The 126,563-nt window shown below is 41.5% G+C and overlaps 23 non-coding genes and 2 pseudogenes across 23 annotated transcripts; 19 read left to right on the top strand and 6 right to left on the bottom strand.

Moving 5' to 3' along the window:
• Nucleotides 1-32,731: 32,731 nt before the first annotated feature.
• Nucleotides 32,732-32,803, bottom strand: trnad-guc (transfer RNA aspartic acid (anticodon GUC)). The gene has a single exon. It is a non-coding gene; the product is annotated as a tRNA-Asp (tRNA).
• A 481-nt stretch (nucleotides 32,804-33,284) lies between these two features.
• Nucleotides 33,285-33,398, top strand: LOC132896340 (U5 spliceosomal RNA). The gene has a single exon (XR_009656003.1). It is a non-coding gene; the product is annotated as a U5 spliceosomal RNA (small nuclear RNA).
• A 193-nt stretch (nucleotides 33,399-33,591) lies between these two features.
• LOC132897817 (U2 spliceosomal RNA) lies at nucleotides 33,592-33,712 on the top strand (annotated as a pseudogene).
• Nucleotides 33,713-45,575: 11,863 nt separating this feature from the next.
• Nucleotides 45,576-45,766, top strand: LOC132898120 (U2 spliceosomal RNA). Its single transcript, XR_009656454.1, has one exon. It is a non-coding gene; the product is annotated as a U2 spliceosomal RNA (small nuclear RNA).
• A 1,681-nt stretch (nucleotides 45,767-47,447) lies between these two features.
• On the top strand, nucleotides 47,448-47,519 carry trnaq-uug (transfer RNA glutamine (anticodon UUG)). The gene has a single exon. It is a non-coding gene; the product is annotated as a tRNA-Gln (tRNA).
• A 995-nt stretch (nucleotides 47,520-48,514) lies between these two features.
• trnav-aac (transfer RNA valine (anticodon AAC)) lies at nucleotides 48,515-48,587 on the bottom strand. Its single transcript has one exon. It is a non-coding gene; the product is annotated as a tRNA-Val (tRNA).
• Nucleotides 48,588-48,674: 87 nt separating this feature from the next.
• Nucleotides 48,675-48,746, top strand: trnag-ucc (transfer RNA glycine (anticodon UCC)). Its single transcript has one exon. It is a non-coding gene; the product is annotated as a tRNA-Gly (tRNA).
• A 1,534-nt stretch (nucleotides 48,747-50,280) lies between these two features.
• On the bottom strand, nucleotides 50,281-50,353 carry trnav-aac (transfer RNA valine (anticodon AAC)). Its single transcript has one exon. It is a non-coding gene; the product is annotated as a tRNA-Val (tRNA).
• A 1,689-nt stretch (nucleotides 50,354-52,042) lies between these two features.
• On the bottom strand, nucleotides 52,043-52,115 carry trnav-cac (transfer RNA valine (anticodon CAC)). The gene has a single exon. It is a non-coding gene; the product is annotated as a tRNA-Val (tRNA).
• Nucleotides 52,116-52,202: 87 nt separating this feature from the next.
• Nucleotides 52,203-52,274, top strand: trnag-ucc (transfer RNA glycine (anticodon UCC)). The gene has a single exon. It is a non-coding gene; the product is annotated as a tRNA-Gly (tRNA).
• A 6,563-nt stretch (nucleotides 52,275-58,837) lies between these two features.
• LOC132896409 (U5 spliceosomal RNA) lies at nucleotides 58,838-58,951 on the top strand. The gene has a single exon (XR_009656037.1). It is a non-coding gene; the product is annotated as a U5 spliceosomal RNA (small nuclear RNA).
• A 575-nt stretch (nucleotides 58,952-59,526) lies between these two features.
• On the top strand, nucleotides 59,527-59,667 carry LOC132898328 (U2 spliceosomal RNA; annotated as a pseudogene).
• Nucleotides 59,668-59,716: 49 nt separating this feature from the next.
• LOC132898302 (U2 spliceosomal RNA) lies at nucleotides 59,717-59,909 on the top strand. The gene has a single exon (XR_009656482.1). It is a non-coding gene; the product is annotated as a U2 spliceosomal RNA (small nuclear RNA).
• Nucleotides 59,910-64,626: 4,717 nt separating this feature from the next.
• Nucleotides 64,627-64,841, top strand: LOC132899114 (small nucleolar RNA U3). The gene has a single exon (XR_009656644.1). It is a non-coding gene; the product is annotated as a small nucleolar RNA U3 (small nucleolar RNA).
• An 8,506-nt stretch (nucleotides 64,842-73,347) lies between these two features.
• On the top strand, nucleotides 73,348-73,538 carry LOC132897113 (U2 spliceosomal RNA). Its single transcript, XR_009656244.1, has one exon. It is a non-coding gene; the product is annotated as a U2 spliceosomal RNA (small nuclear RNA).
• Nucleotides 73,539-77,405: 3,867 nt separating this feature from the next.
• Nucleotides 77,406-77,477, top strand: trnaw-cca (transfer RNA tryptophan (anticodon CCA)). The gene has a single exon. It is a non-coding gene; the product is annotated as a tRNA-Trp (tRNA).
• A 13,738-nt stretch (nucleotides 77,478-91,215) lies between these two features.
• On the top strand, nucleotides 91,216-91,298 carry trnal-caa (transfer RNA leucine (anticodon CAA)). The gene has a single exon. It is a non-coding gene; the product is annotated as a tRNA-Leu (tRNA).
• Nucleotides 91,299-91,438: 140 nt separating this feature from the next.
• trnas-uga (transfer RNA serine (anticodon UGA)) lies at nucleotides 91,439-91,520 on the top strand. Its single transcript has one exon. It is a non-coding gene; the product is annotated as a tRNA-Ser (tRNA).
• Nucleotides 91,521-92,753: 1,233 nt separating this feature from the next.
• trnas-uga (transfer RNA serine (anticodon UGA)) lies at nucleotides 92,754-92,835 on the top strand. The gene has a single exon. It is a non-coding gene; the product is annotated as a tRNA-Ser (tRNA).
• Nucleotides 92,836-93,855: 1,020 nt separating this feature from the next.
• On the top strand, nucleotides 93,856-93,938 carry trnal-caa (transfer RNA leucine (anticodon CAA)). The gene has a single exon. It is a non-coding gene; the product is annotated as a tRNA-Leu (tRNA).
• Nucleotides 93,939-94,068: 130 nt separating this feature from the next.
• Nucleotides 94,069-94,150, top strand: trnas-uga (transfer RNA serine (anticodon UGA)). The gene has a single exon. It is a non-coding gene; the product is annotated as a tRNA-Ser (tRNA).
• A 6,282-nt stretch (nucleotides 94,151-100,432) lies between these two features.
• trnas-gcu (transfer RNA serine (anticodon GCU)) lies at nucleotides 100,433-100,514 on the top strand. Its single transcript has one exon. It is a non-coding gene; the product is annotated as a tRNA-Ser (tRNA).
• Nucleotides 100,515-106,089: 5,575 nt separating this feature from the next.
• On the bottom strand, nucleotides 106,090-106,162 carry trnaf-gaa (transfer RNA phenylalanine (anticodon GAA)). The gene has a single exon. It is a non-coding gene; the product is annotated as a tRNA-Phe (tRNA).
• Nucleotides 106,163-116,236: 10,074 nt separating this feature from the next.
• trnat-agu (transfer RNA threonine (anticodon AGU)) lies at nucleotides 116,237-116,309 on the top strand. Its single transcript has one exon. It is a non-coding gene; the product is annotated as a tRNA-Thr (tRNA).
• Nucleotides 116,310-120,663: 4,354 nt separating this feature from the next.
• trnaa-cgc (transfer RNA alanine (anticodon CGC)) lies at nucleotides 120,664-120,736 on the bottom strand. The gene has a single exon. It is a non-coding gene; the product is annotated as a tRNA-Ala (tRNA).
• Nucleotides 120,737-126,563: the final 5,827 nt, after the last annotated feature.

The following is a 126,563-nucleotide window of genomic DNA, read 5'->3' as shown; positions in this document are numbered from 1 at the left end:
AAGTGACAGTTGAACTCAGCAACTCAGCAGTCATGGTATTAATGTCCTGCCTTGTGAATAAGAAGTTCAAAAAGCACATATGGGTGTCATGGTCACGTGTCCATATATTTTTGGCCATGTAGTGTACCTACATACTGTATACCGTACCTGGGTGTTCACAGGTTGGAATAGGAAATAAACACTGATAACCTCTATGTGAATTTCTCCTTGAGTCCTGTACGTGTTTCCTCCAGGTTATCCAGTGTCCTGTCTCCTTCCAAAAACATACCAGTAAGTACATTGGAGATGTCCCATCCATTATCTGTAACTACTTATCCTGTGCAGGGTCATAGGCAAGCTGGAGCCTATCCCAGCTGACTGTGCAGGGATAGATGATAGGCAGGGTACACCTGGACAAGTCACCAGATCATCACAGGGCTGACACATAGAGACAAACAACCATTCACACTCACACCTGCAGTGTATTTAGAGCCACCAGTTAGCCTAACCTGCATGTCTTTGGACTGTGGGGGAAACTGGAGCACCTGGAGGAAACCCACATAAACTCCACACAAAAGGGCCCCTGTCAGCTGCTGGGCTCAAACCCAGAACCTTCTTTCTATGAGGCAACAGTGCTAGCCACTACACCACCCTACATTGGAGCTGTCCCTCACAAAAAAAAAATTAAGTTTCTGGCAGATTCCCCTCAAGCTAAGAAGAGTGTTAGAGAGTTTGTACATCACAAACAGGACTTCTGTGTTTTCATGGTTCTTGCAAGTTGTGGTTTGATGTTAAGACTGGTGTGAGACAAGGGTCAATAATATCATCTCTTATGTTCATCATATTGAAGAATCAAGTCATCAAACTGTCAATGAGAGACATGGTGAAAGAAATCATGAAATGAAAGACAAATTTCCTTATGCTGATGATGTGGCAGTTATCGAGTCTGGCCCACTGAACTTGACCAACTTTGTCTGAATGTAGTACAAAAGGAACATGGATTAAAATTAAACCTAGGAAAGACAGAGGTGATGACAGTATCAAGGCACCCCAAGGAGATGAAAGTGGAAGTTGAAGAAGTCATCCTGAAGCAAGTCAATCAATTTAAATACTTGGGGAATGTTTTCGACAGCAAGCCTACACATAAGAATGCCGTTTTGGAGCAAATTAAGGAATATAGTAAAAATGTGAACCTGCTCTTCCCCCTTCTAAAAGACAAACATATGCCTCAAAAAGCTAGGGTTAGGCATATATAAGGCAGCTGGGCCATAGAAAGTTCACGCTGCACGCTGCATGCTGCACACTACACGCTACACGCGTGTAAAGAAAAGTGGACAAACGTAGCATGACTTGCTCTGGGCCATAGAACGGCGTTCATGTTGCACGCTGCACGCTGCACACTTCACGCGTGAAGCGTGAAATGAACATGCACACTTTTTTCTAGGCGTGAAGATGGAAATTCCAGTCAATGCATGCGGTCACCGCCGCGCCAGCCAATCAGAACGGGTCTAGGGAGATAACTCTATGCTTTCAGGGGAAAACTTCAGAAAAAATATAATTGAATGGTATAATTGAAAAATAGTTCTTCATCGGGATTGTCAAGCAGATTATAGAATGTTCGGTGAAATTCACCACGGGTTTCTCTCAGAAGGAAGTGTTCTCGGCTCCAAATTCTGTTCCTTTTTCTCTTCCTCTGTCTCAGTAAAAGCAGAATGAGGCAATCGTCGTCATCCGAAGAGTCCATATTGTTGGTTACTCGGTCAAAGTAGAACAGACGCAACACGTGAACATCCAAGCATGAAGTTTAATGGCCCAGGGTCCGGTTCTTCACGTGAACGTGTAGCGTGTAGCGTGCAGCATGCAGCGTGCAGCGTGAACCTTCTATGGCCCAGCTGCCTAAGACCATCCTATGGCCAATACTGTTATAGCTGCAAAGCATGGACCCTTACATCAAAGACCAAGAATAGGGTGCAGGTGGCGGAGATGAGAGTTCTATGAATGATCAAGGATGGAACCAAACTTGACAAAATGAGGAATGAAAAAAATTGGAGAAGAACTGGGGGTGGAGACTGTCCTAACTTATGTGGATCATGCCCAACTCAGATGGTTTGGTCATGATGAGAATGGAGGACCAATGGATACCAAAGAAATGGTTCATCTGGAAACCTACAACTAAAAGACCCATTAGACAGCCAAGAATGTGATGGATCCAAAACATTACTGAGTCCCTCACAGTATGATTGATATCCATGGACTCTGTAATAGAAGTCAAATTATTTAAAGATTAAGATAAATGGAAAAAAAATTATCTGCTGACAGGTGTTAGGCCTACCAGGATTTGGATGAGAGGTGCATTATTGACTCCATCAGAAGAACAAAGATTGCCTCACTAAGGAGCAGGAAGTGGTTGTAGTATAGGCCTGCAAGAATGTCCCAGAACGCAACTGGCCCAAAAAAACAACAACAAAATGGACTGATACTCAGATGCTTTACAGAACAATCTGTGAGAAGATACAGAGTGATGGAATCTGATCAAAAATGGTGGTCATATTTCTTTCATCCACTTGTCTACTTCACTGATTGACCTGACCGTACTAAAAGCACATTGGGAAAACTCTGTGGAAAACTACAAAAACATCAACAAATGCATAACTCCCAGTAATACGGAGTGCATATAGTCTATACTGGTACCCAAGACCAAATCATAGCTCTTTAGTCTGCTGAGACAGATAGGGCCTTTCACCCCATGCACAATGCTTTTGGAATCAAAGGCCATCTTAGCATTATCTACAAAGCCCTTGTGGGTATGAGGAGGGCCTTTTGGATCTACTGCCTAAAAATGAAAGGTATGGACTTGACCTTTCTCTCCAGTTTTTACTGTTTGACCAAGATGTTCACATTTTAGACCCAAACTGTCCATTGAATTGAACAGAATCAAGTACTAATGCTTTTTCCTGGCAAATCACATGTTCCAGCAACAGGAAACGCTTTACACATCAAAGGTTCTTGAGCTCCTGCAAACTGAACAGAAAGTCCATCTCTTTCAGTTTTGTTCAGTGTAGACCCTGAAGCCGTTTGTTTTCAGGATAATGGCTGGCTGATGAAATTATTGGCTGGCTAGCTGACTCAGCCAAAACCTTAATGGCTGCTGCAGCCACCAAAATGTTTATGGCTACAAATGGCTGATACTGTTTCTTCACGCCTATGGTCTACGTTCAATTGATTATAAGATGCAGTGTACTGGTTACACAGATACATAGGCTATTTCCACAACACAGTTTGGTTAAAAACTGATTGTACTACAACAAATGGTGTATGTATGATAGCATTTATTGATTATAAGTTATTTATTTATTATAAGTACTTAGATGTATTATTATTATCTCTCTCACACACACACACATATATATACACACACACACACACACACACACACGGGTCATTTAACGTGAAATCATATTTACCACAGGTCCCCTGGTCTCTTACTTCATTGTAAATATAAATCTAGCAAGATTGTAGTTCAATGCTAATAATAAGCTAATCTGGATTGTTCGAGGAAAGCATCTAGCTATCTACTCTCACTAGCAATGACCAGTGAAGGACTGGCAGCTATCTTACTACGATGAAAGTAGAGTGGTGGAGTACTTTTTTTTTATCAATCTCGAAGTATGTGAAACAAACAAACAAAAAAAAATACCTTTACACTTTCCCTCAGCAGCGGCAAAGAATGCAGCCATCTCGTCGATATCGGAGTCGATTGATGCTCTGGGTGGGTTCCCGGGTTCCCCAGTGTATCGTGGTAACGGTGTGAGGGGCGGGAAGCCAGACAGGTAGTCACAACGGCAAGCTTGTGGTGGCTCTCTGTGCTGTGATATCAGTTCTAAATCTCTACAGTGTATGCCTATACGTCTCTATCGTGTTACTACTAGTGTGTACAGTTGATCATGTTTGTGTCACTTGTCTTGTAGCTCATGATGTGGATAAACCCATTATTTGATGTACACAATTCTTAGTGGCTCAGCCAAATTTTATTAGATAGCGGCTCAAATTGGCTTACAAAATTATTGGCTGGCGGCGGCTCAAATTCTAAATGACGGTTTTAGCGGCACCTGGCGGCGGCTTCGGGGTCTGGTTCAGTGTCACATAGTGATTCAAGGAATGTCAACACTGATGGCTTTGAATCCTCAAACCAAAGACCTGCAAATATCATGTTTTCTTGTTTTATGAGTTGAACAAAGCTTTGCTCATTTATGACACAAGAAAAAGACCAAATAGAAAACTTTGAAGAGTTGATAATGGGTATGCCATCTGTGTTCCTAGTTAAAGAAATGTTTCTGGGATCACCAATCTGATAGACTTCATCATATATTTCCTCATCAATACTGTCATGACACTTTTTCTGTCTATTAAACCTGAACTTTGTTTTTTCCTCAAACCTTCCTTAGCAAACAATGACTTCAGCTGTGCTTTAATAGGAACCTCAATGAAATAGGAAGTTGAGCCTCCATCAACCCATTTGTTTCACAGGATTTACACAGGGTGTCTGTATTGTCAATGGACATGAGGCATGCACTCCACTATTTGTGCAAGATTAGAGGAATCATCAAAAATTGTTTGAATTTCTGAAGACATTCAGTCTGGAGATCAGAGGGCCAGTGCAGAGTGATTAGTGTGAGCAAGTAACTTCAGGCTTTTGCTGTTATTTTGTGTCTGTTTGCAAAAGTCATTATGAGGAGAAGGCTCTCTGCAACAGAAATTGGCACATTTCGGTAAAGTGGATGATCCCCAGTGTTTGTAGAGTCTTTGAGCCCTGTTCCCTCCTCTAAGTTCAGCTCTATACTGTCCTCAAATGATGGGTAATCATCAAATATCAGGTTACGTAGCATCTAACATTCCCTCCTCATCAATTTCAGGTCAGCGATCAACAGATGTATTGATGTGAAAAGACTGTTCACTCTCTGATTCTACATTAACTAGTAAGTCAGCTAACCTGCCAGTATGAGAACTGTCATTAGTACTGTGGAGAGTGAACATGCGGCAGCAACAGTGAGGCAGCCATTTCTATTTCATCCAGAACTTGTTTCCTGCCATAGATTTTTGAGCCTCAGGAAGCCCAGGAAAACAAAGTAAAGTCAACATGTGCCTCCTCAAGGGACCACGACAGATTAATCTTTTCTATTCAACAAGGCCTTGTGTCTATTGAACTTGAGAGCTTGTTAGCTGCTATCATGTGCTGTCCATTCTTCTTCTTCAGACGCCAAACAGACCTCTGAAGAACAATCAGTAGGAGGAACAGACAGCTGCCTGAGAAAGCTGACTGCTTACATCAGTGTAAGTGCTATTTTATATTCTGTTAAGTAATGAGGGTGGAAACCATCGTGTTAAATTATGAATCAGAATCTCAAACTATTTCTTTATATTAACATCACTGAACATTGTGTTACACCGTCATAGGAAGTGTAACGTTTTTTAAAGTTTGTTTTCCATTGATTGTTCAAAGAAAGCATTACCAAAGATGATGGCTGTAGATCTCATCTCATCTCATTATCTCTAGCCACTTTATCCTTCTACAGGGTCGCAGGCAAGCTGGAGCCTATCCCAGCTGACTACGGGCGAAAGGCGGGGTACACCCTGGACAAGTCGCCAGGTCATCACAGGGCTGACACATAGACACAGACAACCATTCACACCTACAGTCAATTTTAGAATCACCAGTTAACCTAAGCTGCATGTCTTTGGGGGAAACCCACATGGACACAGGGAGAACATGCAAACTCCACACAGAAAGGCCCTCGCCGGACCCGGGGTTCGAACCCAGGACCTTCTTGCTGTGAGGCGACAGCGCTAACCACTACACTACCGTGCTGCCCATGGCTGTAGATATTCAAAGCAAATAAATATCAAACTTTGGGAACTCATACAGAAAACTGTATTTGAATGAAACAGGCAAACAGCTCCCCCTCCTGAGGGGAAAAAAAAAATCAGTCTGCACTTTTTGTACAGTGTGTTTGAGTTTTGTGTCCCTGTGGGCTCCATGGCGCAGTAGTACAGTGCAGAGTCTGAAACTGCAGCAGGAAAGATCTCCACATCTACTTTCTTTTCCTTTTTATGAAGTCTGATAGACAGTCTTGGGTCAGGTTGTTTAGCTTCAGTGACATCATTTGTTGATACAATAATCAGCAACAGAAATTCTGGTCCTGATTGAGGTTTTTGTCGATACCAGTGGAGATAGTAAGCCGAGTCATCATATGTGCAGGTCAGTGTGGTTTTGCTGCCCTCAGCTGAAGATATAATGGTTTGGTCTGATTTAATGCTGCTGTCAACAGCACCTGCAGTAAAGACATTGCGTCAACATACACATTTCTATTTTCATTATTTAAGGACATTTTTTATCACCTAAATCATGTTTAGGTATCAATACAAATCTCCAGGATCCACCTAAAGTTTGTGTATAATATGAATGACTTACCAAAGGTTTTAACAACCATGAAAACAAAGAAGAGTAGCATGATTGTGATGAGAGTCTCTTTTGCAGTCGATATAAATGGCAGTAACTTTGTGTAACTGTCTAAACTGTATCTCACCACATCTCGCTCCACCTACTTTTACACTCGTATCAATTCTGGCATCAATCTCTCAGTTTATAGTCTTATACATTCTGCCCTCTTTTAATTAGAAATGACAAATATGGTGTAATAATCAATTATTTAAATCAAATCACACAAATATTGAATGTAGATAATACAATTAATCACGTGTGACACGTTGCTGAATGTTCTGATAATATTACACAGTTCTTTAATATAAGGACCTTCTGTAGTTTTTGTGATATTAGCAGACAGTGTGATAATTTTTGCTCTGTGGAACATTACAGACTCATTAATGCTCCACACATATTGAAATAATAAGCAGTTAATTAATTTACATATACAGTAACTGTTTAGTTTCACTTTATTTACCTAATATATTCCATTACATGTCAATGGAATTGCAAGAAATTTCTGAAGGCATGACATGTATCAATCACAGAAGAAAAAAAAAAGGCAGTTGAGGTGATCTGCTGCATAATAGAACTTAACTCCCACAATTTAACTGTTTGGCTAAAGTTTATTTTAATGAGCCTATTCTACTGTATATCAAGCTAACTGCATCAACTTTCCTCAGGTGTTTCCTATATTACTCAACTGGGTTGTGATTAAATACTTGCTTAGAATTTGATCAGACAGCAGATGACTTAAACAGTTTGTTATTAAATTTGAGTGATACATAGAACTACAGAACAGTAATATTCAATTTAACACACAGTATAATGCTGTTCAGTAACAGACTATCATCAGCAAAGACACAGTTTACTTATTGAATATTATTTAAAATGCTGATTATACTTTTCATCACCATTCCTGTCTTGCAGTGGTTCAGGTTTTCCTGCTTCCAACACACCTGCAGTCTCATTTATTAAACTTGTGTACACATAGTTTTGTGCATAAACACTGTATACATTCCACATAGAATGTAATTTATCAAGTTCTATTTGTGTGTGAAGATGATCATGTGTATGCAGGAACATCTAGTGGTAGAAGAATATAATTACAGCTGAGCTGATTTAAAGGAGCTCCTCCCATTTACTCTCAATCATATCAGTGTAATTGTCATAATCCAGTATGACCATGGGCGGCACGGTGGTGTAGTGGTTAGCGCTGTCACCTCACAGCAAGAAGGTCTGGGTTTGAGCCCCGTGGCCGGCGAGGGCCTTTCTGTGCGGGGTTTGCATGTTCTCCTCGTGTCGGTGTGGGTTTCCTCCGGGTGCTCCGGTTTCCCCCAAAGACATGCAGGTTAGGTTAACTGGTGACTCTAAAGTGAGTGTGAATGGTTGTCTGTGTCTATGTGTCAGCCCTGTGATGACCTGGTGACTTGTCCAGGGTGTACCCCACCTCTCGCCTGTAGTCAGCTGGGATAGGCTCCAGCTTGCCTGTGACCCTGTAGAACAGGATAAAGCGGCTAGAGATAATGAGATGAGATGAGTATGACCACGATTCAAAAAAAAAAAAGTTGGGAAGCTGTGGAAAATGTAAATAAAAGCCGAATGTGATTATTTTCAGATCATGGAGACCATATATTTAATTGAAAATAGTACAAAAGACAACATATCAAAAGCTGAAACTGAGAAATTTTGTTTTTTGAAAAATGTATGCAACACATTTCAGAAAAGTTGAGACGGGGCAACAAAAGACTGAAAAAGTTGTGTAATGTTAAAAAAAAATGGATTAATTAGCAACAGATCAGTAACATGATTGGGTATAAAAAGAGCATGCCAGTGAGGCTGAGTCTCTCGGAAGTAAAGATAGAGAGGGGTTCACTGCTCTGTGAAAGACTGCGTGGGCAAACAGTGCAACAAATTGAGAATAACGTTCCTCAAAATTAAATTGCAAAGAATTTGGGGATCACATCATCTACAGTACATAATATCATTAAAAGATTCAGAGAATCTGGAGAAATCTCTGCCTGCAAAGGGACAATGCTGAAAACCAACTTTTAATGTTTGTGATCTTTGGGCTATCAGGCAGCACTGCATTAAAAACAGATACAATTCTGTAGTAGAAATCACTGCATAGGTTCAGGAACACTTCCAAAAACCATCGTCTGTGAAAACAGTTTTTCACAGCAAGTTAATACCACATAAAAATATATCCAGAAAAACAGTCACCTCCTCTGGGCCCGAGCTCATTTCTAAAGGACTGAGGAAAAGTGGAAAAGTGTCCTGTGGTCTGATGAATGGAAATTTTAAATTCTTTTGGGAAATCATGGATGTTGCATCCTCCTGGCTAAAGAGGAGAGGGACCTTCTGGCTTATCATCAATGCACAGTTCAAAAGCCAGCATCTGTGATGGTATGGGGGTGCATTAGTGCACATGGCATGGCTAGCTTGGACATCTGGGAAGGCACCATTAATGCTGAATTATAAATACAGGTTTTGGAGCAACATGCTGCCTTTTAGACAACATCGTTTTCAGGGAAGGCCTTGCTTATTTCATCAAAACAATGCCAAAATCCATTCTGCACATGTTACAACAGCGTGGTCTCATAGTAAAAGACTGCAGGTGCTAAACTGGCCTGCCTCCAAATGGAAATGGGTGGCACATTATGAAGTGCAAAATACAACAATGGAGACCCTGGACTGTTGAGCAACTAAAGTCACATATCAAGCAAATATGGTCAATAATTTCATGTTCAAAACCTCAAAAATTTGTGTCCTCAGTTTTTACTGAGTGTTGTTGAAAGAAAAGGTGAAAAAAGGGAAACGTGCCCAATTCGACAGTTTTTATTGGGACATGTTGAAGGTATCAAATTCACAATGAGTGTATATTTACAAACAACAGTAAAGTTTCAGTTTGTACATTAAATGTCTTTTCTTTGTATTGTATGTAATTGAATATAGGTCAAAAATTATTTGCAAATAACAGCATTCTGTTTTAATTTATTTTTTATACACAGCATTCCAATGTTTTGTTGTTTGTTTGTTTGTTTTTTGGAATCAGGGTTGTAAAATTTGCTTTATTGTCATATTTTTCCATGGAATTTTTTTTCTGTTTTATCCATGGGTTGCATGGTGGTGCAGTGATCAGCACTGTCACCTCAAAGCAAAAAGATACTGGGTTTGAACCTTGTAGCCAACCAGGACCTTTCTGTTTGGAGTTTGCATGTTCTCCTTGTGCCTGTGTAGGTTTCCTCCCACAGTCCAAAGACATGTGGATTAGGTCAGCTAGCTACTCTAAATTGTCCATAGGTGTGAGTGTGAATGGTTGTTTGTCCTTTTGTTTGCCCTGCTATAGAGTGGCGACCTGCCCAGGGTCCTCTCACCCAAAGTCAGCTGGGATTGGCTCCAGCTTCGCCCTGACCCTGATGGATAAATGCGATGATGGATAAAGATAATGGACAAAATATTTATGCACAACTTTACTTAAATAATCATAAATGACCTTTAAGTCCCGATTGTCAGACATAGATATCCTTAGAAATCACTGTTCTAACATTTAAAAACAGACACAAATAACTGCAGTAAATCACATTCAAGTTCTCATCTCATCTCATTATTTCTAGCCGCTTTATCCTTCTACAGGGTCACAGGCAAGCTGGAGCCTATCCCAGCTGACTACGGGCAAAAGGCAGGGTACACCCTGGACAAGTCGCCAGGTCATCACAGGGCTGACACATAGACAACCATTCTCACTCACACCTACAGTCAATTTAGAGTCACCAGTTAACCTAACCTGCATGTCTTTGGGGGAAACCGGAGCACCCGGAGGAAACCCACGCAGACACGGGGAGAACATGCAAACTCCACACAGAAAGGCCCTCACCGGCCACAGGGCTCGAACCCGGACCTTCTTGCTGTGAGGCGACAGCGCTAACCACTACACCACCGTGCCGCCCCATTCAAGTTCTCATGTTCTAAAAAACAATGAAGTGAGTATTCATTATAAAATATTTATTAGATATTTAGAAATGTTTCAAACAAAATAATATTTTCAAAACAGAACAGTGTGAGGGATGTGACACTATTCCTGTTCACCAAATGCTCTCTCTCTCACACACACTGAGATTCACGACACATGTTCTACAAACACACTCAGGTAGAGGTGCTCAGATGTTTTCTCCACAATCAGATATAATCACTTTCTGTTTGTGTTTACCAGCTTTACTTCCCTGAGACTACAGAGGAAATACCGAAAGAGACATTTCTCTCAAGTTTTAACCATCTTTAAAATCTAATGCTTCTAAAATAAATCAATGTTGTACTAAATACAGCTGATGAAGAAAGAAAATTCACATGTTCATGATGTTATTTAGCACAATTTTAAGCGTACATATCCCCTGAGATTAGGGGAATATAAAGGTTCATCTACAATATTGAGGAAATGTGTACTTTGATCTCGGACAGTAATTCTGGCTGCAATATGAATGAGATATTAATATCAACATGCTTGTTCTAATACCATACATTATTTTAAACACATCACATAATGTAAGATTTACAATAAACAGAGTCCAATGATTTCAGTTTAGTTTTCCACTGTGTGCATTATTGTGGTATAACAGCACGGTCTGTTGTGTGTTATTCCTTACCTCATGCTTATGGAATGGGATGTTCAACAAACTCATCAGACTGGTCAGGTCTCCTATATTACAGTGTCATATATAATCACATACAGACCCAGTCTACCATAGAAACAATATAAGCAGCCGTTCACCAATGAAAATACATTTCTAGAGATAACAAATAGTGTTAGTTTAAAGTTTAGAGGCATCTGTGATCTAATAATGATGCTCTCAATTTTATAAAATTAAACTTTGATGTAGCACAAGCGAATATTTTTGCCTCGAGCCCCAGGAAAAAGTTGTCAATAATTATTTAGGTTTTCAGTCCAGTGATCAGAATATTTTTAAAGAAATATTGCTGCTGGCGTAGTGGTTAGCGCTGTCGCCTCACAGCAAGAAGGTCCAGGTTCGAGCCCCGTGGCCGGCGAGGGCCTTTCTGTGCGGAGTTTGCATGTTCTCCCCGTGTCCGCGTGGGTTTCCTCCGGGTGCTCCGGTTTCCCCCACAGTCCAAAGACATGCAGGTTAGGTTAACTGGTGACTCTAAATTGACCGTAGGTGTGAATGTGAGTGTGAATGGTTGTCTGTGTCTATGTGTCAGCCCTGTGATGACCTGGCGACTTGTCCAGGGTGTACCCCGCCTTTCGCCCGTAGTCAGCTGGGATAGGCTCCAGCTTGCCTGCGACCCTGTAGAACAGGATAAAGCGGCTACAGATAATGAGATGAGATGAGATGAGATTGCTGCTGGCTCATCCAAGTGTAATACTTCATTGAAATGTGCTTTGATTTGTTTATTTGTATGTTGGTCACATTTGGCTTGTGTTTCTAAACTTATACTTTTGTAATGTCAGGGTTCAAAGCTCACACAGCTGCAGTCACGTGAATATACCTTTTGATATTACTTAGCATCATGTCAGATAATAGAAAATATGATATTGGAGCTCAAAAAAGGTACTTTAAAAAGTGAACAACTTTAAGGGTAAAGTCATTTGAAGTAGCTTATGTCTTTTGTTCAGCCACGTTGCTGTCTGTTAACAATCCATAGTGTCTGTTCTGTGAAACACATAGAGGTCTGATGCAAAGTTGGGTGACACTGTATCTCTTTTACTGGGGAAATTCTTCTGGTCGATAGTGCATGAACAACATGCCAAACTATTATAAAACTACATATTTTGAATATGATATCAAAGGAGATCCAACTTTGCCCATTTATTCCAGACCCCAGCATTTGTAAAACATTTTCTCTCTCTGAGGAAATGCGTCACTGAAATATTAGGGACCACAGCTAACGTGGTTAAAAATAAATTGCTAAATGTTTGACATAAGGAATCACCTGATTTCTCCAGTGTCTTCCTGCATAGGAGCCACTCTAACCTTTTATTGCCAACGTTATTCGCTGAATTTTGAGGAGGAATTAATTAGGTAGTATCATTAGAACAAGTTTATTCGCTCCAAAATGAGTTGTAACAACAAAAATCACCTTTAACCACTTAACCTCACATTTGTAATGAAAATTTAATGGATTTTGAATAATTATAATTAATTGTAATTGATAATGATAGAGAAATGGAAAATTATCATTTTAATGTAATTAATTTATCATAAAGGGCTGGATATTTGCAATTATATGATAAATTGTTTCCTGATCTCATCTCAATGTGAAATGTTCAGGGGTAGGTTTCCTGAAAGCCTCTTAAGGCTAAGAGCATCTTTAGCTGCCTCTTAAGATCCATCGTTAAACTAACATGGTTTTCCCGAACAATGTCATAATCAAAGTAGTAGTTTAGTTTGCTTTTAATTTATGATGGACCTGGACCACTCTTTCACAACAAAGAACATCTTCTCGCATCCAAAAACAGAATTCGCATGCGCTTCTGAGGAGCTCTCACAATCAATGGGTGGAAAGTGGCGTTAAATCTGCTGCCGGTGTTACATTTTTCTTGTACATTGCAAGTAATTTGAGTTAATTATTAAAGAAATAAATATACACAAAACATTATGAAAATATTTCAGTATGCTATGGAATTACATATGATATCATAATGTCACATTGATATCGCCACAATTTAATCACATTAAACTCAATTAGGCAAGTGATTATCTAATTTAGTGGCATAAACAAGACAAATTTCTGCACCTGTAACATTGTGTGTATATAATGTGTGTAACACTTCCTGATGTGGGTGGAGCACAGAAGCATGGCAGGCGAGAGTTGATGTTTTACACAAATGCTTTATTCTGGCTTTTCAGCTTCCTTCCTTCCTTCCCTCACTCACTCACACATGCATTGTGGTTGAGGAAAGAGCACCCTTTGGCCCACTTTACACGGGGACGGTCTGAAACAAAAACGCAAAAGTCCGTTTTCGTTCTCACTTTTTTCTGCGTCTACACGACCGTTTTCAAGGAGGAAATCTGCGTCTATCCGGTGATGCATAAATGTGTGGAATTCAATTGGATGTTGTAATAGAGTGTGCCGAGCGGATGGAGTAGTCAGTCAGAATGATGAGCAAAACAAGGAAAATTCTTGTACAAAAATAGTTTTCTTTTTATTCTTAAGCCGGCAGTTAACACAAACAGGACAAACAAACAAAAAAACACTGATGACAAAACCAAACAAAAAAAAAAAATTCTGGGACAAAATGCCCACGCAAGCTAGGCTACTCTGGCATTACTCACACAGAGCTCAAGTCACGCGTCCTCTCCCTGCAGAGGCCATCCCCCCAATGAACAGTGCAGCGCATATTTAAAAGACTACGTCACAGTCTTAACACAATTAAAATCAATCAACACATCTAGACAGATTTTAACAGTTCTAAACATTTTCACTGCATGCATTACACTCCTACAACAATGTGCAGACCTTAAATATTACAACAAACATTTACGTAAGATTTTTAGACCATTTCTCTCCGCTCTAATGAGCTGCTTTCCCGCGCATCGCGGAAGAAACCTTGAAAAGCGCTTTCAGACCTGCGTTCTGGTTTGGTCCTGCACCCGGAAGACTACAGCAGGTAAATGGCTACAAACATTTCTGGCTGATGTTAGATAAACTCTAGCAGAAAAGGATTCAGATGTTAAACGTGCGCACTTAATGAATTTTTACACGCTATTGTTTATAGTGAAAACTAATAAATGCTTGCGCTGTTTAAACCTGTGTCGCGTCTTTTACTATGAACACATGTACCAAACATTTCAGGTTTACATATCTAAAAGTTGTAACAAATGTACCCGTAACAAAACATACTTGTAAAGCCCCCATTACCAAACCCACAACAAACATACAACACAGATTGTATTTGGAATGTCTTTGCAACTGTGGTTTAGTCCATTGCACTTGACCATTGAAACATGACCAGCGGGAGGAACCGCTGTTTAGTGACAGACGCATTGCGCTCTGTCACAGATGTGCATGCCAGGCGGTGCTGTGAAAGACCTCCGCTATGTCTGCATGCATGCGCAACGTCTTCCATCTTGTCTGATCTGCACATCTGCGCCGCGAAAACTTTGACTACTCTGGCTATGGTAAGTAAGAAAGTAAGTAAAAAAGTAAGAGCATGCTATACCCGCCTCTGTTCATTAACGGTATATGTGCAGATTCGGTATAGATGTTCGAAGGACTCCTGGACATTTATTAACCTCCTAGGGCTTAGCGGTCACATGCGTGGACAGCACTTTATGGAAATTCGGAACAAGAATCCACATATGTGGACCTACTTTTTCTCTAAAAGTACATCTTATCAAAAGATGATGCTTAGTTTTTATTCTAATCAGGTTCTAATAAGCCCAAATAGCAAAGAGAAATAAAAAATGCATGTCAAAAAACAGCTTGGGCCTTAGGAAGTTAAAGCTGCCAGAGCAGCTTGAAGGTCCGTTGGATCGATGTAATCAGACATGCTCTTACTTTTTTACTTACTTTCTTATTTCCCGGGCTGGCATGTACAGTATATGACATATGTATGACGTAAACGCGTACCCGACGTGAGCAGATCCGAGCAGAGTTTCGCGTATTGGGTAGTTTAGACGGATATGCAACGGGGGCTGTTTTTTCAGCCTCGGAAACGCCGTCCCCGTGTAGACGAAAGGCACTTCCGATAAAATATTTAGTCGTTTTTACCCGACAGCGTCCTCGTGTAAACGGGCCCTTTGTCTGCTCTCTCTCTCCTTTTATGCTCCATCCCTGTAACAAACAAACAAACAAACACACACACTAATTGACAGCAGGTGGAATGACTTAGCCACTCACCTTCCCCAACCCCGCCCTCCATTCACAGACTGCTGCTTGGCCACGCCCCCACTGCCACAATATATATATGAGAACATTGCCAACTTGGCATAACAGTTGAAATAATCATGACTGCATGACTGGGTAATGATGAAATGAGTGGGCACAGGGAAAACATTTATTTAATTATTTAGCTTATTATTTCTTCATTCTTTTGCATGAACATTTATTAATTTAATTAAAAACACACGCTTTGAATAAATGTTATTGTCCAAAAATGTAAAATAGTTTCAATTATTAACTACCACACTATATATGTAATGCTTAATGATGATACAATATTAATATATTTTAACACTTTATATTTCATTGGTTTTTGGTTAAAAATGAACACCATGTGACCTCATTGACTGGATTTAGCAACTACAGTACAAATGCCTTTAGCAACTATGAATATCTATATTGAGGACACATATTGCAAAGATGCTCTGAGCAAAGTTGTTCTTAAGAGACCTTCTTACAATTGAGTTCAGGAAAACCAATGTTCGTTGCTTAAGAGTGTCTTCAAACCTGCTCTTTAGCCCTAAAGTGCAACGTTATTGAGAAACCTACCCCTGCACGGTCAACAATGTTGCTCCATAACAACTTGTACCATACAGTATTATTCACCTTCCCAAGCTTATACTGCATCTCTTAGCACAGACACTTCTCAATGTTCTGAATTGTTGGTCATATTTCTCCAAAAAAGTCATACAATATTGTGCCTTTTCTGTAGAATATATGGCAATTCTTCATTTGCTTTTGTACATATACATGAATGAAAGTTGATTGGAATAAATCATGGGGTAAAGTGGGAAACAAAGTAGTCGACAATGAATTGAATTTAAAACAGGATGCAGCAGTAACACCTGACACACTCCCTCTTTATTTTTATTTTCTGTTATTCAGCTGCATCTGTTACCACAAATGTTGTTTGTATCTGTGGTTAACTGATAACAAGTTGGTAAAGGAAGTATCTTTGATCCAAACCATTTAACTTCATATGTACTGCTTTTAGGTTTTTGTACAGCCTCTCATTGACTCTGTATTACTGTGCTGCTGTCAGTGCGCAGTGATAGAGTGCAGAATCTGAGATCTGTAGATCTTTAATAGTAAGTTCAGTCAAGTCTGAGGATGTTTCTGAATTGAATCGTGAGCCAGAAGGGTTGCGCCCAACAGAACTTGCTGACTTTGCGCCTTTATACAGTAAAAACTGTGGTGCGCTGTTAGGATATTGTTTGTACCAGTAAAGATAAATGTTACTGCTGCTTGACTGATATGAACATTTCAGAGTAACAGTGTCTGTTTCTTTCCCCACAATGTTGGTATCTTTGTCCATCGGCCCAATGTTATCTGCAAAACTGCCTGTTTGCAAAGAAGAATATAAAGAAATGGATTTGTGAAATATTTCTGTAAACAAAATATTGACTGACAAAATTAAGAAATTAATAGATTAATACACACATGAGTATTAGTTAAGACAGTGAATGAGCTGATGAAGGTTAATTACCTGTTGCTACAGTGAGAATCAGTGGGATGTATCTCACTGTGTACAGTAAGTTGTATAGTTGAGCCATTTCTGAACACAGCTCTGTGAGGATCCTGTATAATAGTGCTGTATGTGCTGAAGCTGAAACAAGGTTTACACACGAGGGAACATGTGTCTCTAGAAGGCCACACCCAGGAAGTGCAGCTGTTGACACAGAACTTTGCACAGATCAACACTTCACAGCATCAGTGACAGTGAACTGAGTCACCAGTACAACACAGAACAAGTCCTGCTGCTGATCAACCCAAAGCATCTGATTTTTTTTTTTTATAGCAATTGTAGTTCATGATGATTTTATCCATGAAATTAATGGATGATCATGATTTTGCTCTTAAAAAGCATTATAAAAAACAGCACACATCCATAACTGAATATCTCCGCCTACAAACAGTGCTGCGCAAAAGTCTTGGGCACCCTATTTTTTTCATACAAACTTTGTTAGATTTCTATTTTATGACTTCTACATTATCAAGTCAGTACAAAAACATGTTAGAGTTCCAAATGTTCGTTTTCCAGCACAAAATTAAATATTACAGTAAAAAAAAAGTTCGTGTCTGAGCAGATGTTACATAAGAGACCACTTTTCAGATTAAAAAAGTAAACATAATGAAGGCTGCTGGGTTTTTGCTGCAAAATGAAGAAGCGAGCGTGACAGTCAAAGTGTCCAGAAGAACTGTGGCTGGTTCTGTAAGATGCTCAGTAAAACCTACAGCTTATTTCCTTATAAAACTGCACTCATTGGATCTGAGACTACTATGTTTTTTTTAAGCAAAGAGCAGTCTCACACCAAATATTGACTTTATTTCATTTATTATGGCTTACTGCTCTTTATTGTGTCTTTTTAATGTTGAAACATTTAATTTCATTATTTTTAAGCCATTTTTGGTCTACAGCATTTCTTTACATGGGCCTAAGACTTTTGCACAGGACTGTACATTCCTTCACCTTTAATAAGTGGATCTGGAGACTTTCCTGAAAACACTGGGTAAGAGGCAGGACGTCTCTTGATTTTATTTAAACATTTTTTGAAACTTCACAAAAGAAGACTTTTTTGTAGCAACTTCAGACACAAGCACCTCCGTCAGTTTCTCTGAAATTAATTTTTCCTAAAGCCAATTTTTTGACGAAACTAGAAACAAGGTGTAGAATGAGGTTTACACACAATGGGTTAGTAGAAATGTATATAATTTTTAAACAAGACAAATATCCTTGGCAGTTCATCAGTACATATCACCTATGTGTAGGAAACACTGATAAGCCTAAACAAGATTGCAGCAGATAATTATTGTACAACAACCCAAAAGAATATTTAACAGATACTGTGTTCATTAAAATATTTTTGCAAAATTATTGTTACTGAATTAAATAATTGGATTTTTTTTTTTTATCATTGGTATTGTTAAGACATCAGTAGTGTGGATTCTTATTTATCAGCCTGTGGCTTACCTCCCTAAAACTCTGGAATTGGTTGATCAGGACATGCCTGCCTGTCTGTGTGCCGTCACTGCATCTGCCCTGATACTGAATAAATTGTTTTGTCTCAACCAATAATTGTACATTCATCTCACCATATCGTAACTATTCTTAACAACATTCAGACACAACACATGACAGCACAGCATCGCTCTGGGGATAAAGCAATCCTTTGTGTGACCCAAAGTCTTTCTATTAAGCCTGCAGACACTCCCAATTCACCTGCTGTACTGTTACAGTACGTTGTCTATTGACTGCCTCATCATCCACTGAACCTCCTGACTCACATAAATGTTTACATGGAATTACTAATATGTCCAGCATTAGATGGGATTGATCCTCTGGGCCTTTTGAGCATGGTGTGCATGTACACAGCAAATTCCCCAGTGTTGAGTTAACACTTTCAGAGTTAATTTGTGTCCAGCTGGACATAAATAAACACAATAGGGTGTGAAATCAACACACTGGGTGGTAATTCAACACTGGGGATTTTGCTGTTTGTGTTTGGTGATGGTTTATGCTGAAAGCCTGATGAGTCCACTTTTTACTGTGGTTATTTTCTGTGTTCTTCAATACTCTCACTCCTGCTATAACTGACATTAAAAGATGCTGAAAAATCAGCTTTCTATGGCACTGTATACATTCGACACAGCGTGTCTATTCCAGTGTGTTGAAGGTGAACGCATGTGCACTACCACTATTGGATTGGCATATTACTGCACATTTTTCGCATGTGTAGTCAATAAGCACAATCTGTGCAAATTTACATTACTGCCCCCTTCTGGAACTCATCTGTTACTGTCTCAAGGGGGAAAATGGGAGGAAAACAAAAATGAAGCTGATTTTACCTGTAATTCTTTTGTATTTTACTTCATGATGCATTGTTCATTGCAGTTTCTATTTCTTTTTCATTTATTTTATTTTTTAAAACTGTCATTTAACTGTTGATCAGTCCTGCACACCGGCTTGGAGAAATTTTAGCCCATTCCTCCGTACAGTACAGCTTCAACTCTGGGATGTTGGTGGGTTTTCTCACATGAACTGCTTGCTACAGGTCCTTCCACAACATTCGATTGGATTAAGGTCAGGACTTTAACTTGGCCATTCCAAAACATTAACTTCATTCTTCTTTAACCATTCTTTGCTAGAACGACTCTCGTGCTTAGGGTCGTTGTCTTGCTACATGACCCACCTTCTCTTGAGATTCAGTTCATGGACAGATGTCCTGATATTTTCCTTTAGAATTCTCTGCTATAATTCAGAATTCATTGTTCCATCAATGATGGCAAGCTGTCCTGGCCCAGATGCAGCAAAACAGGCCCAAACCATGATACTACCACCACCATGTTTCACAGATGGGATAAGGTTCTTATGCTGGAATGCAGTGTTTTCCTTTCTCCAAACATAACGCTTCTCATTTAAACCAAAAAATTCTATTTTGACTCATCCATCCACAAAACATTTTTCCAATAACCTTCTGGCTTGTCCACGTGATCTTAAGCAAACTGCAGATGAGCAGCAATGTTCTTTTTGGAGAGGAGTGGCTTTCTCCTTGCAACCCTGCCATGCACACCACTGTTGTTCTGTGTTCTCCTGATGGTGGACTCATGAACATTAACATTAGCCAATGTGAGAGAGGCCCTCAGTTGCTTAGAAGTTACCCTGGGGTCCTTTGTGACCTTGCCAACTATTACAGGTCTTGCTCTTGGAGTGATGTTTGTTGGTCGACCACTCCTGGGAAGGGTAACAATGGTGTTGAATTTCCTCCATTTGTACACAATCTGTCTGACTGTGGATTGGTGGAGTCCAAACTCTTTAGAGATGGTTTTGTAACCTTTTCCAGCCTGATGAGCATCAACAACGCTTTTTCTGAGGTCCTCAGAAATCTCCTTTGTTCGTGCCATGATACACTTCCACAAACATGTGTTGTGAAGATCAGACTTTGATAGATCCCTGTTCTTTAAATAAAACAGGGTGCCCACTCACACCTGATTGTCATCCCATTGATTGAAAACACCTGACTCTAATTTCACCTTCAAATTAACTGCTAATCCTAGAGGTTCACATACTTTTGCCACTCACAGATATTTAATACTGGATAATTTTCCTCAATAAATAAATGACCAAGTATAATATTTTTGTCTCATTTGTTTAACTGGGTTCTCTTTATCTACTTTTAGGATTTGTGTGAAAATCTGATGATGTTTTACATCATATTTATGGAGAAATATAGAAAATTCTAAAGGGTTCACAAACTTTCAAGCAAGTATGTGTGAGAAACACTGGGAGAATTGAAGAAAGTTTCTGTAGATAATTATTGTGGTATAACCTCAAGAACAGGAAATGTGTTGTCCATGGATTTATTTTGTACAAACTTATTGTTGCTAATGAAGTAAATTATCAGTTTTTTTTAAACTTATCACTAGTATTTTTGAGATGCCATTGGTGAAGATTACTATTTTATTCTAATTAAAAAAAACTTTAAAAAGTTGATCATACAGTTGGTACACAAATGACAGTTGATCTTCAAAAGCATTTTCTTTCACAGACAGGCGGTTCAGATGTGAATGCAAACATGTAAAGAGCTCCATCGTGTGAGAAAAGCACGGTTCTGCTCCAGTCATGTGTAGTGCTTTCTGTACAGTGTAGTTGGGTTTCCTGTCACTGTGGGCCTCAGAGCGCAGTAGTACAGTGCAGAGTCTGTCACTGCAGCAGGGGAGATGAGCAGATCCACTTTCTTACTCGTTTTATCAAGTTTAATGAACAATCGTGGATGAGGTGGTTCAGCTGGTGTGACACGTTCAGTGACTTCATCAATCAGCAGCAGAAACTCTGGTCTTGATCCAGGCTTTTGTTGATACCAGTGAAGATCTGGACCTGATCCAGTATATGTGCAGGACAGTGTGATGTTGCTGCCTTCGGTTCCAGATATAGTGGTTTGTTCTGGTTTAATGCTGTTGTCAGCAGCCTCTGTGACAAAGATACTATTTTAATATCATAGCTATTCACGATTAATAAACTATTATTCATAAATAATTGTTATTTTTGTTTCTTTTAAAACGTAAAATAAAACCACGTGTAATATATATGGCTTACCAGTTTCAGCAATGGTGAAGAAAAGCATGAAGAGGAGTAACATTGTTATCCTGAGTGTTTAGTTCAGACCTCTAGTTCAGAAGTAAATGTCATTGTTGTGTATTTGAGATTGTCTCTGCTGTCTCCAGATGTAACTCCACCCCCTCATATACAGTGCCCTCCACAATTATTGGCACCCCTTGTAAAGATTAGTAAAAAGGGTTAGAAAAAAAAATCCAACATTTGGTGAAGTAACTTCATCTCACACTGAAAAATGAGAAAAGTCCAATCTTTAATAGAAAAAAAATTATTCAGAGAAAATCAAATACCTCATCAAGAAATAATTATTTTCAACAAAAACACACATGCCACTATTATTAAACAACAACTTTAAGTCTTGTGGAATCAAGCCACAGATCAACCTTGAAAAATCTCCAACTTTGCTGTGAGACATATTGTAGATTCATTTACAAACGCACTTTACCTTAACAATATCAGCAGCTGCTGCAGACAACAAATGTTCATTCATTCATCATTTATTTCCAGGGATCACTTTATCCTGGTCACATTTCCACAACTGAGTTCCAAAACATCCATTTATCTTCAGGAACTGCTTTATCCTGTCCAGGGTTGTGGTGGATCTGAAGCGTCTTCTGGCAACACTGTGGATGAAGCAGGAATAGACACTGGATGGGACACCGTGTGCCTTCACATACCTTGGCAGCTCTGACAGTATTACTTTATGGTGGACATGATTAGAAAAGCTTGTTAACCCACATTGTAATACCAATTAACCCAGTTAGTAAATATTTGATGAAAGGAGGCTGGCTACCATAACAAAACCACAAGTTTGTTTTGTGGTACAGCCCTCTTAACCCCTTTGTCACATGTACATTACAGCACAGTGAAATTCTTTTGTTTGCATATCCCAGCTTGTTAGAAAGCAGGCAGGGTCAGCCATGATGCAGCATCCCTGGAGCAGAATGGGTTAAGGGCCCTGCTCAAGAACCCAACAATGGCAGCTTGGCAGTGCTGGGGCTTGAACCTCTGATCAGTAACCCACAGCCTGATATATTGAGTCACCAATACCCCAGGAGATTAAATACTCTTATTGTGTTAGGAAGATGGGAGGGGACATTCATAAAATGGATGGCTTTATAAATTAATATTTTCTATGAAGAATCCTCACTGAAGATGAGAGACCCTGATGATGCTACCAGTGGTTTTCATTCTCTGCTGTAGGATGTTAGACACTATAATGCACTTTTCATCACCGACAGTGTTACAGCTGCACAGGATGCTCTCTATGATTCTTCTGAATGTAGTAAGGTGAGGTTTGGTCTGCTGTATTTGCAGGAAATTAAGACACTGCTGGGATTTTTCTGGCCCAGGTGAGATCTTCTGTGATGTGCCCCAAAGACTGTCTCCATGATCACAGCAGCAGAGGAACACAGATTGACCACTTGGGTTCTCCTGAGCTGTACTTTGCAGCAGTGTTGTGAGTCGTCAGAGTAATCATGATCTCAGCATCTAATGAAATGTATGCCGCTTTTCCACTACAAACGCGGCTGTGCCGTGCTGAGTCGAGCTGAGTCGAGCTGAGCGGGGCTGTTGGAGTTGCATTTCGACTACAACCGCGCTGAACCGTGCTGGCTGGAAGTGGGTGGACACATTGGGTGGAGTTAGCGAAAGTGGGTGGACGTCACGTGATGTCGTTAAGCAGCGCAAACAGTGACATCAGTGACAGTGGCGGAACAAGTCAGAGCCGGGCCGGGGGCGGGGCAAATGACCGGGCACTTTATTAAAGCTTATCATAACATCATTTTAGGCTACAAAATGTCCGCAACTGCGGTGTTTACCAATTTCAACACTACCGGGTGCAACTATGTTATTTAGTACATCAAGTCCTTCAAACGAACATGTAACTCAGAAACAAAAAACATTAGGATACTGTACATGGCTCATAATAAAACATCAATAGCCTATACTGCGCACATTATTTGAAGGGCATACGAATGAGCGCTCAGAGGTTGCAGCGGTGACAGGAAGAGTCAGAAATAAAAGGAGGGCGGTGCAAACCTCACTGAATGCACTGTGTTTACCAATTTCAACACTACGGGGTGCAACTATGTTAGTTTGTACATTAAGTCCTTCAAACGAACATGTAACTCAGAAACAAAAAAACATTAGGTGACATACTGTACATGGCTCATAATAAAACATCAATAGCCTACTGCGCGCATTATTTGAAGGGCATACGACGAGCCTTGCGCTCCGTGAACTCGTCCACGATGCTCTGTATGTCACTGATTCAGTGAGCTTTTAAGCGGTAGTCTCACGACCCGGATAGTAAACAATAAACATGGATGACATGGAGTCGTTAGTGTTGCTGGTCTTGGTGCTGTGGCTTGTTGTCACCGACAACGCGGACAGATACTGGCAAGAGCGTATAGATGAGGCGAGGCGCATAAGGCTTCAGAAATTCTCGTAATTCGTAATTATTATTCTTCCGGGTTTGCGGTGTTTACAGATCCCAGCGCGCTCGCGGGGCGTGTGTGGGCATGTGAGGACACTCCTCCTCACCAATCAGTGCACAGGGGAGTGTCTGCTCACGCCCCCAGCCTCAGTCGGCACGGCTTGGCTCGCTTCAGCCCCACTCCAAAACGGTGCGAGTTTTAGGGGTTAAGCAGGGCTGAAGCGAGCTGAGTCGTGCCGGTTTTTGGTAGTCGAAACGCGAGCCGTGTTGGGCTGAAGTGAGCTGAAGCGAGCTGAAGTGAGCTGAAAAAGGGTAGTGGAAAAGGGCCAGTAGTGTTCAAGCAGATTAGCAGTTTAGAATTCCTGCCTAAAAACTCAAAACCATATAAAAAAACTACTCTTAAAACTTATCACACATACACTAACGTTCAAAAGTTTGGGGTCACTTTGAAATATCCTTATTTTTGAAAGAAAAGCACTGTTCTTTTCAATGAAGATCACTTTAAACTAATCAGAAATACACTCTATACATTGCTAATGTGGTAAATGACTATTCTAGCTAAATTCTACTTTTTAAAGTCTGGTTTTTGGTGCAATATCTCCATAGGTGTATAGAGGCCCATTTCCAGCAACTATCACTCCAGTGTTCTAATGGTACAATGTGTTTGCTCATTGCCTCAGAAGGCTAATGGAGGATTAGAAAACCCTTGTACAATCATGTTAGCACAGCTGAAAACAGTTTAGCTCTTTAGAGAAGCTATAAAACTGACCTTCCTTTGAGCAGATTGAGTTTCTGGAGCATCACATTTGTGGGGTCGATTAAATGCTCAAAATGGCCAGAAAAAATGTCTTGACTATATTTTCTATTCATTTTACAACTTATGGTGGTAAATAAAAGTGTGACTTTTCATGGAAAACACAAAATTGTCTGGGTGACCCCAAACTTTTGAACGGTAGTGTATTAGTTGCTGTGATAAAAACAAAAGCCAAACCATTGTACAATTTCCACTTTTCAGGGACAGTTCAGCTGTGGGTAGTATTGCTGCCCAGTTCAATGTTGAGCTTGGGTTACATGAGGTTTCCTCCATGTTTTCTGCTTTAATCATATTCCTCCCTCAAGCCCAGTTTTCCAATGAATGAATCATGGGATGAATGAATGAAGGAACTGCTATCTAATAATCCAGTATATGCCAAGAATAGAAACTTCGTAAATCATGAAAGAATCCTCCCCAAAAGTGCATGTAGATTTCTCAAAATCATTGGCAGAACTGCTTTCAAAGGAATAAAACTGTGAAGGTTTTTGTACAGTGCAGCTGGATTTCCTGTCACTGTGGGCTCCAGAGCACAGTAGTATAGTGCAGAGTCTGATACAGCAGCAGAGGAGATGAGCAGATCCACTTGGTTATTTTCCTGAACTTTAGCAGTCATTCGTGGGGGGAGGTCAGGACTTCGAAGTCCAGTTGGAGAAATATAAAGAAGGAACTTGGGTTTAGATTTTGGATATTGTCTGTACCACTGCAGGTAGTTGCTTCCTGAAACACTGAATTTGTAGCTGCAGGACAGAGTAACATCATCACCTTCATCAACAACTTTCTGAGTGAAAAGTGGCTCGATTGAATCTGCCATGGAGTCACCTGTCATAAAGAAGAGAACATAATGTTTTTAATCAAGCCAGGACTACATGTCAGACCTATGTTCTGATTTTTCTTAACACCACACAGACTAATTAATCACTCATTTATCGCTTAGTTTCTGAAACAAGAAAAAGTCAAAGTTAACTCACTCAGTGAAAGCCACAGACACAGGAATATAACAGTGAACATGATGAATGGTCTTAGTTGAATGAAAATATTCTGAGGTCTTTCTGTACTCTCATATGTTAACATCATAAAGCTTCATGAAGCTCCACCCCACAGCATCACATGACAGTGTCACCAATGTTACTGTCAGACTGTTGAGTTGCTGCAGCGTTCTGGCTTTACACTGAGCATCACGTGGGACCCTGACCAGGATAAATCACTGACTAAAGATGAATCAGCGTGTGTGTATATGTGGGTGTGAGTGAGGTTTACTGAATCAAATGAAGTTTGCAGTGATATTTGTTTGAAGAGTGTGTGATAATTTGTTTAATGTGTTTTACTTCCTTCATGTGTGCAGCAGCAGCAGCTTAATGTTAGAACTGCTAAGTGGAAGAGAAACAGGTTTACTTGAGAATTAGAAAGAATTTAATATATATTTTTTTACTTGTTAACAGTGGTATCGTTAGGCCCTATCACTCGGGACTATAGCCCCAGGTATTTTCACTTTCAAAAAAGTAAGAGCTTAATAGAAAACAACTGACTGAAACAGATTGGAACTTGACTTGCAGCGTCCAAAGACAAAGGGAGTAGGGGGACCAAAACTTTGGTGACTGCCAACAGAAGAAGAACATTCAGAACTGGTTGGAAGATGGCTTAAAAACAATCCACTATAATTGGATTTTTCAAGCTGAAACCAGATAGTAAGTCATCGACCGTGGGTGTATATATAGAATATATCAACAATGTAACCTGTCAAATTATGCTGATGCATAAAAACTGCTCCATGTAGCCTGCTGATGTTGAATTTACAGCAGAGGGTCTGTATGATTAGTGAGCCAGACAAGCTCAAAAGTTTGAGTGGTTTAATGAATATCCACAGTGGTGGTCTATTTGCCCTGATGAAGTTTATTTAACAGGTCAACAACAATTTTTGTTCGTGTAGACACCAGTAGTTGCCCTGACATAATTTAATCATGTTTTAATGCGATGTGTAGCCTACGCAGAACCAGGCAATCGGCCATACCATAGCCAGCCTTTGGCATATTAGTCACATATAGGGGGATTTTTTTTTTTTGCCACACAATATTAATGTGAACATAAATTTGTGTTGTCCAAGACACCACAAATGAGCTGCTGCAGTCAACTGAGCCTGGATGCATTGGAGAAAATAGTATTTATGTGTGTGCGAGAGAGCAAGAGAGAGAGACTTGGAAGACATATAAACATGATCATAATCTTGTGAGATGGGATATTATCTGAGATTTTGAATGCTGCAATGTAGCTTAGAATGTTTGTGGTCCTAAAGGAGAGATATGTGAGTGACAGATTATATATTTTTAGTAAAATTTATCATCAGTTTAATAGTGATATTTAATAGTCAGTTGGCACATGCCTCAGTTTCCAGAGACATTATGGGTGATGATGATAACTTAATAAGGAGACAGAAACTGAACTACATACATTTAAAAAGATCAGTGCAAAAATCAGTAATAATAAAGATGAGTGTGGCAGTGAGGGTGTAGTCGAGTGTCGGCTGTGAACGGAGAGGAGTCAGATTGAACCAGCAGGCAACATGTGACAAGGTTCAACTGTGTTTAATTATTGGCGGTCTATTAATGTGTGTCTCTGTGTGTCTTTCAGATGGCCAGGAATGAGAAAGAGAGTGAGTTGAAGTAGTGGCCCTGAAAATTCATCTCATCTCATTATCTCTAGCCGCTTTATCCTTCTACAGGGTCGCAGGCAAGCTGGAGCCTATCCCAGCTGACTACGGGCGAAAGGCGGGGTACACCCTGGACAAGTCGCCAGGTCATCACAGGGCTGACACATAGACACAGACAACCAATCACACTCACATTCACACCTACGGTCAATTTCGAGTCACCAGTTAACCTAACCTGCATGTCTTTGGACTGTGGGGGAAACCGGAGCACCCGGAGGAAACCCACGCGGACACGGGGAGAACATGCAAACTCCACACAGAAAGGCCCTCGCCGGCCCCGGGGCTCGAACCCAGGACCTTCTTGCTGTGAGGCGACAGCGCTAACCACTACACCACCGTGCCGCCGCCCTGAAAATTGACCATTAGAAATAAAAGTTCACCTTGGATTGTAGCACCTGTCTCCATTTCCTCATTTGTCCCAGCATAAACGCTGTCACAATGATATAACCTGTGAATGTGCGCGGGTGATAATATTTTTTGTAAAGTTAGATATAACCTCCCCAACCTATCTATGCCAATCTCCTTTAAAAGAAATACAAGCCCCAGGAAAGCTTGACTGAGCCCCTGGTCTTTTCAATAGCTAGAAACGCCCCTGCTTGTTAATTAACGTTCCTTAAACCCCTTAATATTCAGCCCTAACAACACAAGTTTACAGGGTGTTAGATATGAAAAATAAAATGTCCCTTTACTCAAGATAGCATCAAGAGAACAGAAGAGAACTACAGGTACTTCGCTTTGTCAAAAAACAAGAATAACATTCAATGAATATGTATTCTTATTACAGTTTACTCTTAAGTGGACAGTTGTGTTGTTTTATCAGAATCGTATCTCTGTAAATGAGCTTAGCGACTCAGAGTAACCAGCGCAGCTACAAAAGCAAAATGTTTGTGGCAGATTTGCAGCAAACAAATTAGTTTGCCAAAAAAAATGTTGTCACAAGTTTCCTAAAGTTCACCACTAGAGACAAACTTCCAGCAGCATTCTGGCAATAATGAGAAGTTTGCCACTACTAGTAAACATTCAGCAGTGGAGGATGTAAGCAGGGTTGGACAACATTTCTGGAGGATGTAAGCAGGGCTGTGTGATCACTGACTGCGCCATCTTGTGTTCACCAAAGGGAAAAACCTTAACACATGAATAAATGTTCACCAATCATACAGAGCAGAAAGACGAAAATGAGGGTTTTTTTTAAATACATAAATATAAAAATATTCATTCTTTCTCTCTCTCTCTTTCACACACACACACCCACACCAGATGCATTGTTTGTGCGTGTTGTGTGTGTTACAGAGAAAAGGAGAGAGTGAGAAAAGGAGACAAAGTTCATGTCTTAAATGAAGGGTCACTTGTTCAAATCTGCTATTCAAATCAGCAAACACCTTTGGAACACCTTCGTCTGTTTAGGTCTTCACACTAATATAGATCTGCACCTTGGAGAGTGCTGTATTAATCACACTTTTTTTTTTGTTTGTTTTTTTAATCACATTGCAGCAAATCATGAAGTATTGTAACACAGTAATAGTGTACCATGGTAAGACAAATGCTGACTATTAACCACAAAAATAAGTAAAGAGTTCAAAAAATAGATTCACAGCTTATGCAGGTGGCTGTTTGTAAACAGAAAAGATAAGTGACTATACAGTACATGCATGAATATTTAATGTAAGTGAATATAGTTTGATTTTCTTTAATGTTTCTCAGGTTTCAGGCACAATTAAACTGTTCACATCCTGTGGCTCAGTCTTTCACCAAAGAGGTAATTCTTCTGCCAGACCATACATCTGCACATGTGTCAAGAAAGCTTGGCTTTTTGAAAATGGACACATAAAATCTGCCTTGGGATTTGGCTGTGACTGGGACTCCAACAGAGTAATGCAGGAAATAACAGCAGCCTTCCATCCAATTGTGGAGGAATGCAGGTAAGCTTTTGATCTGTTTTGTCACGTTTACCTGTTTTATATGCTTTGTGTTTTTGCAATAATAGCATGATGTACTATAAAAGGATAATTTTGAGTGTTTATTTTAAATTGAAATATTTTTGATATTCCCTTTTGCCTACTCATCACTCAGCTCTGTCCTCCCTCTCTTCTGCCAACCTCTGGCTGACTAAAACAGGTTTTCCTCCAGAACTGTCCTGTATTTAGTGCCATCCATCTTTCCTTTAGTCCTGACCAGCTTTCCTGTCCCTGCAGATGAAAAAATATCCCCACAGCATGATGCTGCCGCCACCATGCTTCACTGTAGGAATGGTGTTCTCAGGGTGTTGGGTTTGCGCCACACACGGCATTTCCCATGATGGCCAAAAAAATCAAGTCCAGGGTGTACCGGGCTTCTCGATCATGGTCAGCTCGGATTGGCTCCAGCTCACTGATGACCTACAATGGAAATGCAGTATAGAAAATGGATGGAGGGAGAGAACAATATACTCTGATAAGTACATAAATGAATATTTTAATTATGTGTTTTAGTGGTGCCTCTACATGTGCCTCTACTCCAGATATCTGTTTTTTCATCTTAATTCTTGTTAGTGTCACAATAAAACAACAATTTTCACCTTTAAAGTGGGAGGCATGTTGTATAAATCAAATGGCGCTAACCCCCCCCAAAATTCATTTTAATTCCAGCTTGTAATGCGACAAAACAGGACAAATACGAAGGGAGATGAATACTTTTGCAAGACAATGTAAGTTTGATTCTTCAGATACAAATATGTGAAAGATGAATGAATAAGCATCTAAACTATTTAAAGAAGAGTCTTGCCAGTAATCAGATCTTGGCAATGACATATCTGGCTGTGAGAAGACCTCTGCACATCCATAAGGTATGAGAGGGTATTTTTGCACTGCCAGGATTTTTTATTTATTAATTATTTTTTTTATTGGAGAGTGATAAGTAGCTATTCAGTCACTTTCATCACCTTCTCTCTCATACAGCTCACCATTTCCTGGCTCTGTGGGGTGGCTTCAGGCCGGTTTGTCTAGCCAAAGGCTGAACACCACTGGTGCCTGACTTTGATTAACCTGTAACATTAAAATGAGAAAATAAGTAAACTTTCCAACCGTTTAATTTTTCGTGACTTGTTTGAGACCTGACCGTTTTTTTTTCTTCTCCTACATGTAAAGATTTACGATGGAAGCTATTATAGTAGACTACTATTATATACAGTATCTCGGCTATACATATCATGGATGTAGGCCTATAAATTAAATATGAAAACATCAGCTGGAGTTTGATTATTGACAGGAACGCTGTTGACCACAGCAGTAAGTGCTTTCTATACCACATTTTTTCTGCCTTCCTGTGATGCTACTGTTCAGGCTGCCAAATAGAAATAATTTATTCCATTGGATTTGTGATGTTAAAGCTTCTATTCTGAGAGCAAATAAGTTTCTCTTCTTGACCATATTACGCCTCTCCATGTCGTAAAGTCAAGGAGCAAGGCCTCTAAACCGATAATATTTAGGATTGTGATATTTAAATGACAATGGTCCCACCACATTTATCAATGCCCAGTCATTCTTACACTGTGATTGGCAAGATACAAACGTTTCATGAATCACACGTGAACCCTGTCATGCGGTGATTTCTACACGTTGATCTGCACTGGTTTCTACGTTAGACTGATAAATGAAGGCTTTTGCATCATCCTCGTTAGTATAGTGGACAGTATCTCCGCCTGTCACACGGAAGACCAGGGTTCAATTCCCTGACGGGGAGACTTTAAAAATTTACTAATGTGGGCGGCTGAGTTTAAAGCCATGAAGTTAACATGGGCTGGTCTCGGGCTGAAGTGCCCTTGAGCAAAGTACTTAAAGGAGATACACAGAACCATGGCCTCACCTTTAGTTTTTCAATGCCTTGAGACCTCAAGTATGGCATCGGAATAGATCATACACACCGCCTAGTGGCCAGTGTTAGTAATTACCAGTCATACACACTGCCTAGTGGCCAGTGTTAGTAATTACCAGTCATACACACCGCCTAGTGGCCAGTGCTAGCAGAGCCCCATATGCATAGAGTGTGGATATATAAAGAAACCCATCGAGTTGTTTTCTGATGGTTTCGGTTCTGTGCCACCACAGGAAACCCAACAACTGAGTCGTGAGAAACCCATCGAGTTGTTTTCTGATTTCTTGCCATGATGAATTTCATTGTACCGCTTACCTTTAACTGACAAGCGTAATTTTATCATTTAAAGAAGTGTATGCTTATTTACATATCTGATTTTCTTTCAGCTCACCAGCAACCAGTTACTTTCTCTTTTGGATGAAAAGAAGCCCAAAGATTCCAGCCTGCAGAAATTGTCTAAAAATACAGCCAGATGACCGATCACTGGAGTTCATTCTGTCTCAACATACTGTATTACGTGCATTATTCATTTTGATAACCATGTAATAAGGACCTGAGACCTTCGTGCAAAACGTGCACACTTCTAAAAAAATATGTTCATCTTTTACAAACAAACTATAACTCGAGAAACTCTTTAATGGTCTTTCTAGTTTCATAACACAATTTCTTAATATTAGTATGCTGATAATGTCGATGCTGAGTGTTTTAAATATTTCCTCAACTGCACTTTTTTTTGACAAAACCTCGATCATCTTTTCAAAGTCAAAGCTCGAATCCCCGGAGCTCCATGCGCTGCATTCGGACGAGGAGTCCGTTCCCGGGAGGTTCTAATCCCACTGGGGTTTTATCCCGGGGTTTTGTACCGGGCAGCGGATTCAATGTATTATATTTAGTTTTCAATATGATATTATTTTTCCAATATGTTTTTTGTATTCTTGTCTCAGCAATGGTGAAATCGAATTTGTAAATAAAATCAGTGCCCTGACTCTACTCATCAGGCCAGAGCTATTCTCTTTCTGTGTCTGTTTTGTACAACATAAGGAAACAGTATAGTAACTATAACGGTAAAGAAATAAAACAAGAGAGGCTGGCTATGATATAAGAAAATTCTACAACCCAGAAACAGATGGGCTTTTAGTCAGTGCCTCAATCTATATATTACCGCTTAAAACTATCCCTATGCCATTCTTGAGGTCTCAAGGCATTTAAAAACAAGAAGTGAGGCCATGGTTCTGCACATCTCCTTTCAGTACCTTACTCAAGGGCACTTCAGCCTGAGACCAGCCCATGTTAACCGAACTGCGGGGTTAACCAGAGCTGACACAGGGAGAACACGCAAACTCCACACAGAAAGGCCCCCACCAGCCGCTGGGCTCAAACCCAGAACCTTCTTGCTGTGAGGCGACAGTGTGAACCACTACATCCCCCTGCTGCACAAGTTAATGAATTTTTAAAGCCTCCCCATCAGGGAATCGAACCCCGGTCTTCCGCGTGACAGGCGGAGATACTATCCACTATACTAACGAGGATGACGCAATAACCCTCATTTATCAATCTAACGTAGAAACCAGCGCAGATCAAAGTGTAGCAATCACCGTATGACAGGGTTCACTTCCGTTTATGAGGGAAAGGAACATACACCCTCCCGACAGTCAATGCGTTATTCGCTTAAAACACATTTGCAAATTGGTAGAATGAGTTAGGCTAATCATCGCATGCAAGATTTGCAATTAATCAAATGAATTGATTATTATTATTATTATTATTCATGAGTTAGTACAATTCTGAACTTCAAATTTTAAAAGTCTGGACTTTGGAGAGATGATGGATCTCTTTTGGTGGAACACAACGGGGCAAAATATTGTGACTCTAATGTTAACCGGAAGTTGGCGCCACTGGGGGTTGGCATTGGGTTTCTGTCCCCACCAGTGTTAATACCAAACCTGCGCCCTTGGCTGAGAGTCTCCCAGCCTCCAATCCAGTGTCACTAACCTGATCCAGTGTTCAGTGCAGCTCAGGTTTCTCTTCACTGACCGCAAATCTTTCACCTTTTACTAAACATTTCCGGGGAGAGGGATGTTAATGAGCTCAGCTTATTTTTGCAGGCTTTGCTCTGGTAGAGCTGGACATGTTTCATGGTCAAATGTTAGAAATATCGAACCTTTTGCATGGAAACCACACACACACACACACACACACACGGTGACATCTCTCTTCAAAAGGATCCAGCTGTTGGGGGCGGAGTCTAGCTGTGTTTACCTTTCTGGAGTTTAATATTTGGAAGTGGTTTATTTAAAGCTATTGACTATAGCAAGCTATCGCTTCTCGGCCTTTTGGCTAAGATTAAGTGTGGTATCTGTTCTTATCAGTTTAATATCTGATATGTTCTGTAAATAAGAAAGTTATATTAAGCATTTTTTTTTTAACAGAGAGCTAAAATAGGGGCTTGGACTATAGTATTGAAGTGTCTCCAAAAATGGAGTTTTTGTTCAAGAAAGATACTTTTTTTTTTTTTTTCTTTAATAGATGATTTCAATGTTTGGTGTGTTTTCTTTATAAGAGTAGATGGATATTTTGCAGTGAAAAATTAGTGTTAGGGCTGGCTTTTACTATTCTATGCATCTTCATGGTGTTGGAGTAGTTCTAGAAATAGTTATCTTAAAAAAAATTCTTTCTTTGCTTGGTTTAACTTTTCTCCATGCTCAACAAGCAACTGGACTGTTAGTCTGCAGTAATTCTTTTCTCTACTTTTTCATTAAACAGATCACACAACACCCCCTACCCCTTCTTTTTTATTTATTTACTTATCTATCTATCTATCTATCTATCAAGAACGCTTGTTGGCCAGACATTTCTCTGCCTGTTTGCAATGGCTAACAAAGCTGCAAAGGTGCAAGAGATGGGCCCAGGCCACCTTACCCTATACCAGCTTTCTGGACCTCCAATACAGTGTTCTCACCGATGCCACCAAACCATGAAAGTTCTGGATGTGTGCAATATTAGAGATATTGATGTCCATAAACAAGCAATGCTTGCATTTCATGCAGAAAAGAAAAAAAACTTGATTTTTGTAATAGTATTGACTAAAAAAATTTGTAATAAGAAGACAGAAGCTGCTAGAAAGTATGTAGAAAGCCTAGAGCCCAGTGTAAGAGCCTGCTATATGGCAAAATTGCAGTTAATCAATAGTCTTGAACCATATGAAATGGAAGAGGAGCTGAGTGAAGACAGCGCATTGCTGCTGGCTGTGACATACCCACACATCATCAACTACTTTTTTTTTTTGCTAAGTCCCCACACTGCTGAGGATCTGAAGTGTTTCAAGGGACTAGAAGCTTATTACCAGATGTGCTGTGGCTGGGTCAGGGATTGAAAAGCATGGAAATTTGGTGACAAATGTCTGGTGAAAGCAAAGGTGTGTACTGTGTACATTACATGTACAGTGATATACTGTAGATCATGAATCACATCCCCTGTGGGCCTACCTCAGCTGACAGCAGATGGCTGATTGTGATTTTTAACTTTAGCTTCCTCTCAAGAGAACATACAGAAGCACCATCACAGCTAGACAGTAGAAATATGGTGTCATGTTTAATTTTCAGGCATTGATCAAAACTTTAAAAAAAAAAAACCTCATACCTGATACAAAGTGAACTGAACACGCTCTTATGTTGTGTGGATTTTTGTTGCTCAGATCTTGGTTTAGTTTGGCAAGCCAGAGACGATGATGCTCCTCTGACAATTTTCTGGTTTCCTCCCCCTGATTTTCAATTATTTTAGGTAATCGGTAGAAGTACAGATGTTTCTCACGATCTGAGCGATTGTGGCAACCCAAAACTGTGCAAGTTAGGAGAGGTTGAATACAGAATCTTGCTTTATGCTGACAACATATTACTGTTCATTAATAACCCTGAGAATTTCATCCCTACTTTAAAATCAATCATAAATCAATTTGACCTGATTTCAGGGTATAAAATTAGCTATAACAAGTTGGAGGCCTTACCGTTGGGTGACTTGGGGGACTGGGTAACTCCTGTCAGTTTCCTTTTCAGGTGGTCAACCTCAGGTTTTACATATCTGGGCATCAGAGTTTCAGCAGACATTAAAGAGCTGTATAAACGAAAATTGAAAGCAATTGTAACATCTGTTAAAGATAACCTTAACAGGTGGTTTGATCTTCCGATGTCTTGGATGGGTAGAATAAGTTTGATTACAATGAATATATTTCCCAGGATATTATACCCTATGCAAATGTTGCCACTTAAAATGAATAGGAAAGTCATTTTAGATGTTGAAAGATCTCAGTCAAAATTTATATGGCATGGAAAGAAACCTCGGAGAAGGATGAAGACCTTACAGATGTCAAAAGACAGTGGGGGTCAGGCACCTCCCAATTTCCTTTACTACAATTGGGCTCGTAATGCCCGAATAATATCAAGCTGGCTGAAAAATGTGAGTTGGAGATACTGAGGTCACTCAGCAATTCAAGAAATAAAGACAAGCAAACTGAAAGGAATCTGTGATAGCTAACCTTCGCAGCTCATCAGAGGAGCATATCAGCAGAAAAATAGTGTGCAATGAGTTGATTTGGTCATTGTTGCAAACAATGCCACGGTTGTGGGTTTAATCCAAATAGTGGCTGTTTTCACAGATGTGCTGCTTTGAATTTGGAGAAAGAAATTTGATCTTGACTTGGCTGAAAGTGCAGATGATTCAGATGGTTTGCAAGATGACAAGAAAGTTTTTTCTCTCTAAAATGCAAGCAAGGTGGCAGTTACTGCTTTGGAGAAAGTGGGCATTGATCTGACTACCTCTTACATGCAAAGCAAGCGCTCTACCACTTGAGCTAAATCCCCAGCAGCGAGTAAGGGTTTGTCCAACTAAATACCGGGAGTTTCCCAAACTGCCCTTCCTGACCTGCTCGTTGCTTTCTGGAACCATGCCTGAGTTTCCATTGGTTGTTTGTTTATTTTCAAGTGAGCGATTGCCCAGAAGTGGATATTATTCTGGGGGAGTGTATTCTGACTCCCATTTGCTTGAATATCAGTTGGTGAGCTTCAAGGGTTTTGCCACTAAAACAACCCAATCTCCTGACATGGAGTCCCTGGCATGCTTCTCACACTTTTGGGGCATGCCTCAGGAAGCATTTGTTGCTTCATTGTTCATTGACAGCAGTTGGGTAGAAGGTGGTGAAAAGTGCCTTTTCAGGACAGATGCAAGCTTTTCATCAGCAGGTTTAAGAATACAAGCAGGTCTCATCTCATTATCTCTAGCCGCTTTATCCTTCTACAGGGTCGCAGGCAAGCTGGAGCCTATCCCAGCTGACTACGGACGAAAGGCGGGGTACACCCTGGACAAGTCGCCAGGTCATCACAGGGCTGACACATAGACACAGACAACCATTCACACTCACATTCACACCTACGGTCAATTTAGAGTCGCCAGTTAACCTAACCTGCATGTCTTTGGACTGTGGAGCACCCAGAGGAAACCCACGCAGACACGGGGAGAACATGCAAACTCCGCACAGAAAGGCCCTCGCCGGCCACGGGGCTCGAACCCGGACCTTCTTGCTAATACAAGCAGGTAAGCATCATATTTTCACTTTGTAAAAGCTGTCTAAGCTGACTTTGCACACAAGCAAGAGTTAGAATTTCATAGTGGATGGTGGGAATATGACAACCCTGTTGAAAAATGTGAGTTGGAGATACTGAGGTCAGTCAGCAATTCAGGAAATAAAGACAAGCAAACTGAAAGGAATCTGTGTTAGCTAACATTCGGAGCTCATCAGAGGAGCATATCAGCAGAAAAGTAGTATGCAGCTAGTTGATTTTGGTCATTGTTGCAAACAGTGCCAAGGTTGTGGGTTTAATCCAAATACTGACTGTTTTCACAGATGTGCTGCTTTGAATGTGGCAAAAGAAATTTGATCTTGACTTGGCTGAAAGTGCAGATGATTCAGATGGTTTGCAAGATGACAAGAAAGTTTTCCTCTGTTAAAAGCAAGCAAGATGGCAGTTACTGTTTTGGAGAATGTGGGCCTCAAGCTCACTACCGCTTACATGCTAAGCAAGCACTCTACCACTTGTGCTAATTCCCCTGCTGTGTTTGAGGGTTTGTCCAACTAACTACAGGGAGTGCAGAATTATTAGGCAAATGAGTATGTTGACCACATTATCCTCTCTATGAATGTTGGCCTACTCCAAGCTGCATAGGCTTGAAAGCCTCCTACCAATTAAGCATACCAGGTGATGTGCATCTCTGTAATGAAAAGGGGTGTGGTCTAATGACATCAACACCCTATATCAGGTGTGCAAAATTATTAGGCAACTTCCTGGTGTCTATAGAGGTCTTGCATGTGGAGAGAGGCTTTTGAAAGTTTATTTTCCGAGGCGTATGATTCAGCGACACCAGACTGGCCTAACGACGGGGAAGAGGAAAAGTAATGCGGATGGAGCTACAGATAGCTCAATGGAGAAAAAAGGAAAGAAAAATGCCGCTGCTGCGGTTGATAAGCTAATCTGTCTTGTGGATGAGCCAGAGTGGGGGGGAGGCGAGACAAGTGGCAATGAAGAGGCAATGGAATTCAGACAGGCAGGAAGCCAGGTGGAACAGGTACGAGGCAGTGGAGGGTTCGAGGCAGAGAGTAGTGTAGGGAAGGTAAGAATCACAAGCACACACGGTAGAGAGAAAAAAACACTGAGTTTAAGGTCATCTTAAGATTTGAGGAGCAGGGAGGACTCAAAACTATGAATCCTGTCACACTGACAAAGGTACTAAGGAAAGAGGTGGGGGACATTATTCGAGGAGTGGTCTTAAATGACGGGAATTTGCTGATCATATGCAGAGATAGGGAACAAAGTGAACGTGCATTTGGTTTGAAGTCCATAGAGCAACGAAAAGTGGTTAGTGCTAGCTATGTTGGTGTGAAGGGCCGATTTAAAAAAGGGGTAATATGGGGAGTCCCAGTGGAAATGCCAATGGAGGAGATAAGAGCTAACCTGCAAGGGGGGAGAATAAGAGGGGTGAAGCGTATGCAAGTAACTCGGGATGGAGAAAGAAGAGACAGTGAAGGCGTCCTGCTGGAATTTGAGGATGAAATATTGCCACAGAATGTGTTCTTGGGGTTTCTAAGCTATAAGGTGCGGGAATATGTGGCTGGGCCAGTAAGGTGCTATAAATGCCAAAGGTTTGGCCATGTGGCAAAAGTGTGCAATGGGAAACGCAGGTGCGCTAGATGCGGGGAAGATCATGAGTACTCTGAGTGTGCGCGAGAGAAGCCTCTGTGTTGCAACTGTGGGGGGGATCACAGTGTAGCGTTTAGAGGTTGTGATGAATTAAAAAGGCAGAAGGAAATCCAACAGGTGAGAGTTCAACAGAAGATCACATATGCGGCGGCAGCTAGAATGGTAAGACCAATCAGAGGGTGTGGGGAAGCTATCCGAAACAGCCAAGGCCCTAGGAAGGAACCGGATAGGCTAAATCAGGAGATCATAATTGACTTGAAGAAATTAGTGACATTTATCGTGGCGGTCTTGAACTCAACAATGGAAGTGAAGTCCAAATCAGAGAGGACACAAATTATAGTGAAAGCTGCAGTGTGTAATCTAGGGCTGAAGGATTTGACATGGGAGGATGTAAGCAAGGAGCTGTATTATCAGACTAGAGCAGAGAAGTCAGGTACTTGATAGCCCTTGTAATGGTTCTTATCCTACAATGGAATGCTAGGAGTCTACTGGCCAATGGGAAGGAACTGAAGAAATTTATTGATGATTTGCCTAGTAAACCTGAGGTGGTGTGTGTTCAGGAGACATGGTTGCGGCCAAATTTAGATTTCAGAATTAGAGGATATGTGGGTGTTAGATGTGACCGAGCAGAGGTGGGTGTGCCTCATTTATAAGGGAGGATGTCTCATTTAAGGAAGCTGGGATAGGAAAGAACCAAGAGTATGTGTCAATAGAAATCTGGACAGGAGAAGGTGAGCTAAGTGTTATTAATTATTACAACCCATGCAAAGCACTGGATTTGAATAAGCTGTTGGCCATAGAAGGTATGGGGGGTAGTAAGATTGTATTATGTGGTGATTTTAACACACACAGCACTTTATGGGGGAGCACTAGAAATGAGCTAAATGGGGGTGTGGTGGAACAGTTGATGGAGGAGAGGGGCCTGGTCTGTCTTAATGATGGGCGGGGAACCAGGATAGATGTACACACTGGAAACACGTCAGCCCTTGATCTAACTATGGTGAGTAGGAACATTGCAAGCCGTTGTGAATGGGAGGTGAGGGAGGATACAACAGTTGGTAGTGACCACTTTCCAGTAGAATGCAGAATTGTATTAAGGGGGATGGCAACACAGGGGGGGATTGGGAATAGATGGATACTTGGTAAGGCAAATTGGAGTGTTTTTAAATACATAATTGAAATGGAGATTGATAAAGTAAAGGTTAATGAGGACATTGAAACCACTGATAATGAAATAAGAACAATTTTAATTGAGGCGGCAGAGCAGTGTATCCCAAAAAGTAGTGGAAAAATGAATAGAAAGGCAGTACCATGGTGGACAGATGAATGTAGTAAGGCAATCAAAGAGAGGAATATAGCACTGGGTGTTTTAAGAGATGCTTTAACTTTTGATAAATTAATGGCATATAAAAAGGCAAGAGCTATCGCATGAGGGGTGGTTAGAAAGGCAAAAAGGGAAAGTTGGAGAAAATTTTGTGATGGGATGGGCAGATCAACAGCGGTTGGGGAGGTTTGGGGAGCAATTAAAAGTATGAAGGGGATTCGTAAAGAGAGGCAGTACCCTGTACTTAAATTACAAGATGAAGTAGCAGTGAATGATGAAGAGAAGGCTGAGATGATAGCCAAGGCTCTGATTAAAATACATAGCTCTGACAATCTGACAGAGTTGGGTAAACGGGGACGTGGGGAAACGAAAGCAGCTTACCCTGACGTGTTTAGATGGAGGGAGGGAAATGGGGGTACTATGGATGCCTTGTTCACCCTGGATGAGCTAAAGAGAGCGATAGGGAGGTCTGGTAACTCGGCTCCTGGGAAAGACAATATTTGCTATAGCATGTTCAAACAGCTGGGACCAAGGGCCATGATGAAGATCCTTGAATTCTATAATAAGGTGTGGGAGATGGGCCTCTTGCCCACAAATTGGAAGGAGGCTGTTATTGTCCCTATCAGGAAGCCAGGTAGGGACCCCTCCAACCCAAGTAATTATAGACCCATTGCGCTTACATCACACATGGGAAAGATAATGGAGAGAATGATTACAGAGCGGTTAGTGTATTATGTGGAGCATAAGGGAAAGATGTCAGTGTATCAAAGTGGGTTCAGGAAGGGGAGGGGGACTATGGACCCGGTCATATGTTTGGAGACAGATGTTCGAAAAGCCCAGGCAAACAAGGAGTCAGTCGTAGCCGTGTTCCTGGACGTAGAAAAGGCATATGATATGGTATGGAAGGAAGGCCTTATGATCAGGTTAAGTGAAATTGGCATATCAGGACGCACATTTAACTGGATTAAGGATTTTTTATTTGAAAGATTTATCCAAGTTAGAGTAGGAGGAGCTTTGTCAGGGCGATATCCAGTGGAGAATGGGACTCCCCAAGGGAGTGTGATTAGCCCAATTTTATTCTCTATAATGATAAATGAAGTTTTCAGACAGGTTGATGATGGTATTGGTCGCTCACTATTTACGGATGATGGGGCACTATGGAAGCGGGGGCGGAATATCAAGTATATTGTATCAAAAATGCAGGAGGCCATTCATTTAGTGGAGAAGTGGTCATACGCATGGGGCTTTAAGTTCTCGATTGAAAAAACTAAAGTTTTGCTCTTCACAAAGAAGAGGAACACTGAGATACTACTAAGAATGTATGATCAAGTAATAGAGCAAGTTAAAGAGTTTAAGTTTTTAGGTATGTGGATGGACTCTAGGTTAACATGGAACACTCATATATTGCATGTGGTTACAAAATGTAAGGGAATCCTAAATGTGATGAGGTGTCTATTGGGGGTGGACTGGGGAGCCAGCAGGTCGGCCCTGAAAAAGATTTATATAGTACTAATTAGATCTGTACTGGACTATGGATGTGTGGCGTATGATTCAGCGGCAATAACGAGCCTAAAGAAGTTGGAGGTGATCCAGGCGCAAGCCCTGAGACTGTGCTGTGGGGCGTTTAGGACGTCCCCAGTAGCAGCACTTCAGGTGGAAGTGGGAGAAATGCCCCTAGAGTTGCGGCGGAGGCAACTGATGATGCACTGTTGGGTGAACCTCAGAGGGCACTCAGTTTCTCTCCACCCCACAGTTGGTACCCTGCAGCCGTGTTGGGAGAGTGAGAGGGCAAAGCAAGAGTGTTTTGCATGGAGAAGCGGTAGCATAGCAGAAACGATGCTCTTCACCCAGAAGCAGTTCTCCCCCAGTGTGGCATTATCTGTTACCCCTCCATGGCTGTTTCCAACGATTTCAGTGGACTTCAGTATCCTAGATAAAGTAAGGTCAAGCAAACCACCTGCAGATGTAAAGCAGGTCGTGGATGAAAGACTAAGAATATTTTATGGCTCTTGTGTACCAGTGTACACCGATGGTTCAAAAGATCCCAAATTGGGTAGCACAGGATTTGCATTTGTTATCCCATCTCTGCATATCTCAGTACAACAGAAGACATCAAATAATCTGGCTGTGTTTACAGTGGAATTATTGGCAATTCTAGCAGCTCTCCAGTGGCTGGAAAGTGTCCAAGTGATGGAGGTGATAATATGCTCTGACTCAAGCTCCTCACTGAAGGCAATTGAATCTTTCAGGTCTACTAGCAGACAGGATTTAATAGTTGAGATTTTTGAAACCCTGTACAGGCTTCATAAAAGAAACTCAAAGGTCTCATTTATGTGGGTTCCAGCACATAGGGGTATAGGAGGTAATGAAGAAGCTGACCAGCTGGCTAAGCAGGCAGTGGTATCTGACAGCCCTATAATGAATGTAGCTTTAAGTAGATCCGAAAGTAAATCAATCATTAAAGAGTACTTCATTAAAGAGTGGCAGGGATACTGGGAAAGGGCAGTTAAGGGGAGGCATTTGTTTACCTTGCAGGAAACAGTGGGTTTAAGGGGACGGGTAGCGTTGGGAGGCACAAAGGAGGAGAGAATCATCACCCGGCTTAGAATAGGTCACACCCAGTTAAATAAATCACTCCATCTCATTGGAAAACACCCATCAGGCCTCTGCGCGCAGTGCAATGAGCAGGAGTCAGATGAGCATGTCTTAATTCACTGTAGCAGGTATGCATTGCAAAGGAGACACATAATTCATGAACTCAGGATTCAGAGAAAGGAACTTAGTCTTAAGAACATCCTCACAGGTATCAGACAGAAAACACTTTTAATTTTTCTTAAAGAATCAGGTTTATTGAACAGAATCTGAATAAGCATCACTCTACACCACACACATGTAACTCATTAGTATTAAGGGGAAAGTGAAACTCTGGCTCAGAAGCAGTAGACAGTAGGGGGCGAAAATGCGCCTAAAATGTTGTGCACCACCCGCCCATTAAACAACAAAGAAGAAGAAGAAGTAGGCAACTTCCTTTCCTTTGGCAAAATGGGTCAGAAGAGGGATTTGACGGACTCAGAAAAGTAAAAAATAGTGACATATATTGCAAAGGGATGGAGCACTCTTAAAATTGCCCAGCTTTTGAAGCGTGACCATCGAACAATCAAGCGCTTCATTCAAAATAGTCAACAGGGTCGCAAGAAGCGCGTTGAAAAAAAAAGGCGCAAACTAACTGCCCGTGAACTGAGGAAAGTCAAGCGTGAAGCTGCCAAGATGCCACTCGTCACCAGTTTTGCCATATTTCAGAGCTGCAACATCACTGGAGTGTCAAAAAGCACAAGGTGTGCAATACTCAGGGACACGGCCAAGGTAACAAAGGATGAAAAACGACCACCACTGAACAAGACACACAGGATGAAACGTCAAGACTGGGCCAAGAAGTATCACAAGACTGATTTTTCTAAGGTCTTATGGACAGATGAAATGAGAGTGAGTCTTGATGGGCCAGATGGATGGGCTCGTGGCTGGATCAGCAAAGGGCAGAGAGCTCCAGTCCGACTCAGACGCCAGCAAGGTGGAGGTGGGGTACTGGTATGGGCTGGTATCATCAAAGATGAGCTTGTGGGACCTTTTCGGGTTGAGGATGGCGTCAAGCTCAACTCCCAGTCCTATTGTCAGTTTTTGGAAGACACCTTCTTCAAGCAGTGGTACAGGAAGAAGTCAGCATCCTTCAAGAAAAACATGATTTTCATGCAGGACAATGCTCCATCACATGCATCCAAGTACTCCACAGCATGGCTGGCCAGAAAGGGTCTAAAGGAAGAAAGATTAATGACGTGGCCTCCTTGTTCACCTGATCTGAACCCCATAGAAAACCTGTGGTCCCTCATCAAATGTGAGATCTACAAGGAGGGGAAACAGTACACATCTCTGAACAGTGTCTGGGAGGCTGTGGTTGCTGCTGCACGCAATGTTGATCGCAAAGAGATCAAAACACTGACTGAATCCATGGATGGCAGGCTTTTGAGTGTCCTTGTAAAGAAAGGCGGCTATATTAGTCACTGATTTGTTTTTTTTTTGTTTTTGTTTTTGAATGCCAGCAATGTATATTAGTGAATGTTGAGTTGTTATATTGGTTTCCCTGGTGAAAATAAATGAGTGAAATGGGTATATGTTTGTTTTTTGTTAAGTTGCCTAATAATTATGCACAGTTATAGTCACCTGCACACACAGATATCCTCCTAAGATAGCTAAAACTAAGAAAGCCCTACTCCAACTTCCAAAAATACTCAGCTTTGATATTTATGAGTCTTTTGGGTTCATCAAGAACATAGTTGTTTTTCAATAATAAAACTAATCCTCAAAAATACAACTTGCCTAATAATTCTGCACTCCCTGTACGGCAAGCCCCCCCGCCAACTGCCCTTCCTGGCCTGCTCATTGCTCTCTGGAACCATGCCTGAGTTTCCACTGGTTCGTGCAAAACGTGCACACTTCGAAAACAATATTTTCATCTTTTACAAACAAACTATAACTCTAGAAAACTCTTTAATAGTCTTTCTAGTTTCATAACACAATTTCTTAATATTAGTATGCTGATAATGCCGATGCTGAGTGTTTTAAATATTTCCTCAATTGCACTTTTTTTTTAACAAAACCTCGATCATCTTTTCAAAGTCAAAGCTCGAATCCCCGGAGCGCCATGCGCTGCATTCGGACGAGGAGTCTGTTCCTGGGAGGTTCTAATCCCACTGGGGTTTTATCCCGGGGTTTCGTACCAGGCAGCGGATTCATTGTATTATATTTAGTTTTCAATATCTCATCTCTCATCTCATTACCTCTAGCTGCTTTATCCTGTTCTACAGGGTCGCAGGCAAGCTGGAGCCTATCCCAGCTGACTACGGGCGAAAGGCGGGGTACACCCTGGACAAGTCGCCAGGTCATCACAGGGCTGACACATAGATACAGGCAACCATTCACACTCACATTCATACCTACGGTCAATTTAGAGTCACCAGTTAACCTAACCTGCATGTCTTTGGACTGTGGGGGAAACCAGAGCACCCGGAGGAAACCCACGCGGACACGGGGAGAACATGCAAACTCCACACAGAAAGGCCCTCGTCACCCATGGGGCTCGAACCCGGACCTTCTTGCTGTGAGGCAACAGCGCTAACCGCTACACCACCATGCCGCCCCTAGTTTTCAATATGATATTATTTTTCCAATATGTTATTTTTTTTTTGTATTCTTGTCTCAGCAATGGTGAAATCGAATTTGTAAATAAAATCAGTGCCCTGACTCTACTCATCAGGCCAGAGCTCTTCTCTTTCTGTGTATGTTTTGTACAACATAAGGAAACAGTATAGTAACTATAACGGTAAAGAAATAAAACAAGAGAGGCTGGCTATGATATAAGAAAATTCTACAACCCAGAAACAGATGGGCTTTTAGGCAGTGCCTCAATCTATATATTACAGATTTCCGGGGAGAGGAATGTTAATGAGTTCAGCTTATTTTTGCAGGCTTTGCTCTGGTAGAGCTGCACATTTTTGGTGGTCAAATGTTAGAAATATTGAACTTTTTGCATGGAAACCACACACACACACCCAAAGCCCAAAGTGATGTCTCTGTTCAAACGGATCCAGCTGTTGGGGGTGGAGTCTAGCTGTGTTTACCTTTCTGGATTTTAATATTTGGAAGTGGTATATTTAAAGCCATTGACAGTAGTAAGTTGTTGTTTCTTTGTTGTTTGCTTTAGATGAAGCATAGTGTTTGTTTTTATCACTTTAATATCTGACATGTTATTTAACTGAAAATGTTATATTAAATAGACTTTTAGACCAAGGAGCTGGAGTTGGGGTTTGCTTCTTCTGCTCCACTCATCAACCTGGTTTTATAGTATTTCCAGGAATAGTGCCTTGTCCTAAATACAAAGAAACAGCTTTCTTATTTGGTATATTCTTTAAATAAAGATAATAAATGAGTTTTCTAAAGTAATGAGTGGGAATAGAGCTTTTTCTATTCTATCTGTTCACATGACATTGTAGTAGATCTAGAAATTGTCTTGTTAAAAAAATAAGTAAAGAAAAAAGTTCTTTCTTTGCTGGGTTGACCTTTTCCCCATTTCCTGGTTTTCTCCATGTTCAACAAGCTACTGGACCGTTAGTCTGCAGTAATTCTCTCCCCTAGGTCACAACCGGCCATACGATTTTTTGGCGTTTCCCAAATCGCTGCGTTTTTTTTTTTGTTCATGGAGAAAGACATGCGTTGGCCATAAGTTTGTCTTGCAACCTGAAAAAAACGTAAGCGCCCGTAGAGTTTGTTTGACATGACAAAGAACCTCTGCAGCCAGTCTACGGCTCGAAAATCAGCATGTCACATGCGCGCCCTCCGTGCGTTTCTTGCGTTTTTTGCATGTAGACCGGCCGTAGGAGCACGTACGGCCGGTTGTGACCGAGGCTACAGATCACACAACACCCCAACCCTTTCTTTCTTTCTTTCCATCAAAAACGCTCGTTGGTCAGACATTTCTCTGCCTGTGTGCAATGGCTAATAAAGCTGTAAAGGTGTAAGAGATTGGCCCAGGCCACCTTACCCTCTACCAGCTTTCTGCACCTCCAATACAGTGTCACTAACCTGGTTAAGAATCTCATCTCATCTCATTATCTCTAGCCGCTTTATCCTTCTACAGGGTCGCAGGCAAGCTGGAGCCTATCCCAGCTGACTATGGGCGAAAGGCAGGGTACACCCTGGACAAGTTGCCAGGTTATCACAGGGCTGACACATAGACACAGACAACCATTCACACTCACGGTCAATTTAGAGTCACCAGTTAACCTAACCTGCATGTCTTTGGACTGTGGGGGAAACCGGAGCACCTGGAGGAAACCCACGCGGACACGGGGAGAACATGCAAACTCCACACAGAAAGGCCCTCGCCGGCCCCGGGGCTCAAACCCAGGACCTTCTTGCTGTGAGGCAACAGCGCTAACCACTACACCACCATGCTGCCCCTCTGGTTAAGAATAACCTAGATTTTGAGTGGTGTAAGGTGCTGTGTTTAGGTTGCAGTCTTTTCTGGAGGTGTGGACTTTAATCCCACTTCTGATATTTGCTATCGCGGGGTATTAACGGGCCATGGGTTTTATGCTCATGGTTTGCGTTTAGTGAATGCTTGTCGGGAGTTTTGCCTGCATGTGAGTGAAAATGGAAGCTTCAATTAGCATGCCTTTTCAGATAAATTTGTATTTTTTTTCAGTTTGTTGTGAATATCTGCCACATGTTACAATATCAGTAGGTATTTTATGTTTTTAGATGTAAAAATATTAAGTTTTAGTTTGTGGAATGACATGTGATGTTTGACTTGGATTATCATGTGGTTACAATGTCAACTGAATGTTGACATTGATAAATTACAAAACTAGAAATTAATACAAACAACAAAGAATGATTAACCATGTAGCCAGCAGTCAGGGTTCCGAGAATTTTTTTTCCAACAGGTTGACGATTTCAGGGAAAACCTTCAATCATGTGTTCATGTGCTGCTGGAATTTCATTATATCATTCAAAGGTTTGACAGTGAAAACAACCCTTTGGCTATGTCTTGGTTCCATGGTGTAATGGTTAGCACCCTGGACTTTGACTCTAGTGATCTGAGTTCAAATCTCAGTGGAACCTTTGAAGCCTTTGTTTGTGACTTCTGAATGCACAGACTGTCTCAACTATATGCTCCTTTTGGTCAAGCAAGCTGTCACGTCCCAAACCCTTTGTTTCCGTGAAAGTGCCAGTCTTCTGAAAATTATATTACCCCTGGGAATTATACCTGATAAAACTAGACATGTTTAATAGTTTACTGTCTAAAATGTATTTTAATACGAGACCAGGAACATGTTCTGTTTATTTGGTAAAGTTTGGCTCTTTGAGTCCACCATTACAAGAATGCGTTCCTGGTAAGTTACTGTTTGTTCAAAGAAGTGACATCATATGCAAAATGCTTAAAAGTTAGTGGGCATTTCAGGCTTCATCTGTTTTGCAAATTGGAGCATGTTTTTAATGATTTTTTTTATTTATTCTGCAACAAAACTAAAACCAAAGCATGCCTCATAAGGGGTGTGTCCTTCAAGGCTGTTCAAGTGACATTTAGCGTCAATGCAAAGTTGCAGTGTTCTGATGCCATGTGCAGCCCGGTTGACCTGACCTCACTCTGTAAACGAGCAACCAAGTGGTATTTGAGAACACCACCTCCCCGTGACGAATTGCAATGTCCATGCTTCCACAGTCAACAGACATGTAGATAATGCCTTGTATGGAGGGGCAAAGGAGGGGACTGAGGACTGGTCTTTCCACTAGTAACGTAAGTACTTGTTTGCAGGTTTGAATGACATCAGTTTGCCCCTGCGTACGTTCGACCCATGAAGCGGTGAAGAAAGAGCACGGGCTCCTGCGTGTTTTCCTTTCGTTGGCAACAAGCGACAGGTGTATATTTGTCCACAAACAGAGAACTGTAGAGTCACTGTTTAAGATTTGTTCAGCAAATGTGTCCATACCTTGGCTGGTCAAAAGCAAATACTTGCTTCCGTAGTTGGCACGGACAGAGCAGAGATCACAGCTCAGCAGTCACTCACTGCCGAGTTCAATAAATAAATAAATAAATAAATAAACCAACCCAGGGCTGTTCCTGCCCGGTTTCGAACTGGGGACCTTTCGTGTGTTAGACGAACGTGATAACCACTACACTACAGAAACCTCAGCTCTTGGACCGATCAGCTGTTGCCTGGGCCTCAAATACAGAAGCAATGGCACTTAGGCATGGGTCCCCAGGGTAGGCCTGCAGCATTGGTGGTATAGTGGCTAGCATAGCTGCCTTCCAAGCAGTTGACCCGGGTTCGATTCCTGGCCAACGCACACCCTTTAACGCTTCGTTGCTCTGATGAAAGGCAGAGAGCATGGCGAGGCACTTGGAAGGAAACAGCAGGAACAGATCAGTTGCTTGTCACTGCCTTGCCGAGGGCTGATCCTTCTGCTTTCCGCTCGCGTTGCATGTAGTCGAACAGCGTCGGTTTGCGCAAACCTGGGCGTGTTTGAAGGACACGGGCACCTGCGTGTTTGTCTTTCGTTGGCGGCAAGCTACTTTGCCTGTTTTCCACAAACGGAGAACTGCACAGTCACGGTTTGAGAGTTAATAAGCAAATGTGTCTGAATGTTGGCCGGCAAATACTCGTTGAGACAGGATGAAGCATTCCAGAGTCAATGCCAATTTGCAGCGTTCTGATGCCATGTGCAGCCCTGTTGACCTGACCTCACTCCGTAAACGAGCAACCAAGTGGTATTTGAGAACACCACCTCCCCGTGACGAATTGCAATGTCCGTGCTTCCACAGTCAACAGACAGGTAGATAATGCCCGATTTTGTTTTTAAAGCAGCTGTCACGGACCTTGACGGAAAACCAGAGAGGCAGGGAAACCGTTCAAACGAGGTTTTGTCCCGATGGTCGCCTGCACGTAGGAGAACATGACAACCACTAATCCACAGAAAGCAATCCGGTCACGTTAAGGGTCTGTCTTTCTGGCTGTTTCGAGAGTACCTGATCTTAGCAAGGCGGGAACTGGACGTTAACGAAAGCAGAGCTCACAAGGCAAAGCATGGCTCTGCCAGCTTTCTCAGGAGCGTCTATTCGCTTGTTAGATGCAAGGGGAAACCACTGCACAGCAGAAAACAGGCGAAGCTTTTTCAGCGTCTCGGTTTGGGATTGTTCCAAAAGGCGCGGACGGAGCAGAGATGGCAGCTCGACATTTGTTCGCTGCCAAGTTCAAGAAAACCAGCACCGTTTCCGCCCGGTTTCGGATCGTGCACCGCCCTCGTGTTAAGCGAACGTGGTAACCAATACAATACGGAAACCACGCATGTCTTAGCTCTTGCCTGGGCCTCAAGAAGAACGCGGGTCACACTTAAACAATTGTCACGAGAATAGGGGCACGGCCTTGGCATCGTAGAGATGAGCTGGTGGTCGAGCGTGACAAGGTTCAGCATCGAAAAGCGCTGCAACAACATGACGGGAAGAAATCAAATGCCTCGTTTGGAGGGGCCAAGGAGGGGACTGAGGACTGGTCTTTCCACTAGCAACGTAAGTACTTGTTTGCAGGCTTGAATGACATCAGTTTGCCCCTGCGTACGTTCGACCCATGAAGCGGTGAAGAAAGAGCACGGGCTCCTGCGTGTTTTCCTTTCGTTGGCAACAAGCGACAGGTGTATATTTGTCCACAAACAGAGAACTGAAGAGTCACTGTTTAAGATTTGTTCAGCAAATGTGTCCATACCTTGGCTGGTCAAAAGCAAATACTTGCTTCCGTAGTTGGCACGGACAGAGCAGAGATCACAGCTCAGCAGTCACTCACTGCCGAGTTCAAAAAATAAATAAATAAATAAACCAGCCCAGCGCTGTTCCTGCCCGGTTTCGAACCAGGGATCTTTCGTGTGTTAGATGTACGTGATAACCACTACACTACAGAAACCTCTGCTCTTGGACCAATCAGCTGTTGCCTGGGCCTGAAATACAGAAGCAATGGCACTTAGGCATGGGTCCCCAGGGTAGGCCTGCAGCATTGGTGTTATAGTGGCTAGCATAGCTGCCTTCCAAGCAGTTGACCCGGGTTCGATTCCTGGCCAACGCAAACCTGTTAACGCTTCGTTTCTCTGATGAAAGGCAGAGAGCGTGGCCAGGCACCCAGGAGGAAACGGCAGGAACGGATCGGTTGCTCGTCACCACCTTACCGAGGAGGTGACTGAGGGCCGCTCCTTCTGCTTTCCGCTCGCGTTGCATGCAGTCGAATGGCATCGGTTTGCGCAAACCTGGGCGTGCTTCACGGGCACCTGCGTGCTTGTCTTCCGTTGGTGGCAAGCTGCTTCTTTGCATGCTTTCCACAAACAGAGGACTGCACAGTCACGGTTTGAGAGTCAATAAGCAAATGTGTCTGAATGTTGGCCGGCAAATACTCGTTGAGACATGATGAAGAATTCCAGAGTCAATGCCACTTTGCAGTGTTCTGATGCCGTGTGCAGCCCTGTTGACCTGACCTCACTCCGTAAACGAGCAACGAAGTGGCATTTGAGAACACCACCTCCCCGTGACGAATTGCAATGTCCATGCTTCCACAGTCAACAGAAATGTAGATCGTGCCCGATTTTGTTTTTAAAGCAGCCGTCACGGACCTTGATGGAAAACCAGAGAGGCAGGGAAACTGTGCAAACGAGCTTTTGTCCCGACGCTCGTCTGCACCTAGGAGAACATGACAACCACTAAGCTACAGAAAGCAATGCGGTCACGTTAAGGGTCTGTCTTTCTGGCTGTTTCGAGGGTACCTGATTTTAGCAAGGCGATAACTGGACGTTAAGGGAAGCAGAGCTCAAAAGGCAAAGCGTGCCTCTGCCAGGTTTCTCAGGAGCGTCTATTCGCTTGTCAGGTGAAAGGGGAAACCACTGCACAGCAGAAAACAGGCGAAGCTTTTTCAGCGTCTCGGTTTGGGGCTCTTCCAAAAGGCATGGACGGAGCAGAGATCGCAGCTCGACATTTGTTCGCCGCCAAGTTCAAGAAAACGAGCACCGATTCCACCCGGTTTCGAATCGGGGACCGTTCTCATGTTAAGCGAACGTGGCAGCCGCTACAGCACAGAAATCACGCGTGTGTTAGCTCTTGCCTGGGCCTCAAGAAGAACACAGATCACGCTTAAGCGACTGTCACGAGTTTAGGGGCACGGCCTTGGCGTCGTAGAGATGAGCTGGTGGTCGAGTGTGACGATGATCAGCACTGAAAAGCGCTGCAACAACATCACGGGAAGAAATCAAATGCCTTGTTTGGATGGGCCAAGGAGATGACTGAGGACTGTTCCTTCCGCTTTCCACGAGCGACGTAAGTAGTTGTTTGCAGGGTTGAATGACATCAGTTTGCCCCTGCGTATGTTCGACCCATGAAGCGGTGAGCAACACGGGCTCCTGCGTGTTTTCCTTTCGTTGGCAACAAGCGACAGGTGTATATTTGTCCACAAACAGAGAACTGGAGAGTCACTGTGTAAGATTTGTTCAGCAAATGTGTCCATACCTTGGCTGGTGAAAAGCAAACACTTCCGTAGTTGGCACGGACAGAGCAGAGATCACAGCTCAGCAGTCACTCAAAAAATAAATAAATAAACAAACCCACCCACCGCTGTTTCTGCCTGGTTTCAAACCAGGGACCTTTCATGTGTGAGATGAACATGATGACCACTACACTACAGAAACCTCAGTGCTTGGACCGATCAGCTGTTGCCTGGGCCTCAAGTTCAGAAGCAATGGCACTTAGGCATTTGTCCCCAGGCCTGGCACGCAGCGTTGGTGGTATAGTGGCTAGCATAGCTGCCTTCCAAGCAGTTGACCCGGGTTCGATTCCTGGCCAATGCACACCCTTTAACGCTTCGTTTCTCTGATGAAAGGCAGAGAGCGTGGCCAGGCACCCGGGAGGAAACGGCAGCAACGGATCGGTTGCTCGTCACTGACTTGCCAAGGAGGTGACTGAGGGCCGCTCCTTCTGCTTTCTGCTCGTGTTGCATGCAGTCGAATGGCATCGGTTTGCGCAAACTTGGGCGTGCTTCACGAGCGCCTGCGTGCTTGTCTTTCATTGGCTGCAAGCTGCTTCTTTGCATGCTTTCCACAAACAGAGGACTGCACAGTCACGGTTTGAGAGTCAATAAGCAAATGTGTCTGAATGTTGGCCGGCAAATACTCGTTGAGACATGATGAAGCATTCCAGAGTTAATGCCACTTTGCAGCGTTCTGATGCCGTGTGCAGCCCTGTTGACCTGACCTCACTCCGTAAACGAGCAACGAAGTGGCATTTGAGAACACCACCTCCCCGTGACGAATTGCAATGTCCATGCTTCCACAGTCAACAGAAATGTAGATCGTGCCTGATTTTGTTTTTAAAGCAGCTGTCACATACCTTGATGGAAAACCAGAGAGGCAGGGAAACCATGCAAACGAGGTTTTGTCCCGACGCTCGTCTGCACCTAGGAGAACATGACAACCACTAAGCTACAGAAAGCAATCCGGTCATGTTAAGGGTCTGTCTTTCTGGCTGTTTCGAGGGTACCTGATTTTAGCATGGCGATAACTGGACGTTAAGGGAAGCAGAGCTCAAAAGGCAAAGCGTGGCTCTGCCAGGTTTCTCAGGAGCGTCTATTCGCTTGTCAGGTGAAAGGGGAAACCATTGCACAGCAGAAAACACGCGAAGCTTTTTCAGCGTCTCGGTTTGGGACTGTTCCAAAAGGCTCGGACGGAGCAGAGATCGCAGCTTGACATTTGTTCGCCGCCAACTACCAGAAAACGAGCACCGATTCCACCTGGTTTCGAATCGGGGACCGTTCTCGTGTTAAGCGAACGTGGCAGCCGCTACAGCACAGAAACCATGCGTGTGTTAGCTCTTGCCTGGGCCTCAAGAAGAACACAGATCACGCTTAAGCGACTGTCACGAGGATAGGGGCATGGCCTTGGCGTCGTAGAGATGAGCTGGTGGTCGAGTGTGATGAGGATCAGCACTGAAAAGCGCTGCAGCAACATCATGGGAAGAAATCAAATGCCTTGTTTGGACGGGCCAAGGAGATGACTGAGGACTGTTCCTTCCGCTTTCCACGAGCGACGTAAGTAGTTGTTTGCAGGGTTGAATGACATCAGTTTGCCCCTGTGTACGTTCGACCCATGAAGTGGTGAACAACACGGGCTCCTGCGTGTTTTCCTTTCGTTGGCAACAAGCGACAGGTGTATATTTGTCCACAAACAGAGAACTGGAGAGTCACTGTGTAAGATTTGTTCAGCAAATGTGTCCATACCTTGGCTGGTGAAAAGCAAACACTTCCGTAGTTGGCACGGCTCTTTTGGATCTTCTTACTATAAGGAGCCGGCTCTTTCGGCTCCCAAACGGCTCCTGAGATTTTATTTTTGATTTAATTGCTGCAATTAACTAGTTAATTAATTACATTATTGTTTATATTTTATCAATAGGATGTTCTCCATTTTATTTTTTAGTTTTTGTAGCCATTCTAAAGCTTTGTAAAGTATAGCAGTGTAACAATGTTCTAGCTATAGAAATAAAACTTACTTACCAATTAATTAATTATTTTCTCTCAAACATAATGCAAAACTGTGTTATATTACCAGTATAAAATACACAGCTGATTTTCCCCTCCTCAGGTGCCTCACAGACTCCTCTCCCCTGCGCTCCACAGCTTTAAGCATTACACTAATTTTCATATTTTCGCAGCTGTGAATGACATCAACCCCCCCCAACCAAAAAAAGTAGGCGTACACCATGCTACTTTTTTTCCTTTGAATGGTAATAGACAACACAAAGACGCAATCGGACAGCAACTTTTGTGAAAGTCTCTCTCTCTTTGAGGCACCTAAGGACAAAAAACTAATTCGGCTCCCCAACTCGGCTCCCACCGAAGAGCCGGCTCCCGTCGTTCACTTCAAAGAGCCAGCTCTTTGAACCGGATCGTTCGCGACCGACACATCACTACCGGTTTCCTACTGACCCAGACAAGAGGGCCAAATGGATTGCAGCTGCAAAGAGACAGGATTGGGAGCCAACAGAGTACTCCAGACTTTGCAGTGATCATTTCATTTCAGGTTAGTTTATCAGTTAATGCAATTTTGATAAAATATATAGCAAAAAGTAAATGGGTCAGTGTTTGTTAACCCATCTGAGCAGTGAAACAAGGCAGTGTTAATTTGTCTAGGGTTGCATGTAGCAGACATCAGACATAAAACGCAATAACAGAGGCTAGAAAGAAACGGGACACAGAAATAAATAAACAGGGCTCCATACCAAGGCTGGGTACAGTGTTTGTGATAAAAGACAGATCCAATTTAACACGAATCACAGCTTACTTTCTTGTTAAAATGTGCAAAGGTCTCCACCATCTCATACCGGCTTGCACTGAAGGACTTAAGTGTGCCGTCCAAAATGACTGCGTCACGTGACTTGGTCACGTGGGTGAAATACCTCAATTCCCTGCTGTTGAGATGAGTGAAGTCATCTGGCTGCCATCTTACCACTCACATCGATAGTGTGTGATCATTTGACTTCTGTGTTAAACTGTCATGTCCGATCAAATTTGCCCCAAGAAAAGTATCTCCTGACTTTTTTCCTTTCATTACCACTTCTTATTTTCTCAACTTTACCCACATTCCTTACATATCTTTATAGCACTCCCCTTCACTGTTGTTGTTGTTTTTTTCTGTCTTTTCCAGTTCAGTCTCTGATCATTTTTTTTTTTGAGCAGCTCTTTTACTACTATAATTATTTTTACAGAGATTATTTCAGTTTTTCTTTGTACAGGAAATCATATATTGGACGCCATCCGGGAAATAAGCCATTGACCGGGAAATATGACCAACCCTGATTTAAGAGTACTTATCAATATACTTGGACTCAATTTAAACTAAAATCATGTTAAAACAGACAATCATGCCCATTTTGTCAATTTGTGCAAGTAGGTGTGACGTGTGTAGATGATCGACATTGTCATTTGTGCTTAGCCTGAGGTAAATGAAAATAACTGCTGACCAAACTAGAACAACAGCATCTCTTTTTATTTGCATCCCTCATTGCCATTTCTGCCTAAGGCTATGGTCCTTCTTTCATTTAGGCTACTGAGGCTAATTTACTCAGTTCATTCTTCTTTTTGAGTTTGAGCCGTTGAGCTTGAGTTCTCACATTCAATATCAAACATGTCTAGACTTTGGCTTTGATCTAGTCTGGGACATTTCCATCAAAAATCTGACACAGTCACAGTGTTCATCCCAGATATCACTGTCAGATTTTCAACAAAAACAGACAAAACGATAAGACAGATTTTCTGTTATTTTGCTCTTGCAAACCATCATAAAATGCTGTAGGTGGGTCCACGCAAATGGCACTGCACACACACATAAAAATGATCACACACTATCAATACTCACAGGTGAAATGTCCGTCCACAACCTTTGACTTGACAGTTTGTACAGTTCACTGCTGCACATGCAGGCATTTTTCTTGCAATTTTTCTCACCAACTACATCAATAACTTGACCAGTTTTGTGTAGCTTCCAGTAGCCTAAATAACCATTCTGCTCAACGATGTGAGTGGTAAGATGGCGGTCAGATGGTTTCACTCTGATGAGCCTCTGAGCTTTCCAGATTTTTATGTAGAGATCAGTGCTCCAAACATGATTTACCGAGGCTAGTGGAGCTCTTGGACACATTGCTTCTAAATTGTTGTTAACAGCCCTAAAGATACCAAGTGTCAAGCATTTGGGTGTAAAATAAACCGGATCATTGATAATTTTATGTGACATGCTTTTGTTTTTATTCATGGAGAAAAGAGATCTTTTTAGATGGCAAGAATCACACTGCTATGGCAACAGGATTGTTTACTAGTATCTGTGTCAGTACTGAACATGCATTATCTAGCCAAGTAGATTTAAGAAGAAGAAGAAGCCTTTATTTGTTTCACATACACTCAAGCACCGACTGAATCACACAGTGAAATTTCTCCTCTGCATTTAACCCATCTGAAGCAGTGAACACACACAAGTGAGCAATGAGCACACACACACATACCCACAGCAGTGGCAGCTATGCTACAGCGCCCAGGGAGCAGTTGGGGGTAAGGTGCCTTGCTGAGGGGCACCTCAGCCCATGGCTCCTATATACCTAACCACATCTTTGAACTGTGGGGGAAACTAGAGCACCCGGAGGAAACCCACACAGACACAGGGAGATCATGCAAACTCCACACAGAAAGGCCCCTGTCAGCCGCTGGGCTCAAACCCAGGACCTTCTTGCTGTGAGGAGACAGTGATAACCACTACAACACTGTGCCACCCTAAACGTTGATATGTCAAAAAATAAAAAAAATTAGGACCCCATAACATCACCTTGTTAACATGCATACCAAGTTTCAAATCTGGATCAAGAATAGTTTTGGATATATGCTCCGGAAACGAACATTGCTCTGAGAAACTAAGTCAAAATATATTTATGTAAAATTTTGAAAAATCCTTTTTTCAAAAATCCAAAATACCAAAAGGCAGCAGTTCACATGTTGCTTGATATGTATACAAAGTTTCATGAAGATATCTTCAGTAGTTTTAAAGATATGGCCCGGAAATGAAAATGTGACCAGACGGACAGCCGGCCGGACAGAACCCATTTCTATATCCCGTGCCAAAATTAATTTGGGCAGCCGATCAAAAAAGAACCAAAAATACTGGTTGAATTTTTTTTGGGTTGCAGTTCTCATCACCTGAAAACCACTGGCTGCTGCTGAGGATGGCCCCACATGAAGAGCCTGGAGATCAGCGAGGTCACTCATGGTGCTTCCGGTTTGTCTCCTGAGGTCTTAGCCTGTCCAGTGTTTTTGTTAACTCAGATGAGAAAGTAGCCAGAATGTACAGTCCACAGCCCACTATGTATGTATGTAACTAGTATGTAACTTGTACTAACAGCATGTGTACATAAACATTACTAGGCCTAGATCTTAAATGCCATTTGATGCAACAATGCACTGCAGTAGACATAAGCTACCTAATGTGACAAATATATCCATTAATCATTGCTGAAAGTACATAGAAAAGATAGTTTGTATCACATTTATTTTAGTAACTATGAAATTCAAGACAATTTAACCTACCTGTCACAAAGTGATCAGAACAAATCCGGATACAGTCAAGTTGTCCTAAATTTGATCGGTTAATGGCAGCCAGCCACTGTCGTCTCCTCCGCTCGCTTTTCTCCTGTGCTGCAATTCCCTGGTTAGTCACGACTTTAGGGAGTCTGTGGAAGCTTTTGCTACCCTTTTCCCCCCGGCTACTACAGCCAACAATGACACACGTATTCGGCATTTTCACCCCTTTTTGCTTCGCTGAACAATAACAATGCACTGACACAGCGACCTTTGACTTCCAATATGGCCGCCGCTGGGTTCGCGCTGACCTCAAAGCACTCTATTGAGTGGTTGTGCGAAGAGAAAATTAAAAAAAGAGAAAGACTCCAGGCGTGTAGCTGCAATTAAAAATGTTCCAGTGTTAGATCGTTTTTTTAATAAAAATATCGACAACTGCTGTCACTACCAGCGCTGAAGCCGAAGCTAGTGAAATCAGCGATGCTAGTGAGGGAGATGGCCCTGCTAGCACTAGCCGGGGAGATGCTACAACCACAGCCAGTGTTAGCCGAGGGGTCGGCGACGACGAGGATCCCCTTGAGACATACAAATATATGCTGCTCATTTTTGAATAAGACATTTCAATATGCATGCATATCGTTGGTTGTTTTCAGTGAATTTGATGGGCTGATGTAGCCTACTTAATAAATTTTCAATGAGGAAGAATGACGTGTACTATTGTTTATGTATATGCTACTATTTTTGACAGCAAAGGGCAAGGTTTATGAGTGTGTGCAGGAGGTTACTGAACGCGTGCGCGCAGTGTGTGTGTGTGTGTGTGTGGGGGGGGGGGGGGGCACTTGAGGTATAGTGCCCAGGGGCACCGCATTGGCTTAATACGGCACTGGCACCTTCTGATATGACTTAGTGTTCCGACTGATTCACAAATCACAACAAAGGAAGGAGGACAAGGACAGAGACTGAAGATCTTAATTCATTTACTTAGAGAAAATAGAAATATTTACTAAATGAATGTATGGTGTGAGTAAGGCAATTAATCAGTAGTGTTAGACAGTGCAAGCATGTGATGATAGTGGAGTGAAGAGCTGTAACATGAAAGAAAAACCAAATACAAAATTCGGGCCAAGCCAGCAGGTGATGAGCTCCAAGCCCCCACCATTTCCCAAAGGCTCCTCCTTTTAAAGGAGATCCCAGGTGTTTCCGTAATGAGCTCCTCAGCCACAACTCCAAGCATCACAGCGGCAGCGCTGAGAGTCTCCCAGCCTCCAATCCAGTGTCACTAACCTGATCCAGTGTTCAGTGCAGCTCAGGTTTCTCTGCACTGACCGCAAATCTTTCACCTTTTACTAAACATTTCCGGGGAGAGGGATGTTAATGAGCTCAGATTATTTTTGCAGGCTTTGCTCTGGTAGAGCTGGACATGTTTCATGGTCAAATGTTAGAAATATCGTGCTTTTTGCATAGAACACCCCCAACACACACACACACGGTGACGTCTCTCTTCAAAAGGATCCAGCTGTTGGGGGCGGAGTCTAGCAGTGTTTACCTTCACATCACACACATTATCTCTAGCCGCTTTATCCTTCTACAGGGTCGCAGGCAAGCTGGAGCCTATCCCAGCTGACTACGGGCGAAAGGCGGGGTACACCCTGGACAAGTCGCCAGGTCATCACAGGGCTGACACATAGACACAGACAACCATTCACACTCACATTCACACCTACGGTCAATTTAGAGTCACCAGTTAACCTAACCTGCATGTCTTTGGACTGTGGGGGAAACCGGAGCACCCGGAGGAAACCCACACGGACACGGGGAGAACATGCAAACTCCACACAGAAAGGCCCTCGCCGGCCCCGGGGCTCGAACCCAGGACCTTCTTGCTGTGAGGCAACAGCGCTAACCACTACACCACCGTGCCGCCAGTGTTTACCTTTCTGGAGTTTAATATTTGGAAGTAGTTTATTTAAAGCTATTGACTACAGTAAAATATCGCTTCTTGGCTTTTTGGCTAAGATCAAGTGTAGTATCTGTTCTTATCAGTTTAACTTTTTGATGCATAACCTATCGAACTCCCACTAATGCGTAACATGGGTCTAAATAGACCCGCATTCATTTCCAATGTAATTCCAAGCATTAATATTATGTTCACTCTCACAACTTCTAAAACGAATACAATTAATCCCATTATACTTATAAAAGTAATTATTTAGGTGCTCCTCAATGTAAGGAAAGTGATTTATCTGATATGTTCTCTAAATGAGGACGTTATATTAAACAGATTTTTAGAACGGGGAGCTGGAATAAGGGCTTGCTCTTTCTGCTCCATGCATCAACCTGGTATTGCAGTATCTCCAGGAATGGTGCCCTTGTTTAAAAACTAAAAAAAAAAGGGGGCAACTTTTTTTTTTCACGTTAGTTTAATGTTTGTGTTTTCTATGTAAGAGTAGATGTTTGATAGTAGAGAGCTAGAAGTGGGGTTTGCTTTTTCTGTTCCATGTATCTGTGTGACATTGTAGTAGTCCTAGAAAGAGTTATTTTGCTCAAAAAATAAAGTTCTTTTTTTTTTGTCTGGTCTGGTTCTTCCCTGTTTTCTGGTTTTCTCCATGTTTAACAAGCAACTGGACTGTTAATCTGCAGTAATTCTTTTTCTTACTTTTTCATGAGACACAATATTTCCTACCTTCTACTTTCTTTTTATTTACCTACTGGCTTATTTTTTTTTCTCTTCCTGTTTGCAATGGCTAAGAAAGCCGTAAAGATGCAAGAGACTGGTTCAGGCCACCTTACCCTATACCAGCTTTCTGGACTTCCAATAGTGTTTTCACCAACATCACCAAAGCACAAAAGTTTTAGATATGTACCGTATTGGAGGTTTTGATTCCTGTAAACATCAGGTAGATAGATACGGTAGCTCCCAAGCTGAGAATTTCTTTTGTTGCAGCAGCAAGTTATCAAACGTGAAAAGAAAAAGACACACTGTGCAATATAAAATAGAATTAAAAAAACAACAAGCTGACTTTACAATATACAGATAAAAATGTAACAATAAAAAAACCTATATATGCACTTTGTACATGTGACTGTGCATTAATAGTGCTAAAATCAAGAATTGCGATAAATGAAGATAAAAACTGTGCAATGGAAGACAAATAAATAAAAACAAATCAACTCTAACAGTGCAAATGACTAATGACAGCAAACCCAAAATTATGCCTCTTGAGGTAGCTTTTTTTTTTTCCTTTGCCATGACCCGAATTCGAACCGGGGTTGCTGCGGCCACAACGCAGAGTACTAACCACTATACGATCATGGCAAACTACTCAGAGGTAGTCATACTACCGTTCAAGACCATACCACTCATAATTTTCAAGTTCTGCTCCAGAAACAAAACCTCCCCCTCAGACTAACCTGACAAACGAAGTCTGAAATTGTTTCCATGGAAACATGAAAATTTTCAATTTCTCAAGTTTCTTAGTATGAAAAGGCACATCTACATCACCTTCTTAATATGTACAGTATACCAAGTTTCAAATCCATATCATGAATAGTTTTGGATATATGCTCCAGAAACAAACATTGCTCTTAGAAACTAAGTCAAAATCTATTTATGTAAAAATCTGAAAAATACTTGAGAAAGTAGCCAGAATGTACAGTCCACAGCCCACTCTACGATTAACACACTGCATTATTTAAAATGTGTGTCCTTTTTTTTGTGAGGCAAATAGTAAACAGAAGCTAACTGCAGTTAGGAACTAAAGTTGTGAGTGATGTTACAGCAGTTTCTGTGGGCTGTTTTGAGGCTCAGCACAGGGGCTCCATAGCTCAGTGGTGAGAGCACTGGTCTAGTACAGCCTTTCTCAACCGGGGTGCCATACTCCATATTTCCTGTTAACAGGAAGGAAGCCAGACCTCTCAAAAATGTGGATTTTTGGGTCTGACCGCTATGCGTACAAACACAATCATAACAAATTGGATCCTAGATGTGACAGGGGAATATTCGTAGGCTATAGCAGGAACAGCCCTGCTTATTTAGTATACAATCCAGAAACCAGGAAGGTTTCAAAACAGATTAGTGAAATTTATCAGGAAGAACAATGTTGAACAGCAGACTTAAACTGATGATGATGGCATGTAATGATATATTGCAATGATAAATCGTGATACATATTTATGACAATTTGAATAAATGAATTACAAAACAATATCAACTGTGAGCTACTGCTCACTTACGTATCCCCTCGCTCTCGCTTATATCAGAATACAAGCAATTGAAGGAATAGGACACTTATTATGAATGTTGACTTCAACAAATAATTAACCCAGAAACAAGTAAGTAAAGAGCAGTGTTCTCCCCAGGTATTTCAAATAGCATCCTGGTAAACTGTCATTTTGAAACAGGGGCGTGTTTAGCCTATTTTTGGGGGTGTGCAAGCACCCCCAAAAACGAGCTTAGCACCCCCTAGCTCAGCACCCTCAAAAACACTGCTTTTGGACGTCTCATCTCATTATCTCTAGCCGCTTTATCCTTCTACAGGGTCGCAGGCAAGCTGGAGCCTATCCCAGCTGACTACGGGCGAAAGGCGGGGTACACCCTGGACAAGTCGCCAGGTCATCACAGGGCTGACACATAGACACAGACAACCATTCACGGTCAATTTTGAGTCACCAGTTAACCTAACCTGCATGTCTTTGGACTGTGGGGGAAACCGGAGCACCCGGAGGAAACCCACGCGGACACGGGGAGAATATGCAAACTCCACACAGAAAGGCCCTCGCCGGCCATAGGGCTCGAACCCAGGACCTTCTTGCTGTGAGGCGACAGCGCTAACCACTACACCACCGTGCCACCCTGCTTTTGGACGTAATTTTCAGAAATAAGTGCCCTTGCGCACTGCGCAATGAATGTGTGCGCGGGCGTGTGTGTGTGTTCTTGAATTCACCTGTTACGTGATAGTTCTATGAGCAGTAAAATCCCTCTCCTCCTTGCGTCCCCTCTGATTGGGTTGCCTGTCCGCGCGAGTGCTTGCTACGACATGGTGTTTTTTTTAACTGGATTCCACGCTGATGAGGAACTCGAAGTAGCACCTGAGTATTACTGGCATGGCGAGATGTGAAGGTACGGAAATGACTATCAAAAGAACACTACCCAAATATAACTAAAAATATAAACTAATGTAAACTAATGTAAAATCATAATAATACACACTATTATTACACAATACACAATAACACATTAATTAACAATTACCACTGTTCAAAATGAATAGCTCCAACGTTACAAATGCAGTAGTAGGTCTTGTTTAGTTAAAAATATAACGTAAATATTTGTGTCAGTGGTTGTAAATGTGTAGATATCATAGTTTATTGGGTCAGCTTCTGTTAAAACATTGCATAAGTCTAGTCTTGTCTAGTCTAGTCTTCTTGTCTAGTTAAGTCTAGTCTAAATGCGGAATAAATGTGGAAACACTGCAGTTCAAGCCAGGTGCCTCTGTCAGCTCTGGGGGCTAAGCACCCCCAAAGATCAGATGCTAGAATCGCCCCTGTTTTGAAATAGCATTTTGCTTCTTGAAATAGCGTCTAAATTCACCCTATAAATTTCATAAATACATTCAGTCGGTAAACAGATAGTCGATGTGCGACAGACCTGAAAACGGTATACACAGTATACAACCCCGATTCCAAAAAAGTTGGGACAAAAAAAAAAAAAAAAGACGGGGGGGCAGCAGGGGGTTTCGCCCGGGGAGTAAATCACTCTAGGATCGCCACTGTCTGCATGAACCCCCATGTGATCTTCATCAGGGATTTCACTGAGTTCGATTGGCTAAGTGACTAGATAGAGGTGAGGTTCTGATAATAGCTTTTGCATTGAAAGTTCAAGATGGTTTATTTAAAGATGTTATCTCAAGTAGTTTTATTAACCCTTGTGGGACTATCTGCATTTATTCTGCTCACACAGAAGCCATGAGGATAAACTACATTATTCACAGATAAAGTGGGTTACAAGAACAAATATTGTTGACAGTGCTGCATTAAGTTTATGCTAGCCCACATTTTGATTGAAGAATATGTAATTGAGTGCTCCTGCAGCCAGTGACACCTCTTATCAGGAACAAGTATCTTGACATGATACCGACATCACCATCTTAGACCATCTCATACGTGGTGCATTACAAAGTAATTGTAATAAATGTAATTATTAATGTGTTTTCTTCTCTAATTTCAGGGCTCCAATTGGGTTTCTGGGTCCCAAGTTCAGTCCAAGGGTCTCCAAGTCCAAGTTTTTTTGTCTAAAACGTTTGGCAACTTGTGCTTTATGTTCCTGTTCACCAAAGCAATAAATAATCCTGTTAACAATTTCCTTGTTTTCTGTAGTTGATTGAAATATTTTAGAATATGGGTCATTCTATTAATGGTTAATATTAAACCACAGTGATTCAGCATTTAAATTGTACAGTGAGAAACTGAATTTAGTGATTACCTGTTAATCACTGTTAATAGTACTGCATTGCCATATACAATACCGTTAAAAAAAATGACAGTGCTTTGTTTGTACAGTAAATAAACCAGCACAGTAAATACAACTGAAATCACAGTATTTAATTGATATTTAGTATACAGTTAAACTAGTAATACTGTAAATACAACTGAAATCACGGTATTTTTTTATTTTACAGTAAATACATCAATACTGTAAATGGAATTACAGTACTTCTACTGTAAAATATATTTACAGTAATTACCTGGTTAATTGCTGCCAGTAAGTTACTGTAAATTTTACGGTAAATTTTTTACAGTGTATTTTTAATATACAACGTTTATGGATGTTTTATAAGGTTGATTACAAGTATTATTGCTTTTTACACTTTTGAGAAAGTTGACTAGTCTTTTCTTTTCTACAAGGGAATGTGTTTCAGGTTATTGAACAAACCAATTTACTGTTTTTGTTCAATATTAATTTAGATCGATTTTATTTGGTAGGAGAGTCTCTGTGGACATCTGTTTATGTTTGTGTGTTGAAGGTAAAATCTACCATCTTCAGGATGTGTGTGTGAGTTGAAGTGTGTGACTGGCTGAGGGTTTGAGGGGTTAAGACTATGCTTTTAGGGATCATTTCTATAGTTACTCACTAGGAAATGTGATTTGAAAGTGTTATGTCTTGCTAATCACGATGATGAGTTATGATGTACTCTTCTGAGCATGAATCAGATTTCAGCTAGTGATTCGTTTCATGGGCTTTAATCATTGATGAATGTTCTTTTATCTTTATGGAGATACGAGAGAAGGAGTACATGATCAGAGTGATTTCATTTTTATTAAGCTGTTTAAAAAAGAGTTATGAAAGTAAAGAGAGTTGTTAATGAAGTTTTACTGATTTTTTTGTTATGTCTTTAATTTTTATTTACCATTATTTTGCTATAACTTTTCATTGTGTTTTTACTTTAAAAAGAGTGCTTTCTACATACTTATATAAGATTTTTGTATAATATTAAATTAATTTTCTTAGGGGTGGATTGACAGGAAGAATATGTGACTATAGCCATAAACAGACCAGAAAAGCTATTTTTATCACTTATTTAGAAATTTTTAAACTTATATTGATTTCAAATTTAATTGTAGATATAATTATGAAAAATTTATAAAATTATTTAACGTTTTTTTGAAGAGTGATTAGTAGATTAATTGTTCACAATAGATCTACTAAGAAAAGCTTTATAAGTATTTTTTTTTATTTTTTAATAATGTATAGTTTTAATTAGTATTTGTTGATGAAATTATGTTTGTATGCTTTTTGTCAAGTGTGAGAGGAAAACTATGAGAATGATCAGTGGGTTGTCAATATAAAGAAAATAAATATAATGGGCTTTAAATTAAAAAGCGATATGCTTGTACATGACAATGTTCTTACTGTATTACAGATATATTAAGATAAGTATACTATTTAACAGAACATGATCAGTGGGTTGTTAATATAAAAAAATAGATAAAAGGGTTTAAAGAGTTATTAGAGTTTTAAATTATGTGTACTTGTACAATATGAAAATGTTCTTACTGTATTTGAGATATTTGATTAAGTATTTATATTATTTATGGGTGATTTAGAGCATTGTTGATTAGTATGAAATATAGTTTTAAATTGTGGAGTGTATCATATTTATTTTTATAAATGGTAAATGTATTTTGTGTGTTTTCTCTCAGTAATTGGTCCGTGACTCATCTTTTCAGTCCTTTTTCGACATCTCTGAGAAACTTACAGTGAGTCATTTCTTTTCTATAAGGTATGTTGGCAGGCTCTACAGCATGATGACACTGTTGTTAAACAAGCCAATTCTCTGCTTTTGTTCAAGATTAATTCAGGCTATTTTGGTATTTTAGATAGTCTGTGGATAGCTGTTTATTTTCATGTGTGTTATGTGGAGAACCTAAAATCTCCCATCTTCAGGATCTGTGTGTTGGTTGGAGTCATTGTCTATCTGACATGATGAGGAGCTAAGACTATACTTTCAGGAATCGTTTCTATAAGTACTTACCAGGGGTGGTTCTAGCCATTTTGGGGTCCTCAAAAGTCAGTATTGAAACACACATACAGAATAATGGGCATCCCTACTTAGCGCATGCCATATCTCCTTGCTGTAAATTCAGAAAAAAAGACAGCAAATTGACACTAACAATGTGCCCCAAATAAGCTCCACAGTAAAACAGGTTTGAGATTACTCCAGCATTTACCAAAATTCTGGCAGTGTTTATTGCTCAGATCAAACCAGAAAAAGAGAGAGAGAGCGACAAGGCAAACAACAGAAGAGACAGAGAGATACCCAATTTTAAGAGTCAACCTCCATATTTTAATAAAACAAGGATATCTGAAATCCAATTATTATTTTTACTCCACAGATACATATTACCAGATATAAAATGATCTTATTCTTATCAGAAGTAGAACACAAATGGATCCATATTACCAGATACACATTACCAGAGATACAAAATGTTCTTACTGTTATCAGAACTACAACACAAATGGATATTACTCTATCGAAACCTCTACATTTCAATGGGATAAGACTGATGCCAAGATAAATGTACGAGAGAGAGAGAGAGAGAGTTTGTGTGTGTGTGTGTGAGTGAGAGAGCCATTTAGTGACAGGCAATACAGTGGTTGAGAGACAGATACAGAGGGATTGTGAGTTTGTAAAGGATGCAGCCAGTACATTATTGAAATGTCCTTAATCTTCAAAATTCCATTGTTCTGGCTTTGATCTGTTCGACCTGTTGCCCTCAGGGAGGCGCTACAGGTGCATCAGGACAAAGACAAATCGATTAAAAAACAGCTTCTTTCCAAAAGCCATAGCTGCCCTGAACTCGGATATGCTCTGACATTATAGTCTATTTACTTTACTATTTACTAATTTATAATGTGCAGTACTTTATAAGGTGACTCTCTCTCTGTGCAATACCTCACTCCATAATGTGAAACGCAGCACACGCACCTCGGGACTGTGCACCTTACACACAGCACACGCACCTCGGGACTGTGCACCTTACACACAGCACACGCACCTTGGGACTGTGCACCTTACACACAGCACACGCACCTCGGGATGTGCACCTTACACACAACACACGCACCTCAGGACTGTGCACCTTACACACAGCACACGCACCTCAGGACTGTGCACCTTACACACAGCACACGCACCTCAGGACTGTGCACCTTACACACAGCACACGCACCTCAGGACTGTGCACCTTACACACAGCACAAGCACCTCAGGACTGTGCACCTTACACACAGCACACACACACGTCAGGACTGTGCACCTTACACACAACACATACACCTCAGGACTGTGCACCTTACACACAGCACACACACCTCAGGACTGTGCACCTTACACACAGCACACACACCTCAGGACTGTGCACCTTACACACAGCACACACACCTCAGGACTGTGCACCTTACACACAACACATACACCTCAGGACTGTGCACCTTACACACAGCACACACACCTCAGGACTGTGCACCTTACACACAACACATACACCTCAGGACTGTGCACCTTACACACAGCACACTCACCTCAGGACTGTGCACCTTATACACAGCACACACACCTCAGGACTGTGCACCTTACACACAGCACACTCACCTCAGGACTGTGCACCTTACACACAGCACACTCACCTCAGGACTGTGCACCTTACACACAACACATACACCTCAGGACTGTGCACCTTACACACAGCACACTCACCTCAGGACTGTGCACCTTACACACAACACATACACCTCAGGACTGTGCACCTTACACACAACACATACACCTCAGGACTGTGCACCTTACACACAGCACACTCACCTCAGGACTGTGCACCTTACACACAGCACACTCACCTCAGGACTGTGCACCTTACACACAACACATACACCTCAGGACTGTGCACCTTACACACAGCACACACACCTCAGGACTGTGCACCTTACACACAGCACATACACCTCAGGACTGTGCACCTTACACACAGCCGTTGGTCGCGTTAACCGACAATTGTCCGTCATTAACGGATTTTTTTTTAGCTATGACGGAAAAATCTGAAGGCCGTCGGTCATTTTGACGGATGTTTACCATTACCATTACCAATAACAATAATAGCCTAATAATAAAACATAATGAAACACACAGTTGAAATGATTGGCAAGTTGTGGCAGAGTTTTCTTACATACAGTATACATAGCTGTCACTTTCAATCTGAGCCGCCGACGTTGCGGCGTCTTGATGTTCAGTGCATGGGCTACACTGTAAAAAAAGAATAGTCGAGAATACTTGAAATTTCAAGGCAACAGTCTGCATTAATAATTTTATGTTTTGCCAACGATGTATGCCCATGATAATCCAAACTATGATAACACTGTTATGTTTATTAAGAATTCTTAATTAAGTCAATTTTCAATTCCTCATTCTGCCAACATAGATTTCTCTTTTTGCTGAACAGTGGCATTCACAGTAGTACAAAAAGGCAATTGAGGTTCTCACAATTTTTTGGGGGGCTTTTTTTTTTACCTTTATTTGGATAGGACAGTGTAGAGACAGGAAATGAGCAGGAGAGAGAGAGACGGAGAGGGATCGGGTAACGACCTCAGGTCAGAATCAAACCCGGGTCCCCGGATTTATGGTATGGCACCTTATCCACCTGAGCCACGACAACATGATCTTCAACCGGAGAGAGAACCACATTGCCCAGCCCTTGCATTTGGGAGAGAAAACCCCGTGTCTTGGTCATTAAGAGCATGCGCTGAATAAACACCTGTGGCAATTATGTATTTTCAATTCAGATTATTCACTATTGCATATTTACACATCATTGAGGTGCACCCTATCAGTTTGATGTGGATTTTTCTGTTCGTTAATAATTATTCATATTTTCTTGTCCATTCAATTGTGCATATGGAATTACTTGAACAAAGCGTAATTCTATTTTTTAGAATTATCCACATCAAGAAAAATCCACATCAAACTGATAGGGTGCACCTCAATGATGTGTAAATATACAATAGTGAATAATCTGAATTGAAAATACATAATTGTCACAGGTGTTTATTCAGCGCATGCTCTGAATGACCAAGACACGTGGTTTCCTCTCCCAAATGCAAGGGCTGGGCAATGTGGTTCTCTCTCCGGTTGAAGTTCATGTTGTCGTGGCTCAGGTGGATAAAGTGCCATACCATAAATCCGGGGGCCTGGGTTTGAGTCCGACCTGAGGTCATTTCCTGATCTTTCTCCTGCTCATTTCCTGTCTCTACACTGTCCTATCCAAATAAAGGTGAAAAAAGCCCCCCCCCCCCAAAAAAAAAAAAAATTGTGATAACCTCAATTGCCTTTTTGTACTACTGTGAATGCCACTGTTCAGCAAAAAGAGAAATCTATGTTGGCAGAATGAGGAATTGAAAATTGACTTAATTAAGAATTCTTAATAAAGATAACAGTGTTATCATAGTTTGGATTATCATGGGCACATCGTTGGCAAAACATAAAATTATTAATGCAGACTGTTGCCTTGAAATTTCAAGTATTCTCAACTATTCTTTTTTTACAGGCTACTCATGTATACACTGCGCAAGGCTGCTCCCCCCATCGCGCTCCTGACCGCGCTCTCACTTTTCTAACCACGAGCACAGTGAGCTGTATTAATGTTTCCTTTCTCTGCAGAAGACACGTCATTTTTGCTATTAAAAAAAGAGATGCATTGGGTTGTTTGTGTCGTTTCCCTGCCTGTACGTCTTAATGCAATAGCGCTCATTTAGGCTAGTTGTTTTCTTGTTTTTAAAATGAAACAAATGTCGATTTATTGTATTCTTCCCCAGCAAGCTTAAGAAGCTTAGGAACATCACTGCTCGAATATCTGCTAAACTATCATTTTAATGAGAGCACGGGTAGACAAACTAACATTTAAACATAACTTCATTTTATTTAAGACCTTCCGTGTCAGGTTCCAGGCTCCGCCGAGCCGAGCCGACCCCCACTATGACAAATGTAAGTCGCCTACGGAAGAATCTGAAGGCCGGGCGGGATTTTGACAGATGATCAATTTAAGTAGCCGGTAGTTCACGCGCCTAACCTGTTGGTGGTGAGCGCGTACATATCGATTAGCTCTTGATTAGCTATTGATTAGCTGTCATCTCTTTCACCTCAAGTCCATTCGTTGTCTATCTGGCTCGAGCGTTACGATAAGTGGTGTATACATTCGAGCAAGATGTCACGGCAGCTTAGTGTGAAAGGATTTTTTTTTAAAAACCCAACTGTGATGGCCTTCAGAGAGGAGAGAAGAGAGGGAATGATGCGCTGGAGGAGGATGAAGATGGGCAGGCATTAGCGGCTGTTCAGCCAGCGGCACCGGCAGACGGGGAAAGCAGCAACAAGTGGCAAGGAGGTCAGGCGGGAATACAGGGTTCAGTGGGAGCGGGAGTTTACTTGGCTGCGGGCGGAAGGGGGCAAAATGTTTTGTGACATCTGTAGGAGAGCAGAAGTCACCAATGGATTTGTCAGAGGCTGCACGACTATGCAGAAATCGGCCCTCAATGACCACAAAAATAGCCAAAGCCACATCGAAGCCTGCACGGCACTCAATCAGAGTGTGCAGATGGAGAAGCACGTCGAGAAATCACAGGCTGCCTGTAACGAGGCACTAAAAACACAACTTAAGGTTGTGCTGCACATGGCAAATACAAACACGCCGAGCCATCAATATCCCAAACTGATACACCTCTTACAGTCTGCCGGGTGTCCAAACCTGAACAGTGCACACACATACACTCACCATGACACAGTACTAGCAGGGTCGGGAAATCCAACTTTCAGAGGCTCTTGCCGGCTTCTGATCACTTCCCTGGGAGAAATGTTTCCCGACTTCAGAACTTTGGCTGGAGTGGCGCTGGTTATTCCAGTCTCCCAGCAGAGCGCGGGTTCAGCCTCATCTCATCTCATCTCATTATCTCTAGCCGCTTTATCCTTCTACAGGGTCGCAGGCAAGCTGGAGCCTATCCCAGCTGACTACGGGCGAAAGGCGGGGTACACCCTGGACAAGTCGCCAGGTCATCACAGGGCTGACACATAGACACAGACAACCATTCACACTCACACCTACGGTCAATTTAGAGTCACCAGTTAACCTAACCTGCATGTCTTTGGACTGTGGGGGAAACCGGAGCACCCGGAGGAAACCCACGCGGACACGGGGAGAACATGCAAACTCCACACAGAAAGGCCCTCGCCAGCCACGGGGCTCGAACCCGGACCTTCTTGCTGTGAGGAGGCAGCACTAACCACTACACCACCGGGTTCAGCCTTCGGAATGAAATTAAAACGTCAATGAGAAGTCGTCTGTCCGAGGCAAAGACGCAAAATTTAATGACAATTGCCTCGGCAGCAGTCTCCATTGACGACTTTGATTATGCACAAGCGAGCTCCCAATTTAAATCCATGCGGGCCAGAAGGAAGATTTGAGCTCGCGCAAACAGGTCAAATTAGATTGTCACTTAAATTGTTGTAGTGGACTGTTCATATTTTAACTGCAATTGTCTTGCTACGTTGTAAATAACATTGTTCATATGCCCGTTAAGGCACAACAGCCGCAATGTTTTTAGCGGAGGGAAAATGGGTTCACAAGTGACCGAACGTCAGAATCTCTGTTCATCTTTTTGCATCATAAATACATAAATAAATGATTAAATAATACAAGCTTGTTCTGTGAATTAATTTTTAAATGAAAATGAGTCCATGAAAACACAAGTTATTAAATATATAGCATTTATAGCCTATATACATTGTCATTTAAAAGTTAAAATAAAATGACAGATAATAATGGACAATGACGGAATTTTTACGACCCTGTCCGTCAAAATGACGGACAATGAAAAAGTCTAACGCAACCACTGCACACAGCACACGGACCTCGGGACTGTGCACCTTACACACAGCACATTCACCTCGGGACTGTGCACCTTACACACAGCACATTCACCTCAGGACTGTGCACCTTACACACAGCACATTCACCTCGGGACTGTGCACCTTACACACAGCAGACACACCTCAGGACTGTGCACCTTACACACAACACACACACCGCAATAATTTATAATGTGACTGTCACTGTGCAATACTTTATATGTGCAATACCTCACTCCATAATATGTAACACAACACATACACCTGACTGTGTACCTTACACCCCCCCCCCCTTTTATTTTATTTATTTTTATTTATTTAATTAATTATTTTTTTCTTTTTCCCCCTTCCCCCCTCTCTCTCTCTCTCTCTCTCTCTCTCTCCACGCTGTTTGCACTGTTATTGGAGATGCTTTAAGCTCATTGTACATGTGTATAGTGACAGTAAAGGCATTCTATCTATCTTCTATTCCATAACGGGGTGTAGGTGGGTGGGTGAGTGTGTGTGTGAGAGAGAGAGAGAGTGTGTTTGTGTGTGTGCGAGAGAGAGAGAGAGGGGGTAGAGAAAGAGAGAGGTATGAGTTTTTAAAGGTTGCAGCCAGTACATTACTGAAAAGTCCTTAATCTCCAAATGTCCATTGTTCATCATAATCATATGAGAAAGAAAGTCCTACTTGAAAGTCTGCCTCCTCCACACGAACACATTCCTCAACAGAGTCAACAGCGGAGGTTGCAGACTCAGGCGATTTGAAAAAGGTAGTTAGTTTCAGAAGTGCCGCTGCATTCTTTTTGCTTTGTGCCCTTTTTTTTTTTTCGTTTAGCGCAACCACTCTCATAACTGCGCTTCATCTTGTTTACGGTTCCCTCTGCTTGGGTTTGAATTTCCGTCGCGCACCTGTCTACGTCTTCAGATCATGGACTAGTCCAATGTAAAACAATCAGGGTGTGTGTGTGTGTGTGTGTGTGCTGGGACAAATACTATATACACATGAATTCGATATTCTGATGCTATTTTGGTGTGTTTTTCCATTTATATCGTTGACTACTTAATATCAGAGACAAATTAAGATTACATATATATTGTCTGGTGTTTACCGTGACAGGGCTGACCGTTAGGGGCCCCCAAATTTTGGGGGCCCTAGGCAACCGCCTTGGTTTGCCTAATGGTAAGTCCGCCCCTGCGGGGCCCTACGCAACGTGCGTAATGTGCGTATTGGGTGAACCGGTACTACACACACACACACCAAGGCGATGTCTCTCTTCAAAAGGATCCAGCTGTTGGGGGCGGAGTCTAGCTGTGTTTACCTTTCTGGAGTTTAATATTTGGAAGTGGTTTATTTAAAGCTATTAACTACAGTAACTTATCGCTTCTCGGCCTTTTGGCTAAAATCAAGTGTAGTATCTGTTCTTATCAGTTTAATATCTGATATGTTCTCTAAATGAGGACGTTATATTAAGCAGATTTTTAGAACAGAGAGCTGGAATAAGGGCTTGCTCTTTCTGCTCCACGCATCAACCTGGTATTGCAGTATCTCTAGGAATGGTGCGCTTGTTTAAAACTAAAAAAAAGGCGAACTTTTCTTTAATATGTTAAATTAATGCTTGTGTTTTCTATATAAGAGTAGATGTTTGATAGTAAAGAGCTAGAAGTGGGGTTTGCTTTTTCTGTTCCATGTATCTGTGTGACATTATAGTAGTCATAGAGTTATTTTGCTCAAAAAATAAAGAAAATTCTTTTTTTTTTTTTGTCTGGTCTGATTCTTCTGTTTTCTGGTTTTCTCCATGTTTAACAAGCAACTGGACTGTTAGTCTGCAGTAATTCTTTTTCTTACTTTTTCATGAGACACAATATTTTCTACCTTCTACTTTCTTTTTATTTACTTACTGGCTTATTTTTTTTTTCTCTGCCTGTTTGCAATGGCTAAGAAAGCTGTAAAGATGCAAGAGACTGGCCCAGGCCACCTTACCCTATATAGACAGGGCTGAGCCAGGTAAAAACTGCCCTTTTTTCCTGTCAAGGTTTTCTCAACAGATTCTGGTACTTCATACTGATCAAATTAAGATTTTGCGCCATCTTGAAATTTGTTCAGAATCCTAGATGGCCACCAGGATACCTAAAATCGGTCCTGTGTGGGAGGAAATTGTCCAAAGATCTGTTTTTTTTGGTCTAAATTGATGATTTATGGTGAGAGAAATAAGATTCCATGGCTTTCAAATCCTTACCCAGTGTTTTCATCATGCAAATCTAAGATGGCCACCGTATGCGGCCCCCTAAACTACAAAGTATCATATCTCCTGTTCTAGAAGGACTACAGCCGTAATTCTGGTGTCTATTCATAGGTTTTCATGGTCAGGGAACCCATTTCTGAAGGTATTTTGCAAATCTGACCATTTGTTCAATCAGAAAATCCAAAATGGCACCCCACCATGGAGAAATGGTCTTGTGTGATTTGTGATCAAGGGACATAGTTTGTTGAATTCAAATGAATTGTGTGATATTCTCATGTTCATGTAAGGTTTCATGTCCTGTTTCTGTGTATTAGATAACTGCGGGATAACTGGTTATCTCTAATTGACATCTAATCTATCTCTAATCCCAGTTTTTAGAAAACTAAAATCATAGAAATATCACCCAGTTCACAAATTTTAATGGGGATAAATAACTGTGATTTCTTTTCCAGCATCACCAGAGTCTCTGTGATGCTGTTGGCAGGCAAGCAATAGACTTTTGTGTAAACCACAGTAATGGCAGTAAAACCGCTTTTGAGCCAGGGAGCCAGTGACGGAGAATTGTATGTTCTTTGCAATAGTTGCATTAAAGCGAAAGAAGATTTTTCCAAAGTGGCAAAAGATTGGCTGAAACGGTATCGGGAGTTAGCAGACAGGTGGTCAAGAATAGATAGCAGTTTGGATGAGGAATAATTTCTGCAGACCAGAATACGGATGTACAGCAAGCAGAAGGTTAAATCGAGTTCAGGGATCTTGCCAGATGAGAGCAGTGCAGATGAGCACATAAAGAGGAGTAACTTCCAGGCACAGATATGGTACCAGTGTCTGCAGCCAAATATAGAGTACCCATCCATCGACAGTGGCAGTGGTTGGGAAAGAACAGATGAGGGTATCCAGCCAATTTGGTTTACATGTCCACAACTGCCACCAAGTCTCTCCAAGAAAAAGACCAAGAGAAAGGATCAACAGAAGGGTAAGCAGTGTTTCTCTAATTTGATCTAATTCTTTTCAAATTCAAGAACAAAGTGCATTTACATTGAATCCAATGTTCTGTCTTGCAGGCTCAGCTGAATATGATGCAGATCTTGAGACAGTAGATGAGAGTGGCCCAGCTCGACCAAAGAACAGGAAATCCTCCAGAAAACGACAAGTTTATGGTAGATAAATTTCTTTATCCAGGTCCAAGTCAGTTCTTTTCATTTTTCTTCTCTTAAATTTTCACCTTGCTCAAAATGTTAACATCACTTTCAGGTTCAACTGATTGTACAGATGAGACCCTGGAAGAGAGTGAACCACTTCATGAGGAACAAAGTGAAGGAGAACATGCTTCAAGAACTGGTGATGAGTGCTTTGGTGACGATGAAACGTCTGAAACAGAGGATACAGATACGGAGAATATTTCTGATAGTGACATTTCTGAATTTTTAACATCTGAGAGTGATGACTTTACTGATCTTGACATTAGTGATTAAGGAGACAGTGCATATTCATAGTTAACAGATGGAATATCCCTAAAGAATGGTGTACTGAATACTCAAGGGCCTTTGGACTTTTAATAGGACAGCAATGTTAGGGCTATTTTGTGCATAAGGTGTCCTATGATTACAAGAGCACTGAATAGACATTACCCACTTTTTGTTTTTTGTATCAGTTGAATCAACAGGTCTTGAGTATGGTTGAATCAACAGACTGCGGCAATAGCCCCAATCACGGGCGTATCAAGCTTTCCAAAAGTGGGGGTGTTCTGGAATGGGGAAGCCATATCATTAGAAATCGGTTTATGGCTATATACACGCCCGGCGTGTACACTGTGATGTACTGTCAATGACCGATATGGAACTTTTTCATACCCATGGTCCATGGATGCAAATGAAAGGGAGGACAGCAGAAAGCCTATAAATCCAGTTGACTCCAGCCGAGTTCTGCATTTCATGCAGAGATCTATGGTATCATGTTGGGTTTTGGTGTTGTTACTGCCAGGGCTATGTAATTATTCAGTAAGTGAATGCAAAAAGTATTGAGTGATAATTCTAGGTAACAGGATACTGTTCTATAACAGAGATGTCAGTATTGCTGCCTACACTGGTATACACTGATATAAACAAAACCAAAAACTTCACATAGCCCAAGAAGTCATACACTGTGTATAGATCATACACCATCATGCATAACAGTTTGGACTGGGATCGCTTTGTGTGAGCAGGAGGCATGGCTAATCAGTTCATGTTGGAGAAGCGCAGCATCCTGGAAGGACCTCTTTAGTATAGCATTCAAATAAGACGGGGCAGTTCCTGCTTTTAATGTCTTTAATTATTCAAACTCGTGTACAAAACTTGTTTGCATCATGCATTACATCAGGTTTAATGCATAAAATTTGAAAATGATGCAATAGACTACACATACAACAAACACTTAATGGCCAAATAACATTACTGTACAACAATTATTGAACATTCATTCGATTTGAAATGCCTTTAAATCTCAATTGAAAAACTCTTCTAAAAAGTGATAAACAGTAATAATGCATGAAAAGTAGACTTGGTACAAACACAAACACTCGTAATAAAAAACTTGCCTCAACTGACTTTACAACTAGTAACTACTACTATTTAACATCACTGTCAACAAATCCTGACAACCTTACTTTACCCTGACACACTATTTGTGTTTGAAACAACCAAATGTGTTTTTTCTTTGCTCCATATAAGAAACAAATTGTTGAGCAATCATTTGTCTGTCCAACAGGTCAAGTTTGTTCTTCTGAACATGACACACAGCTACACTATTAAGACGTGTTTGTGTCATGCTACTTCGCAGCCATGTTTTCAGCCTTCTTAGAACAGATCATTCATACATTACTCACTTTTTAATATTATACAGACATATAAGTGCACATGTCAAGCAAACCTATCCAAGTTGCTTTGGATAAAAGTATCTGCTGCTACTAAGTATAATGTAATGGAACTTAACATTTTTGGATGACATAATCAAGAGCAGTAATATAATCAATGTAGGTTCATATAATCAATCAAGGTTTTGGAGGTTGTTGATATAGACATGCATCATTAAAATGGTGTACCCCTACTTCAAAACCAACAAGTTAGCCACTCACAGGAGATTGAGGAGGACTCAATATGGTTCTACAAAATAGCTTAATTATCCCAACATGTTCTACTTTTCCATGTACTCAGGGACCTTGTGGTGCAATGGTAGCGAGTCTGACTCCAGATCAGAAGGTTGCGTGTTCAAATCACGTCGTGGTCAAGCTTTTTCAGACCTTCCGGCAAGATGGCATGCTGAGTAGTCATGCATTTGGTATGCTCTGCAAGCCTAGTCCCAAATTGCAACAAAATTAAAATATTCTCCCAACGTTTACCTCTTTTTTAGTCAGCCGAAGCCAGAAAAATGATGTTCGAGGAAGTTAAAGCCTCGGGAAGTGAAATAAAGTCGACGCTGGAAATAGGGGCCGAGCTGAGCCTAGCATCGGCTAACGAAGCTAACGTTAACGTTCACCAAGAAGAAACAGAGGATATGGAGGCAACTTGCTCTGTGGTAAGAAGAAGACAACACAGCCCTCCATCCAATGTCACTGTCTCTGCTAAGAAACAGAAGGGAATGCCAAAACTACAGCCAGAATTCGTGTCTAATGTGGACGTCCTAGCTGCTATCCAGAACTTAACGGCATTAGTAGAGGACTTCGGTGCACAGCTAAAACAGAACAACATCATGATAGCTAACGTCGCAAAGGCAGCGGAGTTTAACGCTGCGAACATCAAAGAGGGACAAGAAAAGACTAAAGTGCTTGAAAATGCGGTGCAGGAGCTTCAGAAGGAGAATTTGGAGCTGAAAGAAAAAACTGAGGAATTGGAGCGATATCAAAGAAGATGGAACCTCCATCTAAATGGGCTCCCCGAAACTGAGGGCGAGAATACCCGACAGGAGGTAGCAGAGCTAATAACAAGGATGATACTAGAATGGTCACACAAAATGGACATAATTCTGGACACTGTTCACAGACTGGGAAAACCGAAACCAGGAAAGACTCATCAGATCATCTTACAATTCACCTCAAGAACCCACCGCGACGCACTTTGGAAACAAGCGAAGGACGACAGGGTGTGCGCCGAGAGGAAGGTACGCTTCAAAGAGGACCTCACCACAGCGGAACGAGATGCTCGCAACGCGCTCTGGCCAAAGATTGAAAGAGCGAGACAGCAGGGAATGAAGGCATTCTTCAGAGGACCCTTCGGATTCATCAACGGACAACGCATTCAGGAATAGGAAAGGTGATCGGGTATACCAGCTGACTACGATAAAATGTAAAGGGAGGAAAATGTTTATTGGGGCGTTGCTGAAGTTAAAAACTTACCGTTACTTTTGACGGCAGGTGCTTGATTTAAAGCCACTAGAGTAGCCTGTTTGGCTCTTTTCTTTTATTTTTTTGTCCATCGTTCTTTTATTTATGTCGTTGTTTACCACAGAAGTTTCAGTTACATCTCTAAATGTAAGGGGTCTTAAAGACAACACGGAAAGGAAAGCTTTGTTTTTGTTTTGCAAAGGGCAGAAAAATACTTTCACGTTTATGCAGGAGACACATTCTATGAGGGAGGATGAAACGTTTTGGACACAACAATGGGGAGAAAAGATTTTTTTCAGTCATGGCACAGAACGGTCAGGAGGAGTGGCAATTTTGCTAAATAACTGTTCTGGGAAACACTTGTATGTGAAGGCAGACGAACATGGACATTGGTTGATTGCAGTGATGGACTTAGTAAGTAAGTAAGTAAGTAAGTAAGCTTAATTTGTATAGCACATTTAAACACAGCATGCACTGACCAAAGTGCTGTACAGAGTCAGTATTAAAAGACAAATGATCAAAAAGAAAAATAAATAAATAAAATAAAACTATAATGATAACAACAATAACAATAAGCTGATGGTTAGGGAAAGGCCAAGGAATAGAGATGGGTTTTTAGCCTAGATTTAAAGGCAGAGATGGAGGGAGCAGATCTAATGTCCGGTGGGAGCTGATTCCAGAGACGTGGAGCAGCAACAGAAAAAGCTCTGTCACTTCTCTGCTTCAGCCGCGAGCGAGGTACATGAAGAAGCCCTGTGTTAGAGGATCTTAGAGACCTTTGGACTGAGTGGGGCTGTAAAAGGTCATTGATGTAGGCTGGGGCCAGCCCACTGAGTGCTTTAAAAACAAATAATAAGACTTTAAATTGTATTCTGAAAAAGACTGGGAGCCAGTGCAAGGAGGCCAGAATGGGAGTGATGTGCTCACGTCTCCTGGTGCCAGTTAACAGACGTGCAGCTGCGTTTTGGACCAGCTGTAAACGTCTAAGTGAGGTTTGAGGGAGGCCAAGATAAAGGGAATTGCAGTAATCCAGTCATGATGTGATAAAAGCATGGATGACTATTTCAAGATCGTTATGAGATAGGAAGGATTTGAGGCGGGAAATCACTCTGAGTTGGTAAAAACTATTTTTGAGTCACTTAAATGACTCAAGGCTCATTTTGCTGAATGTGTATGGGTACAACAACAGACAGAAGAATTTGGACTTGTTAAAAGACATGACAAACGAAATAGAGAGATGCAAACTATCTTACCAATGTGAAAATGTATTAATAGGAGGGGATCTTAATTTGGTAAATGATGAATGGTTGGATAGGTCCCCCCCAAGAGGCCATACTTATTCACCGAATAAGACATTTCAAGAATTCTGCCATTCAAATACGCTACAAGACGCCTGGAGGCACTACAATGGTAACAAAGTACAATTTTCTTGGTTTCAACCAAATGGGAGTCATCTGTCTAGGTTGGATTACTGGTTGCTATCAGACCCTCTTTTAGGACTGGTGTCTGATGTAAGAATGTCAGCAGCTCCATTAACAGATCATTCAGTTATCTCTCTGGTACTAAAACCCCCTGAACCACAATTTCATTCTAAGGGTTATTGGAAATTCAACTCAGAGTTACTTTCACATGATTGTTACTGTACGGATGTCAAGCAACTTATAAAAGAGGTTATGGATATGGAGGATTTTTCCTCATACATACTGAAATGGGAATTCTGTAAGTATAAAATAAGACAATATTCAATCGCTTACAGTAAAAATCTTAAAAAGTCTCAAAGACAAGAGGAACTGCAGCTCATTAAGGAGCTGAATGCCACATGCAACAAGCCCACACTTACAGATAATGACAAACAAACTCTATTGACTCTGCAGACAAAGTTGGATGATATGTATGCAAGAAAAGCCAAGGGTGCTTGTGTTCGATCTCGGGCTAGGTAGATAGAAGAGGGGGAAAAAAACTCAGCATATTTTTGTCACCTTGAAAAAACCAGACAGCAAAGGAATGAAATACGATCTTTACTGATTGATAATAACCTATGCAAGGATCAAAGGGTTATTTCTAAAGAGATTCTAACCTTCTATAGCCAACTGTATACTTCCAAGTTCTCAGAGAACGAGACACTCACTTTCTTTGAAGGTATTAAACACCACATTCCACAAATTACAGAAGTATTCAGGGACACTTGTGATGGAGAGTTACAGATTCAAGAAATGGATGCAGTTATCAGTAAAATTAAAATTAACAAATCCCCGGGGGTTGATGGCTTAACTGCCAATTTCTACAAACATTTTCGGCCAGACGTGCACCATTTTCTTTTCCATACATTCCTTGAAATATTAAACAGCCACACACTTTCCCCATCCATGAAACAAGGTATTATAATACTAATTCCCAAACCAGGGAAAAATTCACTGGTTTTAGATAATAGAAGACCTATTAAACTTCTCACAACAGACTACAAGATTTTAACTTATGTTTTTGCAAACCGTCTTAAAACAGGTATTGAACAATGTGTTAGTGAGTCTCAGTCAGGCTTTATGAAGAATAGATCTATTCATAATAACATCAGGTTAATTCTGGACATTATAGATTACAGTGATATGATAGAAAATGAAGGTTTTATACTGTTTTTAGATTTTTTCAAAGCATTTGATACTTTAGAACATAACTTCCTCTTTCAGTCTCTTGAATACTTTGGTTTTGGGAATGGATTCTGTAATTTTGTCAAGACATGTTACAAGGACATAAATAGTGTGGTTGCTCTACCCAGCGGAACAACCACACGTTTTCCAATTCAAGTAGGGGTAAGACAAGGCTGTCCTATTAGCCCATACCTATTTATCTTGGCAGTAGAAATGTTGGCTATTCATATTAAAAATTACACAGAACTAACAGCACTCCGTGTGCTTGATACAGATATAGTCATAAGTCAATTAGCGGATGACACAACAATTTTTCTGAAGGATAAACATCAAATCCCAGTGGCGATTAAAGGGATTGAAATGTTCTCCAAAGCCTCAGGTTTATGCCTTAATATCACCAAATGTGAGCTCATGCCTATCAAACAATGTGAAGAGTTGGTCATTAATAGTATACCAGTTAAAAGGGAAATAAAATACTTGACAAACAGAGAAGAATCAAGCTTAATATAACAGACACCATTCAGAAAGGGAAAACAAGGCTGGACATATGGCAGCAAAGAGACTTGTCTGTTTTTGGCAGGGTGTACCTAACAAAAATGGAATTTTTATCTAGGTGCATCTATCCTTCACACTCCTTAGCCATCCCAAAAGATGAAATTAAAGCTGTTAATCAAGCTAATTTCAGCTTTATATGGAGGAATAAAACTCACTATTTACAGAAAGCATACATTGTCAAGGACTTTAAAGGGGGGGGTTAAAAGTTATTGACTTTAACTGTTTAAATGGCATGATTAAACTTAACTGGATTAAGGAGTACTTGAAGAAGAGTGAAGCCTTTTGGTACTGTATACCCAGACTGATCTTTAGTAGAGTTGGTGGCTTGCCTTATCTCCTGTCATGTGACTTTGCCATTTCAAAATTACCAATCAAATTGTCAGACTTTCACCAGCAAGTTCTAATGTACTGGAAACTTATCTACAAGCACAATTTCACACCCCATTCTTCCCCTATTTGGAACAATAGATATGTTACATTGAGTCGTAAATCCTTGTATATAAAAGAATGGAAAGAGAAGAATATTTGTTCCATATTGGATATTTTGGATGATGAAGGGAACATTTTTTCTTATAATACATTTTGTGTTAAGTATGGTTTTACCCCCCTGAAACGACAATTTCATAATGTCATTAAAGCTATCCCTGAAGGTTTGATTAAAACTATCCAAAACTATTTGAAATATGACAGTTTACAACCCAGGTTGCCTGATTTAATTGTGAAAGGTGTGCATCTACTAGATATTAAAAGTACAAACAAGTTTATAAGAGAATGCTTACGAGAAGAGTTTCACCCGGTGAGACCAATAAGAAATACAACTTCTTTTACTGAAAGCCAGTTAGTCTCACTCAGAACTAAATATTTGAAGTTCCCAATTCCACCAAAAGCAAAAGAGGTGCATTTTAAAACCATTAATAACATATATCCATCAAAAGAATTGCTACACCACAGATTTAATATTGATTTAGAGCTATGTGTGTTCTGTAAGAAAGAAATAGATGCAACTGTACACATTTTCAGTGATTGTTTGGGAACACAAAGTTTTTGGGTTGCTGTGAAGAACTGGTTGGCAATATCTGGACCTAGACTTACAGCTGAAGAAATTCTTTTTGGCACCACAAGGAGAAACTCAGAAGAGAATTACATGGTGAATGTTGTTATAATTTTAGGTAAATTCTTTATTCATAAAACCAGATATCTAAAAACGTTCCCTCACTTTATAGTATTTAAAACAGAATTTAATACATACTGGAATTCACTTAATAAAATGACAAGTAAGAAAGCAACTGTCCTTAAAAATATTATCTGCAATTTTATCTAACAGCCCTTGTACATGTAGAAATGAAATTACTGTCCTATTTTTATTGTCTGTGGTAGTTGTGTTAGTACAAAGAGACTTGGCTATGTAGATGGCAGTGTTTTTTTTCTTTCTTTGTTCTTTTCTTTCTCTTTCTTTCTTTGTTTTGTGTTTGTCTTGTTTGTTTTATGTTTTTTGACTACATGTGAGATGTAATGTTAAGTTCTTTAAAATACTCTTATATGAGCATGTAACATGTACTGGGTTATAATCTTAAGTGTACACATGCTTTGTATTGAGATTGAATTTCAATTAAAAAAAAACTTCTCCACGTACTCGATTGGAATACTAAATACTGGCCTCCAGTGGTGACACAAACAAGACAGTTTTGGTGACTGAGCGAGTCCGCCAAGTTCGGGTGAGAAAAACTGTTTTGAGTCCGTTGCGTGGCTGTTTTTTGTCTAACGTTATGGCAATAGTTTACTTCCTTGTTACACATTTTATAGTAGCTGTATAATTTTCATAATGATGTCATTTTAATCTGACAAAAGTGCGGGGGATGAAATTGTGTTTCAACAAAAGTGGGGGGGATGAAACGTACGCATCCCCCGCGGGTGATACGCCCCTGATCACAGGTGTTCAGCTGAGGCTTGTGCACTGAAACTCCTCCATATTCCTTGAATAAGTTAATGATATAATGCAATGTAGAGGGTGAAATATCCAAATCCCTTCCTTTATTTCTTTGAGGAACATTTGTTTTTCAACATTTCAATAATTTTCTCACGCATTTGTTGACAAACTGGAAATCCTCGGCCCATCTTTACTCCTCAAAGACTAGACCTTTCCTGGATATCGATTTTGTACCAAATCATGAATACAATCACCCAGGGGCGCAGATAGGATTTTTGAACTGGGGGGGACTGAGCTGTCAGCAAATGATTCCATTTTGTGTATATATGTGTGTGTGTATATACATATACACACACACACTACCATTCAAAAGTTTAGGGTCACTTTGAAATGTCCTTATTTTTGAAAGAAAAGCACTGTTCTTTTCAATGAAGATCACTTTAAACTAATCAGAAATCCACTCTATACATTGCTAATGTGGTAAATGACTATTCTAGCTGCAAATGTCTGGTTTTTGGTGCAATATCTCCATAGGTGTATAGAGGCCCATTTCCAGCAACTCTCACTCCAGTGTTCTAATGGTACAATGTGTTTGCTCATTGCCTCAGAAGGCTAATGGATGATTAGAAAACCCTTGTACAATCATGTTAGCACAGCTGAAAACAGTTGAGCTCTTTAGAGAAGCTATAAAACTGACCTTCCTTTGAGCAGATTGAGTTTCTGGAGCATCACATTTGTGGGGTCGATTAAATGCTCAAAATGGCCAGAAAAATGTCTTGACTATATTTTCTATTCATTTTACAACTTATGGTGGGAAATAAAAGTGTGACTTTTCATGGAAAACACAAAATTGTCTGGGTGACCCCAAACTTTTGAACGGTAGTGTGTATACCGGTACATGTTATTTCACCTCCCTCACTGCCATCACCATCACCAGGAACTACCTGCAGGCCAGGGCAATGATAACATTTTAACATAGCCTATGGAAATCCAAAGTTTACACATTATCATCACGCACAGAAATTGCAAAACTAGTTTTAAAACCGCTAAATTCCAACTGTTAAACATAGCGAGAGGCTGGGCTACGCGTGTGTGTGTAAAGTGTAAACCAGTGCATCCTGACTTTCTTACTATGCCTGTGTGTTGCGTGAGCGGCAGTCAGTCAACAACTCTTCACAAAGTTTCCTTATGAAACAATAAGCTCGCTGAAATTATGGCAGGGAACGCCAGATTAAACATTAAAACTGCCTTCTGAGCACTGTATCTACAGGCTACCACCGAAAGAAGGAGGCTACCAGAAAGGCTTCTCTACTCCGTACGATTTTACTTTCACTCCGACATTACTTTGAACAGACTATCAAAAAATTGCAAGGTGATATGATAAAGTAAGGCACAGTTTACTTACAGTCGTTGTTTTTTGTTGAAAAAACGATGCAATAGTTTTCTGCCTTTTGGCACCCTTCATCATGCCGTGTTGGGGTCCTGAACTAAGAGGCGCTGTCCCCGATATGCCTGTCAAACTTGTAACCATAGCAACCAAGCTCGAGCTCGCAACCTGTGCAGTCTGCGCAGTTGCAACTATGTCTGTACTGCTGTGCACCTCAATAAACCGAATGGTAATTAGTCTTTTGATTTTTCCGTGAGGTTTGCCTTATGCAAAGAAATAAGACAGCATAGACGTTTTTTCCTCCCTATAAGTGGGGGGGACCGAACGAGGTGAATTTAAATCTGGGTGGGACGAATCCCCCCCCGTCCCCCCCTCTATCTGCGCCCGTGCAATCACCTGTTGGCATCATCTGTTTCAAATTACATCATTGTTTAATTGTTTTACCCCATCACTAGCCCTAAATTTCCCTGTCCCAACTTTTTTTTGGAATGTGTTGCAGACGTGAAATGCAGGAATTGATGTATATTAGTAAATGAAATGAAGTTGATCAGGCACATGCTCTCTCTCACAGCTTGTGGTTCCTTGGCTCTGTGGGTGGCTGCAGACCAGTTTGTCTAGCTGAAGGCTGAACACCACTGCTGCCTGAAACATCATGAAAATGAGGAAATAAGAAACTCCACAACTGTATAATTTTTGTGGCTTGTTTGAGATCTGACAATTATTTCTTCACCCACATCTAAAGATTTGCGATATAAGCTAGTATATCCTTATTATTATGGACAGAATATAGGCTATATATCTCATGGATATATAAATTAAATAATCAAACAGCTGGATTTCAGTTGTTGATGGCAAAATGCTGTTGACCGCAGCAGTGATTTCAATACTGCGTTTTTCTGACTTTCTATGATGCTACTTTTCTGGCTGCCAAATATAAATAATCTGTTCAATTGGACATTTGAGCTTCTATTTGGAGGGTGGAGAAATGTTTCTTCTTGAACGTATCATGCCTATCCATGTTGGAAAGTCTTAGGCACAGGCTCTAAACCGAGAATATTTAGGGGTGTGATATTTAAATGACGATGATTTACAGATGCTACATTTATCAATGACCGATCAGTCTTATGCCGTGATTTCCTCCGGGTGCTCTGGTTTCCCCCACAGTCCAAAGACATGCAGGTTAGGTTAACTGGTGACTCTAAATTGACCGTAGGTGTGAATGGTTGTCTGTGTCTATGTGTCAGCCCTGTGATGACCTGGCGACTTGTCCAGGGTGTACCCTGCCTTTCGCCCGTAGTCAGCTGGGATAGGCTCCAGCTTGCCCGCAACCCTGTAGAACAGGATAAAGCGGCTAGAGATAATGAGATGAGTATTTGTTTTACTGGCAGCACTGTGACGCGTGCAGTTTTATATGTTCACCCCACATGGGTTCTTCAGTTTCTTCCCACCTCCAAAATAAACAAGACTGTAGGAAATTTGCTGGGATAAAATGTCCCTATGTGTGAATGAGCATGTGAAATGGTCTGTACATGGTGCTTTGTCAAGTTATAGTTATGTTAGCTAAGTTATAGGGCCAGTGGCGCAATGGATAACGTGTCTGACTACGGATCAAAAATTTCTAGGTTCAACTCCTTACTAGCTCGAAAACTTTAAAGGGTGGCATAGTGGTTAGCACTTTTGCCTTACAGCAAGAAGGTTCTGGGTTCGAGCCCAGTGGCCGGCGAGGGGCTTTCTGTGTGGAGTTTGCATGTTCTCCCTGTGGGTTTCCTCCGGGTGCTCTGGTTTCCCCCAAAGACATGCAGGTTAGGTTAACTGGTGACTCTAAATTGACCGTAGGTGTGAATGGTTGTCTGTGTCTATGTGTCAGCCCTGTGATGACCTGGCGACTTGTCCAGGGTGTACCCTGCCTTTCGCCTGTAGTCAGCTGGGATAGGCTCCAGCTTGCCCGCGACCCTGTAGAACAGGATAAAGCGGCTAGAGATAATGAGATGAGTGTTTGTTTTACTGGCAGCACTGTGACGCGTGCAGTTTTATATGTTCACCCCACACGGGTTCTTCAGTTTCTTCCCACCTCCAAAATAAACAAGACTGTAGGAAATTTGCTGGGATAAAATGTCCCTATGTGTGAATGAGCATGTAAAATGGTCTGTACATGGTGCTCTGTCAAGTTATAGTTATGGTAGTTAAGTTATAGGGCCAGTGGTGCAATGGATAACGCGTCTGACTACAGATCAGAAGATTCTAGGTTCGACTCCTTGCTGGCTCGAAAACTTTAAAGGGTGGCATAGTGGTTAGCACTTTTGCCTTACAGCAAGAAGGTTCTGGGTTCGAGCTCAGTGGCTGGTGTGGGCCTTTCTGTGTGGAGTTTATATGTTCTCCCTGTGTCTGCGTGGGTTTCCTCCGGGTGTTCCGGTTTCCCCCACAGTTCAAAGACATGCAGTTAGGTTAACATGGGGTGGCCTTGGGTTGAAGTGCCCTTGAGCAAGGTACCTAACCCCTGACTGCTCCCTGGGCGCTGTCGTGTGGCTGCCCACTGCTCTAGGTGTGTGTGCATACGTTCACTGCTTCAGATGGGTTAAATGCAGAGGATAAATTTCACTGTGCTTGAAGTGTGCATGTGACAAATAAAGGTTTCTTCTTCTAAGTTAGCATATAAATAAAAAATTGGTTTGAAAAATAAATATTTGCATATGAATTCTGCTCCAAAAATCACTAAACTTTTCCACCATTATTAGATCGCAGCGATTTACAGGCTAGCGGTGCTGCATGCATGAAGTCATGTGCACCAATGCCTTTTTTGTGTCCACATGGACTCTATACTATTCTCTGCAGTGGTGTCCGTTCTTGAAACCAATTCTGTTGAAAGAGACAAAAAGGCTCTTCAAATTCGTCCCCAATCTTTGGTTGGCTGTCTGAGGATGATTTAGAACCTATAGCCACGGAGAAAGAGGAGGACAAATATACAAGCCAAGTTGCTTGTGAAGAAGAAGAGCAACAGGGGGCAGCCAACATGGCGTCAGTGTAATATGTGATTTGTGGAGCTCCGCAACATGATAAACGAAACCTAATGTGCTGAATTGCTAAATATGCTTAAGGGCTGATTAGAATGAACCTAATTGATAAACTAAATAGCTACTACAAGGACCTCGCTCAGAAACAATTTTTTAATCCTTGTTTTCTTTCATTTTATTCACGGTTATCCAACTAGTGCCTCAAGTTAACCATGCAGTGAACCTGCTAACTAAAGGAGAAGTGAACATATCACTATACGAACTAAACCGACAGGAGTTGGTAAGCATACTTGCTACTTTTTTCAGGTTATCCATCAATATGGAAACAGAGGAAGGTAGCTGCGCTGTAATGCATTTCTATGCCAGAAAGTCTCTGAGTGAAAAGTTTGAACCAGATGCTTTACAAGACAAAATGGAACAGTGTTTGGTGCCACTACCAGAAACTCCGAAACCATGACCAGCCAAAAGGTCGAAGACACGTGCCAGTGACGAGGATTATAAAGAGGCTGTGCCCATCTCGCTTTTGCTAATAATAATGGAAAGAATTGAAAAGATGCAAGAAGAATCTCTCAAACGGCTGCAGTCACTTGAGGCAAAGGTTAAAGATAAGACAAATTCCATTAAAAGTGTCACTGACGTCCCTGATTCTATGGGGAAACAGGTAGAAGATGTGACAAATCAAGTCATCGCCTTACAAAGTAAAGTCCACATCTTAGAAACAGAGAACAGTGTCCTCAGAAACAATGCAGTGACCTGGATGCCTATAAAAGAAGATGGAATCTATGAGTGTCTGGCATTCCGGAGCAAGCAGGTGAGAAAGTGAAGAATATCATTGTTGACATTTTCAAACACGTCTCCCAGGACATTGTGAACCAGCTGGCTTACTCAGTGGACACTGCTCACAGATTAGGTCCCTGCTCTGCAGAAGTGCGCTCCAGCCGTTGCATCATAGTTCAATTCCTGTCACGAGCACACAGGGACATTGGCAGTGGCATTTCCAAAACCCAAGGGCTGTCTTGAGATCACTGAAATATGCACAACTCACAGCAAACCCAAGGAAGTGTGCAATTTGGTGGGTGGAAGTACAGTATCTGGGCTTTCACTTGGGTCATGGGCAGGTGCGTCCCTAAATTGATAAGAATGCAGTGGTTGTGGCCTGCTCAAGACCAAAAAGGGGGTGAGGCAGTTCCTGGGGCTGGCTGGCTATTACAGGAGGTTTTTCTTAATTTTTTGGACTTTACCAGCCTGCTGACTGAGCTCACTAAAAAGGGAGCACTAGAGCTTATCTAGTGAACAGAGCAACTATGCAACGGAGGACGGATCAATGCAAACAGGCTTTTTCACAGATTGAAATATTGTTTCTCCAAGACCCTCGGTGTAAACATAAATACACAAACAAAACAAGCATTGATCTTAAAAAAAAGCATACACATACAATACCACACAAGCAGAAATAGTGCAAATTATATTGGTGCAAATGGTAATTGTAACAGTGCAAAATGGCTAAGGATATGGGAGTATCTGCAATATGCAAATCATGATCCATTTACAGGATGAGTAGTGAGCAGATGTTGAGGTGAGGAAGTGTCATAAAGTGACAAGTGCTTTATTACTTGACAATACTACAGATGAATTGGAGTAACAGACTGAGTTATTTGGAGATAGGGGAGAGAGAGAGAATTCAGCATCCCAACAGCATGGTATATAAAGCTGTTCGCCAGTCTGGTGGAGCTAGCTTGGAGGCTCTGGTACCTTTTTCCAGAAGGCAGAGGACTGAAGAAGGTGTGTGAAGGGTTAGTAGGTCGATGTTTTGGTTGTACATGGCTGCCTGCATCACTGTCCCAGTCTGTAATGTCAAAACAGTTCTGAAGTGCAGAAGTAGCACCTCTGGCTGCACACGTATCTCTTTCAGAACTGATTTGGTCACTTTCACCCTTGGCCTGTATGCTGGCTTTAGCATAACTGTGATGTGGTCAGAGAGTCCGAGGTGGGGGACGGGGGCAGCCTTGTATGCTCCTTTGTTGTTAGTGAAAACAAGGTCCAGTGTATTATTTCCTCTTGTCGGGAAATCAACATGTTTGTGTAGCTTGGGTAAAACAGACTTTGGATTGGCAGAGTTAAAATCCCCAGCAAGACTAAGAAATCTATCTGGGCGGGCTGGCTCTTGCTCACTGATAGCTTGGTACAGTTCACTTAGTGCTGCCTCTCTGTTGCTGTTATTAGTGCTGGGTGGAATGTATACAGTTACTAACAAAATAGCTGTAAATTCCATCAGCAGGTAAAAAGTTCAGCACTTCATGATCATAAACTCCACCAGAGCTGAACAGTGTTTAGAAACCACTATCGTATCCCGACACTGAGCATTGCTTGGTCTTACCCCCCACTTCCCAGGCTCCGTCAGCTATGTGGCACATTAGCCAGTCTAGCTGTATGGCGGAGTCCGGGATGGTGTTATTTAGCCATGTTTCTGTGAAAATACAAACACATTTTCTTGTGTTGCACTGTGTGGCTCTCAGAAGGTGTACATGGTCCATCTAATTGTCTATGGAACGAACATTGGCGAATATGATGGTACTGCCGGTCTATTTGGATGAGCCGCTAGCCTAGCCCATGTCCCTCTGCACTTTCCCCTTTCCTGCTTCCTCTCACAATGCCTGCAGTGCCCCCTCTCCTGATAGGAAACAGTACTTGAAGTCAGTGATGTTGTGTTCTGGCAGAGTCGGCTGAGGCTCTAGAGTTTTTGTTCTTGTGCTGCTTGTCAAGCTGTGTTCACTTGTTCTGCCAATATTCACCAGAAACTGGCGACTGTACTTGTGTCTTAACGTATACGGACATGTAGACATTGATGAAGAAACATTTCAAAACACCATGTTATTGGGTTTGCGAGGGGCTGCTGCATCCATACATGCCGCCATCTTGAAACCATCTAATAACCATTAGATAAACCACCTTTTTTTTTTTGAGTGTGTTGCAGGCATCAAATTCTGAGTTTGTTTATATTTACAAAATACAATTAAGTTGGTCAGAGTATTGCAATAGTGAGCCAAACGCATGGCCCACGCGTGAGAGCAGCATGAGACCTCAGCATGTTCCACGCTGGATTCGGGCTAGGCGTGGTGAGTCAGGGTTGCCGAGCGGTCTAAGGTGCTGTGTTCAAGTTGCAGTCTCCTCTGGAGGCGTGGGTTAGAATCCCACTTCTGACATTTGCTGCAGCGGGTTGTTGATGGGCCTTGTGGCCCATGCGTGGCGTGAAAACGGAGGCTTTGGCTGGTGTGCCTTTGCAAAAGAAAAAAAAAAGTTGCTCAAAGCGATTTTTTGCCGCACTTGAATTTCGGCGCCTCCAGTAGTCATGGCCGAGTGGTGAAGGCGACGGACTTGAAATCCGTTGGGGTTTCCCCGCGCAGGTTCGAATCCTGCTGGCTACGTGCGGTGTGACATTTGGGGCCCGTCGAGTGTTGCCTGGCTGGCGGCGGATGGGTTTCGCCAGGGCCCCTGTGCTCTCGGCCTGAAACGGGGCGGCGGTCTTCCTTTGATCAGCGAATATAGGCATTCAAGACCTGGGCGTGGTCAACGATGCCTCTCGCTTTGGTGTCTGGCCGAGCGGACTAGGAGCAGCGTCCGGCTAGCGGTGTCCAGTGAAGAAGCGTTCTTCTATCTTGATCCTGAGGTCTGTTGAGTCCTGCTTACTGATGTTCGGGATGGTGTACTGATAGCACGCTGAAATCCAGTTTTGCATCTTAAGGTACTGAAACGGATGCCTTGAGGTTTCCCTACGCGATATAGCATGCTTACGAGTAAGTCTGAGATTCCGTCTGCCGTACGATGGGTGAAAACTGGTCATTGCAGTCCATTCAGGGGTTTCATTTTACAACCCTGGCTTTATTTAGCAGCGCTGCCCACAGACGGTTGTACGTCCAGTGAATCAACGAGGCCAGGCCGTAGACTCGTTCACGTCCAACCTGAGGATTTTGCCTCCCTGAAACGTATGCGTTTTGAAACGAAGTGCACCGAAGCGTCTCCTGATAATTCGTCCACGCTGTCCCGAGGCCCCGTGTGCAGTCGTGGCCACCTACTTAAAGCGATGTCCTCGACGTCCGCTCGACGTCTCCCACGCTGCTTTGAGTGTGCTGCCGACGCCATCTGAAATCGGGTTTGTTGAAAGGCAGCCGGAGCCTTGTTCTGTGGCGGCTTTTACCCGAGCTTGTCTGGCAAAAGACGGAGCGGGTCCAAGTCCAGGAATCTGCCCGAAACGGAAAGGGCTCCTCTCCCGGACAGGTCGAGTCAAAGCACGGCCGTAAAACATTTGCCGGAAAGTCCGTGTTTTCTGCAAACTTGTAAAAGCACTGCCCAGACTATTGCAATAGTGATCCAAGCGCATGGCCCACGCGTGAGAGCAGCATGAGACCTCAGCATGTTCCACGCCGGATTCTGCCTAGGCGTGGCGAGTGAGGGTGGCTGAGCGGTCTAAGGCACTGCGTTCAAGTTACAGCCTCCTCTGGAGGCGTGGGTTCGAATCCCACTTCTGACATTTGCTGCAGCGGGTTGTTGATGGGCCTCGTGGCGTGAAAACGGAGGCTTTGGCTGGTGTGCCTTTGCAAAAGAAAAAAAAGAAGTTGCTCAAAGCAATTTTTTGCCGCACTTGAATTTCGGCGCCTCCAGTAGTCATGGCCGAGTGCTGAAGGCGACGGACTTGAAATCCGTTGGGGTTTCCCCGCGCAGGTTCGAATCCTGCTGGCTACGTGCGGTGTGACATTTGGGGCCCGTCGAGTGTTGCCCGGCTGGCGGCGGATGGGTTTCGCCAGGGCCCCTGTGCTCTCGGCCTGAAACGGGGCGGCGGTCTTCCTTTGATCAGCGAATATAGGCATTCAAGACCTGGGCGTGGTCAACGATGCCTCTCGCTTTGGTGTCTGGCCGAGCGGACTAGGAGCAGCGTCCGGCTAGCGGTGTCCAGTGAAGAAGCGTTCTTCTATCTTGATCCTGAGGTCTGTTGAGTCCTGCTTACTGATGTTCGGGATGGTGTACTGATAGCACGCTGAAATCCAGTTTTGCATCTTAAGGTACTGAAACGGATGCCTTGAGGTTTCCCTACGCGATATAGCATGCTTACGAGTAAGTCTGAGATTCCGTCTGCCGTACGATGGGTGAAAACTGGTCATTGCAGTCCATTCAGGGGTTTCATTTTACAACCCTGGCTTTATTTAGCAGCGCTGCCCACAGACGGTTGTACGTCCAGTGAATCAACGAGGCCAGGCCGTAGACTCGTTCACGTCCAACCTGAGGATTTTGCCTCCCTGAAACGTATGCGTTTTGAAACGAAGTGCACCGAAGCGTCTCCTGATAATTCGTCCACGCTGTCCCGAGGCCCCGTGTGCAGTCGTGGCCACCTACTTAAAGCGATGTCCTCGACGTCCGCTCGACGTCTCCCACGCTGCTTTGAGTGTGCTGCCGACGCCATCTGAAATCGGGTTTGTTGAAAGGCAGCCGGAGCCTTGTTCTGTGGCGGCTTTTACCCGAGCTTGTCTGGCAAAAGACGGAGCGGGTCCAAGTCCAGGAATCTGCCCGAAACGGAAAGGGCTCCTCTCCCGGACAGGTCGAGTCAAAGCACGGCCGTAAAACGTTTGCCGGAAAGTCCGTGTTTTCTGCAAACTTGTAAAAGCACTGCCCAGACTATTGCAATAGTGAGCCAAGCGCATGGCCCACGTGTGAGAGCAGCATGAGACCTCAGCATGTTCCACGCCGGATTCGGCCTAGGCGCGGCGAGTGAGGGTGGCCGAGCGGTCTAAGGCGCTGCGTTCAAGTTGCAGTCTCCTCTGGAGGTGTGGGTTCGAATCCCACTTCTGACATTTGCTGCAGCGGGTTGTTGATGGGCCTCGTGGCGTGAAAACGGAGGCTTTGGCTGGTGTGCCTTTGCAAAAGAAAAAAAAGAAGTTGCTCAAAGCGATTTTTTGCCGCACTTGAATTTCGGCGCCTCCAGTAGTCATGGCCGAGTGGTGAAGGCGACGGACTTGAAATCCGTTGGGGTTTCCCCGCGCAGGTTCGAATCCTGCTGGCTACGTGCGGTTTGACATTTGGGGCCCGTCGAGTGTTGCCCGGCTGGCGGCGGATGGGTTTCGCCAGGGCCCCTGTGCTCTCGGCCTGAAACGGGGCGGCGGTCTTCCTTTGATCAGCGAATATAGGCATTTGAGCAGTGACCCAAGTGCATTGCCAACTCACGTGGCCGGCTCAAGACCTGGGCGTGGTCCACGATGCGTCTCGCTTTGGTGTCTGGCCGAGCGGACTAGGAGCAGCGTCCGGCTAGCGGTGTCCAGTGAAGAAGCGTTCTTCTATCTTGATCCTGAGGTCTGTTGAGTCCTGCTTACTAATGTTCGGGATGGTGTACTGATAGCACGCTGAAATCCAGTTTTGCATCTTAAGGTACTCAATGAATAAATGACCAAGTATAATATTTTTGTCTCATTTGTTTAACTGGGTTCTCTTTATCTACTTTTAGGACTTGTGTGAAAATCTGATGTTGTTTTAGGTCATATTTATGCAGAAATATAGAAAATTCTAAAGGCTTCACAAACTTTCAAGCACCACTGTACATGTAAAAAGAAATTGAATAAGTTTAACTCACATTTCATGGCACTAATTGGCAAGTTCAACTCCAAGCATAGGTCAACCATCACCGCTTCAGCACGTGTCACGTTCCGTGTCTTTTCATCCACAGATTTCGTAAAAAACTGCTGGATACCCCCAGATTTACTTTCCGCCTGACTCGCCATTTCAGCATACTCCATGTTTTTTTTGTAGTTGACATGCCGCGTGCAGTCATCGCAACCACCATGAGTGATGTTAATGTCAGTTCTACACAGTTTGCAGTGCGCGTATCCATTGCCCTTTTTACACCCAGTCATGCACAGCCATTCTACCGCATCGAAAATAGCGCGAACAAATGTGCGGAATCTGCGCATGTCACACACAGCATGTGCAGTTGTCGGAAAAATAAATAGCCTAGCCGTGAATCGCGCATGGATTGAAAAAGTCGCTTGGACATTTAAAAACAACTCACTGGAATTTAAGACTTTATAATAATTCCATACAGAATAACACTGTTTGCCGTAACATCGTATTTACGTAACTTTTCCGTACAAAATACGGCCAATCCGTACTAGTAGGCATCTCTGGTAAAAGAAAGAAAGAGTACCTGGTGGCACTTTGCCTGTCCCACTCAGGTTCGCTTGCCTGTAAAACAAAGAAAGAGTACCTGGCTGCACTTTACCTGTCCCACTCACATTCGCTTGCCTGTAAAACAAAGAAAGAGTACCTGGCTGCACTTTGCCTGTCCCACTCACGTTCGCTTGCCAGTAAAACAAAGAAAGAGTACCTGGCTGCACTTTGCCTGTCCCACTCACATTCTCTTGCCTGTAAAAGAAAGAAAGAGTACCTGGCTGCAGTTTGCCTGTCCCACTCACGTTCGCTTTCCAGTAAAACAAAGAAAGAGTACCTCGCTGCACTTTGCCTGTCCCACTCACGTTCTCTTGCCTGTAAAAGAAAGAAAGAGTACCTCGCTGCACTTTGCCTGTCCCACTCACGTTCGCTTGCCTGTAAAACAAAGAAAGAGTACCTGGCTGCAGTTTGCCTGTCCCACTCACGTTCGCTTGCCTGTAAAAGAAAGAAAGAGTACCTCGCTGCACTTTGCCTGTCCCACTCACATTCGCTTGCCTGTAAAAGAAAGAAAGAGTACCTGGCTGCAGTTTGCCTGTCCCACTCACGTTCGCTTGCCTGTAAAAGAAAGAAAGAGTACCTCGCTGCACTTTGCCTGTCCCACTCACATTCGCTTGCCTGTAAAACAAAGAAAGAGTACCTGGCTGCAGTTTGCCTGTCCCACTCACATTCGCTTGCCTGTAAAAGAAAGAAAGAGTAACTGGCGGCACTTTGCCTGTCCCACTCACATTCACTTGTCTGTAAAAGAAAGAAAGAGTACCTGGCTGCACTTTGCCTGTCCCACTCACGTTCGCTTGCCTGTAAAACAAAGAAAGAGTACCTGGCTGCACTTTGCCTGTCCCACTCACATTCGCTTGCCTGTAAAACAAAGAAAGAGTACCTGGTTGCACTTTGCCTGTCCCACTCACGTTCGCTTGCCTGTAAAACAAAGAAAGAGTACCTGGCTGCACTTTGCCTGTCCCACTCACGTTCGCTTGCCTGTAAAAGAAAGAAAGAGTAGCTCGCTGCACTTGGCCTGTCCCAATCAAGTATGCTTGTCTGTAAAATAAAGAAAGAGTACCTGGCTGCACTTTGCCTGTCCCACTCACAAATGAGCGTTAACTCAATTCCTGAGAGCGTTTCCGCCTGTTCACTGCTATTTTTGACCCTTTTTGTAATAATGAGGTGTTTAAAGTGCTTGTTGTTGAAGTGAAAAGGAAAACTGAGAGTTCATTGCTGCCGGTGCGGGAATAAACCCAGTGGTGCTGCAGGAATAACCGCTGTGTCAGAGTCGCTGCTGGGATCCTGATCTCGCTGCTTCTACAAATGAGCGTTTTGTGGGGATTTCCAAACATTTAAACTAGTGCTGTCAAAAATGTCGCGTTATTAACGCGTTAACTTGACTCAATTTTAATGGCGATAATTTTTTTATCGCGAGATTAACGCTCTGTGACATGATGTCGGTTTTTCATAAGCTTTTGAAACTGCCAGGAACTTAGAACAGAGACTTTGCTTAGAAAAACCATAGCAGCTAGACTGTAATGCCACACCCCGCACAGCCAGAGTCCTCTGCCCTCCCCGAAGAGCCACGGTGCTCGGCTTAGGTTTCGTTTTCCCATTGGCGGCTCCAGCCCCACTTTGCAGTGGCTCTGACACATTGGTACAACCAGTGTTCGAACTACGCCAATATTTTCGGGGGGTCCCTTTTTTTCCCTTGGGGGGGTGCTTGTGCTTGTCTCAGAGCGCGGATCTCCATTGCGCGCTCACTTCGGATATGCAAATGCTTCCCGTTACACACGATTGCTATGTCAATAAACATCATTTTGACAATATTTTAGAGACCCCCCAACATTTCCCAAATCATGTTTTCAAGGGATCTCATGTCTGTTTCAGGGGATCTCGGATCCCCCAAGTACCCCCGTAGTTCGAACAGTGAGCAAGCCCATTCACTTTTTTATGCTGATAAGAGAATTACATGGTTTTTCATGTGACAAAAATGTGCGATTAAATTGCGATTAATCGCGAGTTAACTATGACAGTCGCGACATTAATCGCAATTAAATATTTTAATCGCTTGACAGCACTAATTTAAACACAAACACTTTTCAATTTCAGCGAGGTGGGCGGGGACTTCATGAATATTCATTAGGAAAGTGCCGCCTGATTGGCCGGTGAAGTCTTTCTGTTCCACCGCGTTACTTTATGAGGAAGCGGTTTTGTTTGGTTCCGAACCCATCAGTCCGAGTCCAATAATTATTCTACCATCAGGAAAAGCAGCACAGAATTTACTGCGATTGGTTTCAAATGCATGTTGTTGTGGTTCGTGGATTATTATCCGTAAATAAAGTTGGACTTTTCTTCAAAAGGAGCTAAATCAGTGGCGGATTTAGCAAATTGGGGGCCCCAGGCGAAGGTATGTATGGGGTCCCCCTCATCCGATCCGAAACAAAAAAAAAAATGTACCGACTGCATGGTGGATAGGCAGGTAAAGCTAATCTATAGGGAAGTAAAGGTTGGACAGGAGAAAAAAAACATTCCCCTTTAAACTCTGCATACACTTCTTTACTCCAAAATGAAGATGGAAAGCAGAGAACACAAAAAGTGTAGCACTACACAAACTAACAGTCATGATGGAACCCAACAGAGAATAAGATTTCAGATAACATCTGTCTTTGCCAAAATGCCAGGAAAACCAGCACTGTTTATTTTTTTTTTTTAAAGATCAGAACATTTCAAACATTCTATAAATAAAACTATGTACATAGTTGTGTGTGTGTGAGTGAGTTAGTGTTTGTGAGAGTGTGTGTGTGAGAGGGTGAGTGAGGAGAGATGAGGTGGCATTTGGCTCTAAACATATCCATGTGAATGTATGTGTCAGTGAGTGAGAGAGAGAGAGAGTGTTGTATGTGTGTGAGACAGAGAGGGTGAGTGAGTGAATGAATGAGAGAGTCATTTTCTTCGTGGTGGTCAACAGAAACGGGACACGCGCTCACCACCTCCGCTATGTTTTTTTTTTTTTTTCAGAATGATTAGTCTGCTGCTCGTCTGCTGTGTTGGAGCTTGATGCCGCTCGCTCCCCTCCTGAATCAACAGCAGCTCCTCCTGCTCCGCTACAACATCCGAGTCAACCGACGCTGTTGACACATTAAAGAAAGTTGTAAGCTTGGGAAGCGCATCATTCTTTGATTTCGCCTCATCCCGCTTCTTCCTTGTCGTAGCACCACTTGGAAAGTGGCGCTTCATTTCGCTGATCACAAGTTCAAAACAATTCAGCACAGTCGCTATTAGAAGTTCCCTGAATTCACTCACTCAGGTTCAGTTCACGTTCGTCTCGCAATGTTCTCGGACTCGCGCGATCATTGCATGGAATAGTCCATTTCAACACAAACGGGGGGGGGGGTGTATACAAATACTTCATTCCTTTGTATTTTAGTTTTTTGTCTTTGTTTCCGATTTAAACATACGAAATTACAATTTACAAACACAATGGCTTAGGAATGGATCGCTGTCCAAAGGCCCCCAAATCCCCAGCTGATTCGGGAAGGGGCAGCTGGTCTGGGGCCCCTGCCGAATGGGAAAGTTGGAGGGGCCCAAGGCAATTGCCTACTTCGCCTCTATTGTAAGAGCGCCTCTGAGTGAAATAAAAGATTTGTACAAAACACAGGTTTATGTCCCAAACCAGCATTATGTAATACTTCATTTACTGTGTTTTGATCCAATCCTATAGACCAAAAAAAAATTTTTCTACCCCCTCCAAAATATGGAGATGATCTATCTATGGAAATACCAATATTTGGCCAACTGAAAAATGCTAACCCCCCTGTACATACCCTCTGAAGTTAATAACCCCTCCAAATAGTCAAAAACTGCCTTTTTCACTAATATAAGCATTCCTTAACGGAAATAACTCTTAAATATAACACCAAAAATCACAGTAATAACATTTATTTCTCACAAAAAGAGTTGTTAGAAACCCTCATTTTGTCTCTGTTTACAGGTTTGAATCAGAGTAACAAATTCTCCATAAAGTTTCAAGAGATGCTTCTTTATATGTCTGGTGTGGATGGTGTATAAGTTCCAAAATAACCAGTGCTCTTGAACAAGTTCTGCCAGCAACTGAGCAGCAGCATCCCTGGATCTCTGTGCTTGACCAGCACGCTTCGGCCGCAGCAGATAGAGCATATTCTGAATGATGTCCTTCCCTGTTGGAAGAATCCCAGAAGGGAACTCAGCCTGCTCTATGTACTCTACTACACCTAGTATCTTCTTAGCTTTTGACCGTGTTGAAACAGAAGCCATTATTTACCTGCAAGAATACAAATAATGACTATTTAATACACTGGGAGATATAATTCAGATATGAATCATTTGTGCATACTGGTTCTTAAAACTAAATTAGTAACCTTAAGTAATGATCCTCTGTGCTTAAAAATAGTTCATATTTGATGTATTACTGAAGAGTGTGACATTCATCAATAACTTTAAAACTTGCTGAAAAAGAGCAGAATTACCATATGTTTAATTTACTTGAATGTAAGGTTACGGTACTTACCACTAAGCTTATTACCTTAAAATAATGATCATCTGCACTGAAAATGTTGTAGTCGTACCTAGTGGCATACCTGAAGAGGTTCACATTCATCAATAACTTTAAAACACATTAAAAAAAGCAGCATTCTAATATCAAACAGCACTGTAATGCATTTTGTCATGAATGGAAACTTTCAGAGGGTATGTACAGGGGGGTTAGCAAGGTTCAATTTAATAAAATTTGACATTTTCCCACATAGATGGACCATCTCCATATTTCTAGGGGGGTAAAACATGGAAAAGTCAAAATTCTTAACCCCACCCCACCACCACCTATAATTAGCCTCTGATCAGGAAAAGGAGCACAAAATTTACTGCGATTGGTTTCAAATTATTATAATTTCATTTTTAGTCAGGCTTCAGATGAGCATTTTAGACAGATTTATTTTTGAATATGTAGTTTTCACATTTTCATAACAGGCTTATTAAATAAATATACAGCAACAATGTTCCAACAAATATTTTAATGAGTCTGAGTTTTGACTTTGACAGAATTACTCACTCTGTCAAAGTCCAAAGATCATTGCATCATACAAAATAAATAAACACACACATAAATGTGGGTGAGGTGGCCGAGTGGTTAAGGTGATGGACTGCTAATCCATTGTGCTCTGCATGCGTGGGTTCGAGTCCCACCCTCACCGCATGTCTGTTCTTTTGGGTGGCACGGTGGTGTAGTGGTTAGCACGGTCGCCTCACAGCAAGAAGGTTCCAGGTTGAACCCAGCTGCTGGCGAGGGCCTTTCTGTGTGGTGTTTTCATGTTGTGTCTGTGTGGGTTTCCTCCGGGTGCTCCGGTTTCCCCCACAATCCAAAGACATGCAGTTGGGTTGACATGGGGCAGCCTTGGGCTGAGGTGCCCTTGAGCAAGGTGCTGCTCGCTGGGTGTGTGCGCATGTGTTCACTGCTTCAGATGGGTTAAATGCAAAGGATGAATTTCACTGTGCTTGAAGTGTGCATATGACAAATAAAGGTTTAAAAATAAATATTAACATAGAGTATATAAAATGCAATTTTAACAAACAAAGGTTTAGGAAAAATGTAAACACCTGTAACTTAATTCATGACACCTTTTCTCGTTATCTGTGCAAAGATCTGTACTATTAATTCAGATTTATTCCCTTTGCAGACTTTTTAATTCAAATCAATGTCTTTAAGTGTCAGATAGAAACACATCCTGGCTGATCGCTTCATCAGGGGGAAATGGGGGAACTGTAGCCTGGGCCCGCCCATCCTAAGCGTGACACAACACGAGGACCTGTTCCGAGCTTAGTCTGGCCAGGCAGGCTATCTACAGCATTTCCAAGCTCCCGAAAAATCGGGAACCAATCAACTTTGAGCGTCTCCAACGGCCCTGGGTAGAGGCGTGTTCAAGGCAGTGACATAGTAGAACTGCAACCGGAAGCCATACATTGTTTACAGAATCTATGCCGGAAGCGCTTCATTCACATCACGAACATGGAGCAGTGGCAAGCCTTTAACACAGCGGTAGATGCTGTTTTGAAAGCATTCAAAGGGAAGTTCTCATTGAAAACGGAGCAAAGAGCAGCCCTGGAGGTATTTATTGAAAGGAAGGACGTTTTTGCCTTGCTCCCGACCGGCTTCAGTAAGAGTTTAATCAACCAGTTAGCCCCGTCGCATCGCATACATCAGAGGAAAGAGTGATGTGATTGGTTTAAGCTTCGTCACAGCCTTTTCTGGCTTCGATCAGTAGCAAACTGAGGCATTTCAGGGAGGCGGGTCAACCACGGGCTCTGGGAAACGATTTGGCTTAATAGCTTGGCCAGACCAAATGCTCGGAGAGCTTTGAAGTCGCGTTAGCCAGGCTAGGGGAACTGTCCTTAAACTGCTCACACACACAAAATACATTATGATTTAATGCTGTGACAAAACACAGACAGACAATAATCAGCAATTATTGGTCGGTAGTGATGGCCGTCTGAAGCCGAGGCTCCGAAGCGCGTGTCGAGTATAAGGGGGTGTGGCAGATGAAGCCCCACCTCGAGGCATGGATCGTTTGGAAGAAAACCACGTGAGGGAACCACGTGAGGCTGGGGAGGGAATTTCGAAGAAAAGGAATCACCTCAATCCAAACACAGTGAAAAAAAATCTGTTCCTCAACAAAAATCAATAAAGGTTCCCCTAAAAGTTACTCTGTGCACTGCACGGCTGCAGTAGCACTCACAGTCCCATCACACAAGCACTGGACACAAAGCTTACTCCCTTTATGTACACCTTTTTATTGTGCAGACAAAATTATACTGATCATAAATCCATAGAAAGACACAAAGTGTGTGTGTGTGTGTGTGTGTGTGTGTGTGTAAGAGAGAGACAGAGGGTCAACACCAAATAACATACAGGCAAATAAGTAAAACAAACAAGCAAAAAAAATCTGATGACATAAGTTATTTTAAAATGGAACATTGTGCAAATTACTGTACATGCAAATAATAATGTAAAGTGGCAGAACATTGACGCGAGGTAGAAATTAAACATGCTGTACATTTCTCTTAGCAGTAGGTCGCTAGTGAAGTCTGCTGAATGAGAGTCTGAGTAATGAACCTTTTAGTGAATCACAACCGAGGCCTTGTTTATCATGGGTCATGTGGTTTTCTGCTCAACGATACAAAGCCTCAAAGCGGGGCTTCATCTGCCCCCTTATTCTTGATACGCGCTTCGAAGTCTCATTTGGCCATCACGATCTTTAAACAGTGATATCAATGAAAACTATGGTCAGGCAAGGCAAGACTAAAATGGCCATTATGAGTCTTGAAAGTATTTGTGTGTGTGTGTGTGTGTGTGTTTGTGTGTGTGTGTGTGTGTTTTGAATATATTATGAAGTCATTGACAACAATAACAAAAATCTACAAAATCATTGTACTTAGCAACCAAAAAGTGTGATCCTGAGTGTGAACATAGATCTGGAGCAGGAGACAGAGCCAAGACACCTCATCTCATTATCTCTAGCCACTTTATCCTGTTCTACAGGGTCGCAGGCAAGCTGGAGCCTATCCCAGCTGACTACAGGCGAAAGATGGGGTACACCCTGGACAAGTCGCCAGGTTACCACAGGGCTGACACATAGACACAGACAACCATTCACACTCACGGTCAATTTAGAGTCATCAGTTAACCTAACCTGCATGTCGTTGGACTGTGGGGGAAACCGGAGCACCTGGAGGAAACCCATGCGGACAAGGGAGAACATGCAAACTTCGCACAGAAATGCCCTTGCCAGCTACGGGGCTCAAACACAGACCTTCTTGCTGTGAGGCGACAGCGCTAACCACTACACCACCGTGCCGCCCCAAGCCAAGACACACTGAATATAGATTTTATTGACTGATCTAACGCCCCATTTATTTATTTTAACTCATTATATCATTGATATTATATCATCTGGAATTATGTAACTTTGACAAGTGATCAGCCTTCAGTGTAACATAACTGTGTGAAAGTTTTTGTACAGTGCAGTTGGATTTCCTGTCACTGTGGGCTGCAGAGCACAGTAGTATAGTGCAGAGTCTGATACAGCAGCAGAGGAGATGAGCAGATCCACTTGGTTATTCTTTTCATCAAATTCAGCAGAGAGACGTGGTGGGATTGAGTCACTTTTATATCCACTTTGTGATATATAAAGAAGGAAGTCAGGTTTAGATTTTGGATATTGTCTGTACCAGTGCAGGTAGTTTCCTTTACCACTTGATTTAGTTGCAGGACAGAGTAACATCACTGCCTTCATCTGTAATTGTATGAGTAAAAAGTGGCTTGATTGAAGCTGCCATGGAGTCACCTGTCATGGAGAAGAGAGCATGCACATTCTGATTTTTCTTCCCACCATGCAGATGAATAAATCACTAATTCAGTGCTTAATATTTCTGCAAGAACAAAAAGTCAAAGTTAACTCACCGAGTGAAAGCCACAGACACATGAATATAACAGTGAACATGATGAATGGTCTCAGCTGAGTGAAAGTATTCTTTCTGTACTATGATATGTTCACATCATAAAGGTTCATGAAGCTCCAGCCCACAGCACCACATGACAGTGTCACCATTGTTACTGACAGATTGTTGATTCGTACTGAAGCATCCTGGCTTTACATTCAGCCTCACATGGGGAACCTGTCTTCAACTCCGACTGTCAGCAGAATTCATGGAATTATGAAAAATCAATCATTCTGGTCTGTAAAAATATAATCAAATAAATAAATCTTTAAATTTCATGTTGCATTTGTTTTTAAAAGTGTTTTTTCAGAAATTGCTGTGAATAAGTCATGATAAATAATTTAGTATAAAAGCTATTATTACTATTATTATAATGTGATTGATTTATTGACTTTGTAATAATGAAGCCTGTTATTTCACTGAGGTGAGGAACAAACCAGCTGCTGCTCTTGGTAATATTATGAAAGATGCCACCAAGCCATTAGCTTATAATCAAAGGCTCGAATTTAGCTTTTCCCTGCTATTAAAAAACACAACCTACATAGTTACTGATATTACATTACTGCACTGACGGTTAATGGAAAAATAGTGAATTAAAGATTATTAAACTCACCTGGCACTGATGCTGCATGAAAAACTCACGCGTCTCTCGACAATCCGGTTTTCCAGTTGCACTCAGTACAGACAGTGTTGTATTGCTCCGCTTATTTTAACAGGCCATTGTTAGGGAAATAGTCTTCTTCCGCCGGTGGAAGAAGTCCCTTCTTGTTTACTGCAAAATGTGCATATTTTGGATAGAATTCGAAATATGACTTATCTGCAATGTATTCCCATTCTTCAATGTTGCCTTAAAAGACACTGCAAACAGTTGTTTTTTTCTGTCGCTCCCATCCCCCATTCCCGTCTTATTTTTCCTCTCCTTTTTTCCAACTGATGACTTACAAACCCAAGTTCAGTCAAATCTGACAAATTCCCAAATAGTCAACACAATGAATAACTCTGTTTTTATTTCCCGCCTTTTTCCCTCTCCTTTTTTTTTTCAACTGATGATGTACAAACCCAAGTTCAATCAACTCATACAAATCTGCGAAATTCTCAAATAGTCAACACAATGGATAGCAATAAGTTTTACTTTCTAAAACTCATAAAGTTGAGTTCAAAATCCAAAAATTGTCAGAGCTCTTTGTGTTAAAGAGAGGTAGTAAGTGGACATAACTAAATGAGGCTGCAATTTTTTACAGTGTACGGTTATTCTGCAGTGCCAAATACATTACTGTTTCTGAAATGTGATCAGGAAATTTTACTGGATCACAGCAGATATATATTGGGGCACGTGCCCCAGTAAAATGGGTCTGGCGACGCCGATGGACAACTCATAAATTCAAGCAACAGGTTAAACACAAGCTTGACCCTTCCTGTGCGGTGAGCTCTTTGGGATGGCGTTACTGACTTTTGTTTCCAGATCGTAGGAACTGCTCCATGTACCAGACATCGCTCACATCCTTCTATGTGAATCTGCCGCACAAATTTGTCTTTTGCAAAATGTATGGAGCAGACACCAAACTGTCCTGTCGGCTTGAAGTTACCTCTCTTTGTTGGTACAAATCAAACCCATTCATTCCGCAAGTGTCCTGCTGACTTTGGGCTACAATGGATCAAAAGTCTACTTTTTTCATCGGCTACACTTGAACAGCCTTGAAGGACACACCCCTTAGGAGGTATGCTTTGGTTTTGTTGCAGAATTTTAAAAAAAGTTTAAAATGTGCTGCACTTTGCAAAGCAGACGAAGCCAGAAATGCCACGAACTTTCAAGGGTTTTGCATATGACGTCACTTCTTTGAATGAACAGTAACTTACCAGGAATGCGTTCGTGTAATGGCGGACTCAAAGAGCCAAACTTTACCAACTAAACAGAACATGTCCTTGGTCTCATATTAAAATACAATTTAGACAGTAAACTGTTTAACATGTCTAGTATTATAAGGTATAATTTCTAGTGGTAATGTAATTTTTGTAAGACGAGCACTTTAACGGAAACAAAGGGTTTGGGACATGACAGCTTGCTTGACCAAAAGGACCCTGTAGTTGAGACAATCTGCAAACAAAAGCTCTACAGAGATTTGAACTCAGATCACTAGAATTAAAGTCCACAGTGCTAACCATTACACCATGGAACAGAGGTCAGATTGTTTTCACCACCAAATTACTGGCATATACTGACAGCGACCTGGCAAAAAATCAAAGGCTTAGATGAACACACACCACACTCCTTAGTGCCGAAACCCGGGATTGAACCAGGGACCTTTAGATCTTCAGTCTAACGCTCTCCCTACTGAGCTATTTCGGCAAGAGCATTCCACCATCTGGGCGGTCACGTCACCGATATAAAGGTCGCATGGTTTTCCTTTTTAACCAAAATCTAATGAAATATAAAGTGTATAAAATAATAGATAGTATCATCTGGAAGCATTACATATGTAATGTGCTAATTGATTAATAAAACTCTTTTATGTTGTTGGCAATTTGTTTTATTCCAAGCGTGTTTTTAATTAAATGAACAAATGTTCACATGAAAGAATGAGCAAATAATAAGCTAAATAATGAGGTAAATGTGTTCTCTGTGCTCGCTCATTTCACTGTTACCCCCCAATCATGCAGTCATGATTATTTCACTGTTATCCACAGAGTCAAGTGGGTAATGATCTCCCTTATAAGTGCACACATGCACACAGAGAGAGAGAGAGAGAGGGGTTTTGATCTGTGTGTAGTGTATAAAATAGATTGTGAAATAAAAAACTGAATAAAGAATAGGGAGATTTTGATTATATGATCAAAATCTTTGTCTCTCTCTCACACACACACACACACACAATGTTAGATGTGCAGGAGAGATGGCATGAGGTCGTTGCAGTGCACGTCGAGGACAAAGCTGCACACTGGTGTCGGCTCTACTCTCCCGTTTGCTGCCCTGTGTTTGGTCTGTCTGGGGTCCTGGAGGCGGTGATGTGGCCCATCGGTGGTTGCTGTGTCTGTATCGGGCCCCTGCCTGCTTCGCCGGTGGGATGATGGGGTTTTTGCACTATCTTTTACTGTTCTTTTGTATTGTGATCATTGTGTAGGTTTTGTCATTGCTCTTTTCTTTCTATTGTCCCTGTTGTTCTAATTTTTGTATCCCCTTGTTTCTTATGAGGTCTGTCATTCCTGTGGGAATTTTTTTTTTACTTTTTTTGTATGTCACATAGTTCTGTGTGTGTGTTCCATATGTTTTTTTTTTTCAAAGTTTTGGTGTCTCCAGTATTGTTCTGCGGTGTAGAAAATGGTAATAGAAAAAAAAACTGATACAAATCACTGATACTGTATGAATCACTTAAGGATTTAATTTGCACTTTTGAAAATCTACCTATTCATTTCGTTCATTGCACATCTTGTGTTCATTGTTTGTGCACTGTTGTCTTTGTCTATTGTCTGTGTTTTGTTGTACTGTATAGCTTTTGTGTTGGTATAAAAAATAGATTATGAAAAAAAAACCCTGAAAAAAGAATATAAACCCCAAATATCCAAACTCGCTTTTAACAGAAGTCATCAAGGAATCACTGAACATTTTTGTGAAACAGTATTTTTTCATTGAAAAACTGTCATTAAATATAAGAAGTACATTAAAAGGATGACTTAAAATCCAACAATCAAGACAATGATGGAATCAGTTTTCATGCTCTCATTATGTTAAAGAAGAGTTTTGCTTATGGATCCTCTCAGAAATGAAAGTTCGTATGAACAGAACTGGTAACTGGTGCCAATGTTCGGCTGTTACCAATGTTGCTGAAAGATTTTCTCTCATCGTTTAGTCTTTGTTTGCAGAAATATTTTTACAAGCCTTGAGACATATTGAAGCATTTAAGAATAATTCACCAATAAACAGTTTATTATAAAAAGAAGAAACACTGAAAGTAGATTGCACACAAGCATGACAATTTTCTAATTTTTAAGTAAATATATAAAAGGTACAAGATTATATTCTGTGTAATATCTGTTCCTAGTTGTACTGTGTATCCACCAGGCTAATATATATCAGAAATTCTCAATAATGACTTCATTTCACTAAAACACACCTCACTGTGTAAAATCACTGTGGATTACAAAAAGCTAACACACAAATATTATTGTAAAATTCAGACTCTGCAGGATCTTGACTTCAGAAAGTGGGATGTATATGAACTTATTGAAAACTTGTTTAGTGCTTTTAGCAAGGATATAGCGACTCATAGCAACTCTTTACAACCACAGTGAGCAGAAAAGCAGCTCAGCAATCAACAGCAGAAGACCACACTGGGTTCCACTCCTGCAGCCAAGAACAGGAATCTTCAAATCAAGAACAAGTTCCTATTACACTGGCAGGTGAGTGTATATTTTTACTGACCTCTCAAACCATCCATTTATTTATTTTTAACTGATTATATCATTGATATTATATCATCCGGAATTATGTAACCTTAGCAGTTGATCAGCCTTCAGTATAATATAACTGTGTGAAAGTTTTTGTACAGTGCAGTTGGATTTCCTGTCACTGTGGGCTGCAGAGCACAGTAGTATAGTGCAGAGTCTGATACAGCAGCAGAGGAGATGAGCAGATCCACTTGTTTATTCTTTTCATCAACTTCAGCAGAGAGACGTGGTGGGATTGAGTGACTTTTATGTTCACTTTGTGATAGAAAAAGAAATAACTCCAGTTTAGAGTTTGTCTGTACCAGTGCAGGTAGTTTCCTGTATCACTTGATTTGTAGCTGCAGGACAGAGTAACGTCACTGCCTTCATCTATAATTGTATGTGTGAAAAGTGGCTTTATTGAAGCTGCCATGGAGTCACCTACTGTATCATGGAGAAGAGAGCATGCACATTCTCATTTTTCTGACCACCACACAGACAAATAAATCACTAATTCAACACGTAATATTTCTGCAATAACGAAAAGTCAAAGTTAACTCACTGAGTGAAAGCCACGGACACATGAATATAACAGTGAACATGATGAATGGTCTCAGCTGAGTGAAAGTATTCTTTCTGTACTATGATATGTTCACATCATAAAGGTTCATGAAGCTCCAGCCCACAGCACCACATGACAGTGTCACCATTGTTACTGACAGATTGTTGATTCTTACTGAAGCATCCTGGCTTTACATTCAGCCTCACATGGGGAACCTGTCTTCAATCCCGACTGTCAGCAGAATTCATGGAATTATGAAAAATCAATCATTCTAATCTGTAAAAATATAATCTAATTAATACATTATTAAATGTTTAAATTCCCTGTTATATTTGTTTTATAAGTGGTTTTGCTGCATTAGGAGATTTGGCTTGATCTGAAATTGCTGTAAATAAGTATAAATCATGACAAATAATTTAGTATGACAAGTTGTTATTATTATTATTATTATCATTACAATGTGATTGATTTATTGACTTTGTAAAAATGAAGCCTGTTATTTCACTGAGGTGAGGAACAAACCAGCTGCTGCTCTTTGTAATATTATGAAAGATGCCACCAAGCCATTAGGCCTTAAGAGGTGTGATGCATTTTGTGTGTGAAGTTTGCTGGATCGAGTGAAGGTTGCAGAGAGAGAGAAAGAAAGAAACTGGGTGTTTATTTTCTTTTGTGTTTCTTATTTCCTCCCTGTAGTCTTGTTTGCTGCCTGGCCTACCTGTCTTCTTTCTCATGTCTATTTTTTTTTTTTTATTAATTTGCCTCATATGATTTTAATATTATTATTCTACTTTATAAACCTAAAGACTAAACAAAATCTCATGGTTGCTATTTGTCATTTAAACATGAAACTCTGTAAGCACAATAAAGTATTTACATTATCCAATCACAAACACCTCCATTACAAGTGAACCTGTCCAGAGCCCATTTTATTCACTGCAGCTGTAATGTGCTTGTCCATGCAGGAGACAAATATATTCCAGGTCACACATTATTAACAAATTGTATTTATAGCTCGACTGCAATTTGACTTTTCTTCATTAATTCAGAGAAACAAGTCATTTTGGTTTTGATGAGATGACAATTGGACTATTCAGCTTGATAGAAAAATCTGAAACATTGCTGAAGCTCCATTAGATTGGAGCACAACTGCAATAAAATCTCACATCTGTACAATCTCATTTTTTTTGCATTGCATTATATATTAAAAGACTATGTATGTATGACTGAAGAGAGTTGACATTATTGTGAAAAGGAGTATTCATAAACAAACAAGTCAAAGTCTCTGGGACGTGAGCAGGGTCCTCATGCTTGGTCCACAATAAGACATCGGATGATACCATCTTGTGGTGAAAGGTGAAAGACCAAGGCTTTTTTTGATCGGGAAATATGACCAACCCTGATTTAAGAGTACTTAACAATATACTTGCACTCAATGTAAACTAAAATCATGTTAAAACAGGCAGTCATGCCCATTTTGTCAATTTGTGCAAGTGGGTGTGACGTGTGTAGATGATCGACATTGTCATTTGTGCTTAGCCTGAGGGAAATGAAAATAACTACTGACTAAATTAGAAAAATAACATATCTCTTTTTATTTGCATCCCTCACTGCCATTTCTGCCAAAGGCTATGGTCCTTCTTTCATTTATGCTGCTGAGGCTAATTTACTCAGTTCATTTTTCTTTTTGAGTTTGACCTGTTGAGCTTGAGTTCTCACATTCAATATCAAACATGTCTAGACTTTGGCTTTGAATGAGGATGGGATATTTCCATCAAAAATCTGACAAAGTCACAGTGTTCATGTCAGATATCACTGTGAGATTTTCAACAAAAACAGACAAGACAATGAAACAGATTTTCTGTTATTTATTTAATTAATTAATTATTTTGCTCTTGCAGACCATCATAACGTACTGTAGGTGGGTTCACGCAAATGGCACTGTGCCAGTGGCGGCTGGTAGTCTTTCAAACAGGGGAGGCTGGTTGGTTACGATATTTCCAGATTTTAAAAGAAAAAAGAAAAAACATAAATTTTGCCCATACTCTTGCCTATGATCTGGCTGATTGTTGGCAGGGTCACAAACTGTGAAATAACAGGTTCTTTTGGCCCATTAGACTACTGTCCAATATACATGATGGTGGTGTTGGGGGGGTATATTTTAACATTTTATATTTTAAAATTGTAGCATGTTGTTTAAAAATTGATCATTATTGAAAGCAGCACTTTGTCAGGAACCTCAGCAGTAACAGCAGAGTGTTCTGGAACAGGCACAAGCACTGACCTTGGGGAGCCAAACATAGAGCTGGGTGCCACACATTTCATTCAATGACACTTTCCCTATATTTTACTTATTTTGACTGAGAAATGTTTTACTGACAATTTTGATAACCCTTCACTTTTAATCCAGGTCTGTAGTGTGAAATGTTCTCGGCTGTGTTTTTGTTTAAAAATGTTTTCCAAATTGTAGCTGTGTTTAATTCATATCCAGAGAAATATATATTCCAATATAATATACTCAGCATGAACATTTTAAATAGATTCTATATTTTTGGTCCATCCATGACATATTACTAAAGTAGCCTATTTACTGTTGTTGATGTGGGTCACTTGCTGTTAGCCAATTCACTTTCTCGTACCAGGAGAGCTGAAAGGAACGAGTATTATTCCCTACCTTTTTCACCAAGTCAATTTGAGGCGTTGATCTACCCTGCTCTTTAATTTAAATTTTTTCCTCGAAAGGAAGACTGGCAAATGGCTTCGCCAAAATTAAATCAGCAATGCTTGGCATCCGTGCGCAGCTTTCTTGCTAGCTGACTAGCCCCCTCAAGTTCAAGTTCAGTCACTCAAATAAACGAAATTTCTGGAACTAAGAAAGCAAACTTGACAACACTATATTTACACTTTATTTACAGTGAAAATATATACAAACTAAAAAAGCTGGTAGAAACCGTATGTAATGAATGAAATTGAAATGTAAGCTGATCTCTTACAATACACCACAGCACTTGCGAATCCGCATGGGACTGAACTGAAATTCACCGCTGCCTGTCTATATTTGAAACGAGCTGTCAATCAAAGAAAATATCCGGCCGCTTTCACCAATCACCAGTCTCCTCGCGAAAAGCTTTGCCATGTCCCTCCCACTGTGAGGCTGGGAGTCCGGTGGGCGGGCGTTTTCACAGTATTTGTCCAATAACCATCTTGCATTTTGAGATTGAAAAGCGCATAGCTCCCAAATGCCATTGAAGTCCACTGAGGCTGGGAGTCCGTGGGACTCCGTGGGTGGGCGTTTTCGCAGTATTTGTCCAATAATCATCTTGCATTTTGAGATTGAAAAGCGCATAGCTCCCAAATGTCATTGAAGTCCACTGAGGCTGGGCTGCATCACGTTGTCACAAGGGGGAAAAACTCACGCACACATTAGGCGAACTGGGGAAAGTTATAATGGAATGATTTTGCACTGTAGTTGGGTTGAGCACATATATTTCTATGATTCTGGATCTGAAATAGCAATGTTATAAGGTCGGCTATAACATAAGCCTAGCACAATTCATCCTACACGATGTTCGTCATTTTTAGAAGAGGCTGAGCCTCCCTCGTTGTCTTAGAGCAATCGCCCGTGCACTGCGCACACACACGTGTAAAAATGATCACACACTATCAATACTCACAGGTGAAATGTCCGTCCACAATCTTTGACTTGACAGTTTGTACAGTTCACTGCTGCACATGCAGGCATTTTTCTTGTAATTTTTCTCACCAACTACATCAATAACTTGACCAGTTTTTTGTAGCTTCTAGTAGCCTAAATGACCAGGCTGCTCCACAATGTGAGTGGTAAGATGGCGGTCAGATGGTTTCACTCCAAACAGCGGTCTAAACATAATTTACCGAGGCTAGTGGAGCTCATGGACACATTGCTTCTAAATTGTTGTAAACAACCCTAAAGATGCCAAGTGTCAAGCATTTGGGTGTAAAATAAACCCGATCACTGATCATTTTATGTGACATGCTTTTGTTTTTTTCATGGAGAAAAGAGATCTTTGTAGATGGTGTGGGTGCAATTGGTCTTGAGTGATCAGTGGTCAGCCTGTCAACCTCTCTGCGGAGGTATCTGATTTCTGAATCAGTACTTCGGAAGTATGACAGGAGTAGCCTAAAAAAGCAATAGTTGTTCTTTTTGGATCTCTCATATGTTTATTCGAGTTATCTATGTTGTTTTGACATTCACCCTTACTCATGTTCCTAATGTTTGCTTTTTCAGAGGCAGAGCGGTGAATGAGGTCTATGATGGCATCAAAGAGAGACATGTCTTGAGCATTGTCTTCAATTTCTGAGACATGAGGGGATGCCATTTTACTTAGGTTGGATATTAGGTAATTAATCAATCAGTGCCCCGTGTGAGGCGATTGGTTTGTTGACTTCTTGAATATTGTTGCAACAACAGATAAATTATCAGTTTGATTAAGCAACTGCCAAGGTATATCCCCAGGTGTGTTAAACGGTTAACAGTAGCGTGATAACCATATCACAAAAAACTAATAACCTATTGATAACTTAGGATAAGAGATAGCATTTCCAAACAAAACAAACTTTATTAATTAATTAATTACATAGTTAATATTAATTAATTAATTAATTAATTAATTAATTAATTAATTAATTAATTAATTAATATTAACTATGTAATTAATTAATTAATAAAGTTTGTTTTGTTTGGAAATGCTATCTCTTATCCTAAGTTATCAATAGGTTATTAGTTTTTTGTGATATGGTTATCACGCTACTGTTAACCGTTTAACACACCTGGGGATATACCTTGGCAGTTGCTTAATCAAACTGATAATTTATCTGTTGTTGCAACAATATTCAAGAAGTCAACAAACCAATCACCTCACACGGGGCACCAATAAATATGTGGGTGCAATTGGTCTTGAGTGATCAATCTCATTAAATCAGTCTCAAATCAGTCTCATTAAATCAGTCTCATTAATAATACCATTAATTTTGGTGCTTAATAATAAATTACCAAACAGCTAAATTATGGTATATTCCAAATTATTATGATCACTACCAATGCAGCAATAATGTATTACTTACCATATTACATAAACGCTACTGCCAATGGCACTCATATACACCTTGGAATTCTTTGAGATTGTGTGACTTCGAGAATACATCAGCAAAAACGGACAATCACAGTTTCAGAATAATTGAATTTATTATAACAACGATAAAAATGAGTAATAGCAGTTGAATACATTCAAATGGTCATCAGTGATATATGTGTGTGTGTGTGTGTTGGAATGTGTGTGTGTGTGTCTATGTGCATGTGTGTATCTGAGATATGGGGGAGGGGAGAACCTCGTGGTTTAAGCAGACAAAGGAATATGTCATGATTGCTAACCCACTAGCTTATAACATTACTAAATCTACTGAAATCTTGATGAGGTCAAAATATGTGTAATAATGAAATTAAAAGTGTTAGAAAGGATAGAGAGAAAGCATGCAACAACCTATCTATTAAAACAACTGACAGAAAACAATTGTAGAACACAATGGTCAGTGAGCACAATTAAACAGTTCCTGAGTTTAAATTCACACTACTTCATAAAGCCAATTCCTAAGGCTAGTTTGCCCAAAATGCCAGTCTTACTTCAAGTATCTTGCTTCTTTGCAAGATTATGCAGGGATGTCCTGAAATTTCTGGAGTTCACAGAGCTCGTGGAGGCTTCTGTAGAAAGCAGAGAATTCTTGGTCCGACGCTTCGTTGTTCGTGAGAAAGAGTCTCTGCTCAATCAATGTGCACAGCGATTAAGTCAGAAGGAATCTGGTCGCTTCTAACTTTTAATTAACTGCTTTGGGCTGCAGTCATAACGTTACTTATAATACAAATAAAAACCGGTTGTAACTCAATCTGAGTGAGATGGCGCGATTTAAGTAGTTTTACCGTGGCCAATGGTAAAAGAAAACACACTGAATCTTCTTTCTTGTCAGGCAGAAGTCGTGGTTTCAGATGGTCCGGTGGGAGAGTGCCTCTTTATGTCTGTGTGACCCAAGTCAAATCCGCGCCAAAGAGGAAGACGGAAGTGTGGTTGAGCCACTTAAGGCTTCAGGGAGGATGTGACGTAGTTAATCCCGCCTAGGCGTGATGTAGGTCATCGCGGAAGTTGGTTGATGGGATCTGTAGTTCTTAGACGGTAGGTGGCTGTACCTACAATGGCAAGAATCGCACTGTGATGAAAACAGGATTGTTTACTAGTATCTGTGTCAGTACTGAACATGTGTTATCGAGCCGAGTACATTTAAAAAGAAGAAGCCATTATTTCTTACACGTACACTCAAGCACAGACTGAAGCACACAGTGAAATTTCTCCTGTGCATTTAACCCATCTGAAGCAGTGAACACACACAAGTGAGCAATGAGCACACACACATACCCACAGCAGTGGCCAGCTACCGTATGCTACAGCACTCAAGGAGCAGTTGGGGGTAAGGTGCCTTGCTCAGGGGCACCTCAGCCCAGCCTCAGGCCATGGCTCCTATATACCTAACCACATGTCTTTGAACTGGGGGGGGGGGGGGGGGGACCAGAGAACCCAGAGGAAACCCACACAGAGAGATCATGCAAACTCCACACAGAAAGGCCCCTGTCAGCCGCTGGGCTCAAACCCAGGACCTTCTTGCTGTGAGGAGGCAGTGATAACCACTGTGCCACCCGAAACATTGAAACTTTTTTTTTTTTAAATAGTGAATAGTTTTGGATATATGGTCCAGAAACGAACATTGCTCTTAGAAACGAAGTCAAAGTCTATTTTTTTATGTAAAAATTTGAAAAATACTTTTTTCAAAAATCCAAAATAGCAAAAGGCACCAGTTCACATGTTGATTGATATGTATACAAAGTTTCATGAAGATATCTTCAGTAGTTTTAAAGGTATGGCCCGGAAACGAAAATGTGACCAGACAGACAGCCGGCCAGCCCATTTCTATATCTCTGCCAAACTTCGTTTGGTCAGGGGATAAAAAAAGAACCAAAAATACTGGATGTATTTTTTTAGTTAGAGTTCTCATCACCTGAAAACCACTGGCTGCTGCTGAGAATGGCCCCACATGAAGAGCCTGGAGATCAGTGAGGTCACTCATGGTGCTGATGGTTTGTCTCTTGAGGGCTTGGCCTGTCCAGTGTTTTTGTGAACTCAGATGAGAAAGTAGCCAGAATGTTCAGCCCACAGTCCACTCTACAATTGACACACCACATTTTTTTAAAATGTGTGTCCATTTTGTGTGAGGCAAATCGCAAACAGAAGCTAAAGACATCTAGGAAGTAAAGTTGTGAATGATGTTCCAGCAGTTTCTGTGGGTTGTTTTGAGGAGCAGCGTAAGGCTTCAAGGTTCTGCTGTGGCCCCAATCTTTAGCAGCTAAAACTGCCTCAAGGCTCCATAGCTCAGTGGTGAGAGCACTGGTCTAGTAAACCAGGGGTTGTGAGTTCAATTCTCACTGGAGCCTCTGAAGAGTTAATGAAACTGTCTCCAAATCTTGCTTTTTGTAGGCTTGGACACTGCAAGATTTAGTATCGGGTATAAACAAACCACAGCTGCTGGATTCTTAAGCCTCCCTGCCCTTCTCTTTCAGTAAACAGTAAAGGGTTTTTTTTTGTTTTGTTTTTAAATTAAAACAGAGAAAATGCAGTGAGAAGGTACATTCCAACATCCATGTAGGTAAACCTCGGCCACAAATGCACATCGTCACTCCAATCGTTTCGAGCAATATTGCATGGATCATAACCATAAATAAACTCTAACTTCTGCATGTATCTATCCTTTGCTTCTCTCTGACTTAGATTATCGAAGCACTACAGTAGTAATTTTTTTTTAGGGGTAGTTTTCTTTGAATTGCAGACGTCTGACATCTTCAATATCGTTTGCCTTCAGTATGGAAACAAAGTTCACTTCTCCCCCAGGACAAGGGCAGTAATGGTTGCTAACGTAAGTGTGACGTCAGTGCAAGGGGTCTGTTGCAAATTTTGAAAATTTGGAAAAATGGTGACTTGTTGCACAAGTGGCACTTGAAGATTGAATCATAGCTCAGTGGTCAGGGCACTGGTCTTGTAAACCAGAGATTGTGAGTTCAATTCTCACCAGGGTCTGAAAAGGATATTCTGAAGGTAGAAAGATGATCCAGATAAAAGAGGGGATATTGAGAACACTACCACCAGAAGGTGAGCAAGGGCTACTCATGATTTCTCATCACCTGAAGACCACTTTCTGCTGGTGAAAATGGCCTCATATGGACAGTTTGAAGATCAGTGAGATTGAGGAGCTGAAGGTGTCTTTGGTGTGCAATTTCTGTAAAACACTTTGCACTCAAGTCTCCATCAATTCACAGTTGATAACGTCAAAAAAAGACTTCAAATTAAGAGTATAATGAATTCAGAAATAATTCAGATGCTTGTGAGTTTCTGGTTACGCAATAGACCCCTTGTGCATGGTCCCAGGTGATAATTTCTTCTGGTGGACAACCAGACACCATCTTTCTTGTAAGCAACGCTTGATGGGTCTTACATATGGTTCGTTTTTGCACTGTTTTTGGTTGTTACGATCGTTCAAATAGAGAAAAACATAAAAAGTATTACCATCTCCCTGTAACTTCTACATGGACATACAGATGGAAGAACATGGATGCATACAACATTTTATATGTGTGAAATATGTGAGGATGCCCCCCCCCCCCCATGAACAGTTTGAAGATCCGAGAGCACAGCTGTCACTGCAGCAGAGGGTGTCTATGCTTTTCACACAGTTAAGCACCATGAAAGCTACAGGTCAATGGACTGCACATCTGGCTTGTTAAAAAAGGTTTTCACAGATTCCCCAACAGCTCAAAAATTCTCAAGTGCTCAAACAAAGACAGAAACAATTGTAAACGCCGTGATAGCCCCACATTCTGTTGACTTTGCTCTAGAAGCACTTCAAGATATTCCCTACCGTGGCGTGTCTACTGATGGCAGCAAGCATGGAGCAGTGAAAATATTCCCTCTGCTCATTCAGTATTTTGATTGGATTCCTGTTTTTCACAATCTTAAATCTGGTCACCCTAGTGCAAGCAGGTATAGATGAGAGAGAGAGAGAGAGAGATTTCAGTGAAGCTGGCTTCTGAAACTTCTTTTCAGAATTCCCAACAAAAACCACAAAATTGAATTTAAATTAAATTTATTTAAAACAGTTCCTGTGGAAGAAAGAATAGTGTTGTCTTGCATTTTTTTTTTTTTTTTGTCTTGAAACTATTGTATGATGTAGGTATTTGGTATATGCCTGACTCTCACCCAGTGTTCCCATAACTGGCTCCAGATCCACTGTGACCCTGATCCGAATAAAGCCTTTATTATGATGAAGGATTTCATGTATCGATGTGTATAAAGTTATGGAAGTGTGTGTGTGTGTGTGTGTTTATAGTTATTAGAATCATGTGAATACAGAAACCATTAATCATGTGGTCATGCGATGTCACCTGCATGTTGTAGGTAGCTGTGTGTACTCATTTTTGTTATTGTATATGTTGTATACACACAAAGTCAGATTACATTGCCAAACTATTTAAAGAAAGCTTTATTTATGATTACTGAGCCAAGTTTCCATCCTGAAGAAATAAACCTTCCTTATTTCATATGAGTAAAATAGGGAAAGGAATTATTCTAATCAAAACTAATAAAAACCTGGCAGGAATGTTTTGATTTAAATGTATGTAATTCACAGGGTGTGTCCCTGTATGTACTATTTTCCTGCAAATCAAGCATTTGTTAAAGCAAACGGATTTTTAAAACATTCCATCGAGACTTTATAGTACAATCATGTAAATACAACAAAGATGAGATGGATGAATAAGAAACCATCAGTCACATTTGCTTTGTTTTATGATCCGATTTGATGATACACTATTTGATGAAGTATATGTAAGGCCATTGTTTCATTTATTTCTCATCTCATCTCATTATCTCTAGCCGCTTTATCCTTCTACAGGGTTGCAGGCAAGCTGGAGCCTATCCCAGCTGACTACGGGCGAAAGGCGGGGTACACCCTGGACAAGTCGCCAGGTCATCACAGGGCTCAATTCCAGATATAAAATTTAAATTTATAAATGTATCCCTAGTGAGCAAGCCAGAGGCGACAATGACAAGGAAAAAGTTCCTGAGATGATATGAGGAAGAAACCTTGAGAGCAACCAGACTCAAAAGGTAACCCATCCTCATCTGGCAAACACAAAATATTGCTATTATTATATGTGAAAGACAAAGTAACAGACATGGGGGGGATGCTTTTGTGAATGTGAGCCGTTGGTCACTTTTCATTCTCTGTCATGCAACAATTTGTACAATTTTTCCTCCATAACTCAATCTAGAAAGGTGGTTGCAGGACCCAGCATGCATATCCAAATATTAGGCACAGGGGTTTAGTCTCAACGTGCAGGAGTGTTACTGGGTAGAGCTGTACACCACAACTGGAATTGCACCAGACACAAGAAAAAGGTCACTGGATGAAAAGTCAGGAAAAAAAAATCATCAAACACAAAATAAGCACAGGTCACTGTCTGCGAAGTTTGACATGATCTCCCTATGTCTACATGGATTTATATTGGGGTCTACACTTTCCTCCCACTGTCCAAAACCAGTAGGTAGATTTGTGATGCTAAATTGTGTTAAAAAGTGTCCATACGTACTGTATGTGTGTGCATGCTGCCCAGTAAATGAGTGATGTTCCTTCTGGAGTGAATTCCCCCAAAATTCCCCCGAACACCCAGTGTGAGGCTCCAGCTCCAAGATGAATCACTTACTGAAGATAAATGAATGAACTCAGGGATGTGCTCAGAAAACCTGCTATTAGTGAACTGCGTAATACCATCATAAGATTCAGCAGAGCACAGATGGATAGTAACACATTTTATGTTTACTCCATTGCATATATTTAAGGAATGTTTTACAATGAATTGCATTTATAGGAGTAGTTTTAGTGGATAATGCTATTCACTCTTACTTGAGTACAATTATGAATTCAAAATGTACTCCAGTACTGATACTCATGAGCTAATTCCCCTGCTGCATATCAGGGTTTGTCCAACTAACTAACGCAAGCCCCTCAAACTGCTCTTCCTGACCTGCTTGTTGCTCTCTGGAACCATGCCTGAGTTTCCGTTGTTTGTTTATTTTTAAGTGAGTGATTGCCCAGAAGTGGACTTTTATTCTGGGGGAGTGTATTTTGACTCCCATGTGCGTGAATACCAGTCGGTGAGCTTCAAGGGTTTTGCCACTAAAACAACCCAATCTCCCAACATGGAGTCTCTGGCATGCTTCTCACACTTTTGGGGTATGCCTCAGGAAGCATTTGTTGCTTCATTGTTTGGTGAGAGCAGCTGGGCCAAAGGTGGTGAAAAGTGTTTTTTTAGGACAGGTGCTCGCAAGCAGGTTTAAGAATACAAGCAGGTAAGCATCATATTTTCAGTTTGTAAAAGCTGTCTAAGCTGACTTTGCACACAAGCGAGAGTTAGAATTTTACAATGGATGGTGGAAATATGACAACCCTGTTGAAAAATGTAAGTCGGATGTACTGAGGTCAGTCAGCAATTCAAGAAATAAAGACAAGCAAACTGAAAGGAATCTGTGACAGCTAACCTTCAGAGCTCTTCAGAGGAGCATATCAGCAGAAAATTAACGTGCAGTTAGTTGATTTGGTCATTGTTTTAATCCAAATACTGGCTGTTTTCACAGATGTGCTGTTTTGAATGTGGCGAAAGGAATTTGATCTTGACTTGGCTGAAACTGCAGATGATAAGAAAGTTTCTTGCTAAAGTGCAAGCAAGGTAGCACATTTGGAGAATGTGGGCATCGATCCCACTACCTCTTACATGCGAAGCAAGCGCTCTACCACTTGAGCTAATTCCCCTCCTGCACAGCAGGGTTTGTCCAACTAACTACCGCAAGCCCCCCAAACTGCCCTTCCTGACCTGCTTGTTGCTTTATGGAACCATGCCTGAGTTTCCATTTGTTGTTTGTTTATTTTCAAGTGAGCGATTGACCAGAAGTGGACTTTTATTCTGGGGGAGTGTATTTTGACTCCCATGTGCATGAATATCAGTTGGTGAGCTTCAAGGGTTTTGCCACTAAAACAACCCAATCTCCTCACATGGAGTCCCTGGCATGCTTCTCACACTTTTGGGGCATGCTTCAGTAAACATTTGTTGCTTCATTGTTCGATGAGGGCAGTTGGGTAGAAGGTGGTGAAAAGTACCTTTTCAGGACAAACGCTCCCTTTTCACCAGCAGACTTAAGAATATAAGCACGTAAGTATCATAGTTTCAATTTGTAAAAGGTGACGTTGCACATGAGCCAGAATTAGAATTTTACAATGGATGGTGGGAATATGACAACCCTGTTGAAAAATTTGAGTTGGAGATACTGAGGTCAGTCAGCAATTCAAGAAATAAACACAAGTAAACTGAAAGGAATCTGTGAAAGCTAACCTTCACAGCTCATCAGAAAAGTAGTGTGCAGCTAGTTGATTTGGTCATTGTTGCAAACAATGCCAGGTTGTGGGTTTAATCCAAATACTGGCTGTTTTCACAGATGTGCTGTTTTGAATGTAGCAAAAGAAATTTGATTTTGAACTGAAAGTTTCTCTCTCTCAAATGCAAGCAAGGTGGTAGTTTTGGAGAACATGGGTATTGATCCCACTACCTCCTAAGCAAGTGCTCTACCACTTGAGCTAACTCCCCTACTGCATCTTACGGTTTGTCCAACTAACTACCGTAGGCCCCCCAAACTGCCCTTCCTGACCTGCTCATTGCTTTATGGAACCATGCCTGCGTTTCCATTTGTTGTTTGTTTATTTATTGTTACCTGTTCCATAGGAAAAACTTTCAATGTTTCTCTGTACCACTGTTTAACTGAGGGAGGCTTCTTCAAAATTCACTGGAACAGAATACATCCCCAAGTCGTTTTCCCATAGTTCCCTGGTTCTGCCAGCATTTGCAGACTTAAAGGAGATTATTTTTCCACCAAAAAGAGAAATGAATTTCTTCTTGTTAGAGGCAGTTTGATTAAAATTAAGAAGAAAGCTTCCAAAAGGTCTTAAAATAGGTTGATCAGTTGGGAATGTAAGATATGATTTAACAAAATGCCTCACTTGGAGAAAACCAAAAAAGTGGTTATTTGGCATTTTGTACTTACTGTATTCTGAATTTGTTAGAATGACATCAAATTACCATTTTCAAATAAATCAGAAACAAATCTTAGTTCCTTGGAATACCAATCATTGAAAATACTCATTCCTATTCCTAGAGGGAAAACCTTATGTAACCCAGGTGTTATTGAGGTTTGTTTTTTTTTCCCTTGGTTGTTTCTTTAATGTGTCACTAATGGGGTTATGTAATTCCTAATTCATGTAATGTACAGTTCATGTATTTAGAAACCAGTGTTAAACATTTAAAATATATAATGAGAGGTAAAAAAATATATTTCTCTCTCCCCCCCCCCCCCCAATCTGTCCCTCTGAGTTACATGTTGATCCTGGGATTGAGATGCTGGCCTCTTCTGCCCCTCGGACTTGCTTGATCCATCCTGGTGCCCTGTGTCTGGTCGGAGTTTTATCGCACCGCTCCTGTGAAGGACGGCCCCATGAGGACAGTTGAGGGTTATACCTGTTAAAACTGTTAATATTATAGTCAGGCTGTCTGTTGTTGCCCAAATGAGGATGGGTTCCCTTTTGAGTCTGGTTCCTCTCGAGGTTTCTTCCTCATGTCGTCTGAGGGAGTTTTTCCTTGCCACCGTCGCCACAGGCTTGCTCATTGGGGATAGATTAGGGATAAAATTAGCTCATGTTTTAAGTCGTTCAAATTCTGTAAAGCTGCTTTGCAACAATGTTTATTGTTAAAAGCGCTATACAAATAAACTTGATTTGATTTGATATTTCATTAGAAAACAACAAGAATAATATTAACTTTGTTACACTGTATGGTGTGTGTAATTGCATATTATTCATAAGTCTCTATTTGTGAAATGATACAACTGGGATTAGATTTGGTCTTATTATGCGCGAACAGCAAGCAGTCGGCGCGAGTCGATTGTTCATCTCTGTCACGGTCGAGAGTACTTGAAGCCTTTTGTTAGACGAGTTCGGCGACCGAAAGGAAGGGCTGGAGTGGCGTGTTGGCATAAACCGATCTGTGACTGAGTCTGGGTTAGTTTAGGGCATGGGAGATGAGGATATGGAAGAGGACCTTCTGTCCTCGGAAGTATGGAATATTAGTCAGAACCTACGTAGTGGAGTTGTTAGTGGAAGTAGGGGTAGAGGACATGGAGGTAGCTCTCAATGGACTAGTGTGACAGGTGGTAGTAAGGAGGAGAATAAGAGGAAAGACCGTGATGAGGAGGTAGGAGAAAGAAGTAGGGATGTTAGAAAGAGAGTAGGGCAGAAACCAACATCGGAGTTAAAACTGGTGGTAAAGTTTAAAGAGGGACATGACATCAGGGAGGTTGGCTTGGTTCGCTTAACAGCAGGGTTGAAGAAGGCATGGGGTGATATTGTGATGGCGAGAGTAATGCAAGATGGGAGTTTATTGGTTGCATGTAAAGATGCAAATCAGAGGGATAAAGTTATGAGATCCCAGGTGATATGTCAAAAGGAAATAGCAGAAGTAAGGAAGGTTGGAGAGCATGGGTCCAGAGGGGTGATCTCAGGAGTGCCGCTTGGTGAAAACTTGGAGGAAATTAAAAAGAATATTAAAGGAGGAACAGTGGTAACTGTCAAGAGACTGATGGCTAAGCGAAATGGAGAAATAGTTGAAAGTACATCCCTGCTATTGGGGTTTAAAGAGCAACACCTTCCGGAGCGAGTGATGATCGGTTATATGAGCTTTAGTGTGAGGGAATACATTCCTCCCCCGATTAGGTGCTTTAAATGCCAGCGCTATGGCCATGTAGCTGCTGTTTGTAAAGGGAGTCAGAGATGTGGAAAATGTGGGGGGAGCCATGAATATGGACAGTGTGGTGAGGGGGTAGCGAGGAAATGCTGTAACTGTGGTGGGGATCACACAGCCGCTTATGGGGGTTGCCCAGTGAGGAAAAGGGCCGCGAGTGTACAACAGATCAGAGCTACAAAAAATTTGTCCTACGCTGAAGCTGTGAAGGAGGTGGACAAGGATAAAAGGGAGCATGGAAATATTAACAAGGGACAAAAGTAGAGTGAGGTGATGGTTAGCTCAGAGCGGCTAGTGCTATTCATAGCGTATGTGATAAATTGTTCAGAGGGGGTAAAATCTAAGTCCGAGAAAATTAAGATAATATCCAAGGCTGCAGGGAAGTTCCTGAATGTACCTGAGTTGTCCCCTGAAAAGATAAGATCTGACCTGAGTAGGCTGAGCAAGTCCCCAGAGTCAACACCTTCTCCACCAGTATTAATAAGTCTAGCTTAGTGGTCCTGCAATGGAATGCAAGAAGTCTTATAGCTAATGGGCAGGAATTCAAAGGGTTTGTTCAAGAGCTACGTGATGAACCAGATGTTATCTGTATTCAGGAATCCTGGCTAAAGAGCTCATTAGACTTTGCAATCAAAGGGTATACGTGCATTAGGAGAAACAGGGTGGGGGGTTCTGGTGGTGGCGGTTGCGTCATCTGTGTAAAGAGTGGAATGCAATTTAGAGAACTAAAGAAAGGGGGCGAGCTGGAGGTTTTATGTGTTGAAGTATGGACTAAGGAGGGTAGTGTGAGTATAGTTAACTTCTACAATCCATGTAAACTAATTGAGATGGAACAGTTAGAGGCGATCTGGGAGGGGCTGGGTGAAAAGGTTATATGGTGTGGGGATTTTAATGCACACAGCACGCTGTGGGGGGATAAAAATGATGTAAATGGAAGTATTGTGGAAGAGTTTTTAGATGAGAAGGGGCTTGTTTGTTTAAATGATGGTTCATACACACGAATAGATGTGACAAAAGGAACTGGCTCAGCCATCGATCTCACAATAGTGTCTCAACCTTTAGCCGCCAGGTGCAGTTGGCAGGTACTAAACAGCACATTGGGCAGCGATCACTTTCCTGTAGTAGTTCAGCTTGAGATAGAGCTAGTTAGAGAGTTGGTGGTGAGAAAAGGGAAATGGATTCTAGGGGAAGCGGACTGAGAAAGCTACTCAGAGCTAAGTGAGGGCAATCTAATGTATATTGGGTCCAATGATAGCATTGAAAGCATATGCTGGGCTGTCACCAACAGTGTTATAAGGGCAGCTGAGATTGCTATCCCTAAATCTGAGTCAGGTAGTAAAGGAAGAATAGTGCCTTGGTGGTCCAAGGAGTGTAGGAAGGCTATTAAAGAGCGTAATAAAGCATTTAGAGTTTTAAGGAAAAGTTTGAATTTTGAGAATCTGATTAAGTACAAACAGTCAAGCGATAGTGAGATTTACAATTAAAAAAACAAAAAGGGAATATTGGAAAGCATTTTGTGACACTTTGGATAGAACTACCCCATTAGAAAGAGTATGGGGAATGATTAAAAAAATGAGAGGCAATAGGAGACACTTTGAGTATCCAGTAATGATGGAAGAAGGTATTATATTATAAGTTACTACTATTATAAGTAGTAAGGGCAAGGCAGAAGCCATTGCTAAGGCACTTGTAAAGGTACATAGCTCAGGAAACCTCACTCCCGCTGAGGCAAGGGGAAGAGAAATGACAATAGGAAAATACAGGCATGTTTTAGAAGAGGAAATGGGCGATGAGAATGTTTTAAATACGCTCTTTGATTTGAGTGAATTTAATAGGGCAATAAAGAAAGTGGGAAGGTCTACCCCTGGAAGAGATGGGATTTGCTATATTATGTTGGAGAAGCTGACAGATAAAGGGAAGGAGGTGGTGCTGGGTTTAATTAATAAGGTATGGGTGGAAGGAGTCATTCCAACTGAATGGAAACAGGCAGTAATAATCCCAATAAGGAAGCCTGGGAAAGATCCAAAGATTCCAACAAACTATAGACCCATAGCGCTGCCATCGCAGTTGGGTAAAATAATGGAGAGAATGGTGAATGACAGGCTGGTCTACTGGTTAGAAACGCAAAATATTCTGCACAGCTACCAGAGTGGATTTAGGCAGGGAAGGGGTACTATGGATCCTATGGTGGCCTTAGAAGATTCAATAAGGAAAGCTCAGGTTAACAAGGAAACAGTGCTGGCAGTGTTTTTTGACGTAGAAAAAGCATATGATATGGTCTGGAGAGAGGGACTTCTAATTAAACTGAGACAGATGGGCATAATGGGTAGAATGTTTCAGTGGGTTAGAGACTTCCTAACAGGTAGAAGAATCATGGTCAAAATTAATGAAGAGCTCAGCAGTGAACATACAGTGGAAAATGGCACACCTCAAGGAAGCATCATCAGTCCGATATTGTTCCTGATCATGATTAATGATGTTTTTAAGGAAGTGCAGGGATCAGTCAATGTTGCTTTGTTTGCAGATGATGGTGCTATGTGGAAAAGGGGGAGAAATGTTGATTTCATTGTCCACAAAATGCAGCAGTCAATTGATAAGGTCCAAAACTGGGCTCTTCAGTGGGGATTTAGAATTTCTATAGATAAAACTAAAACTGTGTTTTTTACCAGAAGAAATATTCCTATGGAGTTGAAGTTGAACTTATTTGGATGTGAGTTAGAAAGAGTTGAGTGTTTTAAATACTTGGGCCTATGGTTTGATAAGAGGTTAACCTGGTCTGCACATATACAGAGCATG

The sequence above is a fragment of the Neoarius graeffei genome, chromosome 1 (assembly GCF_027579695.1).
Source record: "Neoarius graeffei isolate fNeoGra1 chromosome 1, fNeoGra1.pri, whole genome shotgun sequence".
Classification (NCBI taxonomy): Eukaryota; Metazoa; Chordata; class Actinopteri; order Siluriformes; family Ariidae; genus Neoarius; species Neoarius graeffei.
The sequence above is the reverse complement of the archived record's forward strand: the minus strand, read 5'-3'. Positions and strand labels throughout refer to the sequence as shown.